The 144,179-nt window shown below is 36.4% G+C and overlaps 2 protein-coding genes across 14 annotated transcripts; one reads left to right on the top strand and one right to left on the bottom strand.

The window, feature by feature from the left end:
- Positions 1 to 34,958: 34,958 nt before the first annotated feature.
- sec22c (SEC22 homolog C, vesicle trafficking protein) lies at positions 34,959 to 83,670 on the bottom strand. 5 transcript variants are annotated; one of them, XM_088643007.1, is made up of 8 exons: positions 83,490 to 83,670; positions 82,015 to 82,122; positions 81,245 to 81,456; positions 80,737 to 80,900; positions 79,641 to 79,820; positions 78,456 to 78,574; positions 77,962 to 78,027; positions 74,210 to 77,363 (listed from the first exon to the last, which is right to left on the bottom strand). In XM_088643007.1, the coding sequence occupies exons 3-8, from the start codon at positions 81,424 to 81,426 to the stop codon at positions 77,163 to 77,165; spliced, it is 912 nt and encodes a 303-aa protein (XP_088499133.1). In that variant the 5' UTR covers positions 81,427 to 81,456; positions 82,015 to 82,122; positions 83,490 to 83,670; the 3' UTR covers positions 74,210 to 77,162. The 5 variants fall into 5 exon arrangements, with proteins under 5 accessions (XP_088499136.1, XP_088499135.1, XP_088499133.1 ...); XM_088643008.1 differs by having other exon boundaries at positions 82,015 to 82,104; XM_088643010.1 differs by lacking the exons at positions 74,210 to 77,363; positions 82,015 to 82,122 and adding an exon at positions 34,959 to 35,053.
- A 4,075-nt stretch (positions 83,671 to 87,745) lies between these two features.
- On the top strand, positions 87,746 to 130,163 carry nktr (natural killer cell triggering receptor). Of its 9 annotated transcripts, none has more exons than XM_088642996.1 (17): positions 87,746 to 87,889; positions 98,812 to 98,890; positions 102,194 to 102,268; positions 103,795 to 103,902; positions 105,488 to 105,532; positions 106,773 to 106,860; positions 110,163 to 110,192; positions 111,608 to 111,747; positions 118,994 to 119,222; positions 120,165 to 120,320; positions 121,422 to 121,509; positions 122,209 to 122,357; positions 123,159 to 126,002; positions 126,663 to 126,758; positions 127,659 to 127,721; positions 128,206 to 128,310; positions 129,110 to 130,163. In XM_088642996.1, the coding sequence occupies exons 2-17, from the start codon at positions 98,833 to 98,835 to the stop codon at positions 129,186 to 129,188; spliced, it is 4,353 nt and encodes a 1,450-aa protein (XP_088499122.1). In that variant the 5' UTR covers positions 87,746 to 87,889; positions 98,812 to 98,832; the 3' UTR covers positions 129,189 to 130,163. The 9 variants fall into 9 exon arrangements, with proteins under 9 accessions (XP_088499122.1, XP_088499119.1, XP_088499120.1 ...); XM_088642993.1 differs by having other exon boundaries at positions 123,069 to 126,002; XM_088642994.1 differs by having other exon boundaries at positions 87,747 to 87,889; positions 123,069 to 126,002; positions 127,662 to 127,721.
- The last annotated feature ends 14,016 nt before the right edge of the window (positions 130,164 to 144,179 follow it).

The following is a 144,179-nucleotide window of genomic DNA, read 5'->3' as shown; positions in this document are numbered from 1 at the left end:
TATTTTTTTAATTATTAGTATAAAGTTTATTATTGAATTATTATTATAAATTATAAAGTATTATATTTAAATAAGTAGGTATATACAGTAAAGGCAATATTAACATCCCAGCAAAATGAACCTCTCCGAATGGTAGTACAGTATGTATTATTTCAAGAGGAAGGGGACATCTCAGGAGAGAAAAAGTCAATACCATGGGATAAACCAGTTGTCATGTTCTGAACTGCCTGCTTTCTTAGTACAGTACAATTTTACAAAAATTGTTAGTTCTGTTTACCAAAGAACAAAGCTTACATTGAAAGGCATACAGTAAATATAGTCATTTCTGCAGTCTAATTTATGGCCAAATGAGAAAATAAAATAAATAAAAGTTTGTATGCATGTCATATAGTATATTTACATCATATCAGACACACAATTTTTCAAACCTGTAGAAGTCAGAGATTGGGTATTCATCTTCATCAATTACAATATGTGAAGGACAGAGCAATTCAGAAATATTCACTTTGTTCCAGTGATGTGCCATGTTCTTGAATTTCAAATGATGCATACACATTTTTAAAGCAAATAGGTTTTATCTAAACCTGAATGCTCAATCTGAACTTTCAGACATTATCATATCAGCTACAGCTTAATATAAATAACAAATGTAGTCTAAGCCTTAGGTTAAATAAAGACCTACAGTACACACTTAGCTTATTTCGCAGGTTGAATTAAACAATATTTGAAGGCATTTTTTTATTTGCCAGGAACTTTCTCCTTGTACCTGATGGAAATCTGAGCCCAGGTTAGGCCATGTAGCATAGTATTTTTGCACTGTATTTTCTGTAATTTAACAGTATTAAAAAAACTGATGTTCAAAAATGTCCTTAAAAATAAATAATTAGTAGACTGAGGAATATTGACACAGGGATTCTTTTGATCAATTTTGTAACAGTAATTAAACAAGGGACTAAACTGGAGCTAAAATATAATTTTTATCAGTTTTATTGGAGTTGTAAAATCCTGGGTTCGGTAAAATGTTTCAGGCATTCATGTGAAGGTCAACAGAGCTTCCACTGGCTGATTATCAAACTTTATTGGTAAAACCAAAACAAGTAAACTAGCCGATCAAGCAAGAAGAAGACAAAGAAATCAAAATAATGGACAAAGTGCGAGCCTGCATTCTCTCCTCAACTGTCCACACCACACTTTTCCCTGGGTCAGAGATGAAATAAAACTTCACTCACACCAAAGAAATTACCACACACTGAACACTGAACATGTTAAACCAAATATGTCTCACAGAGTGTTAATGAAAGAGCTGTTTTGTTTTTGATTGGGTTTGCTGATTGGTAACACAAGGTAAAGACTGGATTCAAAAAAGATTATTTTTTTTTGTACCGAACAGACAAAACATAAAGACAAAATAAATGCATTGTGGAAGCTAAAATCTAAATTTTGTACTATAGACTTTTGGATGTTTATTATTTGTTTTATTTATATGTTATTTGGTGCGATTTAAAATACAAATAAAAATATTCTTCAGAGGGAACAAGTTACTCCAAAACAAAACTTTGTTGGTATAAGCATCTTAAGAATTCCTAGAATTTCAGTCTTTGAAGGTAATTAAAAATTCAAATTTTTATTTGAGCTGACAATTATATAACTCCATTATGGGGTTATTTAGAGTTAGTGGTATTAATGAAATAGGTCTGTATTAAGAAAAGAACAGAAAGGATTATAAATCATGTGTAGTTACTGTATGATGAAACCAGAGTAAATGAGTACATGATAAGCCTCTTTATAAATATTCAGATATTGTTTAGCACAGAATATTCTTCACAGTTTTTCTTCGTTCGTTAATTTAGAAATATTTAGTATCTTTAGAAAGTGCATTTGAAAAGCTGTACATTGCTCATCTTTCACCCCTTTATATTATAGTTACAGGGCATTTTATCCTATTCATACAAGGATTTCTGTATAACTTTAATGGTAATATTGCCTCTTGTGTAATATTTTTAAAAGTAATGTACTATACACGTTTTCCATTTATCTAGAAATAAATAAGAAATACAAGTAGAAAAACCACAGAAGTAAATCTAATCCTTTTAAATTACTCTTTAATCACTAAAAAATCTTCTTTAATGGGATTAATCTCTACTGGCACTGAAAATGTATGTCATTTTAAACCATTCAGTAGGTCTTATAATAATAATAATAATAAACTTTATTTTATATAGCGCCTTTAAAGGTGGCTTCTCAAAGCGCTTTACAGGATGACAATAACAATAAATAAGAAGACTACAACAATAAATAAGACAATTTCACAAGACAGGACACAATTATAATTACAACAATACAACAATAACAATAGAGGAGACCGTGGAAGATGGTATTAAGAAGAGCAGAGGGGTGAAGAATGGAACCAGTTAAGTAAAGGCTTTTCTGAAAAGGAGGGTTTTGAGTCTGGATTTGAAGGAGTTTAGAGAAGGTGACTCTCTAATATCCTTGGGCAAGGAGTTCCAGAGCTTGGGGGCATAGCAGGAGAAGGCCCTGTCGCCCATACAATGTAGACGGGCTTGGGGGACAGTAAGGAGGGCAGAATTTGAAGAGCGGAGGTTGCGAGGTGGGGAGTAGGGCGATAAAAGTTCAGACAGGTATTGAGGTGCCAAGCCATGTAAAGCCTTGTAGGTGAGCATGAGGATTTTAAAGTCTACGCGGAATTTGACCGGAAGCCAGTGCAAGGACTCCAGGATAGGAGTAATGTGAACACTTGCACTAGATCTGGTCAGGATTCTGGCTGCTGAATTTTGGACATACTGCAGCTTGTTCAGAGTAGATTTAGATTTAGTCTTGGCTTGAAGAAACAAGGGACTTGACTACATCATGTTTTGGACACCCCATGTGGCTCAACCAGTAAAAATGTTTCCCTAAGCATAGTTTGAGCTCCAAGATCATGGGCTTAAGCCTGGGTCATGTCATGAGTTTACTGTAACTGAAGAGGTCACAATTTACTAAGTGTTCAAAAGGTACAGTCAGTCACAGTTCCAATGTCTTTCAGCAACACAGCAACTCTGCAGCCTCCCAGAATAGAGAAAAACATGTTTTTCATGTCTTTGCTCACAGTTATAAAACCACGATCGTACACAGGGGGAAGTGGGGAAGTGTAAACAGACTCCTCTGACGCACCGAACTTCTGGTCATTCATCGTTTAATATAACAGAGCACAACAGTCTTCACGAGGTACCAGAATGACTGAAATAAGCAATGTTTTCCTGGGTGGATTTCAGATACCAATTTCAATTTATGGAATGATAAAACAATTGAAACCATAAAAAGCAACATATAGTAGGAGAGATCAAAGCTTCTTGCAGGATAGATTGCACTCATCAAAAACATATTGTCAGAGGCAAACAGCATTCCATTATTCATTAGGAATAATAACACCCAAGAATTAAGAGTAATGAACAGATCATGGAGTATGTTAGTCAGAATTTAGATTAACCTGCTTGGCTGAGGGCTACTCTCCTGGCCATAGGACCCCCATGGTGTGAGTGAGGTGTGACCAAGAGTTAGTTGCAGGGGTGGAAGAAGGATGTAACAAGTCTATGTCAGGGAGAGAAGGGATAACGTATTGGATTTAGAATGTTTTAGGTGAGGAAATGACATCATGAAGTATTGCAAATTATTGACAGCTGGGTCTGATTAAGTTTAGCTGTTTTTGTCCCTCCCAGAGTTTCATTATAAACTCCAGGAGTTTATAAACTGTAAGGAGAACCAAACTGGGATAATGATGAAAATGAGAAAAAGACATAGGATCATCATCCAGTTATCATGCAGTGATGTGAATGGCATGGAAGAGAAAGTTTTAGTGACAGTGTGGCAGGCGAGATGTGGAATGCTAGCTCAATTGAATGTGAGAAAAATCTATTTTAATTGGAAAATGCAACAGTTCATTGAGTTTAGAAATTAAATTGAATGCATTTTCTGGACCACTCATCCAACCACACAGTACATTTAACATTCAGCAGCTATACTTCATAATTCAAGGAATGAGGTAAGCTATTCTGAAAGTAGGTGTGATCATTTCTGACGGTCAGGTAACATTCAAAGTAAAGCTTGGAGCTGAAGGTCAACAGATGATTCCAGTTTGAATTAAATGACGTATAACATTTAATGGGATTAAGATTTGGCGTGGTTATCTGGTTGAGCGAGAACTTCGCCTTCTTAAACGGGCTGCGGTCTGATTACGTGAGGCCCATACCGCAACACAGCCAGTTCAGATCTGTTGGAACATAAATATTTACATGACTGCCTCCACAGAAACTGTGCACATGTAAGAAATCTCGTGTTAATAGAAAAAAATACAATATCACAAGACGGGAGCACTTGGTGGTACATCTTTCTGCAAAGTGTTAAGGATCATAAATTATACACCTGGTAAGAGTGGGATAGGAATCTTGAAACTCTACAAGTGACTAATGAGTATGAAATAGAAACAACTCCTGATTGTAAAGAAAAGGCATTTGTAAAAATTTAGTATAAAAATAAATGAATTGTCTTACAGCAGACAGTTGACAATGCGTTATTAACAAGAAACTAGTGTAGATGCTCATTGAATTGAGATAAAAGAAGACAGCCTTTTGGGGAACATGTCTTGGAGTAGAAGTGTGCTACAGTATCCGATCTCCGTACTAAATGACAAAGTCAAAAATAAGGTCCTGAAAGATACAGTATAAAGTAAAGTTCTTTGTGAAGCTCATAGAAGGAGAGAGTACAGACAAGACTACCTACTTAGATACTTTTAAATCCACTCCAAACAGTAGCAGGGATGATGGGCTTTGTAATTCAGGCTTGTGTGCGTCAAAGAGAACAGAGTTGTCTTTATACAAATAATAGCCTTTTAAGAAGGTTAAATGTGGAAGCGTTGTGGAAATGTGGAACATAGCAGAAATATTTATTAATGATTTTGATTTATCTAAGCACAGATGTGAGATGTTCTACATAGCCAGAAAAGGAAAACCTACACAACAGTGCTGGGAATAGTTAATACAGCACGAATAATTTTTTTATCGTAATATTTGTGTCCAATTTACATAATATAAACATATACTTTAAATGTGATATAATTCTAATTTGATTGTTTTATAGCTGGCAGTCTCAGTATTTATGATGGTTTATGCCACTGAATAGGTTAAAGGAAGAGTTGTGAAAATGATCTTTTCTTTTTGGTTAGTTTTAGCTGAGAGGGATCCAGTGGCGGGTATATCTGATTCACTAGGAGATACCTGAGTTTCTAAGGGCAAGTTGATTAGCGTGGTTTTGTTGGGAACTGGGCATAAAAGGATTAAGCTGGGTAATATGAATCAGAAGGTCTCTGAGCAGACATAGAACATAAAGCTTTGAGAGAAGGGAAGCCTGAATGTAAAAGGTGAAGTCAGATTAAGTGTGTCAGGCTGTTCCAGGGAAGGACAATGTAATGTGTTTTGGGGAGCCTTTTTTTTCCCCTGATGATTGGGATAGTGGAAGAGGAACAGGAGTGACTCTGCAAATGAAACCTCTGAGAAATGAGTTGGTTTTGGAACTGTGCTGTGTCCAAGGGGACCACTGGTACATCACAGGAGCCCAGTTTGGTTCCAAATGCCAATTACAGTGACAGAGGGCTGAAATGTATGCTTCTAAACTGGTGAAGGGTTGTTTCTGGGTTGCTTGATGGTGGCCTGGGGACGGGCATTCACCACAAGACTAGTCTACAAATGATTTCCTCCTGCCGGATTTATTGGATTAGGTGGGGGTCACCTAAAAATGAGCCAATTTACTAATGATAATGTTTCTTTATTAGACCTATACAATTTCTTGCATTAGGAATTTGTCTTTTCACATACCCCAGCTTTTCTCCATGAGATACAGACACACAGACAAGGAGAGAAGCTTGGGGTCAGAGCACAGGGTCAGCCATTGTACGGTGCCCCTGGAGCAGTTGGGGTTAAGGGCCTTGCTCAGGGGCCCAAAGGAGTAGGATTCCTCTCCCAGCCGTGGGATTTGAGCAGGCAACCTTCCAGTCACAGGCGCAGATCCTTAGCCACAGGGCCAACGCTCCGCCACTAAAGTATAAGGCTATTGTTTTGTGTTTTTATGTTGCTTGACTAATTTTAGGATGAGTTCATTTTAGAAGTTCATGTAATGAACAATGTTATATTGGAGAAAACTGCTCTGAAATGTGAATGAAAACAAAATATTAACATTTTGACTTGCAGTATAAGAGGCAAGGTTATTCCTTAAGGGTTGTATGGTCTGGCTGTATAGCAATTTCTATAATGCATGTTTGTTCTAAACAAAACAATTCAATCTTCTGTATTGCAATTATTGGATTAACCTTTATTTAGCATTTTTGTATAGATTCATCTAGTAACTAATGTCTACTACTAGATCTTCTTTTTTTCTGAAACATCCTTGTGAAATTCTGCAGTGTCAAAATCCAAATAAGATGTGTCATAATATGATATAAATGAATGCAATGAATTTATTTGTGTTTTTCCATCTTCAGTTTGATTTTGTTTGATAATGGGCTTTAACAAGTTAAGTGATTAATATTGAAATACAATACAGACAACACAAGGTAGACCTTTAAGAGGGAGTGGTCCTAATCTTTATTAACCCATTACTGCTTTCTGGTACTACTCATACTGTACAGTAACACCAACGTTATTTTGATTACATACAGCAATCAGTGTACATTATTATTATTAGTAATTAGAAAACAAGGTTTTAATTTGTATTTTGTTATGAAAATACAAAGTACTTAAAAAAGCAAATAAGGACATCAAAAACAAAAAGAGGCCAGTAGTAATTTCCATGACTTACTGTACAGTTGTATTGTATTGTATTATATTGTAACGCTTACGGCCGACAGGCACTGTGTAAGAGCCGGCATACCAGAGCAGGTGACGTCACCACCCTTCCCTGTGATAGCAGGACTACAGCTACTGGGCTGTAGAGAGATCTCTCTTTGGCTCACCGGGCTGGGTCACTGCTGAGTGATGTGGGAGTCCTGGGTTCAAGCCCTTGACGGTGGGGGGCCAACCTAATGTGGCAAGGGTGCCTGCCTGAGCCCCTGTTGCGTTACAGTGGGGTGGGATAGCCCTTCGCCAGGGATGGTGAATTAAGTGGGGGAGAGTGTAACGCTTACGGCCGACAGGCACTGTGTAAGAGCCGGTGTACCAGAGCGGTGATGTCACCGCCCTTCCCTGTGATAGCAGATTATCTTCTGATAACGCATCCATCCATTTTCTAACTCATTTATCCAATACAGTCATGGGTCATGGGGAGCCAGAGCCTATTCCAGTAAGGGCACAAGGCAGGATCATTGCCCCTTGGAGGGCATGCCAGTCCATCACAGGGCACACACTGTAAACCGTCAACACTACAAATAAGATGCACAGTACATGCTTCAATAAGACCGACACACTCTCACCATGGCCAGTTTTCCCATCACCCACCTAACCTAACACTATGTCTTTAGTCATCTATAAAGAACACACTCCAAGCTCGAGATGAAGAAATCATCATAAATGTAATTTATGATGCAAAACAATTACACACAGACGCATAAGAACCCTGACTCGGAAAACCGTAAATGGATATTGGAAGTTTAAGTCTGATTTAGCGATTATTTACTTGATAACAGCAATAATAAAATCTCTGCAGCAAACCTCTGAGCAATAGTAAAACTTCTGCAGTTCTCTTGTACTGTATCATTGAAATCGCCTCCAGCAGGAAATGGTACAAAGAAACTAGTAAAGGCTGGATCTTAAACACATTACATATTGCAGAGCTGGAAGTCTTTATACAGAAAATATAAACCAAAGATCATAGAGGAGAACATGTTCCATAGTAACTGCCTAAACGACACTTCTCCTCTAATAACTGCAAATTACAACTACTTGATATAAATCATGAAGTAAGCAAAATATCTTTGCAAGGGGACTCCATTTCCAGCCATGAACATTATAAACTGCTATAATCTATGAGGAACGTTAGCCACTATAATTTATAAGGTTATTTTTCTTCCTGTGTATTTAAAGAAAAAATGTGGTAACTAGCCAATAGAATTTTAATTACAACTGCCATGGCAAAAAAGAATGAGTTATGCATGCATCTAAGATGTAAACCATCTTGGAGATTTAAGTACAGATTTTGATATAGGCCTCGAATATAAACTGGTAAATAATTCCAGTTAGAAAATCAAATTTCAACATGGAAATGTATAATGCGTAGCTACAGGAGTCCCGAATGCAGCTACTCTATATAGCTCAAAGGGCTATTGAATTTTCACAAGGGAGACTGACCTATTTCTCACAACCAAGTTTAATAAGCTAAACTTTCTATGTCACACAGAAGTCTGATATAACACTAACAAATTCTGACTAAAAAGGTCCTATGATCAAAACCATCTATGTCTATGTCAATGTTTAACAATAATCCTCTCTCCATTTAAGCAAAAATATATCAATCTTTAAAGGGGTTTGTGGCTCTAGTCCTCCAACCATAGTAGGCAGAAAGGATGGATGCTGAGTTTCTATTTTTGTGTTCAATTTAGTTTTATTTATATAAACTTTAAATGGGTTTCCTAATGACAACATCCTTAACTGTTCCCATTGGCCCTTACCAATCATGGCCTCCTAATATTAACCATCTATGAATTGGCTTCATCACACTGCTGTCCTCCCCACTGATAGCTGATGTGTGGTGAGCGTTCTGGCGTACTACTGTATGGCTGCACATTGGTGGTGGTGGAGGGGAGTCCCCATTACCTATAAAGCGCTTTGAGTGGGGTGTCCAGAAAAGTGCTATATAAGTGTAAGCAATTATTATTAATTCTTAATTATTATTATGTATAAATGAGCAGATACAACGCACCAGGAAAGAAGAACAGCAGAAAAAAGCTAATGCAGAAGTAAAAAGCTAATGCTAAAGCAGAAGAAAGTCCTAATGAATACAAAATCCATACAGTATGCAGCTCAATAGTGAAATAAAAGCTATGTACGCAAAAAATAACTCTTAAAAATACTGTATATCTTTAAGATAAGTAGATGAGGTGTAATTATTCATAAATCTTAAGGACTTCAATCAATGCAAGTAGAGATACATTCAATGAGATTAATTGTACTATTGAGTAGAAGTCAGCACAAATATTTAATATTTGGACTACCTAGTACAGAAAATAATAAATACAGATAATTAAACTGTAAATGTAGGATTTATCATATGCAAAAAAGAGAAAGCATTTTGGATTTAAAGAGTTGTGTTGTCTGTGAAAATGATTATAGTAACACAGAATACAAACTTCCTGCCTACTACAATATTACAAAATGTTTGACAGGACATCATACCAGGTGGAAATTGACTCTTTATCCAAAGGCAATAAAGTGTTAATCAATCTACCCAGAATTGAATTAAGGTAAGCAGAAGACATTTGTGGCATAATTTTGATGAATTGATCAATCATGACTGACCATGATACACCCCAGTGCATAAGAAGTAAACTAATTTATAAGTGAAAGAGTTAATTGGGCCAAGGTGATGAAGGGACTTGTATATCAATCCTGGTGAAAATAACAACAACATAAAAAGAACACATACTGTATGTCTTATCACTTATCAAAAAAGCAATGTCTTCAAGTCATTCATACGTTGGAGCAACAGCTTACTGTAGGTGAACACATCCAAATCTTCCTTAAAAATAAAAGCTTTGTGTAGATCAGCTTTCTAGGCTGATAACATAATTGTTGTGTATAACAGACCAATTTGGGGGGGAGGTCCAATTGTGATGGTTTAGGCAGGAGTGTCTAATCACTACAGAAATAATATATTTGTAGAGACTGATTAGAAACTGATTGTACGGCATTACTTTTCTCAAGACGTTATTTCCTGCAGTCTTATCCTGACGTGACAGCATTCCAGCAGTACAACGCACATCCGCTTTGCAACAGTTCTTGTGAGAGGAGAATTGTGCTTTGGATGCCTTGATTGCCAGACTTGAGCTCCATTTAAAATTTGGGAGATGAGCAAGAATGAGCAGTGATCAGACACCAGTGAATATTTTTCCTGGGTTTTACAAGCAAAATGGTATAAATTCCCAAAAGACAGAATGTGCAAATCTGTGCAAGCCATGTATTTTCATAGCAGGCCCCCAGTTGACAAATGTTAATCAACACATTTAATTTCCCTGTACAGTATATTGAATACAATGTATACCTACTACAAAAAATTGGCATTATTATCTTTATTACTACAGGCAGCCCTAGATGGTACAGTAGCTTCCAGCAGTACAGTATCTCATGGATACCAGCTAATATCAAGAGTATTCTACCTGGAAATGAATTAGTTTTTAGATGTTTTTATTAAACATCATTAAAGTAGTGAAGCACCAGGGAGTTTACCAGAAAGTTAGAGACAGCTTCCATATACTGTATATTACATATACTGTATGTTAGCTGAAACTAGAGGATTGTACAATTAGTAGACAAATGCATGCAGTAGATGCTCCCAAACAGCTTGTTTTATGTCTTTCAATAGTCTCAGTGTTCTTCTAGCAACTGGTCTACTCAACCCAGACAAGCAATGCATCCACTACTTTAAAAGACTTTCTGCATGGTGTCTGAATGCTTTCAGGAGTCCTGTGCCATCACCTGAGCAGTCTCTTCTTATACAACAAGATTTATACCAATTCACAAAAAAGCAAGATACAGTAGTTATTAGAAAGTTAAAATTATTGAAAATATGTAAAAATGTCCTATATTAAATGTGTATTACAGTATGAATATTAATTAGCTCTTGTCACATCCATTTGTCTTAAGCCGGCATCTCCCAGGCATCGTGATATGGCAAGAGTAGAATCCATACCCATAATTCACAGCAACTGCATGCTCTTAAAAAGCCATCATACCACTGGAGGGTGCTTCTTTTAATATATATGTATATATCTCTCACATATATCACAGGTATGAACATAAATAAAGTTTGAAAAGCCTTTTGCCAATTTCGTAGCAATCTACTGTCCTTTCTTTGAAAGAAATACCCAGTGTAAATCATAAAATCTACTTAATAACTTTATTCACACCTGAAAATGTGTTCCTTTTTTTTTACTTTTTTAAAGAATCATCAGGTCCTGGTCTAGCTCGCTATGCACACAAAAACTAAAGATCAAGGATGTCACTCCCATCCCAGTCAGGGATTGCTGAACATTACTTGGCACATGTGACTTTTATTCACTGGAACAGCTTGATAATAGAGTCACAAACAGACCAAAGCTTACACAGGTCAAATATGTATTTATTAATCTTAAATATAACACATGCAACGTGAGTTATAGGATAAACAGATTTTTACAGGGCTGCATGTTACAGAAACCTGTCTTCCAGAGATATAGAAAACCCTGAATTCTGTCCTTATAATCTAAATAGAACAAAATACAGTACCTTAAAAGATCAAAATGAACCAGAGAACCTGCATCCTAATAAACACAACAGATCTTTACTAGGACTAAATCTCCATCTCATAAAATACATGCTCACAACTGAATGGTAACTGATTCCACAATAGGCAATTGGTATTTACTTAAATGAATAAGAAAGGAAGCACTCTGCTATAATAAAGAATCTGGTATTCAGTCAGTGCTCACATTACCTGGACAGACTTTGCTTTCAAGGCTGATGGCACAAACTTCTGTCGAAGATGACGTTCTTTCTTTCTTCCCATTGTTGCTTTCCCTTCCTCTGTGCAGTATCTCTTTTCCTGTATTCATGCTATACTACATTCCTTTGGAGACAGACATAAAGACCTCGCTAGGACTGGCCCAGTCACTGAATATTTATGCTTTAAAATGACTGTCTTAATTATTAAAAGTGAAGTTAATTAACCTGAGTAAATTATTACGAACACTCCTTTTTGATCATCTGTACCATAGACCATGTTTACTTGTGTAATATTCCAAGGACAGGAACACAAGCTAGTCCCAGCTGGGAACTGTAAACAAGATAATCCCATCCGAAAACTGAACGGCCCCTTTTCACTGCAACATAATTATATTAAATGGTGTTAAACATGGTAAGAACATTCAGTTAAGGGTGCAAAAGCAAGCCTATCTGCTATGCTTATCATGCAAATAATATATTTTCTTGTATAGCATCTTTCTGTTAGTGGATGGATGAATACGAATATTAATGTTTTTGGTCTGTGAAGGCCTAGTTCCTTCTCCTTTACGTTACTGATATTTCCTCCTTAAATTGATTTCAAGCAGAGAAATGCCTGAAAATGCAGAAGCCAGCTTGGATCTTACCCCCATTGTATAAGTGTATAACCTGGTTATGCACTTACACTTACTCTCCTATGCCCAGTAAATGTATTCTCCTTGTTTATAGCCAACAATTTAGAATATTTAACTATTATTCACCCTGATTTACCATTACAGCCCTAGAATGGGAGACATAAAAGTAATATGCTAGTTCTTCAAGACATGCATTATTGAAACCACCTGTTTCTTTTTGCTCAATGGACCTAGCAATGCAAACTGATATCTCAAGTGAGATATCAATAGGCTTGATTGATAATGTCTAGACCATGTCATATTCCATGCCTCACATTATTGATATAGGTCGTTGAACTATGGATAGACAAGGGTCCCACAGTCAACTTCAACCATCCCAAATCAGGTAGGCTTTGACAAACTGTTAAAGTTCTCAGGTTTTTGTACCCTATTCACATTAGGCTGATTTTTCATTTCCAAATACAGTTCATTCAAGTTGAATATATTTGTCTTTCAGTGCACGTGTTCCAACTATTACAGGTATCAATAAACTGATCTGGAAAAACCTGAAAGCACCCTGGACTTTCTTTTGCTGCAGTGTGAAATAAAAACATGCTTAGTTCAGTTGCAAATACCTCTTTTGTACGAAAGTGGTTTGCTTTATCCATATTCTGTATGTGGAAATCAAAATATAATTAGTGATTAATTAAACCAGCTGAAATTAAAGACCATTTTATGTACCATTCTGTACATGCATCAGTTTTAATCAGTCCTTTTTAATTTGTGGGTATGGATATATGATGATAGTAGAGCTCAAATCTGTCTGTAATATTTGGTCACACCCTATTGCAACAAGAAATATGGAGTTACTAGTAAAAAATGTGTAGAGTGTATTATGAAAATTAACACAAAGTGACTCCCCATGACTGGCATCCTGTCTTCTGCCATTGGCTTCCTTTATAGGCTCCAGGTTCCCTGCTACCCTGCATCCAACTGTAGATACACAGTTAAAAAATGGATGGATTGATGATTCCCCATTGTACTAATTATACTCCATAACAAAAGACACAGATTATGCATTTTATGCTATAAAAGTTATATAAAACAGTAGTTTGCATTCCACAGAAATATATTTCGTGTAAGATACTGTAAGATAAGGTCACTTTATTAGCCATATACTGTACAATTTCTTGCATTAGGAATTTGTCTTTTTTGCATAGCCCAACTTGCTCTCCATGAGACACACAGGCACACAGATGGGGAGAGAGAAGCATGGGATTCAGCTGTGAAGCCTTCTTTGGGTGGGGAGAGGGAAAGTTACTGGTCTTCATGTACAGTAATTCCATTATGACTTAAGAAGTGTCTCAGCAATACAGGTTAACTTTAATGATTTTAGGGTTAACTACGGTTAACAGGTTACCTTCTTTACACCTGAAGAAGGCTCCACAGCCGAAACGTTGTTCCCTTTCTGCTCTTTCCAGCATGGAATAAACTTTTACTTGTTCCTTTGCAGCCTGACACAGCTACCTACCTGAACTAAGTAAAAAAGATAATTGATAACACTTATAATTTTGCTTGATCATTTAACTAATGGAGATCATGGTTCACCTATGATAGCTGCATTATCAAATGGGGATGTCTTCAGCCTGCAAAGCAGAAAAATACAATGTCCCATTATCCCTCCGCAGTATCCAGCTGTATCAATCTTCTATATTTCTTATAGTTGTTATGATTGAATGCATACCAGGTTATATTCTGGATTTCCATAAAAGTGGGCACCTGTGCATGAATGAAAATCTTAACATGTACAATGATACCAAGATCACAAACAGCATGGAACCCTTCAGGTACAATCTTAGAAAGAAAAAGGCAATACTAACACTAAAAGTACAGTTTCTTTATCCGTAAAGCTACAGTATCTTCAAGGGTTTGTTGTTTTTGGTCACATTTAAAATAGGCAGAGGTAGAAGTATTTAAGTAATAAAGTTCACATGTAAGATAATACCATACCATATGACCCACAAGACACTCCAAATTTCCCAACTTTTTCTGAGATTATAAACAGGATTGTAGTAAACAAGATGAGACATTCATAGTTATTTTGATATCCAAAATGTGACTAATCCAAAATGACTAATTCCACAGTTTATTTTAATTCTAATCAATTGCTTTAACCCAGTCATGCCCAGATAGCACATTGGACACATGACCATATAATACTGTATGTATATTCTGTATATGGCTGGAACTTTTTTGTTATTAATCTAATATCTGTTGACCATGAATTCAGAGTCTTTTGTTTCAAAGAAAAAGCATGGAAGCACAAAATTAAAAGATAAATAAATATATATTTACTACAATTCATACATGAACATACAAGCTATTTTTTACAACTTATTGACAAAGATTGAGACTCCCCAAGTCCAGGCCTCCTATAGTCCAAAACTGTTCTCACTCATCTCCTCAACCTTGCACCAATCCTGCTGCAAACTAACACTGCTTAGGGAGGTAATGCTGGTTGCAGTACAATAATAAATCCTACATATGACAGCTTTATTAAATTAAATTAAATTTGATTCTAGTCTCTTTTGTGCCCAGAAATACCCATATTGTTTCAGTCCTCAAGTAGGTAAGAGTAAGCTGATGTGCTGCTGTATTGGATCTGTAGAATTCACTCACAGTGTCACAGTTCTTCTGTGTTAGAGAGCAAAAGGGAATAATGAGGTGAGTTGTGTCTATTATGAAATCCTGGTATATTCAGTTGTTCTTTCTGAATCAGCCATTCACCTCTTAATGTGCTATATTGTTACTTTGTTTAACTTTCCACAGCGTTCTGCCTAATTGTTCCTCCTCCTCTTCCAAGGAATGAGCTTCAGCATTTTTCTTAGATCATACCAATACATTGATCTGCCTTTCTTATCGGTTGGCATTAGCAACAACCTCCTTAGCTCTTGGGGGGCTCTGTGCTCAAACTGTTCTTGTTACTTAGTGCAGGCAATAAGTAGGTGGCCTGAGTGAACCATCAGTGTGGCCCTGTTTACAGACTTGTATTGGCTAAACAGCGCAGAATGTTCAATGATTATCTCATAAAACATACTGGTATACAGTAGCTAGTATTCCCTCTAACATGCAACAATACATTCCTGTTAAAACCACATTCTTACTCAGGCCTTCATGAACCCATTGTGTTCTGTAACATTAATAACAATATATAACATATGTAATATTTGTTGTTTCAGTTTTTCTGTTCTGTTTTAAATATAGTAGGAAAAACATAAGAAAGTCTTGTTTTTACTCTAGACTATAGACAGCAAATAAGTTATGTCTGTTTGGTGCTTAAAACATCTTATCTTACATTAGCACTAGTGGCCAAAATGTAATAAACTAACTTCAGCTTTGTTCATTTATCATGTAGGACAGCAGGGTGCAGCTGCTTTACCAGGCAATTGAGTGGAAATATCTCGTAAAAAAACACTCATCATATTTGGCACTGTTATCAAAAAAGTAATAAAACGCACTGCCAAAATATCAATGTGAAATGTGCACACATGTTGAAAAAAATCTTTCGGCGTTTGGACAAATTCCCCAGATTCTTGAGCCAAATTTGTCATTAAATTATTGTACAAGCTCTAGCAGCTTTGTAAACAGCTACAGTATATACATGTTTTTTAGTTAGCCTCTTCATTTGAACCTGTTCTGTGAACCAGCTGTTTTATCTTCTGAATTACCTTCTGAACCTCTTGAATATTTGTTAAGAAATGTCTGAAACCAAAGCAGTTTTATTCAATACTGCATATTCAAATACAAAGACTAAGGGACACATACTTATTATACAGAAAATCAGGAGATGGGAAAGGTTTTATGCACCAGATTGAATAATGTTATCATGTGGATTACACCTGCCTAAAGCCTGAATAGAGACAAAATAAGATTTTCTGGTAGGAAGGTCTCTTCAGAATAAATCATCTGATAAGTGATCTTTTCACAAAAGCAAATTTGATTCATTCTTTATAACTTCCTTCAAAATTACTGAAGAAGTATGAAGAAAGTTCAGTACTTTCCACAGAACAAGATATTTTATTTGTTCTCAGACACTCCCAGGACAGTGGGTTTTCCAGCCATGTACAGTAGATACTGTCATGAATCGCACTCACGCATGTAAGCGCTCCCGCATTCCCACGAGCTTTTCTCTCCCTAAATGTTCACGCACCAATCTTCTCAGCACTATTTAAACCCTCACTAGTCTTCCTTTCCTTGCTCTCGATTGAGGTCTCCTCCCTGAGCTCCATACTTGTACGTTCCCAACCCGCATTTACTTGTATTAGACTCCCGGCATTTCGACTCTACGCTTCCCTCCGACTACGCCTTCGCCGCCCAAATTGGAACCTCCGAACCCTCGACACCTTCCTGGATTTTTGACCCAGCTATTGTTCTTCGACTACGCCTTCGCCTCCCAATTTGGTGCCAACACATCCTAGACACCTTCCCGGATTCTGGACCCTGCTTTTCTACTCGACCACATCTTCGCATCCCATCTCTACTCCAAACCTTCCTTTCTGAAGAGCCTTGCATAGGATCCCAATCCTCTGAAGTCCAGTCCCCCGTGACAGAAACAGTAGGGTCTCTCACCAGCCTTCTGAGAGTGCAAATTCAAATATTTCATGCTCCTCACACAATAGGACATTCAATGAAATATGTACAGCATATCTACAACAGGGGTAAATACCCTTATAAGACTAAAATTATTTTGCTTGTTTTTTGAATAGCCCAAACTTTACATAAACTGCTGATCTAGTAGTGCATTGATACATTTTAATACGTTCTCCAATATTATATATTATATTCAGTCTTTCAGCCAAGACCCTAATTAATGGATAGCCGCATGCTTATGATGCATCATTTTATTGATTTAACTTGCCTGGCTCAGGGAACCTGCAACTCATTTTGGGATAAATGAGGGAGAGGGCTGCTGAAGGGGTGATGATGAAGTGGAGAGATGGGTGCAAGTGAAGATTTGTGAAGGGGTACCCTGAAGTCAAGTAATTGACACTGAATTAACTGTGTTGAATAATTGAGTGCCTTGTGATTACTGAAGACTTGATCAGAACTGGTAGGAGCATGTTCAGTGCTAAGAAACTAATGAAGACAGTGAAGAGCTAGTGAAAGATCTAGTGACTTGTGTAATGTCATATGTGAAAAGTAGGATCCAGAAAGAAGAACACACAGAAAAACCATGGTATCATGTTAGCTGTGTTGAAATTAGGGTGTTTGCTGGCAATTATCACACCTATATTATCTGAAGTTCTGTGAGTTACTGCCAAGTAGTAAATTTAGCTTCCAGAACTCTTTCAAATTAAATTATCTAAAATGTTCATGCTACAGCAATGAGACTACATGCATCTTTATAGCCGATTATAATAAAACACAAGATACTACATTAAAGCTATAGCCAATAGACTTTAATGAAATATTACTTTTACAAATTTAGCTTTGCATTTTCATCACTATGGGGGAATGCTTATGAAATGTTTTGCTTTCAATTTTGAGTACTCATTTATCTGACTGAAGCTTTTCATCAAAGCTATTTAAATTTCTATCCATTTATTTCTGTGTAGCAGTGTATTTTTACTGAAGCAAATTGAGTAAAGCACCATGATTAAGGGCACAACAGTAGTGTTCTGCCCAGGATATGATCCCATAAACTTCAAGTTATAAGTCTGCAGCCCTAACTGCAATGCTGCATGCTTGCCTGTTTTTTTCAGATATATACCTTAGAGATGAGGGCAAAGTGATTTTCAGTAAGTCTTAAGTGCTTTTTCTCTGTGCCTGAAATATAAGAAAACTGGAAGATGACATTAATTTATCATATTAGGGAACTAAATTGCTGGATACATACAGTCCATACATACAAACGTATTAGAAACCACAACTGTAAATTTCATTTAGGTATAAAATACAATGAAGGAAGCACCCAGGCTGCGGTCAAGTATCTATTTAACTTCATCAGTAGTCGAATCCGAGAGCTGCTCGACACATTATCATGCTGTGAGAAAGAAGAAGGATATTTATACTTTATGCATTATGTCTTTATGTTAATTATTAAAATGTCAGTTCTTTCTACAAATACTGTAAGTCTAGAATGCAATCTAAAAATCCAAATAATAACAATGAGATTTTATGAATCTAGGCGATTAAGCCTGTCTAATAGTTAATGTTTGTCTGATAGTTTGCCTGGGCTCCTGTACTTTGAAAGAAAGAAAATACAAACTTATTGTAAAAAAAAACAATCAGTGCTTGAAGGAAATTGTCTTATATTATTTAGTCCATTAATAGTACAAGATAAATCTGGAAAAATTAGCAGTCATTTTAAAGAGAGCATTTTATTCAGCACCTTATGGACAATATATTAGACTAGATGACATAGATACAGTGGTGTGAAAAAGTGTTTGCCCCCTTCCTGATTTCTTATTTTTTTGCATGTTTGTCACACTGAAATGTTTCAGATCATCAAACAAATTGAAATATTAGACAAAGATAACACAAGTAAACACAAAATGCAGTTTTTAAATGAAGGTTTTTATTATTAAGGGGAAAAAATCCAAACCTACATGGCCCTGTGTGAAAAAGTGATTGCCCCCTAAACATAATAACTGGTTGGGCCACCCTTAGCAGCAACAACTGCAATCAAGCGTTTGCGATAACTGGCAATGAGTCTTTTACAGCGCTGTGACTGAATTTTGGCCCACTCATCTTTGCAGAATTGTTGTAATTCAGCCACATTGGAGGGTTTTCGAGCCTTATCCGCTTTTTTAAGGTCATGCCACAATATCTCAATCGGATTCAGGTCAGGACTTTGACTAGGCCACTCCAAAGTCTTCATTTTGTTTTTCATAAGCCTTTCAGAGGTGGACTTGCTGGTGTGTTTTAGATCATTGCCCTGCTGCAGAAACCAAGTGCGCTTCAGCTTGAGGTCACGAACAGATGGCTGGACATTCTCCATCAGGATTTTTTGGTAGACAGCAGAATTCATGGTTCCATTTACCACAGCAAGTCTTCCAGGTCCTGAAGCAGCAAAACAGCCCCAGACCATCACACTACCACCACCATATTTTACTGTTGGTATGATGTTCCTTTTCTGAAATGCTGTGTTACATTTATGCCAGATGAAATGGGACACACACCTTCCAAAAAGTTCAATTTTTGTCTAGTCAGTCCACAGAGTATTTTCCCAAAAGTCTTGGGGATCATCAAGATGTTTTCTGGGAAAACTGAGATGAGCATTTATGTTCTTTTTGCTCAGCAGTGGTTTTCGTCTTGGAACTCTGCCATGCAGGCCATTTTTGCCCAGTCTCTTTCTTATGGTGGAGTCATGAACACTGACCTTAACTGAGGCAAGTGAAGCCTGCAGTTCTTTGGATGTTGTTGTGGGTTTTTTTGTGACCTCTTGGATGAGTCATCCCTGCGCTCTTGGGGTAATTTTGGTCGGCCGGCCACTACTGGGAAGGTTCACCACTGTTCCATGTTTTTGCCATTTGTGGATAATGGCTCTCACTGTGGTTTGCTGGAGTCCCAAAGCTTTAGAAATGACTTTATAACCTTTTCCAGACTGATAAATCTCAATTACTCTGTTTCTTATTTGTTCCTGAATTTCTTTGGATCGCAGCATGATGTCTAGCTTTTGAGGATCTTTTGGTCTACTTCACTTTGTCAGGCAGGTCCTATTTACAGATGCAGCCATTCAAAATGCGCGGGCGATACCGCATTATTTTCCGGTACGCTGTACGCAGTCTACCGCGAGTTACCGGTAAATACCGCTAGTTACCGTAAATTCTCCTATAATACGACAAGCAAAATAATAGTATCCGGAATTTCCGCAAGGTGGAGCTAATAAAGCTCAACCTCTCATGTTTGAGCTGTCGCCATCAAAGTCTTTAACGAAGATATTACTAAAAGTTTTAATAATGAATAACCTTGGACAAGCTGTAAGTGTAAACTCAAAGTATTGCCCTGGTCAACATTCTTTTTTTCATTGACCGTCTTTGTAAAAGTAACACCACAGCATTTCGCAATCACGCATTTGTTTCCAATCATGCAAAGTACAGTAATTTTTGAGAATCGATTCACCATGCCTTTCACATGCTCATAAAAGAGATTGATTTAGGAACATAAACATATTACCGTATGAAAACTGTACTGTATACAGTATGTATATTGTAACGCAACGGGGGCTCAGGCGGGCGCCCTTGCCGCATCTGGTCGGCCCCTGCACCCTCCGGGGCTCGAACCCGGGACTTCCGCCTCTCTCTGCAGCGACCTAGCCCCGTGAGCTAAAGAGAGATCTCTCTACAGCCCAGTAGCTGTGGTCCTGCTATCACAGGGAAGGGCGGTGACGTCACCCGCTCTGGTACGCCGGCTCTTACACAGCGCCTGTCGGCCGTAAGCGTTACACTCTCCCCCGCTTAAATCGCCGTCCCCGGCCAAGGGCTATCCCACCCCGCTTCTGACACCAATGTAACGCAACGGGGGCTCCGGCGGGCGCCCTTGCCGCATTAGGTCGGCCCCTGCACCGTCCGGGGCTCGAACCCGGGACTTCCGCATCTCTCTGCAGCGACCTAGCCCCGTGAGCCAAAGAGAGATCTCTCTACAGCCCAGTAGCTGTGGTCCTGCTATCACAGGGAAGGGCGGTGACGTCACCCGCTTTGGTACGCCGGCTCTTACACAGCGCCTGTCGGCCGTAAGCGTTACACTCTCCCCCGCTTAAATCGCCGTCCCCGGCGAAGGGCTATCCCACCCCGCTTCTGACACCAATGTAACGCAACGGGGGCTCAGGCGGGCGCCCTTGCCACATCTGGTCAGCCCCATCCCGACTGGAGGCTCGAACCCGGGACTTCCGCGTCTCTCTGCAGCGACCTATCCCCGTGAGCCAAAGAGAGATCTCTCTACAGCCCAGTAGCTGTGGTCCTGCTATCACAGGGAAGGGCGGTGACGTCACCCGCTCTGGTACGCCGGCTCTTACACAGCGCCTGTCGGCCGTAAGCGTTACAATATGTATATTTAATGTCTTAACTGTGCCCGTTTAAGTATTGAATATTCATATGGAATTTTACCACTGAAGGGAAATCTTAGTAGCTGAGCATAAAAAGAATAGGAGCATACTGCAACGCGTGTGAAGGCCATAAACAATATTAATTTTGGAACATAAACATACAGTATATGGCTGGTCTCGGTACTTTAAAGAAAACATACACGAAACATGGTTTCATTATGACCGGAATCGGTCTTGAGATATTTTTAACTTGATTTACAGTATTTGAGAGGTATGTCTTAACACCGATACTACAGTGCTTAAGTACTGCTCACGTATATGTTTCTAGGTTTATATTATGCATTTCATACGGTCAAATTACTTTTGAGCAACTAATAAGAAGCGCGAAACGGTATGCGTTTTAGTTTCGTTTTGTGCTGGAACCCGTGGATTGATTAGAGATATCAAGTACATACAAGTCATTTTTTAAATGTTGTAGTTCGTCTTGTAAAAATGTTACGAGTACATCATCTATCAACAATTACACAGGTTCTGTTTCCATATTGCAGATTTTGGTTACGTAATATTATTTTCTAAATTTCACGTTGTGAATATATGATTTGGGCAAACAGAGCCGCAAAGAAGTACATTATGGGTTGTTGTTGTTTTTTTTTTGCAGTTTTATCTAGAACAAGCGATGCTTAAACCTTTGTCTGATTCTTGTGAAACTATCCACATGACAGTTACAGTACCTAGGAGTTGACTTCAGTGATGTCACTGATGGGATGTTTCTAAAAATCCATCCTCTGTAAAACGTCTTCTCTAGTTGTCCTGCATATGTATTCGCTAATGAAGCTGTGTGTTCTGAGCCTGGATCTCTACATTTCTGTATGAACCAGCTTAGAGGTTGAAGACAGCTTGTGTTTAAATTGAGTGTAAGGTAATTTATGCTTCTAAAGTCATGGTCAGCATTTATTATTGTACTGTGCTGTAAACTTGTTCTTTGCCTAGTCACATTATTATATAGCGTTTTTATAGCGTTATCAAATCTGGTGGCGCTGTGTGTTAGTTTCCTGACTCCCATGTCACATGGTCTGTGATTGAATCCCATGGAACTATGACTTTATTATTTAACAAACATTTCTTTGAAAAAATTTCCCTTGGTCAGAGATTAAATAAAACCTCACTTGCACCAAACAAATTTATATTTCTAAATATCACAACATGATCGAATTTAAGTCTTTTTAATAACAATGAATAGTCACCTATGCGTTACAAAATAAACATTTATATTGATTTGAATCGCGTTTTGATTTAAATAGTAAACGCGTGTTTAAATAAATGTGTTTAAAGGCGATATACTGTATAAAAGCGCTGATTCTTATGGAGTGTGTTCCGCCGGGGATTCAAAAAATTTATTTTTTTTAATCTCGTATCTAAGGAAAATTGCAGTATAACTTTGTTCATGCACAAACAGTGGCATGTTACATTATAATTTGGGTGTCTCCTCTTGCCAGAAACCTCTAAATTGCATTTTGAGTGCGGTTTTTGACTTTTTCTAAATTGCAACCCATAAATAAAGCTGATAAAGCTTAGACTAACTGTATTCTAAACTGTATTACAACAGCACATTGGACAATGCAACGTAAATTGCAAAAATGCACTTGGAATCTGTCCAAGCCCTCCTACGAAAATTATTTAAACTGCGACACTGATCATTCATCTCTAAATAAACTTTATTTTATATAGCGTTTTAAGCGAATAGGTAATTAGATTGCTCATAAACCTAATCGCTTTTTCTACATAAACACAGCGTGATTGCTCTCTGAAAATGCTTTTCCTTTATATTTAGGCTCAGATTTCAACTATAGATCGTATTATTATAAACTTTCTTGGAAAAATGTATTTTATGTAAACCATGTTTGCTATTAATTCATTTAGGGCTAAAATACGTTCATTGTCTTCCAATCGAGTCGAGTTGACATTGGAAGCTTGCCACTCCCGGACTGTTACACCAACGCATTAGCATGTTAAAGCGATTCCATTGAGGAGCCCAGCTACCAGTTAACACTGTACTTCCTACTTTGAAAATACCTGTGAAACCGGTTTAATTCGTCACAGCCAGCACTCCGGCAGAGAGGGGGTTGTACTCGTAAAGTAGAAGAAGGCGAGATTTCCAGCTAAAGACACCTCCCCCCCCTCAAAAACCCAGTAAGCAGTAATGCTTTATGTTGAAAATTGAGGTGGATTTTGTTTATGATAAAGAGGATAAACTGGGATGGGAGGAGGGTTTGGTTTTGCATAAGGGGTGGGATTATGATAATTGGAGGAATTTGCGAGAGTATAATGGTTTGATATATTTGATTTTGTATTGTGGTCGTTATCTATGTTTTTGGTTGGTATTATGTTTATATGGTTGTTTTTGTTGGTTGGTTGTTATTATGGTTATTAATAATACGATCTATAGTTGAAATCTGAGCCTAAATAAAAAGAAAAAGCAAGTGATTAGGTTTATGAGCAATCTAATTACTTATTCGTTTAAAACGCTATATAAAATAAAGTTTATTATTAATTTGCTGGACAGAGCGGTGAACATTATTATGCATAAGACAAAGATAACGATCCTGATCAGTTTATAAATCTGTGTACGCTGTAAGGTGTTTACTTCTTAAACTTTTAAAATACACGTTTCAAATAGAAAGAAATCCTCTTCCTGATACAGTCGCATGAAGAGAGAGGCGAAACAGCCCTACACAGCCCTGTCGCAGTACACGAATATAATCATATCGTTATTAAATTCTTTAGATACGCGATTCCATATTATATTAGCAGAAAAGCTTAAAACTACCACTTTTTTTCACACGCTATTTCACGTTAGTTAAATTTAATTTATTTATATATTATATATTTATATCTCTGAGCAAGGGAAACGTCTCATTTTTTCAAAGAAATGTTTGTTTGTTGATTGTTATCAAAAATGACTTAGAATCAATCATGTTGTGATATTTTGAAATATAAAAGTCAATTGATTGTCCATAATATAGCTATTCTATTTTTTCGAAGAAATGTTTGTTAAAAGAAAAGTCCAGCACCAGCTGGATTTGAACACACAACCCGTGAGTTGGTAGTTGGGCACGTAGACCAGTAGGCTACAAGGGAAGTCGCATGAAGAGGGAGGCGAAACAGCCCTACACAGCCCTGTCGCAGTACACGAATATAATCATATCATTATTAAATTCTTAAGATACGCGATTCCATATTATATTCCCTATTAATCAAATTCTAAAAGTATGCTTGTTGACTCCGGTATCTCTTAAGTTAAAGACTTCGATGCTTAAAATGTTTATGGAGAAATGGAATACTGGTGTGTATTTTTAACTTTAAAGTACCAAGACCAGCCATATACTGTATGTTTAAGTTCCAAAATTAATATCGTTTATGGCCTTCACACGCGTTGCAGTATGCTCCTATTCTTTTTATGCTCAGGCACTAAGATTTCCCTTCAGTGGTAAAATTCCATATAAATATTAAATACTACAACGGGCACAGTAAAGACGTTTACTGTAAATCGTTCTACGACAGACCAACGGACCACGAGTGCCCCTGTCGGTCAACAAATTACGTACCGCGGTACCCCGCGTCATCTTGCATCACGATGCGCGACACTTTAGCCAATTACCTCCGGTACGTGTCTGTACCGCGCACTTTGAATGGCTGCATCTGTAAGTGATTTCTTGATTGAGAACAGGTGTGGCAGTAATCAGGCCTGGGTGTGGCTAGAGAAATTGAACTCAGTTTTCCAAAGATGTGATAAACCACAGTTGATTTATGTTTTAACAGGGGGGCAATCACTTTTTCACACAGGGCCATGTAGGTTTGGATTTTTTTTTCCTTAATAATAAAAACCTTCATTTAAAAACTGCATTTTGTGTTTACTTGTGTTATCTTTGTCTAATATTTCAATTTGTTTGATGATCTGAAACATTTCAGTGTGACAAACATGCAAAAAAATAAAAAATCAGGAAGGGGGCAAACACTTTTTCACACCACAATAGATACTTTATTGATCCCGTGAGGGAAATTACAGTGCAACAGCAGCTTAACACAGACAACACAGCCACAATGTAACGACTGATACAATAACAATAATAGAATACATACATATCTTTATAGACAAAAAAGTATTTCTTCAGGTGAGCAAATGTAAAAAAAGAGCAAATTATTTTATTCAATTATGCTCCAGTATCTGAGACGGTTAACACAGGATTAGATCAATGGTTCTCAATTCTGTCCCTGGGGGCCTGATGTGTCTTTGCTCCAGCCAAGTTGTTAATTGCAGACAAACCGATTTCAATTTTCTGTATTTCGGTGGGTTTTTAAATTCTTATAGATCTTAGATCATTTAATGAGGTTTGTAATTTAAACCAACCCTGTGGAAATTCCTGAGTTTCAGAATTCTCCTCACTCCTCACAAATGTATTAGGTGAAATGCAAGAGACTGGGATTATTTGAAATATTGCAATTTCCACCTGTATCTTTTCATCCTAAATGGATTGGCTACTAAGAACGTGTAATTTAGAAATACGGCAGCACATTCTTAACAATATTTTGTATGTAATTGTTCTGAAATAATATACTTTAACTTGGGTATTATTGAAAACAAGGATGGAGTTTACACAATCATAAAAAGTAATCACCCAAAAATGTCACACAATGTCCTTCTGCTTGGGTAGCACTGGCCAGGACATGGGACTTACAAAAATCATTACAAAATCACAAGACACCCAAGATACCAAGGAACCTGAGCAGATCACAGGTATGACAGGAAACACGAGTTGGTTACATTTATTGGTGGCTGTGCACCCAACCAGCAGAAAAAAGGAAACAAAACAAATTTCAAAAAAGCAAGAACCAAAACAGCATATCCAAAAACCAAGTAAAAAAGTAAAAAAAGACATTTACAAGAGAAACAAAAAAACAAGAAAAGGAAATATTTACACTCACTATTCTCCTCAAATCTCTTTTCACATTTCTAGTTCATCGTTACTTCTCTGTGCCTCTGCTTTCCCACTCACTAACTCTCCTATACTCCTACTCCCTGTGCTGCAGTGTACTGTAGCTTCACCTTGTATACTGTACATACCAATGGAAACATTTAACAGTCCATTCACTAGTATACTGAAAAGCTTACATAACTATACAAACAGACAGTTATAGGCAGGCAATACATTTAAACTAGTTTTTTACTTAGCAAAGGATACATTTTTCCTCCCCACTTTGCTAAACTAATTTGTTTTTCTGGTCGGGTTTGCCGGCATAAAACAGCCTACGCTTGCCGTGCGTCCTTTCTTAGTACCCCACGCAGTTATGCGCCATTCATTGCTGAGACCGGTACGTTCTGCCTCTGTTTAGCTACTCGTGCTGTTTTTCTAACAATGTTTGTAATGCGTCTCGCAGCTCTCCCACCCTTTCACTGTACAGTACATGCCGCATGTGCAGCTGCCGGCAGCAAAATTTACATGGTAAAAAAAGAAGAAAAAAATGCACAGTACGGCTTTCTCTCCTGCGTAAGGAGAACAGAGCCGGCAAAAAAGAACGTACCCGGCAAAGTTACCTTAACCAGTGACAGTGCTCTGTCACACAATCATAATATATCACGGTAGATCAGTTACAAGTATCAATTAACACACGTGATAAAGAGCAAAAACCAGCAGACACTATGGTCCCTCAGGACCAGGATTGATAACCACTGCAATAGAGGGAATATCTAATGGCAACTGAACAACCCCTTACTGTAAAATAAAACATGTATTTGTAAATTAATTCAAGACATATACTGTATGCGTTTAATTGATTCACAAGAGATAACTTCTATAATTCACTGGAAGGCAGCCAAAACAATTATAAGAGGCAAAATAATTCCATGTGCTGTAAATTTATAAAAGTAAAGGGAAGTAAAGAGATTGGAATTAGACAAAAAAGGTCTGGAGAAAAAAAGCAAAGAAAGGAATAGATTGCCTCAGCTGTAGGGAACTTGAATGGCATTGGACTCCTTCATAGATATTGTTTAGAGAGCTGGCATTTGCTGAAGAGAAATATTATGAATTTTGTCAGAAGGCCTTCAAGCCTCTAGGTTTTAGAAAAATCACGTAAAATTCCTCCTGCATTCTTAAAATCCAGGGGAAAAAAAACAAATCAGTTCTAGTATTGAAGACTGCTGTCTTAATAATTTGCCCCAGAAATTTATAATTTTGACAAGGCTTTTAAGGAAAGTCAATTGAAAATAGGCACCAACCTGGGATGACTCAATTATTACAGTTATACAGACAAAGATTCCACTAACTTGCATCCCATAAGCTTATTTTCCTTTTAAACAGAATAATATTGACTACGAAAACAGTTCAAAGATTAGCAAACATTGTCCCAGCAATAATTAATCCAGATCAATCAATTTATACCAACTAGTCAATTATCTGATATGGAACAAGTAATAGGTTTATTCCATGCTGAAAAAAAGAAGAAAGAAAACACAACGTTTTGGCCGTGGAGCCTTCTTCAGGTGTGAGGAACACCTGAAGAAGGCTCCACGGCCGAAACGTTGTGTTTTCTTTCTTCTTCTTTTCAGCATGGAAAAAACCTATTACTTGTTCCTTTGCAGCCTACACATGCTGACGCAGCTATCCACCTCAACAATTATCTGATATGTCCGATATACTTCAATGTTATAAATTATGCAATCAAACCAAAAATAAGAAACTCTGTTCTAAACTCTTTTTGCTGAAAAAGAGTTTGCTCTTTGCTCACAACTTCCCAGGCTCAGTTTCCTACTGTATGCGCCAGTTACTCTCACAGGCTCTCTTGTTACTGTCAAAACCTGGCCCTTCACTCAGAGACCTACAGTACAGGCGTCAGGGTATGGACAGATGCTTTACCTACAGCGCATCCTTCACGGGCAGTAGAGTGAAACTCCATTTCTTGGTCATTCCGGTATGGCCGGTTCCATTTTAACAGCTTTCTGACCTTAACGGCAGCTCAGCACAGCAATGAGTGAGTTTTGATACAAATTATGGAGCCCTCAGCTCCCTAAAGTATTAGAATTGGATCCCTGGGCTCCTCGATGTGCAGTGTTCTGCTGCCTTAGCAGCGCCCTTATTCAGAGCCCTAAGCTCCATGATGTGTTCCACTGCCTTATCAACACCTTTAATTGCAGCCCTTAGCTTTGTGGAATATTAATTTGGAGCACCCAGCTCTGTGATGGATTCACTTGGAGCTCCTGGCTCAGTGGTGTATTTTTTTAGTAGTAGCAGTAATAGTACAGGTACTAGTAATTGCATTCCTTGCACAGCTTTTCTGGACACTCCACTCAAAGCACTTTACAGATAATGGGGACTCCCTTCCACCACCACCAATGTAAAGCATCCACCTGGATGGTGTGACGGCAGCTATAGTGCACCACTCACCACACACCAAGCTATCAGTGTGGAGGAGAACAGAGTGTTGAAATTAAGATTCCTTATCTGTTCTATGCTTTTGTTCCTTGCTTGGAAAGTAAAAAAGTGCCACACAATTATTATTTGGATTTAAATGCTAGCAAATTAGAGTAGTCTTATTTGTAAACTAAAAGAGGACTAAACATTTTCCTTAATGTTACAAAGACTAAAGATTAATTAAAAACCTTTATACATTTTGTATGAATAAATAAAAATGCATGACTAAAATGTGACTACTGTATATATGATAGACATTTTTAAATTTTAGATGATTACTAAAAAAAAAATGATTACTAATTTAAGACTGTGTTAAAGGTCTCAATGAATTAAATATACCAGATGGAGAAAATTGCTTTTAGAATAAGAGATTAACAGTATACATTTGATTAATAAATTGTTTAAATGGTAAAGAATATTTTTATATTCCCTGCTCTGTAATCTAGACTTACCAGAAATTCAGCAGATGTTTTTAAATAAATAATGACAAAGTACTGTAGAACTTTTGTGTGTTATTTGTCAAATGAGGTTAGTTTTATCTACTACAGTATTAGGACTTTTTGAGGACTAGGTGAAGGTCAAACCTGTCTCAGTATGTTAAACAATAAAATCTTAAGGAGGTGTGCTTACAGTAGCTGCTCAACACAGTAGCTATGTTCTTGAAGTTGAGACCCTGTATACTTTAAAAAAACAGCTGGATGAGATCCTTAGTTTAATACTTAATAAATAAGTTTAAAGAATGCTGTGTGGTTAAGTTACATTATTCTATAGAAAGATTGTAGTTAAGGCTTGAACTGATATCTAGCTTCTTTAAACATAATTCTGGTTATCGCAGTGTTCACTGTGCAAAAATTGAAAATGAAATATCCAAAATCAGTTAAGACAGTGCAAGTGCATATACTTGTAACAGCCCTGAGGGTTTTTAAAAATGCCCAAAGGTCAAATTAGAATTTCAACATCAGTTGAAAAGATAAAGATAACCTAATCTTAAAATGTGTTGTCAAAACCTTTAATCATAAACTATTTAAATACATAAGAAAACAATAAAAGATCGAGATTTTTGTCCAGTGATATTTTGTAATTACCACATTTTCAGACATATAATGTATTCAAATAAAACTTATTTACTTTCTTAAACACACACATCAAGACACAGCATTTAAAATTTATCTACAGTATTAATTATCTTGTGTGATAAAACAATGTGCATAAAATAAAGTTCTATATCCTCTGGGGCTACAGTGCCAATGAAAGTGTAATTTAAACACAATGATTAGAACTGTTTACAATTCATGTAAAAAGACAAAATGGGTATGTGTTAAATTACTGTAGGATGCATAGGGTTAAGAACCGAGGATCTCACTGAAAAATTTATCAGAGTAAGCTCTCAGTGACGAAGCTACATTTAATTTCAACCCTCCGAAATTTGAAAAAAAAATGAAGACAAATACAGAGAGAGGACCATGTACACTACAATTTCTTTAACGATAAAGGTACAACAAAAAGCCTGGCCTACCCTCAGAGCAATACTGGCTAAGACAGACAAGGGGAGGCAAAGCAACAATCAGATGCAGTTTCTTTCAAGAAAATTCAGTTTTGGAGTGTTAGAAAAACACCCATTTTACCATCTATCCTGTACTAACCCCCCTAATGACTATTTCACCATATTTATTGAGCTGTAACTGATTGCACAGAAGAACAAAGCATTCTCTGCTGACTTACTGTAGATACCAGCTATGATCTAGATGCTCTGGCATTTAGGGAAAAAGAAAATTTGTCTTTTGTTAGGAATACAGCATGACAGTTTTGGCTGGCAGAAGGGAGCACAGTATTACACAATATGCACAACAATTCCTTTTTTACTTTATATTCTATTCCTTTACCTATAACGTCTGTAGTTTTAGGTTGTAATGGAATTCACACAACATTTAGTTAACCATTCGGTAAGTTCTTCCTGCAAAGATGCTGAGGACATTTCGATTATGGTTGCAATAAATTTAAAAAATAATTATAGAATGCAAAGATTTAAGCATCTGGATACAGCCTTTAAGTAATTAGTTAATATTTGTAGTGAAGCACATTTTAACTGTGAAGGATTTTTTTATGTTGTAACACTATTCATCTGCAGATTTTCCAGTGGCACTCAACTTTTCATTGCTCATGTAAATGCTCATTTTCCTAAAGCCAACCAATGCGACACCTGGTTCTCTAATGGCATATTGGCTCAGTTCCCAATGCACTTCTTTGTAAGGTTTCCTTTTATCCTCTTAGTCTGGAATCCATCTACAGTATCATCATGACCCAAATGAAACCCCAAAACAGAGCTCATGTACAGTCACTTTGTCTATCATTAGCCTAAGACTAAAGGAATTTCCCATGGCTGTTTCATGGACTGGTGTACAGTACGTCAGTGCAAAACAAGAAATGTAGACTTTGATAAAATGTTTAACAAATGATTAAATATGTCATCACCTGCAAATCCATGTTTTTTTGCATGAAGAATGAGAACAGTTTTTACTTAAAATATCCTCATATGCATATGAATTGTAAGTAAAAAAAAAGCTTCTTCTTTTCAAAGTTTACTATTGCAAGTCAAATTGGTTGGAGCTGTAAGTCAATTAAACATTTAACACAAAACAATCAGTTAATCCCCACCCACCACCTTGGTCAATAAACTGATTATTAAAACTATCTGAGAGACCACTTATGGTTGACATAGATAGTTTGGATGTTTACTCACTATAACTCACTATAACTCAACGAGTTCACAGAATTTTACATCTTTAACATTTGCATTCAGATATTCCCAAAAGTCCTGTTTGTGGCATTCTCATAATCCAGAAGACTACATCCCAGGTCATTATTTATCTAATGACCTTGAGCAAGGTCATAGGTAAACACCATTTTAGGATATGAATCATTCAAAAGAACACTTGTATTCCTGAAACTACAAAATGTCAGACCAATGTGCTTCCAAATGCACTGTCAAGTCTGGGATTTTTTAGGTACAGGAAACTCTGCAACAACAGTCTTCTTCTGCGTTTGCTTGCTCATTTGAATTCCCTTCAATGGGATATGGACATAAATATGGGTTTGTCTCACTGAGTTGCAGCACTACTACAGGGGTCCAGTGTCATCCTGACAATGCCATCTGTATGCAATATGCAATTTTTCCCCTTTATATACAGTACAGCAAGGGGTACAACACCACCTAATGCGATTTCTTTTTCCATTGACTTTCACATTGCCATGTTATCTTCTTTGTGAATTAAAAAAAAAGAAAATCTTAACGACAAGTGCAGCACAGAAGCACAGTGGTTCACCATTGCTGCCTCGCAGTGCTTGGGCTTTGGGTTCAATACTGGACCTGCAGATCTATCTGTTTTTATGTTCTCCCTCTGTTCGTGTCGATTTCCTCCGGGTGCTCTGGTTTCCTCCCACAGTCCAAAAACATACTAGTACAGTAAGTTCATTGGCTTTTAGGAAAATGTACCATGTTGTGAATGTGTGTTTGTGTCTGTGTGTGAGATGGACTGGCATCCCATCTAGGATGTATCCTGCTTTGTGCCCTTTCGAAAATGAACAAAAGTTCAAGGACAGTCCATGATTAGATGCGTCACTTGTTGCTCATTAGTAGTAATGCTAGCAGCCATATCACTCTGCAACTCACAACTGGCAACCCACCGAAGCTAAGCAGGTGTGAGCCTGGTCAGTACCTGGATGGTGTTAGACGGGGACACTACACTGTAAACAGGCCATCATTTGGCCATCGTTTGGATGAGACGTAAAACCGAGGTCCTGACTCTCTGTGGTCATTAAAAATCCCAGGGCGTTTCTCGAAAAGAGTAGGGGTGTAATCCCGGCATCCTGGCCAAATTTCCCATTGGCCCTTACCAATCATGGCCTCCTAATAATCCCCATCTATGAATTGGCTTCATTACTCTGTTCTCCTCCCCACTGATAGCTGATGTGTGGTGAGCGTTCTGGTGCACTATGGCTGCCGTCGCATCATCCAGGTGGATGCTGCACATTGGTGGTGGAGGGGAGTCCTCATTACCTGTAAAGCGCTTTGAGTGGAGTGTCCAGAAAAGTGCTATATAAGTGTAAGCAATTAGTAGTAGTAGTAGTAGTAGTAGTAGTAGTAGTAGTAGTAGTAGTAGTAAAACAAAATGTAGTGTATAGGGCAGGGGTTCACGAAAAGAAAGGTATATGTAAAGAATTTGTGTAATATTAGAAGCCTGCACTTCTTATTTGAAAAAAAGATTCCTTGTAAATGGATAGGGTTTTTGGTACAGAGGTTTTTGGCTGGGGCTATAGTTGTTTTTTGCCTCTTCTTTGTGTTGTGTTACAATACATTTAACAAAATATTGCTGTATTGTTTAACTGTCATAGAATTATCAGCCTTTTATAGTTCATTGATTATCAACTCATTATTTTGTGTAAATAGTTTTCTGAGTAAATAAAACTCCCCAGTTATGTGCTATGCAGTTTTTCATTTCTGTCAGATTTGAAATCCTAAAGCAGGCTTTACATGGAAAAAAATTGGCAGCTTTGGGGAAACAGCTACTTTTAACTCTTATTTCATGGGAAGAAGTGGGATCACTTTGAGGATATTTTAAGATCCTTGATGATCTTGGTACCAGACTTTGTTTAGGAACTGGCTTATCTTAATTACTCATTACAATCCTAATCCAACCCTTCTATGGATGTACTGTAAATGTCAGAAAAAATAAACCGGTTTTATTTTTTGTTGGCTATACTTTCTATTTAGCTAAAGTCAGTTTATTTGTGCAACCAACAACTGCAGGAAGCCAGATTTAGAATTTAATTTCATGGAACACTATCTGTGGTAAAATACGTGAAAACCTGAAATAGAGTGGACATACTGTAGTTACGCATCTCCAAAATGTTTAATGATAAAATCATTATGATGTGAAAGGATCCCAGGGTTTGGTAACTCAGAGACAGCTCCACAAACACACAATGGCAGATCTGTGTCCTCCTTATTGCCATACTTGCATGTACAGTATGTCTATGTCTATGATTGAGTTTAAAATCCTTATGCACACATCTAATAATCTGTGAATCTGTGAACTTTATGCTGTACAATAATATCACAGTCTATATCAAACTGAGTCCTGAAATTGGGGTTATTGACCCCACCACAATCTTTATGCTACCACCAGAGTTTTTCTTTGTGGTGTTAATGTACTTCCTTAAACTTAAAAACAAATTTAGAATGACTGATATTGTGCTGCTTGATTAACATGTAATATAACTGTGTAACTATAGTCAAATCATTTATTATTAAAATTATGGCTATAACAGTAGGTTCCTTAATAAACCTCAACACATAAAATTATGATCATGAGTTTATACATACTGTAACAAGCTGCAATAGGATTGTAATTAACGTCTCAACTGATATAGCACTTTTATCTTTTGAAGCTGTAAAAAACATAATATGAAATTTAGATAAGCATATAGTATCTCTGTTTCATAAGAAATTATGAAATTTCTGATGGTAGGTTGCATTTAAAATTTAAGTGATTATATCCATATTCATTCATGTACTATATGTGTGTTTGTGTGAGGTTTGCTTTTCTATATAGGTAAAATAGCAAGAACTCTTGAAAGAAAACTTTTTGTGATAGATTATATATTTGAACTTTCTTATTAATATTAGGCATGTGAGAGGTGTTTTTTTCCCTCTAGGTAGAAGTCTGATTCATGAATTAGTGTCGGACATTTTATTTCTGCACCACTGACATTTTCAAATATTCACCCAGTCCAGACCTTGTCTTAGGGGAAGGAATTAAGAATTGATGGAGCAGAGGTTGTGACATTCTACATCCTTTTGATGAAGTTTCACATGAAAAATTGATTCTCCAAAATGTAATCTCAAAGTTATACATGCACTGGTTGATTATGAACTGGCTAATGCACAGAAAATATGGAGTATTGGTACAGTATGAGCTGAAGTCTGATGTCTCAAATTGTATTTCGAGAAAAGTGCCCTGTGGTACAGTACCTACACTATGTAATTTCACTTATAGTTGTATTATTATATGGAAAAAAGAACAAATAAAAGACCGAAAGTAAACTATCAAATGCCACATTTGTCTTCAACAGTTTGTGTGCTCAACACAACAAGTGAAATGAGAATATGTGCACGTGAGAAAGCAATTACAGTATGTTTCTTTGAAGAATGTCTTTCCTCCCTTGGTTTTTTCAGGCTTTCATTGTTGGAAGCTGCAATGTTAAAAAGATTAGGTTAGGTTAGGGATTAAGGCAAGAAATATTGGGGTAGAGAGCATGACATCTATTGGAATAAGAAGTAAAAAGAATAGACATACTTTATCACATAAAATGTCACTGTCTTATTTTCAAATACATACAGTAATGGGATATTTATGGAATATATATGTTATGTATTGCATGTATATATTTAATTACACAGATGAATGTATTTTGTGATATAGGAGGTGCACCTTTGAAAATTAAACTTTCAAATATTTCTGATAATTTATGATCATATTGGTCCGTGCATACATACACAAACTGTAGTGCAAATAATTTGTTAAGCACAGTTACTATAGAACAACATGTCTCATTTCCATTACATGTAAGGTTATGGAAACTGTTATTAGAACTAGATAATCACTTATATCTAACTGATATCCTTAGAAATAGTAAACATGGATTTAGGTCGGTCTTGCCTAACTAACTAGTGAAAACTCTTTAAACAAGCAACAACTGTAATGAAAATGCATGAGGTACTGTATGATATAATGTATTTAGATTTTCAGAAGGTTTTTTATAGTATTTCTCATAAAGAATTCTTGACATTCAGGCAGTAAGCATTTAGGGAGTGACAATAGGCTTGTCATGATCGCTACTCCTCCTCTTAAAGGCGCTCCAGCCCTTCCTGCCCCATTACCTGCACCTGTTCCTTATACCAGCCCCTCTTCAGTTCCCCCTAAAAAGCCAGACACAGACATCATTCGAGGATCTTCATTGAATTCCGTTTCGTGAGAGTCCGGGTCCTGCTGCGTCTGGCTCCATTATGGTTTTAACTTTCTGTTTCTGATCCCTGCTGCTGGTCCTGACCTGGTTCCTGGTTTTTAATCCCTTGGATGGATCGCCTGGCCATGGATTTATGCTTCTGTTTTGGTTTCCTGTTTGGACTTGATCTTGGATTGTTCACCCTGGACTCACTTCCCCTGGACACCTACACACCTAGGACCCTGTCTCCATACCGTCTCCTGCATGACTTTTTCCTAGTGTTTCCTCACTATTCCGGATTGTGTCGTCTGCATAGGGCCCGGAAAGAACTGTTCGTGACAAGGCTACTTATAAAAATACTTATAACTTACATATTATTAATATGTTGACATGTAACTTACATTTTCAAAATAATATGGGGAAGCAATTTAAAAGGCAAAGGATACACAGCTAAAAGATAATGCTCCTCTAGAATCAGTCCAGAGAGGAGCAATCAAATATATTCTGAGACTTAAAGACACTGACAGGTTGAAAGAACTGAATCTTTTTTTTTTGTCTTGAACAGAGAAGATTACAAGGGTACCTGATATAAATAATAACCATCCCCAAAGGCATTTACAAAGTCAGCCTGATGGACATCTTTATAATGAACAGTGACACACATACAGTACCAGAGGGCATAAATGCAACTTTCTTAACCCTAATTGTTATGGGAGTATGGAACATGCTACCCAGCCATGTGATTGAACACATTATTCTGGCTTCTTTCAAGAAATGTCTGGATGGATTAATTAACTAATATCTTCTAAACTGGCCATATTGTCGAAGTGGCTCTATCTTGCCTTTCTCACCTTTCTCACCTAACCTTTCTGATGTAATGTTCACAGTATTATTTAAATCAACAGATTTATTTTTTAATGAACTAACTGGAATTGATTGTGTCTGGTGAGCATATTCCTTTAGGCACACTACACCAGCTCTGCGTTATTGCTGCCATGTTAATAGATGGATGGAACTACGTATTGCTACTTTTTTATTTAATAACAGTAATTACATTCTAAAATCTTTGATTAATTAACTGAGAGAAATACATTTTTAAGTCCGGAAAATAGCTAATAGGTCTAAAAATCATTTTCCTGCTTTTGTTAGTCCCCAGCAACATTCTGGTTAGACGTTGTGAGAAACAAAATGAAGAACATAATTTCAGGCTGTCACTAAAAAAACAGCAATTCAAGCACGCATATGAGGTTGTATAACTAACTGGGTAAAAATAGAATCACAGAGCATTTCTATGAAGTGGAATGTCAAACAGAGTGCTGAGTGCAATCCCACAGGACACTGTGCTTATACCTGCTGTTAGTTTCTATAAATATTTTACATGGGGAAATGACCTGTAATCTTTAACTGAAGTACAAAAGATATTATTTCGAATGTCATTTTAAAGCACAATATATGAGCTAAATGGTTAATTCCTTAATATAATAATAGGTGTATGGTTTATATGTCATTACAGTGTGGCAAGAAGCTTTGGTCTTTTAGAAAAGTTGCCTCGAGATGTTCTTATCGAGCCTACATTTGTTGTACAGCTGTTTGCTTATTGATCTTGTCAAGCAGTTTCTGGAAAAAAGGCTTCATGGCTTAGAGAAGATTTCATTTCACCTCCCACAGTTTAAAAAATGTATTTGATTCCTCTCTGGTGGGTATTTAAGTTATTGATGTTTAACTCTTACTGGATTATGCACAAAAATAGTATGTACTGTGTGGAATGATATCGTTATGTATTTGAAAAAAAATGTTATTTAAATTGTAACTATAACAATTTCAACACAACAGCATCTGATAAAAACATAAGAAAGTCTGCAAACAACAGGAGGACTCTGGTTTATGTTTAACTGTTACCAGTAGTCTATATAGTTGACTTTCTCAATGCCCTTGAAGATTCTGAATATTTGAATTCTGTCCCTCTAGTGTTTTCTGTTCAAACTGTAGACAATATTATAAATTATAAATCTCTTTAACTATACAGTTCACTTTAAAATTATTCACATACCTGAAACAATGCATCTGAAAAATAATCTTAGGAAATAAAATGCATGCATTTAGTCAATATGTGTTATATCGACACAGAAAATAAAATCAGGAATATTGCAAGCATCAGTATCAGTAGATATTGTAAAAACAAATTTGTCCAAAATAATTCCATTTGTTCCAAATAGATATTTAAAGTTATTCACAACCTGATGGTCCAACGTCTATTGAGCCGTCTTTTGACTGATAACAGAGAATGTGCTTTCTGTGAAAGATCTAGGCACTATAGTGTAGAATTCTTTTACCATTCCTCCATGCAGAATGTCTAAAGATCCTTCTGACTGCTCACCTTAAAATGTAAACTGCTTTATTTACTTCATACAACAAGTGTTCTATTAGATTGAGTCTGGATATTGTGGTAGCCAATTAAGATATTGCCTTTATGATCCTTTAACCATGTGGCAATAGACTGGGAGGTGCACTCTGGGTTGCTACCACTTAAGCTTCAGCTTCTTAGTAGAGGGTTTCAGATCAAATATCCTGAATACACTTATGAATCCATCTGTCCTTCAATCTAAAATAACTCCAGGACCAGTGGATACAAAACTACCCATAAGTAGCACAGATCTGTTTATAATCCTCATGGAAGGGAAAACATTATTTTTCAACATGAACGTCAAGTCTACGCTATTCAAGATTAAAAAGATCAAGTGAACAGCTTTAGCATGTCTGAGTAGGAGATATTTTTTAGTCCAGGAATGTACCTGATTGCTATCTCTCGACTGGTTCCAGAGTAACAACATCTTTATTTTTGTACTGTAGTGATCAAAACATTCAAAATGAGGTCTCAATAGTGAATTGTACAATTTTAACATAATATTTTTAAAATTCTCTGTTTTGAATTATATATCCATTCTCTTTGGTGTTTTAATTCTTTCCACACATTGTTTTGTAGCATAACCACCTGTCTTTTTTTATCTGCAGACTCTTTAAACTTTTAAAGTGTCTGCAGAGTAGGAAAGAGATTGAACAAGCCAGTCAACTGCCTGTGGCTTTGAAATGCTGCAGACATTGATGAATGACTGTGACAGAACAATAACTTCCAGCATTCAAAGAAGTGATATTTAAATACAAACAAAATTTTGTAGAGTAAATTAGAGGCAAATTTGATATTTATAATTCAGTTTGAGCTACATGGTAGCAGCCTCACAGTTGTGGGGACTGGGTTATTTCTGGGCTTTTATGTAGATTTTGCATGTTTTCCCAATGTTCACTTGGGTTTACCTTGGGTACTCTGATATATTTCCGGTTGTTATATGTTGGTAATTCACTGTGAACAGCAGCATCATAACTGGAAATTAAAACAACATAACAATAGTGTTAAGTAAGTACCAAAGTATCAAAGCAAACAATACTTTTGACATTTTCAGCAGATGTTTCCAGGATAATTCTACAAGTAAAGGGAGATTGTGAATTCATTCAATCTACCTCACAGATGTGGAGGAATGTTTTATCTTTCAACAGAGTTCCCCTCTAATCACCACACTTCCGCTCTGCCACTGCTTATTGACTATCAATGACTTCATAGTAAAAAAATGTTGATTGGACCCTTAAATATTCCTGCACTTCCACTTAGATTCCAGTGTCACTATTAATTATTCCAACTTCCGAGAGGTTCCTCCATCAAGCCATGGGAACATCCAACATTTTAAAATCTGGACTGTAAAGTGGATGAAGAAGCAGTCTAACACCAAGCTTCACAATGCACTGGGCATTTACATGAACACAACCTACAAAATGGATTCTTGTGTTGCAGAACATGAGTGTCCCACAACACAGTGGCTTCAAATTCATTTGCAGTCCACTACTAGAGTATATTCCATCGATTTATCTGCTCACTTTGAATTAAGCAAGAACTGACAAGAACACTATTAACACTACACTATCCCAGAACATTGACATAATCACATTACTGACATTTGGTTAAGAATTGAACTTTTGTGGTGTTAGTAACTATGGGTTTATCCATTGCAAGGACAGATTGATTTTCAGATTTTTTATTATAATAATAACACCTGTAGTGTGCTCTCACAAGGCACCAGTTCTGTAGGGGTTTGGGCATTTACTGGGACATTTATTAATTGTAGCAGTAAATCACAAAATTGATTCTTTTAATGGCTTTAGAATCCAACCTTGCGATATAACTCAAACAACGCACACACACAGGTACTAATACACAAGGATACATTTATTAATACATAGAATATGCATGTAAACCTAACAGATCTTAATGTGAGGGTTATCAGAATACAAAAGATATATATTCAATCAGTTACGAAGAGTTACATATATCAAGAGGACATACGTTCAGTATATCATTCATTTAGACCGTTTCGTAAATGAACTTGGTTATAACTTCTACATTGGATACTCAAAACAAGTACATAACTCTTATGAATTAAATTGATATCAACTTGTTGGGATAACAATTGAATTCTCGAGCTGTAATGCATTGAAGTTGAATACTCATCCAATCTCTGGGGATTCAGATCTCCTGCAGGCTCTCTGGCTCTGTGCCAGGCTGTGCTGTGCGGCTTGCGACGGTGCGCTGCTGATGCTCACTGACCGGCAAGTTAGTGTTGGCTTTAACTAGCAAAGTTTGTGCACAGGAGAAAAGATGACTGTGGGTCCCAACAAGTCAGGAAGAGGACCGGTTCGTTCCTGATGAAGCGCTAGATCTGAATAGTGATTCAGCTGTCCACAGTTCCGACCTGTTCACGAGGCTTGCTGCTGATGCTAACCTCGGGTGGATCCTCTGGTTACTCTCTGGCAACCTCCGCTCTCGACTCTTAGAACAAAGCAAAGTTCTGGCACTTGGACACACTGGCCGTTCCGTGGTTGTCCGGGCTGAGTCTCAGGATGGTCAGGAGGCGTGCTGCGAGAATGTCCTGGCCTTGGGAGCCTTTTTGCTCCTGGGCCGTCCTGCCCTGGAATTGTCTCGCACCCCTGGAATTCTCCTTAGAATTCTCTTTAGAATTAGTCCTACAGGCTCTGTGTTGCCTGTTTTTACCTGGAGGAACTTCGGCTCGTTCATTGGCTGAAAGTTTAATGGGCATCAGAGACCCATGTGGGTTAATCGGCCCTACCAGTCCCTGATTGGTTGATCAAGGTGAGATATGAGTCACTTACTCCTGACACTTAGGAATGCAGTCCAGATGTCCATCTGGCACTCCCTAGACAGATAGGCGCCAATGGATGACCATTGATCATGATAGCCAGGCTTAGCTAAGTGCATCCCCATTTGGGAGCTGACCCTTATCAAAAGTAAACATCTTTAAATCAGCCTGCATGAATAGCTTCTCTGTGGCTGCACCACAGAGATGAAGAGAGAGATGGGGCATCATTTAGGAAAGCACAGCAACACTTACTGTAATTCTGTCTTATTAACAAGCATTGCCGCTACACACCAATAACAGCAACAACTGGCCGCTTTACTGAAATCCAGAGATTCAAGTGGCAAAACACTTTATTACATGGGAACCCATGACCTTATAAAGAGCAGTAGGATTGTGGGGACTGCATAGTGACTTTGCTTAAAAATAGAACTCTTCCGTACCTAATAAGTAAAATCTAGTGGGTAATTTAAAAATTCCCTTTACTTATTAACTTGCTTTTGCAATACACAACTTAATTTGTAAAAGTTCATGCACTTGTAAAATGAGAGAAATTGCCACCTTCATATTTAAAGTCTTGTGGATAAGAGCATAACATGTTGAATAAAACGGAAAGACCATTGAAGTAATAGTGGGATACCAGAAAAGAGTTATATCCTTCACATACTGTACATACTTCATTCTTCTCATTTATTCATGGAATTTGGTTCATGCTTTTTCTATTTAAAATCATAAGGACATACTTTGTTTTCAAAATAAATTACACATTATGCTTGCAATACTATGGATACAACTTTAGCTCTTTCATTTTTGTTATCCTAATGCACAATTTAATGTGCAGATCTGACTAATTCAGAAGACTGCAGCTCCTATTACATATCCAATTTCACTTTATTAACATCTGTACCAACTCTGGACATATAGACATTCAAAAAAACAATAGTAGTCAATTTCAAATTTCAGCTGTTTCTTTAGAGATTATTTAAAATACATTGTGAGTTTCTGGAGCTTTCTGAGAAAGTATAACAAACAAATAACAGCATTCACTCTTAAACAAACACCATGTTATTCAGTTCTGTCCCTAAAGTTTTGCAAGGTTTGTCAAAGTCCTTTAATTAAAAAGCTATTACATTTTATGGCAATGGTTCTGACTGTTATCAATGTTACTGGTGAATTAAACCTAATGAGAAATAAACTTTTTCACTAAATCACCATTTTATTATATCTTTGATTATGATTGGTATTTGAAAGAACAAAGAATTGAATGCATTAATACTGAGAAAAGCTTTCCAGATATTTCAGAAAATGTGAAAAATCCTTTCTGATTTTTGTTATGTTTTGAAAAAACAGTAAACTGACCTTATGCATCAAGTAAAGAGGCAAGGAGATTTTTCATCTGCTGCTAAAATATGTGAGAATATTTGTGATCTCATTCAATTATGTGTTGGACTTTTTATTTAGAGAGCTTTGTGTTTAGTAAGACCAGAACTCTGGAGTCAACAAGTATAGAGCCTGCATTTTGTTTTACATCCCCTATAGCCAAATGGGACAGAGGGAGGTTAAGGGAAAGATTTGCAGTACATTTTTATTAACAGTAACATCCTGTTGTGTTAGGACTCTTGCGAATGTTCAATAACTTTATATTTTTCATGTAAACATTATTATAACTTCAGTTTATGATACACTAATGACTATAACAACTCCTTTCTACTGCACTATATTTCTTTTGGTATTGACTTTGCTGTAGGGGTTGACATTTCTAAATAAAATCACCCGTAGTTAACCATGAATGCATGGAATGAACAGAAACAAGGTCACTTTTTTATTCTTCAAAGTCTAGCCTTCTTATCATTGTGAAGCAGAGTTTATCAAGCGATGTTATTGTTCACCCACTAATTGAGTTGTCCGGTCAGATTCTAATAATGACAAAAGAAGCCAATGAATATAAAGCAACAGCTTACTTAATACTAAGGCTTTAACTTGAAAGTTCAAAGCCTCCTGATGTCTGCTTGGAGCAAATTTAAGACACTAAAAACCTCTTTGTTGAAAGCATTACAGGCTTAGCTCTGATTAAAGTGGATGTTATGTAGTGGAATCATCTCTTAGTGCAGCCAGAAGAGGAGTTCTCAGTGTCACCAGTTGGAGAGTAGCTCCAATATAGGGCTTTCTGTAAATTAACACCTGTGATCTCTTTACTGGAAGTGGAAAAACATAGAACGGAAACCTTACCACCTCTGATAACATGCAGGAAAAACAATTGAATATTGTTAACTTTGGGTTCCGTGTCAGTTAGCTGGTTGATGGAGTAAGGCAGGCGAGGACCTGTCTTAGGTCCTCACCTGCATGTCATGCGTGGGCAGCTTAATGGATACGGAGCCCTTTAGACATAAAAGCAGCCTTTGGACTATGTGGTTTGCCGTTGTGTTTACAGGCTTGTACATGTACTCCCATTTCCATTCTGTATGTGTGTCGGGGTGTGTACAAGTGAGCGCGGCTTGCTGTTAGCACAGGAATACTGATGCAGTGGGCATACAGGGGTCATACGGCACCTAACCAGGAGAAAGAATGTTATAACAGGGAAGCCTGGTTGGATAAAGTACGCTGGGCAAACGTCCCGAGATCGAATTCTTCCGCGACAGGGGTACCTTTAAAGCGGAGACGACGGCACCGAAAATTTTTGGCCCGCCCTCTCTTTAAAGCCCTGGCCAAATACGAAGACAGTACGTACAGTTATAATTCAAACGGAATTAAAAACTACACATCCCAGTTACCATGGTGGTGCTTGTGATCATTGCGTTTAACCAACGAAACAGGGCGAAAAATCAGTCACATGACTTTGGGGCAGAGTTTCGAAAGCTTAACCTATCAGCAACAAAGCGAAATTTACACGATAGGCTACCTCAAACTGTCAGTTACACGACTGTGTATGTCGCTTAAGCCACTCCTATTTGGCATTTTAGTTATGGAGGCGAGAAGACGCCCCCCCCCCCCCCCCCCCTCTGGGTGTCTGATTTGCCGCCATGTTTAACCGTCCGTGTCCGAATCGCAGTAGCTACGCGTACGAAATAAAGTTCATCCCAGCTACAAAAAATATATATTTTTGTGGTAAGAGAGCGCAAAACATCAGTATTTACTGCTATTAATTACTGTACGATTTATAGTTGAAATCTGAGCCTAGATATAAAGTTAGATATAAAGTTAAAATCTCGACAAAGCAATGTAGGAAATACAGAGAAAAGAAATCCTTTCTGACATCTAAAATCAGTTTCGATCAAGGTCTCTAAAACGAACAAGAAAAAGAGGATTTTCGGAGGGCAATTACGCTGTGTTTATATAGGATAAGTGATCTATGAGCAATCTAATTTCTTGTTCGTTTAAAACAGTGAAATGTCAGCTGCAAAAGATCGCACCAGAAACAGCACTCTCTCTGCCTGTCATAGACGTTCAGAAAAGGCTGAATGAAGTCATGTCAAGAACAATAATTCGGTGATCAATAATAACAGTTGTAGGACAAGAAACAAAAGATAATGAAAACTTCTTTAGGCTAAAACTCAAGTTCATTCTACAAATTAAGGCAAATGAAAATTCAGGATGTTAAAGTGCTGGAGGTGTAAAAAATACAAAAATGCACATGAGTAAAAAGTTTTCGAAATGGAGCAGGTGTTGCTTTGAAATAAGCAAACAGAAAAAAAGCCATGACTAAAGTGCAGAAGAGGGATGCAGGAACACTTGCTTAGATATACAAAAAAAATCACAAAAAGGTGTATGTTACAAAAGAACATGCAAACATGTTCATCATGTACATCAATTTCCCTTCACGATCAATAAAGTCTTATCTATAAACATGAAACAGAGTGAGGAATCAGAAAATTAGCATGCATAAAAAACAGCAATTCTGTCAATAAGCCCTAAATGAATTAATAGCAACCATGGTTTCATGGAGGGCTTCTCAGATAGTTGGGCATTCAGGTAGATTGCCAGGTGAAAGGATTTGTAAACATACTTTGTTAAAGCAAGTCAGTTTTTTCTGCAACACATAAAAGACATTTTTCCAAGAAAGTTTAGCCTTTGTCACTAATGAAACCACTAAATAAAGACATAAATATAGAAATCTTAAGATTTTGTTATTCAATGTTGGTAGCAGGATGAACTGTGCTAAGTGTATATTTTGTCGCAGCTTTGCTGCAAGATGTTAACAGTGAAAAAAGGTATTTAGAAATGAGTTATTTCAAGAAGAAAATGTTCAGAATAATTGCAAATCTAGCAGGACAGAGAAAGCACAGAAAACAGGCAGTTAGATTGATCAGATTAGTATGAAAAGTTATTTAGCAAAGGGAATGAGAAGAGTGACAAACTAGTATGCTTTAGATCTTTTTATCTGGACCAGGGAAAACTGATCATGTTTCTCTATAACAATAATAAAAAACTTTATTTTATATATCACCTTTAAAAGTGGCATCTCAAAGCAATACAGTAGATATAAAAACAGATAAAAGGACCACAGATTACAAAGTAAATACATATAAGAAAGACAAGCAGTTAGAGGTGCTACCAAAATTAGAAAATGAAGCAGATACAGACACTAAGTCTTCTGAAAAGAAAGGTTCTGAGGTTAGATTTAAATGCACTCAGGGTACGTGACTGATATCACTGGGAATACAAATTGAGAGCTCTGGGGTGCAGCTAGAGAAGACCCTGTCACCCACAGAATGTAGATGTTCTTGAGGACAGCTAGAAGACCAGAGTCAGACGGACAAAGGTGGGGAGTAGACAGATAATAAGCCATATACTGTAGGTACTGAATGAGGATGAGGATTTTGAAGTTGACTCGAAACCTGATAGGTAACCAATGCAAGGACTTGAAAACAGGTGTAATGCATCCCTGATAGGATTCTCGCTGTCATATTCTGAACATATTGAAGATTGCTCAGTGTGGATTTAATTTCCCCAGTGAACAGGATGTGCATTTATTAATTCTAGAAAAAAAAGCCTTTCTTGATTTCTCTAGTTCTTAGTTTCTCTAGTTCCCTTTAAAATAAACTATTATTCCACAATGCAGAGTATTATATGGACAGTATTTACACATGATATTTGTGATTTAAAGAAATGAACACAAGCAGCTTTTCGAGATTTAAGTGTTGGCTGAGTTATTGCAGGATAAAAAACTAGAGATGTTGGTAAGAAGATAATTTTGGGATAGCTGAGGAATACACTGATAACAAGAACACTTCCTAATGGGGTTAGGCATACTTTTGATGAAGATGATGAAGTTAACAGACTGTATGTTTACATAGATACTGAAATGAGGATTGTATTTTAGATTTTGTGTAGTTGCTAGCATTGAACTGTGTGTTGGATGCACATGAATTGAAGGAATGGGCAAACATCGCTGATGCGGATCCACAGAGCCAGCATATTAAGATGTTTATAATTAGAGGCAATTTGTTTAAATAACTAGGTATGGATACTGATGTGCAAGAGAGGTGGAAAGGCTGTTTACTTAAGCCAGCACTATAAAATATTTTATTCTCAGTGAGATGCTGCCATTTCATAGTGGGTTTCTAACACTGTGTATAGTTCAATCCACACAGTGCCTTTACTTCCATCCATTTCTAATCTCTTTATCCAGTACAGAGGATTTGGAGCCTATCCCAGTAAGCAACGGACACAAGGCAGAATACACCCTGGACATAGCGCCAGTCCATCACAGGACAGACAGACACAAACACACACACACCAGGGCCAGTTTTCCCATAAACCAATTAACTTACCAGTATGTTTTGGAGAGCGAGAGGGAGTCATATCACACATATGGAGAAAAACCATGTAACCCAGAGAGAACATGCAAACCCCACACACACAGGATGGGACCTGGGACCCCAGTGCTCCAAGATAGCAATGCTAACCACTTTGCCACCATTATAAATGGATGGATATCTTAGTTATCTTTCTAGTTCACAGGTTTGCATGGAAAATTTAATTTTGAAAGCCACTGAGGCATCAGGTACTACTGTTGTATTTATGAAAAAGAAACAAAACAAAAAGCATACTAACAACTGTGCCATCCTACTCTTTAGTTAATACAATTTATTATTTATAAACAGTTAACATTGTTAGCAAAATATTTTGAATTATATTTAACCCTATTTTTTCTTTAGTTTGTATTTAACTTATTATATGATAGTCAGATTTAATGTATATTTGAACAATGAAAATATATTTTTACAAGATGCGGGGGAAAGTGCAACAAATTATTACAGTGCTAAATTTAATATTGATTGCTAATAGTTTATGCTAACACCTAACTTTCTTAATTAGATGTATTTAAAACAGTGAACTAAGTGTAACATACCATTCAGAAATACAATCGAGAATAGTTTTGTGGTGTTTGTATGGATGAAACGTTTCTAAAATGTATAACGTAACAAAATTAAAGACGATTAAAATCTGTCATCTTTCCACTTGTAATGTCATTAGACAGAACAAGACGTTTCTGCTTTGTCTAAGGATGGTATCAAAAAGTAGTCTAGGTGGTGAGAAAGCTGTGCTTAATGATAATTAAGTGACTTAAAAGTAAAAAGAGATGGTTCATATTGCTTGATTAATTTTAAAAACTAAGTTATAAATGCAGACGCGATCGCTGCCATAAGCGCTCCAGGCTGTAGAACGTTCGTTCTGTACTGCTGAGCTCCGCGCCTCCTCCCTCTCTCGGTGCCGCGCCCCTCTCTGACGGAGCGCAGTGGGCGGTACGCTATTTTCAGAGCCTCTGATTGGGAAAAAAAGACCTGCTGATCAGTTTCACACACCAGGAAGAGAAAAGAATGGGATTTTTTCTCTTCAAAACGTGTGTTGTCTTTATGAAATTCGTGTATTTTAAACGTTTAATTAAGAAGTAAAAACCTTACAGCGTACACAAAGATTCTGAGCTGATCACGAGGAAGAAAAATCACCCATTTTTCGCGCAAAAAAAGTGTTTTTTAACTCTCGAAACCTGTTTTTATATGTTTTAAAGTCGTGCAATGTCTAAGTTAAGCAGGAACACATCATTATATCTCATTATTTATTAATTTTTTTAAAAATTTAAAAATCGTTTGCCCAGCCTAGATAAAGGACTTGTAGTGAAAAGGAGCTTCTCTTGCACCATCACATTCATCATCCCCAGGGAGATAAACAGGGACAGGCTCCCTATGTGGGAGTCTGGATGCTGTTAGGAGATTTATGTCTGTTAATGTATTTCTTGTGCTAAAAAAGCTGCCTTCATTCTAGTCCAATTTTTGTCCTGAAGAGCCCAATACAATAATAGGACCTATAACAATATCTTTTTCTTAGTACATAGGAGTTAACAGTAACTCCTATGTTAACGGTAATGGTAACAACACAACCACATACTCCAGTATAATAATGCTGTGACCAACCTTTCTTAATAAAAACAATCACTTATAAATGCAACACATTTCAAATCTTTTTAATCAGAAAATAATTTTAACAGAACTGACATCGATAGATCCATCATGTTGATTAGCATTTGTCACCAACAGGCTAGTAGTGTGTGGCCACTGTTGGAATCAATACAAACTGCACATCTGTAATGCATGCTTTAGACCAGGTTGCAGATGGTGTCTTATTGGATTTAGGTTCCCATCCATCACCACAAGTGGAGTTTTGTATCAAATTGACACTGTTCTTTTTGTTCTTTTTGTTTATGTTCTTTTTTATAAGAACATAAGAAATGTAACAAACAAGTGGAGGTTATTCAGCCCATCTAGCCTGTTTGGTTTCAAGTAGTTGATTGATCTGAGGATACAGGTGTTGTGCATTAAGATCTAAGAGGAATATTTTAAAAAAATATGTCTTGGATAAATATTTATTCTCCAAAATGATCTGATATAAATCACACTGTTACACATTTCTATTTACATACAATCCAAATATAATGTAACTGAAGTAAGAGACAAGATGTTAAAAGGGTTATTAACTTAAGTCAGTTCTGCCTGAAAATTAGACTTCTAAGCAACAGGGGTTTATGGCAGGAAAGGGGGTTAACTGATAAGGATTCCAGATGCGAGCAAGGAACCCCCTGGGGGCATAATCTTAAACTGACCATTTGGCCAGGGCCTCTTAACTGGCCAAATACCATGACCCCCCCCCCCCCCTTACCATAACATCGAATGACGTCTGAAGCAGCAAGCAAGGACTATATAACCTAAAAGTTTGTACCGGCACATTGAACAATACTTCGGTTTTGTTGTTTCTTGCGGGAAACAAGACTTCGGCTTAATTGTTCCTTGCATGCAATAAACTCATCTGTTTTACTTCATCTGGGGATCAAGAACCTTATTCCTTCTGTTACAACATAACAGATCTACACAAATGTTTGAATCTTCTTTGCATTATAAGTATTGAATTGTCTGTTGGGGGTCTGATTTCACTCATGTAAATTAATTTTACTTTTCAATCCTGAGAATTTAGAACAACAGGTTTCTCTAATACTGGCTTAATGCATAAAATGTTTATAATATGTTTTTAAAAATTGTACTTTCATACCAGTTTCACTTGGTATTGTACTCTTTGCAGTAATTTGTTACAGAGCTCTTTATAAAAGTTAAGAATATAATCTGTAGCAGTTAACAATATAATAGCAGCTTTTTTGGCCAAAGAGAGAGGAACACAGAAATTCCTAGCGAAAGAAAATAAACCTCTTGGGGTCCAAGGCCCAACTTTCTCCCCCCTCCAGACAATGATGCATGATACATGAATTATTTATTCTACTAATGAATAGATTAAAGTATCACAAGCAGTGTCTGCAGGCATGATTTCCTTCCCTCCTACGTCTGTCATCATACAGTATGTGGTATAACACGTCCTGTGCAGATTCTTTTATTATTTGGCCTTAAACAGGACAACACTGATTTAACAGAAAAATGTCAGTGAATATGTGATATTTATGCCAGCACAAATAATCAAATAAGGAACAACATTATTATATCTACTTTCCTCAATGTTTATTACAACTTTGGGACTGTAGGAGGAAAGTGCTTCTTGTTATTTTATATCCAAGTACAGTATATTTAAGATACGCAGCTTTTTTACATGTAGTATTTTTCTTATTTTATTTAACCGATATTGAGACAAAGCAATTGACCCATTAATCACTAACAAAGAACACTTCCCTCCTCCAGGGCCGATTAAATACCTTGGCAACAGTGATAAAATAAAAAAGGAAAATGCCTCTTAAAAGCCAAAGCTTTGTTAAGTCGAATTCATATTTTTTAAAAACTACATAAACAATGAAGATTGAATTCTCTGATGGGGGTCGGGAATAATGCATATAAATTATTTTTACTTTTCAATCAGTGTAATTAAGGATAACAAGTTTCTCTCCTGCTGTGTTAATGCAATCTGAAATATTACAGCACTGAGCTTAACCAGTAGTAACCAAAACATTAATCACTAACAAACAGCATGTTTCTACACTAGTTTGTATTGAACTGTTGAACCAGTGCTAATTAAAAACCATAACTATGTTGTGTCTAATTCAATGTTGTAAAAAACCTATATACTGTAAATGGTTTTCCTGTGACAATTCACTCTTAGCAACACCATGGTCTTTAGGCATTTTGTATCACAATTGCACAATAACTTTCGCTTGGATTCACACACTTCATATCAAACTCTGCTTTATTATGTATGGATGTACTGTACCACAGAACACATTTGCATGGTAATGCAGGGAGCTGTACTGTAGATAAACAAAAATAGTTTCTGAATTTTAATATTTAACAGAGCATCCATACAGACAGATCTCTATAATTGTGAAAAAGCATTATCTAGCACAATAGAGAACATCATTCATTGCTGTCACATGTTGAAAGCATAAAGATTAGCACCATGATGTCAGAATGCACAAGCCTAAACTAGAATAGCTGAAAGGATCTTCTCTTGTAATTATTTTTACACACGAACAGTCAGAATAGAAATGATAAAAATACAATCAAAATCACCATTATTCTAAATCTGATTTATGTAATGCGGAACATTTCCAACTCAAAATAAACTATTTTCTTTCCCAGAGTTTTATGTTGGTCCATCTTTGTACCTTACCCTGATGGTTTTTGTAGTTCTCTCACATTAATGTGAATTTAAATTTATTTTTGTAAAATGTTTCAATACGACCAGTTTTTACAAACAAAATACCTTTATAAACTGACCGATTGGTATATACTGTATAACATTTGTGTTAAAATATGAAATCATATATTTAATTGGGATTTGTGCCACTGATTGACACAGCATGCTATAATGTCAAAGTGAAAAAAAACTACAGATCCTCACAATTATGTATAAATATAAAACACGAAAATAACTGATTGCATGAATATTCTAACCCCTTTTAGTCCATATTTGGTAGAGGCACCTTTGGCAGAAATTACAGCCTAGAGTATTCTTGAATAAGTCTCTACCCGGACACTGCAATTTTTGCCCATTAGTTTTTGCAAAATTGCTCAAACTCCATCAAGTTGGATGGGGTCCATTGGTGAATGGACTAATTTAGCAAGCAATTTTCAACACCTGCCAAATAATCTGAATTGGATTGAGGTCCAGGCTTTGTCTTGTTTGTGTTTAAGACACTCCAGGGTTTGTGATTAGTGACTTGCATGTGTTGCATTGTGTTGCATGGGTGGAGAAGATCAGACACTGTTGTAACATTTTAAAATAAAGTTTATTAAACACATACTAAATGGGCAGTGTGCTGGAACACTACACAAATGTCTTTCTAACAATATAATGTTCAGTGTACAGTATATACCTGTTTACATCATTTGTTGGCTGTTTAACCTCATGTTATTCTTCCTCTGAAGTTGATGTTGATTAGGAAGAAACACTGTTCTCTATGTGGCAAGATCTGAAACTTTCAGAATGTGTTGTTGGTCTCTCTTGTATTCTCCTCCTTCTAATCCAACAATACAGTATATGATTGTGGTTCTTCACAGACTTTTTTTTAGCTCACAGCAATCATGAACAACACCTCTCATCCGCTTCATGGGACTGTTACTGGGCAGAGGAGCACTTTTAGCAATAGACTGCTCCAGCTACGGTGTTCAAGGGAACGTTTCCACAGGTCTTTCCTCCCGGCGGCTGTCAGGGTGTATAACGCTGCCCTAGGCTAGGACTGTTAGCCCTTCATTTGCTCCTCTATGGACAGCATGTTTACTCCATTGTACTTTTTGGACAATCAGTCTGTATAAACCTATGCACATTTTGCACATATTTTATTGTTTTTATTGTGACTATGATCAGCACATTTTGCACACACCTATGCATTTATTTATTTTTATTTATTTTGTTGTCTTTTGTTTTATAACTATTCTGATGTCTGTTTTGCTTGTCTTGGGCTGGACTGCTGTAACACATCAATTTCCCTACGGGATTAATAAAGTATTATCTATTTATCTTTAATGTTGTCCATGTGAAGTCTGCAATTTAACAACTTGGTTAAGTTCAAATGGTTGTAGAAGCACACATTGTGGCAAAATAACATTTTAAACTCTACCATCTCACACATACAGACCTCAGAAATATTTTAAAATATTTCTCATAAAATAATTGAACATATACAGTGACAAACTGTCATTGTCCGAGTCTTCATTCACAGTGTTCTTACAGTATGTGCAAATAAAACACACTGATGTCACAGTTCTTTTATTTTTGTGTTTCTGGTCAATTCTTGGTGTAGAATACAGGATGAGGGCACACCTTGATGTCTGATGACACAGATATGACTGCCTTTATTAAATCGTCATATTTCTCCCAGGTGAAATTGTGTCTTGCACTATGCGATGTTAGCTTTTCCAGCTTTTTTCCAGCTTTTCCAGCTCTGTGAAGTTGTTCCCACCCCCAACAAACAAACAACAGATGTGTGGTGTGTTTAATTGTTTCTGCTGTTTGTAGGGATGGGCAGCTTCACAGAGCTGATGAAACCCATTTTGTGGACTCTGAGACAGGTGTGATGATGCCCAGGTTTGTTGCCTTGCTTAATATAGCTTTCACCATCCCCTGCTGTTACAGGCTGGCTTTTAATTCTTGTTTTTTTTTCTGACCCAAGAGTCCTATATTTTAAGAGATCCTTTAAGTGGCCTACTGATCAAACTCTGTTTCTACATTCTATTCTCATGAAGGCTGATTTTTACTTCTTTTCTATGACAGATATTTGATCCCCAGTTCCTATAAATCTTTTCTTTTTCTGATGTTCTATTTTCTTAAGCAGCCCTGAAGCTGCTTAATACTAACTCTCCTAAGTTTTGCATCCATCCCTTTTAAACTCCTAAAGAGACCAGCTGTGTAAGGCTAGATTTTCCATGTGAGTTATTCACATACTAGAATATGCACATAGAAATTCTTTCAGCAGCAATTGGAGGACTAAGATATAGAAAACATGGATGCACTTTAGTGGCTCTAAGTGGAATTAACCCGCCACCCTGCCACACCTGCACTGCCACAGGATACATGATGTAGTTTTACTACAGGTGTGACATTGGAATATACAGTAGCTTCACAGAATACATAACTGGAAGCTTTCAAAGTGCATCATCAAAAAGATTAGGATAATATTGAGAAAAAAGAATGCTTCACAACTAAAATATTCTGTCTCTTTTCTTTTCCTTTCAGCATGGAATAAACCTTTACCTGTACTTGCATTTTATAGTTATTTCCTGCACTGAAATTTTGGCTAATTCCATACGCAATTACTTTAGCATTGTTTGTTGTGTCTACGTTTTGATCTTTCTTTACTCTTTTGAAGCTTGTCTCAGACATAATATTGCACTTTGCTTGATTCTACAGAATTAGCATTGATGTAAAACCCACAGCTGATTTTAGTGGGTTTTTTTTATCTGTACTCATTATGTACAAATTATCCTTGTGAGTAGAGACCATCCCCATGATATGAGTCTTCACTGTCTATGAAGACAGAACTAGTACTATGCACTTGCTCCAGTTGAGTCTTTTATATATTTGTTTATATCTGGAAGTACTGTTTGTCACATAGACCTGAAGCATTTTCAAAACTTATTCCTTTTATTACAATTTTTGCGTTGCCAACTGAAAGCAGGGCACTTTTCCCTTTTGGCTGTATGATTTCCTCCACAAAACTTGCAGTTCATAATAAATTATTGTCTTTTAAATTGTTCCAGATAAAGCTTTAAATGTTTCTTACTTGGAACTCGGTTCTGCACACTGTCCACATCAGCTATATTGTGAGGAGCTGACAATATTTCTATATGCGGCACTGTGAGTTTGTTCATTTGACAAATGCTGGTTGCCTTTGATTGTCTCCCCAGGCTTTTGGTTACAGGTGTTGAGTTTGTGGCCTATCTTAAGGTTTGTTTGTGGATAGCGGATTTCCCGAAATTTTTACTTCAGTTATTGAAAGGTCCTCTCTCGACTCGGCAGGTGTAATTATTTCTCTGTGCATTCAGCTATGCAGCCACATAAACAAATGAGCATTCCCATTCAACAGCCGGAGGGCTAGCTAAATTGAGTAGTACGGTACTGTATGAAGGCTTAGGCTTTAGGTGGTTTGTTGCTCTGTTCTGCCTCAATGAAAATTCCAGCTAAAAAAGAGCCAATTCTAGGCCACATTGTTGTCAAAAACAAAAAGGTCTGGTCCGCAAAAGTCGTCCACCATGATTGAAAAGTGGTTGTGAAATTATTGTAATGAAGCACCATACCAGACACTATGTTGTGTTGTGTGGGTGGCATAGTCCAGACACAGTTATAATATACTGTATACCTGCATGCCCATTATGTAAAGAGTGTTCTATGTATGGTGACTTATCATCATGGCTTACTATCATAATCTATAAACTTGAGTTACTGATAACACTATTACTCGATGATGGTCATGATAAATGAAAACTAGCAAGCTAGCTGTTTCTAAATTAGTAAAGATATTGTATTGGGAAACAGGATCAGCAAAAGGCGTCATATTATAAAACAAAAGACTTTGAAAATATGAAACACTATTTCTTTGCTTGATATCAGCAATATAAAATGAGCAACAAATTCACTTTGCAAACTGATGCTATTGCTCTTTAGACAATAACTACCTGATGTAAAAGTCAATAAGTGTGTGCACAGGTCTCATGGCCATTTTGATATCCTGTGATGATATCAAATAGCAGGTAGAGAACCATAGGGAGCACTGTGTATGCAAGACTGTTTCAGTGACATCACCAAGAGCCCCAGTTTCATGTTTCTGCTATGCAGGCTCAGAAAAGATGTGAATGGATGATCAGTCTATGGTTCTGACTACACTGATCACATGGGCTGAGTAATGGATTGGTCGTCCATTATTATGCACCGGACGTCTATGTGGTGGATATAAGTGTATTTTGAAAATTATTACAGCATGATGTACTGTTTAAATACACAGATTTATTGCAACAGCTTTGTTTTAATAATTTGAGAATTCCCAATTATTTTTTAATTCAATTTCTATTTTACTTGTCAATGCTGTGATAAGAGGTAAAGGGGGGTATATTTGATACATGTGATTAACATGCTTTTGGATGTGATTGTGTCACTAGGCCCTTAACTAATGACAATTCCAAATTTACTATTAATCCTCTGGAACATTTGTTCACATGTTCTAAATACTACCAAATCATCTAATATTAGCTAAAGACTGAGATACTTTACAAAGCACTTGGTTGCATTAATTTGCAGAAAATGTTCTATGGAAATAATATAGTCAGATTATATTTTAGTAGTGCAGAAATAATAGAAACATGTTCAGACCTTGCTTTATTAGCCCCACGTTTCTCTTGTGTGAGCTCCCCTCTAATGTTTTTGTGTTACAAATACTAAAAAAACATTCACAACTGACTCAACATGTAATACTAGTTTCAGCACTTTAATTAACCTGTCATAGCTCTTTGGTATCATAAAAAGACAGAAACATACAAACAAAATGATGCAAACATACTAAATCATCTGAATCAACCCAGTGCAAGTAGTTTTAACGTTACACTATAAAAGAATCCTGCTGTTGAGCAATTTGTTCATTTGTTTTCAAAGTTTGGTTTCTATAATTGGAATGGAATTGTGTTGAGCATTTTTATTCAATATCCTTTTGGGGGGTCACAACATGGCTTAGATATTGCTTATTGTTTCTCTTTCTAAATATAATAAACCATAAATTATAGAGGCAGGTGGGTTTGCCCTGCATAACATTTTGTTTGGCTGCATCTCAAATGGCAAACAGTAAAAAGGTTAACACAACACTTGTTTAGTATGAAAAAACAATTAAAAGATTTGTCTGAAGTAGGTGAAATGTCCAACCCGTCTTTTAATGTAGTTCAATAAAGTGCCATTTCTATCCTATGGAGCAACTGTTGTGTTTTCTGTTTTCATGACCTGCATTCTACTGATTATATTGAAACAAGCTTGAACTAAGCACTGCATTTACTTTAAAACTCCTGAGCACACTGTGCGAAGTACTTGACAACTACAATCATCTTCTAATTGTGAAAGAACTGCCAGTCCCTAGAGATGGAGTTCCAGTGCCCTCATGCAAATATTTTCTGTAATGTAGGTATTTGGGTTGAGAACTAGTTAATGGATAGAAAACAGAGAGTACAGATACAGAGGGCTGAATGTTTTGAATAGGGTGATGTACAGTAATTAATAAGGTTCCACAAGGATCTACTGTATATTAGGACAATTGTTCTTCCTAACTTATATCAATGATTTACATTCTGTTTAGAATCCAACATAGCAAGGCTTGTGGGAAGCAATACGAAAGGCAATCAAGAGCATTAGGACGTCCTGTACAGTAACTTTCGACATTATTCAATCTACTGTATACATCAGGATTTGACAACATATACAGATGGTATATAATATAATAAATGTATTAAATTTAGAAATATATATATATTAATTAAGGGAATATTACATACATTTAAAATACAATGTTAAAATGTAATGTTTACAATTGCCTAAAATTATTTTTTAATTAAATACTCTGTTTATTTAGTTTCAGGTAGCTTCACAAAGTCTCACAAACTCTAAAGAAACATATGACATAACTACTGATTATTAAAGGAGTGTGAATATAGAAGTAAAGCTCTCAGTTTCACATCATTATGCGAAAGACTGCCTGAATATTTGCAGTAAAATTGAATTACTTATTTTAACAACTCCAGTGACAGTTCTAAAAAATCCCAAAATGGGGAATAACATTTAAATTAAAATAGTTCTGTACATATATTAATCAACAGCTGTGCCTATAAATGTCTGGAAAATTCACATAACAAACTATGTAAATCTGATGTAGGTAACATGGTAATGTACAAAAGTGCCATGTTTATTCTTGGATTTCTGAACACGAACTTAATGGAGGTCTGTTTGAAATTCAGATTTTATTTCATGCATGCAATTCAGAGACTGTTGAACCATTAGAAATGCATCGTGCTACCCAGTATAAGATAATGATCAAGAAAAGGCATAAACGTAAATGCCAATTTAACATATCATGAAAGGAATATGATTTTAAAAACTTTTTGACAACACATTCCCAAATGTAAATATATTTAAATGTGTGCATACTCTTCCTTTCTCTCAGAATAAATCTGCATATGTGTGTTTGTATGTATAAACATTTGGTGTTTATAAATAATGTTATATAATAGTAACATAATAGTGTATAATAGTGTATATGGAAACAGCATAATTAAACAGTTTGAATAATAACCATTTAATTCTAGAACCATATAACAGTGTGCTTAGACATATGAATGAAAAGAAACCTTGTCTGCACGGTGAGAACCTGTAACTGGAACAAGATACTAAATTAGTATTGTAGAGATTGTAGACTAACAGTTGAAAAAAATACAAAATGTAAACTTTAACTTGCTAAAGGAATTATATAATAAATTCTTAGAAGTATCTCTGGGGGTACAAGTTCCCCTTGATTGCGATCCTCTGCTATAGATCCAGAAAAAAAAACGTTTTAACCCACCTGCTTATACTGTATGTGTTTCCACAATCCAAAAGACCAATTTTTACCTTTCAAATAACACCGAAATTAAATTTGACTTTTATGAACTGGTATTTTAAATTTTGAATTTTTATTGAATAAATTCATAAGAATGATTTTAAATTGACATGTATTTATAAATATTTCTACTTGTTTTAAAAAATAAGTGGTGCAAGAAAACCAGTTGTTCTTTCAAAACTGGTACAAATATTGTTTCTATTGTCTATACATTAACTTCTTTCACATGCTATCAGTGCTGGTAGATTATAATACATCTTAAAAACATGTTAAAACGTTTAAAACTGTTTAACTTGAAACTTAAAAAGAAGGAAAATAATGATGATACGGTATCATACGGTATTGATACTGTACTATACTTATGATCATGATTATAATACTCTATATAGGTAAAATAAGTTTTCATAATACAGTTCTTAATTTCAGTTTAGTTCGGCACTGAGATGGTATTTTGTTGCCTCCTAGTGGTGATATCACAGAAGCGCATTACTTATTTCAGCTCTCTGATCCTATTAATTTGAATATGTTTAGCTAATAATTTAACAGTTTTTCTCTTAAACAGTTTAATACTAGAAACTGTAAATTTGCTATCATATATTTCATCTTTTTTCATCTAAATGCGTATTAGGAATAATTACTGTCACCCCCTGAAAACCTGTTGTGGGAAATTAACATCCAAATCTAAAGGTAAAATGTTGTTGATGTCCTTACCTTTTTTTTTTGTTTTGTGTGGGTGACATTTTAAAATAAAACTAAAACAGTTTTTATTATTGAAATCATCATTAATCATTAATATTTATTGTACTACAGCTACTACAGTTGTATTCAAAGGATTTTTGCTCTTCAAAGAAATGCACGAATCACCAGATTCCATGCAATTCCAGCCTTCAAACAATAATTATGTATGTTTGTGGAAAAATAATTTAATCTATGGGGTGGTAGTGTGAAGCAGTAGGTGCTGCTGTGGACTCCAGACTGGTGAGTCATAGGTTCAAATTCCAAGCAGGATACTTGAGCAAGGTACTGCACTCACATTACTCCAGTTAATGTCACCCTGTAGGAATGGGCACTTCCCAGCTCATTATTGCTAATGAGAATTTGTTTTCAATTGATTTATCTGTCTAAATACAGGATTAAAAACATACAGCATTATTATGGCATTTTTATATTTTAAATCTAGTTAAACTATGTGGCCAGAGTTTGCTAACAAATATTTTAGCAGTATTTTATAGATACTCCAAAAAGCACAGGTCCTGGTTTGAGTAAGTAGGCCATTCACTTATTGCTGGTCTGTCAGATAAGTCTGTCTTTCCCGTCAGTAACAGATTATTTTGTCACATTTTAGATTCACTATAGGAGCTCTGTCATGAGTCTCACATAGTTAATGTTATATTGGTTTTATAGGCATCTGAAATGTTGAATTGAATTTGTCAGAGACGTTTGTGTGGGAAAACAGCAAAATTGGATTTTATACACAACATAGCCCAGGAAATGCATTTTCATATTTTATATTATTACTGACCACAATTTAGTCTCAAGCCTCTGTCAAAGAATCGAGTCAACAAATGTGCATTTCTAACATGAATACTTACTGAATGGAAATGAAACCTGAAAGAGGGCCATGTGAATAGATTTGTTCATAAGAAATGTGCTTTCTCAATACAATCAGATTTCTAAATCAAATCCAATGTTTCTGATGGGAAATAATGCATTATTTACACAATGGAAGAGTGGACAACGTTATCAGTTTAACAAAGGTTCAGGACAAAAGGTTCCTCAATATTTTTTGTAACATAATAGGTAGTTGTGATTATACAAGTTTAAAAACACAAATAAGCATATAAGAATGCTTACGGTGTCAATTTATTAGAACTAAATTGCATTTGCTTCAAGGAAGAAAAGGATTTCCTTTACTTAAAACGATACTTTCTAAAATATATTTGACAAATGTGATTACTAAAAGACTGCGTGCAGTCTCCACTAAAAATCTAAGAAGGTTTTTATCAGAAATCTCATTGCATGTTATATCACCTGCACTGAACATCCCAAAGAAAAGAGTAAAAAAAAATTACGATATTCACTGGTGTGCAATTGGATAATGGCAAAACACTAAATTGGCATCAGACCTTTCTGACACTTTACAGCACATGAATGCATTTAAATACTGTAGGTTAATATAAAAATAACAAATTTCCAACCAAATCTAAAAGACTCTGAAATGGACTGGAGATCAGGTTGTATCATGCATTGTGCCAGCTGCTTGCTGGGATAGGCTCAGACTCCCCCGCGACCCTGAATTGGATGAAGTTGTTAGAAAACAGATGGGTGGATCTCAAAGATAAAACAAATTGTGCTCCTTTGTGAAATTTAAAAAATGTGGCATTTCTTACCTCCTGTAGAGGATGAATGTTGAAAGCAGCCATATCTTATGACTGCTCCTTGCAGTTTCAGGTTCAGTTGTCTTTACTGCAGAAGGGAGCCATTGATATTCAGAGCATATTTGATCTTTTTTTAACAATCAAAAGTTTCTGAATTTGTCTACCCTGTGTTCATAATCTTTTAATACATGCTAGTTATAAACACTTTAAATCTGTAATACCAATGCGACTGCCTATCACACCCCTGCACTTTTATGCTGTCTGATACAGACACTGACAGTGTCCGCACATGGTTTGGGTGGTTGTCAGTACCCCCTGACCCTAATTAACAGGAAATTACCTTATTAACATCTGTAGCATTTATGTCCTGACTACCCCTGTAATAGCACTCTGTCATTGTGGGTTTTCTCCCTGAAGAGTCCTGTCAGCTTCCCTGTGCTTTGCTACGCTACCCTACGCTTTGCTCTTGCTCTGCTGGCCTGCTTGCTTTGCCTGCCACCCTACTGTATATTGACCTCCTGCTTGTCTCACAGCCGTTATCCTCCCTGGCTTTGTCTACTTCCAGATTCCCCGGCAATGCACCTCACCTGTCCGACTCCATGGTTTTGAAAAACCTTTGGATTCTGAAGTGTGATCTCAAACTTTCTCTCGGCACGCAGTGCTTGCGCTCTCCCCGAGAGCTGGTTTATTACACAATCAAACACAAGGTAAAAGGCTGATTGTGAACTTGTGATTGTGGTTCACTAACATAACTAACTGATTGTGCAGACTCTAAAGAACTATTATATATACTGAGACATGCAGTGGATATTTTAATTTATAATCAATTGTTTGCATTTCACTTTTCAGAAAACAGATCTCAAGATCACACACAGGGGAGAATGTGGAAGTGTAAACTTATCTGGTACCTGTCTTTCACATTCACTGTATTCAATATATATAAATATTCATATTCATACCAGAATTTTAGTGTTGGCAGGTGGCATATCGCTCATCAAAAGTAACCACAAACCTGTAATTGTCTGGAACGCCTCAGGGGTTGCATGTTGCTTAGGCTAACTAAAACCACCCTACCATTTATGACACTCAGTTATTTGTGTTCCCCTGCTTGGGGAATCTCAGTCACTCTCAGCTCATGATCTAGGCTCAAATCCATTATGGATTACAGAACTCAACCCACACTTGGGCAAGCATCTTTATTGGCTAAACCACCTGTATTGTACTCTTTCAAACTGTAGATTTTTTTTAAATATTATAATAATTCAGATCACACTGTATCTGAAGCATTTTTATGCATAATCTTAACCTCTAATACTGTGTATTTGTTCCTTAGTGCATTCTCTGTGCTATTAAAAGGAGCATCTGTTTAATGTTTCAAACAAGCAAAAGAAATGATGCAGTAAATATAAACTAAACTCTATTTTAGTAAACTACAAAGTCCTGGGAGTGATACATGCCCATTGTGTTGAGGGCATATTAGCAATCATTTTTATCATTTAATATTTAAAAATATTGTAACAAATACGCCCCTGCGCATAACAGGGATCTTGGTTCGTGCCCATGCAGTGGAGGGACGAACTGGGGTGGGGAGCAGCGAGGGCACAAGCCCGAGAATCCGAATATGTTACAACATTTTATTACTCTAATAAACTACAGTAATCATTTCCTTTTTATTTTAGATTAAAATGGTGGATATATCCAATATGCTCTGGCATCCCATTCTGTTAGAACACGCTCAGGCAGACTTCTTACAGCGGGCGGCCAATTAAACTACTGTATTATTTAATTATTATTTCCTTATTAGCTCCATTTTTCTTTAAATACTTCCCTTGCCCTTCCCTCGGGGCTCTGTCATTAGCTACTTCGTAGCTTCCTTATGCCATTTTTTTCCTCTACCTTTTTGTACTTGCTTAATTATTTCAGTGCTTTCCCTGTCCTTTGCCACTACTGCTCTGTTGCCCTGGCTCCTCTTTTTTGTTCGGTTGCGGTGTTCCCCTCCTCGCCGTTGCCTGAGACCTGCTTATAAGCTCTCGGTTAGATGGGGCTATTTTTCACCTCGCCGCTTCATCACATGATAAAGGGGTTAGAAAATGAACGGATGGTGGTTCTATGAGTGGAATTTTATGACTCCATGACAGTTCATATGTTAAACACACTACCTGGTTCAGTTAATCAATTTAATAAAAGTGGAAAGAATCCACATAATCACATTGTGTCATGACACACACCTCAAGTCTACAAGGGATCCGCCAACAGAAGTCCCACAAGCACATCTTGAAGAGCTACCCAATCATGCTTCAAGACTTGCAGCATTTTGTTGATGAAGATATTGCTGTTAAGTAAGAAATTCAAATGATCCCACAAGTGTTTAGTGGGGCTTATACAGTACCACACAACCATAAAGGCCAACTTGCAAAGAAACACCAGCCCTTGAGGATTAATTAGGTAAATGCCCTGCTTGATTAAGAAACACTTTGAACTAAGCTTTAATCCCAACTTTGCTGATGGCCTCTGGACATCAGAGTGAATGACATCTTCTCATCTTCTGTGACAAAGTTTGATGCCATTTGCTGCCTAAGACAAAATTGTACAAAATGAGCAGGAATGACATTCCCCACAAATTTGCTGATTACTTCTTTTGTTTCCAAAATCATGGAATTGCCTATGTATATCAGATGTTCTACTTTGCAGAGTGTGTGTGTGTGGACACAGAGAGAAGATGGGTGATAGATTAATATATTAATACATCCTTTTCAGAAGGATAGGATGTGCATGACACACATGCATCATGATATTCTCACTCCAAATGACATCCCATAAAGACACGTCTTGTCCACTGTTGGGTTTATTGCGGATCAATTCAGAAACAACAGCTGGTAATTTTTCACACCCCAGAATATTCCATTATAAATTATAAATTATTTCTCAGATTTTCAAGTCAGACTTTGTTCTACAATCTTGTACATATTCTCAAATCTTATCTTCTTAAATTAAGTGATTAATAAAAATACTATTACAGTAATTTAATTCAGAGATTCACAGCAATAACTTTATAAACCGTGATTCAAATGCTACAAAATAACATTATGTATCTGCAAATCACAGCCAAAAATCAGGTATATTTTCTCAAAACAAGCCTCTTCAATTCCATTATTTCCTTCATTAAACACAAACACATGAGCTTTAGTAAAAATCTTTAATGCTGATCTTTAGTTGACAGGAAGCGAAGGAAACTTTGGGAGTTGCAGGAAAAGGTGGGTGGTTTTCTTCTAAATTTGAAAACTTTTAAAAATCTTGGAAAAGAAACAAAAAACAGAAGGGAAAGAATAAAAGACTACTAAAAATTTTCAAAATAAAGGTTTCAAGGTTGAGTTTAGTAGGTTCCAAAAATTCTGCAACGCTAAAGCAAAATTAATAATCACATAAAAACAAACTGGATAAATGTGTATATTGATATGCAGAGCATACTTTATTTAATGAGAAGTCTATTACCACTGTGAAAGAGGACCTTAAGCAGCAAAAGAAACCACCCATGATACAATCAAAATTTTAAGTTATATTTACTGAGCATAAAAGGGCAACCACATGCCTATTTTAATGAAAGGTCACACAGAATTATTTTGCCGACCTAGGAGGATTGCACTGTAAAGCTCAGGAGTAAGGTCTTACCTAAAGTGTATATCAGGAACTGACTGGAAAAACAGCCAAAAATACTTGTTTTCCACTCATTGCTATTGTCTACCTGCACAGAAATGCATTAACATTAAACAGGAAAACAGCAGCAACAGAAACTGTGTCAAGAGAGATCCCTCTATGTTAGATATGTGAATAGATTTTTTTTCTGACACTTTAGTGCACTTTTGCAATTGTAGGACATTAAGCAAGAGCACTCAAACTCAGGCATGGGATCTGGCACAGACACTTGGGGAGTTTAAAGGGGCCTTCAACAACTCCCCAGAGGGAGAAGACGGCTCAACTAGGATTAGTAAACTAAGGGCTGAGAGTTTCACAGGGATTAGAGTCAGCTTCCACTGTATTAAGGTCTCCATCTGCGCACCTCTGGAAAGTTTATATTAACTTCCCATTTACCTCTTTTGATGCCGACTGGACTGAGTTTTATATGCTTCATTACCCACCCATCCTTTATCAAAAAGTTGATTGTCCTTGTGTGGCAGTGACAAGGCAGGGCCCATTCCAGAAGTTAGGACACAAGGCTGTACTGAGAGCACATGACTGCTCTCATCGTCAACAGGATACCAGCCAATTGCAGTGCCACAAATCCAACCTGTCTTTGGGAGGTCAGAGGGAGCCAAAATAACCAGACAGAAATATGCAAACACAGATGCTTCAATATCGTGTTAGCAAAATTTCACATTTAAAACAATTGCACTGCTTGTAATTGGAAATATAATGTTAGGTCTTCCTTTTTAACAGGAATTGAAAGTACCCAATAATGTTACAATAATTCCTTCACTCTGCTGCCTACCTTGAGTAATACGGAAAAGCTTTTTTTGTTTTGTGCTAGCATTAATCAAACACTTCACACACTCTACAATCGGTAATAAAACTTTGTTCAGATTTTATATTTTACTTAAAAATGTTCTGGGTTAACTGATTATAACTGATTATTGCAATTGCTCGCTATTATGGAAAATCTTCATCACAAAAGAGAACTAATCTTTTATTTCATATGCAGTATGATCACATTGTTTAAAAATTATGACAGTGTATTTTTGTTACAAGGAACCTTTCAATTCAAACAGCATTATAAAATTACCTGTATATAGTTTAAATACAGATTATACAGATTACATTAAATCTAATTAACAAACTTCACATAAAAACATAATGCTCAACTTCTGACCGTCTTTTTCTAAATCATAAATGCTTGCAAAATTCATAAACAGCCCCAGAAATTAATAATTTAGATTAGATATTTAATTCTTTGTATTTAATACAAACATATATATATATTCCAGCACATCATGAGAAAAACCAGCCTTATTATGTAGTATATTCAATTTAATCATCTTTCATCATATTTCATTTAATCATTTAAATGTCAGATTCCATAACACATAAAGAAGATTTTTAATTGAATATAGCACCCTTTATTTTCTTGTTAAATGGCCTTCACAACTTTGTTCTGAAGTTGAACTGTCTATACAGTGGAATTGTAAACACCGTAACTATTCCTGTGTTCACTAGTTCCAGTAGGTTTGGTTTAAGATTTAAATCAGTAGACTATTTTTCACAATTCCTTATTTTTCTAAAGAGAACCATACAAAATACAGGCATAGGCATTGACATTCAAGCTCAGACTACAGCTAACAAAACATTTTTTTTTTAAATTGGCACATTGAGCATTTATACACAGCTCCAAGATAATGAGCCACAAGGTTTGCTATTTGGCATAAACAGTGTTGTCAGTTAGATAAAAACCAGGACAATTTTATTTGCGTTGACTAATCTGGGGTCTGTTTCAGAAAGGCAATTGCAATAAGTCTTAGCAGACATCACAAATTAAAATTTGGGTTATATAAAAATGTATGGTAGGCCTGATCAATGCAATTTTATCCTAAAATCAACAACAGCCAGAGAATCAACTTAACAATTTTCATAGTAGCTCAAGGCACAGGAACTGGAAGGAGGGGACTAGAAGGAGGAACTGATCAAATCATCTTGATGAATTGTCTGTCCAAACCAGGGCAGTCTCAAGGCCCTCCAATCCCCAATCTCGCTATACACTCGGATAGAAATATAAATACATACATGTTTAAATATTTTAATAAAGCGACACACAAAACTCTTATTTTTGTCACGATAGTAAGCCCCTCCTCTTAAGGGCGCATCAGCTCTTTCTTGTTTGTCTCAATTTTTTGCACCTCCCTCCTGTTCCAACCCCTCCCTACAAAAGCCAGACACTCCCATCATTCCAGGCTCAGCTTTGGAAGACGGACTACTGGAAGCCCACCTACCAGCGAGTCTAGGAAAGGCTCGACGGCATAGGCTTCGCAACGGCATCCTGACCATCTGGGTCCGGGGCTTGGAGCGCCTGGCCCTGTTACCCCTTTTTATTCCCCCAACCCTTTGCCGGATCGCGCTCTGGCTCTGTCTTGTCTATCATGGATGGAATACCCGGCTCTGGACTTTTGATCACCCACGGATTTTCCTACGGACTCCCTTTGGGCTAGTTTGCCTGGCCACGCCCCCCCCCCGGGCACCAGCGCACCGTTGACACGCCCCCCTGTTCTTCTTCCAGCCCCGATCCTAGTCCTCTTTCCCTGTGTTTGTTTCACTCCCTTCCAGATTCTGCCATCTGCATAGGGTCCTGAAAAATGCTTAGTGACAATTTTAACTCAAGATGAAAGTTAGTGGGAGAGCAGATACTTTGTTCAGAACAGGAAACGTGTCCCGCACTAACTACGTCAGAGCCATAGGCCATCAGCTGCAAGCTAAAAGTTATTGCGACATAACATGCTGGAAAAAAAAAGTTCGCCGGCCGAAAAAAAGGCGAGCACAAGCAGAGATAGGGACAAGAAAAAGTTAACAAAAGAGGGAGGATGCAAATGTGGCACTTAAAGGGTCTTTGGAATGGTTTGTTATAAAAACCAGGAGCGAAGAAGAAACGGACACTGGATGGTGATCTCGACACGACATGGGTGCTTTCATTGAGACACCTGAAGGTACTGATAGCATTAGCAACAAGGGTGATTCTGACCTCAGCTCTACACTGCACAGCAATGCAATCGTGTCAACGTCTATGGTTGGGATGCCACGAACATGGGAACTGATTTACAGGATCCGGGCAACTGGCCAGCTCTTATGGATAGTAAGACGAGACTTTCTAGTTGAAAATGAACCGAAAAAGCTTTACAATAGAGATTGCAATTTCCCTAAAGACAGTGAGCGGAGACATTTTTCTGATGACGTTTACTACAGGAAGTTGGTTAACGGTGAGACTGTAGAAAGACAATGGTTAATTTACTCCAAAAAGCTTGATGCAGTCTTTTGCTTCCATTAAAGCTACTCTTTAGCTCAAGCACTAGCAAACTGGTAAATCAAGGCAACAGAGACTGGAAACATTTAGCTGAGAAACTTAGGTTGCACAAATCCTCTCATGAGCACGTCGTGAACTCAAAGAAATGGCTGGAAGCAAAAGAACGATTCTCTGAACAGAAAACAATCGAAGAAAACATTCACAGAGAAATGTGCAGGAAAAAGGCCCATTGGCAGGCTGTCTTAACACTAATCCTCGCTGCCATACAATATCTGGCATTTCGTGGGACTAACTCCAAACTGTATGAACCAAGCAATAGTATTTTTTTGGGCCTCATTGAAATGATGGCCAAATTTGACCCTGTTATACAGGAGCATGCCAGGTGAATAAAGGACAATTAAATTCATGATCACTACCTGGGGTATAATATTCAAAACAAAATCATATCTATTGTAGCGCCCTCGCCCGGTGGTGAGGAGGAAGTGCACCTAGGCACTGAGGGTACCGCAAAGCAGGCTGGGAGTTGTAGACAGTGGGAGTCCAAGGATCCGTACAATGACCAGCAGCTGACCCTGCTCATGTAAATAGACTTATGTTAGTTTAAGTGTCCTGTGAAGCTTAGTAGGTGTGTAGAGTTTGTTAACAAGTTACCACCCCAACCCTGTGTACGTGTTACGTCGGTCTCCTAATGTGTGTGTGTAAATGTTGTGGTTGTAAAGGAGAATAAAAGCTGGTGCTTGTTTCCCTACTTCGTCTCAGCCTGCACGAACCCGTAAGCGCTACACCATGATGGCCTCCAATGTAAAGCATGTTATTATCAGCGACGTAAAGACAGCAAAATATTTTACTGTACTACGTGATTGTACATCTGATTTAAGTCATCAGGAACAAATGTCACTAGGTCTGCACTTTTGTGAACATGACAACTCAAGAATGGTGCGTTAAAGAGCATTTCATTGAGTTTATTGCAACCTCTGATCAAAGCGGACTCAGACTGTGAGATGCCCTTCTAGCTGTACTGGACAGGCTTGATCCCAACATCAGTGATTGTCGGAGTCAAGGGTTCGACAACGGTGCAAACATGAGAGGAGAGCAGCAAGGGGATCAAGCTCCCATTCTTAGACTCAACCCCCGGGCCTTCTTTATGCCATGTGGATGTCACAATTTGTCATTGGGAGACATAGCAAAATGTTACCCCGAAGCCATGATGTTTTTGGGGACTATTCAAAGGATATACACTCTATTCGCAGCCTCAACAAGTTGGTGGCAAATTTTAAAAGAGAATGCCCCGACGCTACACTGAGCGGTGCTCTGACAGACGGAGATTCTCACGACATCGACGCATTTGAGTTGTTTGACGAGCTCCGGATTGTTAGAGAAATAACTCCTGCTGAATCAGCTGCGGCAGTTCAAGTCCTTCAGTTTTTAAGATCCCTCCAAGGAACGTTCCCCAAACACTGAAGTGGCATACATAATTTTACAAACAATCCCAGTTTTAGTGGCCTCAGGAGAACAAAGCTTTTCTAAACTTAAACTAATAGTTACCTGCATCGAAAATGGTAAATCAAGATTTAATCGCCCAGTTTGCAGCAAGAAAGGGTATAAGAGCTCATTTGAATGGTATTCTCTATGCTTGCTTTGCTACAGTATGCTTTGGTTGTTAAGTTTGCGCAGGCAAACAAGTTGGCCTTTGTCCAAACTACAGTGGTGTGAAAAAGTGTTTGCCCCCTTCCTGATTTCTTATTTTTTTGCATGTTTGTCACACTGAAATGTTTCAGATCATCAAACAAATTGAAATATTAGACAAAGATAACACAAGTAAACACAAAATGCAGTTTTTAAATGAAGGTTTTTATTATTAAGGGGAAAAAATCCAAACCTACATGGCCCTGTGTGAAAAAGTGATTGCCCCCTAAACCTAATAACTGGTTGGGCCACCCTTAGCAGCAACAACTGCAATCAAACGTTTGCGATAACTGGCAATGAGTCTTTTACAGCGCTGTGGAGGAATTTTGGCCCACTCATCTTTGCAGAATTGTTGTAATTCAGCCACATTGGAGGGTTTTCGAGCCTTAACCGCTTTTTTAAGGTCATGCCACAACATCTCAATCGGATTCAGGTCAGGACTTTGACTAGGCCACTCCAAAGTCTTCATTTTGTTTTTCTTAAGCCATTCAGAGGTGGACTTGCTGGTGTTTTGGATCATTGTCCGGCTGCAGAAACCAAGTGCGCTTCAGCTTGAGGTCACGAACAGATGGCGGGACATTCTCCTTCAGGATTTTTTGGTAGACAGCAGAATTCATGGTTCCATTTACCACAGCAAGTCTTCCAGGTCCTGAAGCAGCAAAACAGCCCCAGACCATCACACTACCACCACAATATTTTACTGTTGGTATGATGTTCCTTTTCTGAAATGCTGTGTTACTTTTATGCCAGATGTAATGGGACACACACCTTCCAAAAAGTTCAACTTTTGTCTCAATAATCCACAGAGTATTTTCCCAAAAGTCTTGGGGATCATCGAGATGTTTTCTGGCAAAACTGAGACGAGCCTTTATGTTCTTTTTGCTAAGCACTGGTTTTCGTCTAGGAACTCTGCCATGTAGGCCATTTTTGCCCAGTCTCTTTCTTATGGTGGAGTCATGAACACTGACCTTAACTGAGGCAAGTGAAGCCTGCAGTTCTTTGGATGTTGTTGTGGATTTTTTTCTGACCTCTTGGATGAGTCGTCGCTGCGCTCTTGGGGTAATTTTGGTCGGCCGGCCACTCCTGGAAAGGTTCACCACTGTTCCATGTTTTTGCCATTTGTGGATAATGGCTCTCACTGTGGTTCGCTGGAGTCCCAAAGCTTTAGAAATGGCTTTATAACCTTTTCCAGACTGATAAATCTCAATTACTCTGTTTCTCATTTGTTCCTGAATTTCTTTGGATCGCAGCATGATGTCTAGCTTTTGAGGATCTTTTGGTCTACTTCACTTTGTCAGGCAGGTCCTATTTAAGTGATTTCTTGATTGAGAACAGGTGTGGCAGTAATCAGGCCTGGGTGTGGCTAGAGAAATTGAACTCAGCTTTCCAAAGATGTGATAAACCACAGTTGATTTATGTTTTAACAGGGGGGGGGGCAATCACTTTTTCACACAGGGCCATGTAGGTTTGGATTTTTTTTCCCTTAATAATAAAAACCTTTATTTAACAACTGCATTTTGTGTTTACTTGTGTTATCTTTGTCTAATATTTCAATTTGTTTGATGATCTGAAACATTTCAGTGTGACAAACATGCAAAAAAAAAAGAAATCAGGAAGGGGGCAAACACTTTTTCACACCGCTGTACATTAATCTCGTAGTACAGCCAGTTAAAATATGTAATACATGCAATATAGGGGAGAAAGAAACAATAATAATTACAAACAAAAAATATCACATACTGTACAGTACATCTTATACCCTTTTGTGTTTTTTGCTAAATTTTACTTGACATGCAGGTGTTGTGGATATGTATATAGTTCCTAGCTTTAAAATGCTTTTTTAAAGTTCCTTATCATTATCAGAAGCCAAGATATCTATGCACTTCTATTGGAAGGTGGAAATTCTGGCAGCATACAGGATACATCATGAGATTACCAATCATTGTGTTTTAATATTAAAGCTTGGGTTTTGATTTACTGTACATTGAGAAAGTTGCTTATTATTACTGCACATTTATATTAGTCAAAGAAATTATTAAGTACTAGGACAAAGATAATATAAAGTTATGTATGGATCTAAAAATCTGAATAAACTTGGACAAACCAGGTATCAATATAATACAGGGTTGGGGTTAATGCATTACATACACAATGTGCTACGGTTATATTACTTTGATGGTAATGAGGTAATTAAACGAGTTAAAAATTATGATGGGAATAATAGTATTGCAGTTACTTTTGCCAATGTTTTTTGTTGCATTCTGTGCTGTACATCTAAATGATGTAGTTGAGCTGAGGTACCTGACAAGTAAAATTACACCATTATTAGAATATCTATGAAAGTACACAAAACACATGCAGTCTGTGCAGCAGTGCCATCTGGCATTCAAATTAAGTATTGCTTTATACACAACTGCCGAGTATAAAACAGCACACAATAAATTATCCTATTTATTTTAAGCTACATTCAGTTTCTTGACTGTGAGAAAATAATATAAGCAAATAACAATCCCATTTTAATGGGAATAAAAATTGACATATTAACAGTGACTCCATCACTGAAAATGAATTAATATTCCTTTTCTTCTTACCTCCAAAAAGATTCTTATTGTGCCCTGCTGTAGACTCTGGCATTCAGTGTTTTTAATCTTATGTGATTCGCCCATGTCTAAATTTGCTAGAAAAACATTCATTTTTCACCTTAGTACGTTAATTTAAAATATCTTTAAAACTTGGATTTTGGAAGCAATTATGAATTATATAACCAGGAAAGATACATGGCCTCAGGGAGATAGTGGAAATTCAGTAATTCTCTCTGTGCTTATTACATTCATGATATTTTTAATATTATGTAATATCTGCTGCTATGCACTACAAATCTTGAGTGTTTAGGGAAAAATAGTTATTCAGTTCCAGTTTGCTATGAACACATTATAGCAGCAAAAGAGTCATCTCTGGCTGTAACTTCACACTGATGTTAGTAAAATAAGGAAAGTTGCAAATGAGAGGAGGCGATAATGTCCTTCTACTGTAGCTTGTACGGTAGCTAGTAGATAATTAGTCTGGGATCACATTCAGTGTACTCTTAAAGGAAACCAGAGTATCATTGTCAACAACATGGCTAGGTAGCTTGTACAAAGAACTTGTATAGTTAAGCAAGACCTACTTTCATGCCACCTATCCCCCAGAAAATAATACTGTCATACAGATGATCTTTGTAGTATATTAGTATAATAAGTATAGTATATAAGTAGCTTCCCCACAAATCTGTCAAACAAGTCTGTCAGATGTGATTTATATTTTGAGTTACTGTCAAAGACAACTTCAGAAAATTGCTCATACAATTGCTTTCATACAAGAATCATCCGCAAAGGGTCAATTAACAAAAAAAGCCTTATTTATCTACCACCCACTCCCATCTGCCTGTGGTTGGTTATTCAACAAATACATTGAGATACAGCCCAGGTGCTGTATTAAGGATTAGGCTGTAATTACGTGCATGCACAATGGGACCCCAGAGCCAGCTTAGGCACAGAGATTTATGAGGATAAACCAGAATTCACCATGTTTGTCTCCAAGGCATGTATTAATAATCAAATTATCATTCTATGGGGGATCATCACAATTGTTTCACAGGACAAAAGAAACAAATGTACAGTAACAAGTAATATAATGTGCAATTAATTAATATGTTATGGCATATTATCTTCTTCTGAAAAAATGAGTGGCAAACTTTTTTAATTAAATGCCCCAACTCTGCTCTTATTCTGAAAACTGCAACACAGAAAGCAAAAACTGGCCAGAGAAAATCCAAGGGGAAAATGCATTTAAACACTACATCCATAACTGCCATAAAAATGCCTAACCCTGCTGCCTCCCAAATGGGTCATTGAGAACAAGCACAAGTCGTGCTCTGCTACCTGGAACCTATACATTACATTGTGAGACACTGTCAACAGCCGTCTGTAACTGTGACCAGCAAAACATTAGCTCAGCACCACCAAGGGTCAGGCTGGGATTAGCTGGCCAGTGCTCTCTGTATTCAGAGTGAAACCGTGACTCCTGGGATTTCTCAGGTGCCTGCAGGCTTGCACTGACATAAGTGAGGGACAAGCCTCTTCTCTAATTGAGAAGCCAGCAGCCATATCACCCTTCAGCTCACAGCTGACAACCCACTGAAGCTAATCAGGTGTAAGCCTGGTCAGTCCCTGAATGGGAGACCTGCTGAGGAAAACTAAAGTTGCTGGTGGAAGAGGTGTAAGTGGGGCCAACAGGGGGTGCTCACCCTGTAGTCTGTGTGGGTCCTAATGCCCCAGTAAAAGGACAGGGACACTAAACTGTAAAAAGGTGCCGTCCTTTGGGTGAGACATAAAACCAAGGTCCTGACTCTCTGAAGTCATAAAAAATCCCAGGGTGTTTCTCGAAAAGACTAGGGGTGTAAACCCGGCAAGCTGGCCAAATTTCCCATTGGCCTTTACCAATCATGGCCTCCTAATAATCCCCATCTCTGAATTGGCTTCATCACTCTGTTCTCCTCCCCACTGATAGCTGGTGTGTGGTGAGAATACTGGTGCACTATGGCTGCCAGCACATCATCCAGGTGGGGCTGGACATTGGTGGTGGTGGAGGGGAGTCCCCATTACCTGTAAAGAGCTTTGAGTGGAATGTCCAGAAAATTGCTATATAAGTGTAAGCAATTATAAATTTGTATTATTATTGATTGACAGTGAACCTCCCATACATCGCCAAAGAGCTTATCATGTGTCAAAAGATGAATGGCTCTGTGAGTGAGCAGGTTCGAGGAATCTGTCTGAACTTCCTCATTTTCCTTTTTAGGGGTACCAGGGTCACTGCTGTGCTACAGTGATCCAAGACATAAAGGCACAATTGGCAATTCCAGATTTGCGTGGGTATCGAATAAAAAATATTGCATTAAAATAATGAGTTATTCCGATTTCTAAAAATTCAAAGAAAAAAATGTTTACATTGATTCAATGCAGTTTTTTTTACATTTTGTTCAATACACTGGCACTCAATGGCCTTTTTTATTTAGAAAAAAGAAAATGTACAGTACAAAAACAGTTGATGGATGACAAATATCCAAACAATGTTGTGTCTTTACTTCAGAATAAAGTTCAGTTTTCTTAATGAAAAAGCCTTACTATGAATGGCCACCTCTACATTATTCTTTATGTACAGTATGCAGTATAATATTATACAGTACAGTATAATATCGCATCAGAATTTCAATAGCAATTTAATACAGTATTATACAGACAATACAAGACGGAAGACTAACAAATGTAAATAACAAAAAAACTAAACAGTTTAGCTGTATCTGTAATGAGCTATAGCTTTTGGAAACAATCCACAATCCTACAGACCTACAAATAATTTGTAAAATACTCATTTTTTCAACAATGGTATTTAATTATATTTATCAGTTATTTTCAAACATTCTCAGTTTGGAAAATTTGATCACAATGTGATCTAGCAAATGCAATATGTTTCAAGACCACTACTTTCATGAAACAGACCCCTGATCAGGCTTTAACGGAGGTTAGACAAACATTCATCTCCAAAGGTTATATTTTCAGTATAATACCATCATAAAATTGTGTAAGATTTATATAAACATTGTGATTTTTAAAATCTGTAGCTTACTTCCTTTCTCACATCTGTTAAATTAATCAAAATTTGACATTTTATTTGAGAAGATGTTGTTTGGTTTATTTATGCTTATATATGCTGAAAAGAAGCCAAATTGGCACAAATCAAATGCCTTGATGAAATGTTAACCATGGCAAATGCATACTGATGTCGTAATATTCCGTACTACTCAGACAATTTCAAGTAGTATTTTCAGCTTTCATCCTGAGAAAATTCTACAGCATCCCATAAACTTAAATGGCTGTTCAAAACCCATGTTTGGATAAGGGATAAGTTCCCAGGTATTCTCCAGGTTCTCTTAATAAAAGTTCGTCAAGAACAAAATAGAGATGAAACACTAATAACCAATGCAGACCTAATTTTGCATTTTCAACCAAACGAAGGTCGTAAGACTAGCCATTTTTCAGTTACAATTTTGTCCATTTCCTTAAGAAACTACAGATTTATAAACGTTTATGAGTACAATCTGGTTATTACATATCCTACACATTTCTATGCAGAGAGACATTAAAAACACAAGCAAATGACTATAGGAACCAATACCATTTGTTTAGTTTGTAATTTGTAATCCCTCTAAGTATAGATATAAATGAACACTGATTGAAAACCTCTACATTCAATTTCCATTTTCCTACAGGGAAAATATGTAAACCATTCAAATAACCCAAGTGTTTTTCCATACCTGCATTATCCCTGTTTCTGTGACTTGTAAACAACAAGACACACAGCCTGAAATGCCCCTGATGTCTGAGGGCTAGCCAAATCTCTGCTTCATGATCTACAGTAGGTTAAATGTTTTTTTCCCCACAAATTCTAACTAATTAATTATATAAAATTTTAAACAAACACTGATTAAAGTGCTAATTCTATACGACAAGTCCAATTCCGAAGTATTCCATTAGTCGTGATATAAACTCAGTGCAGTGACCACTGCTCTATGCGTTGCATCAGTGCATATTTGTCTGTTGAGCATTCCCTGATTATGGCTTTAAAACATGATATATTTCTATCGTCAGGCATACTGTTCAATCCACATACAAAATGTCTCTTTTCTTTTAAACTTGAGCTAATATACACAGCAAAAATATTACTACAAAGGAACAAGTAATACACCTTCACACCTGAAGAAGGCTCCACGTCCGAAATGTGTTTTTTTCTTCTTTTTTTCCAGCATGGAATAAACCTGTTACTTGTTCCTTTGCAGCCTACGCATGCTGACGCAGCTACCCACCAAAAATATTACTAGTCCACTTACTGTAGTATTAATAAGACATTTTTCTGCAAGACTGTATCTTTAAAACAGTTATCAGTGCTTGAAAAGAATGATTAAGGAACATTTTAAAAATACAGTTCAGTATGCTGTGTTAATATTTATATTACATATTTTAGAATCATTTTTTAAATAAAATTTTGAATTCAGTTTAGTAGCTTCAAAGGCTACATTTGGTCCAATAAATTACTACTGCCGGTATCAACACATTCTGTTTTCAAACCACTGATTCTAGCTAATCACTGAGAAGCAACTGTACAGTCATCAACCACACAATCTTTCATTGCTCTGTGCATGGCTATACATATAGTTTTACGTGGAGTTTATTTTAAGGGAATGTGGGGCAAACCCAAGTTTTTCTTCAATTGTAAAATAGCAGTTATTACTTTAAAGCGTTTAAAAAAAAAATTACACCAGATGTTTTTTGATGGATTTGCACTCTTGCTAAACATTTCCTCATGGTTCCTGCAATCAGTTCTGAATAATGTCTTGTAATTGTGAAAGTAAAAGACACATTTCAGACAAAATCGATGGGCTTACTTTCTAAAGCTTTAAACACATTTTGTACGTTTTCATTAAGCAATCCTTTGATCCAAATGTTTTATAATCGGAGAAACCACTTTGGACCACAAATTTCAGGTGGAATCATATCTCTTATAGTACCACTATAATTTCACTTTCATAAGCTCTCAATTCTTTAATAAACGTATTACTCCACTTTTTCTTTCCCAATTTCTTTTCAACTCTCAGTTTTATTTTGCTTTTTTTTCCTCAGGGATTTATTGAAGCCATGCTAACACCAGCAGCCTTGTGTGTACGTCTATGGCTGCAAGTGTGCGACTCAATGAGGTGACCAGCAACACACCCACAACCTGTACTGCCTGAACGTATAAATAAAGAAGAGTGCATTTGGACACAAACAATGCGAAATCAACATCACTTCTTTTAAAGATACAAATAACTTATGTGCTTCAAAACCAAGGAAGGTCCTCCATGTTTTCTTTATCACAGCGTTTGTCAGATAACCTCTTCAGTGATTTCCCACTGTCTTTTTCTTTTTCCCCCAACCCGATACTGAATCGCCAAATTCAGAATTCAGACCCCACAGTCATTTGTCTTTTCTTGAAGTTTCCTTGTCAAAATCAGGTATGTGGAAAGGGAAGCCACTGCTATATGGAAGTTCAATTGCCAAATATTCCTCAGTCCAAACAAAAAGATGTTACACACAACAATGAAGGTCAGTACAATGAAGGACTTCAGCTTCTTTGACGATGTGTAGAATAAATACAAGCAGCACTGTGAACCCAAAAATATATAGATGTGTTCAAAGCCAACGTTTTAAATTCAGTATTGTACAAAACAATTTTTCTAAAAAAAACAGAATGACAAATGGAAATATGCAAGCGACCAAAATTATGTACCTTATGTGCTCCTTGCAGATGGAAATGGAAATTAAAACAGGCTTAAGCACAAAGTGTACTGGAGAACATTAGGCTATACCTAATATAGCCTAATATAGCGTGGTACAGATGTATAATAAACAGTAATTAACACAGTAATGAAATTACAAAATGCAATTTAATTTGTAATGAAATACAGTACAAAAAATACTGTTTCAACTTAGGTTTCACACACACAAGTCTGATGCTCAGGAGTTACTATTTTAATAGTGAATGTGGAGAAAAATTCACTCTCAAAATATGGAGAGTTCTCACAAACTGGACAAGAGATAATAATGTTTTCGCTAGTGTCTAAATGACCACTAGAGGGCAGGGTATTCAAAGAAATTACAACCAGAATCAAAAGATGTTAACATCAGGTACCAAAATATAAGCTATAGACCGTGAATTAATAAAGAGAAACACTTTTAAAAAAGGTGAAAAATATTGCTTACCTGACAAAGACAGCAGGCAAAAGCTACTAGAAAAGCTATTACATTCCATATTCCTTCATTGTCATCCTGTTGAAGACAATTCCAAACAGAACATAAATTAAAACACTTTCAATCAAAAAAGATTGTGCCTTAATTCTGCCTAAAATATAATTATTTCCTCAATTAACCCAAAGACAGAAGTTATATAAGTTACATCATTCAACTACTTTCTTTGCTGAGCTACATTATTATAATGTCACGTGGCAACGACTGTGACACAGTGATACAGAGCCTCCTAATTTAAAAGGAGTATTGTGTTGTTTCTATATTGTGTGAGAAAATGACTTTCTAACATTTTCTAAGACTGTGAAGAAGGACCTTCTTTTGCTTAAGTACCCGGAAAGCATGTTGGTACAAAGCTTTTCATATCGGGAGAACTGCTGGATGGAAAAATGGCTAAAGAAATTGTTCAAATGCTTCAAGTTCTGCCCAAAGAGCTGCTGGACAGGAATTACCTGAAAAGTGTATTCGATAAGGTGAACTCCACGGATGAGGTTCAAAGCTGCACACATGATGTTAAGAACCAGGGACAGGATCCCCAAGGTTGTCACTGGCTCCAGTCTTTGATTTGATCCTTCAAAATTCCATGTTCATATTTAACAGCATCCCCCCAAAAAACATGAAACCAAGGAAACAGAAGAGATGACTGAAGTTAATTTAAAAACTGATCTCGCAAAGATAAACACCGAACCCCTCTTAGAAAAAAGTCCTTATGTTACTTCACTATGTATAACCTAGGATTCGTAACACACATTTCACATTCGTGAAAGGGCATTCTCGATTTCAGGGCTGAGACATGGGGCCTCACATTTCAATGTATATTGAATCATTTTAAACTCAATTCTGGAATGACACTACCAGACAGATGTTGGAAGAGACTGATACAGAAGAAGAAGCTCAAGAACACGATTAGTAGTAGTGGTAATAGTAGTAGTAAGTGTAGAGTATCTTAAACTACAGAATAAGAATACATTAGTTTTTCATGGACCCTGCTCCAGGGAGGTGTCTTTTATTTTCCTTTATTTAAGTAGACCTTTTAAACATATGCTTAAAAGATGAAAAAATTTGGGCACTCAGCTGTAAAAGATTATCACTAAGTGCCCCTAAGCACCAGCTTAGAGTCTGATCTTGTCTGATTTCATGTTATACAAATCAGGACCCCACAGTATTTGTGAGTAATCAAGTGGTTGCCAGAAATCAGGATGAATTGCACAAAGATCTATTCTTCCACCTAAGGCTCACTAGGATGAAGCATAAAGTAAACCAACACAAACACTATCCACAACCCATCATCTATTGGAAATGTTAAATCAAGAACATTTGGGTATATTTATAACAGTCTTCGTAAGAATGGAACTTTGAAATCTTACAAATCTATTCTTTGAAGGCTGGTAAAGAAAACTGGATCCCCTAATTTCTGAAAGCCTAGTTTGTGAAAAGGCGTGTTAGCTGCCACACTGACTATTCACTTGCGTGGTAAAGCTACTGTCTTTTCATGCAATGCTTGATGGTGATGAAAAGACACACCACAGACACCTGAATGTACAGCTGTAGATTGAATTGGAGCACAGGTGTGAAATGATCAAAACCTATTTATAACAGTACATTGTTTTGTGTTCTAAACCAGATGCAAATCTCACCAGCTCCTGACACAGGCTCTGTGTGCCCATTGGCTGTCCCATTGCTCAGCACCATCTCCTCCAGATTCAGGATTTCGGGAGGCCTTGCCCTGAGGTCTTCCTGAATATCCATGAGGCTCATAGAGAGTGAGGGGGAGTTGCAGTTGCTGTACTGATGCTTCATCTTCTGAATGACACCGTCTTAATTATTGTACAAATTCAGGAGAAAAGCAACAATTAATTCATATGAAAAGATAAGATTAATCTTAATATTAATCAATTTCAAAAACTACCAAATAAGAGTTTATAGAGCACCCAATTGAATGGTAGGTACTCCCTGTCACAGCACTGACAAACTTTTAAAGCCTTGAATGTTGCATACAATAAAATAAGAGATAAGATCATTTTATTAGCCATATACAATTTCTTGCATTAGGAATTTGTCTTTTTTCGCATACCCCAGCTTGCTCTCAATGAGAAACAGACACACAGACAGGGAGAGAAGCTTGGGGTCAGAGCGTAGGGTCAGCCATTGTACAGCGCCCCTGGAGCAGTTGGGGTTAAGGGCCTTGCTCAGGGGCCCCAATGGAGTCAGATTCCTCTGCCGGCCTCGGGATTTGAACCAGCAACCTTCCAGCCACAGGTGCAGATCCTTAGCCACAGTGTCACAGTGCCACCACTCCACTTCAATAAATAAATGTATTATACATGTATAATGCTTTACTTGTTTCCTGCAAAATATTCATATCCTAAAGATGATATTTCTAATGCTACAGGTGTATGGATGAACAAAGCAAAAAATCAGAATAAAGCATCTATTAATGCAACACAGAGACTTTTATGTTTATATAAAATAAAATTTCATGCTGTTAAAGGACTTAACTTCTAAATGTACCATCCTTTTGTTGAGAATTTATGCAACTAGCTATTTAAGTTACTTTGGCAAAATGGGACAACTTTTATTTCAATTACAATCTTTCAAATGCATCCATGTATATCGACACTTTTTTTCTTTTACATCTTAACACCAAGCTAAGGATTTTAAAAATTGTCACTGTCTAAAAAACAGCACAATATGGCTCTTGAACAGTTTTTTTAATTTCTTCTCTGTGCTCACCAAATTCCAGGAATGAATACGGTCTGGATGCCAGAGCAACTGTGGTGCTGTCAAAGGCTGCTGTGAACTCCCATCTGAGGTCCTCCAGAAAGCAGAAGGCCATGGTGGTGGGGAATCCGCTGGAGCAAATAGTCATGTAGGAAACTCCTTCTGAGGTGATAAAGCTGAAGTAAAAACAGCTACACTGTAGAAATTATTGTGCTCAACATTAATTCAGCTCTAAGCTGATGACAAAACGAACTCAGACATACCAGACGCAGAAAGTAAAAATAAATCGGTTAACAAAAATGTCTGCTCTTGGAATATCTAACTACATTACTGTTTTAGGAATATCAGGGCTTGATTATTACAGTAATACTGCTTATCGCCCACACAGAGATTTCTACATGAATTTGTTTCCTATTCAAAGAGAGAGGATTTATACCAACAATTTGTAGAGGAATGTGGTTCGTGCAACTTCAGTAAAACAAATGATCCGACGCAAGTAATTGAACCACAGTGAACCTACTATATGTTGAGTTCATGGCCTTTCACTGTCCCTCTCTCTGGAAACAATGTCAGTGCCTTCGATATCGTCTTCAGCTGCTGTTTGCGCTCATGCAATTCCCTGTTGTGTTCAAAATCTGTGGACGCTGACAGCGGGAGCCCATCCCTAACCCGCACCACAAAGGCAAACAGGATCAGTGACATGGTCCACGGTGGCACTTGTGAAGAGACAGCCTGTAGATGAAACACACTGTTACTGTTGACACTTTTTCTTACAAATCCTTATGAATACTATATTTGCCCATGCAGTGCAAACACATAACTAAACATGAGTGGTTGAACAGGGCAGCACGGTGATGCAGTGGTTAGCATTCCTGCCTCTCAGCGCAGGGCTTTGTGTTCAGTTTCGGAACTGGGGTGCTGTCTGTGTGGAGTTTGTATGTTCTCCTGGAGTTCACATGGGATTCCTCTGGATGCTCCGGTTTTGTCCCACAGTCCAAACATACAGTATACTGGTAGGTTAATTGGCTTCTGAGAAAATTGTCCCTGGTGTGAGTGTGTGCTTGTTTGTATGTGCCCTGCGATGGGCTGGCGTCCTATCAGGGTGTATCCTGATTTGTGCCCGTTGCTTGCCAGGATAGGATTTGGCTCATCCACGGCCCTTAATTGGATAAAGTTGTTAGAAAATGGATGGATGGATCTCCATTTCAGTCTTGGGATATGTCAGTTCACTAACTATGCCTGAGTAGGGTCTCCCTGGTTTGCTCTGCAAGAGAGCCCCTTAAGACTTGCCAAGCCCTGTGAGCTTGCAACACCGTCAAAGAGGGATGCATAACTCCAGTCACTGCTTCCTCTCCTATAGTTCACTGTGGAGCGTGCAGCCTATCAAATAACATGCAGCTCAGGAACAAGACAGAAGAAGCTTTTAATCACCATTACAATACAGGGTTGTGGCTGTTAGCTGAGTTGATTATTGACAACTCAAAATCAGAAAAAAAAACACCCACTCTGCCGTTAAACCGGCAAATACTGGAGGTCTTATTCGCAAAGCCTTACTGATGTACTTTTCTCATCACATTGATGCTTATAAATTTCCTGTGCTGTTCTGCTGTCTTTCATTACAAATCATACGTTTGGTCCCCATTAAAGTGGCTTCAGGTAAATTTAAAGGAACTTCATACAGTACATTTATTAGCATTTTGATGTGCGCAGTATAACTGTGCATGTTCCATGTGTCTGTAAAAGGATTATAGAAAAATGTTTCGCTCTATATCCTAAATTGACTAAATAAGTTATATTATTATTCCACTGTTATGTATGGCATAATTAATATCGTTTACTATAACCCGACTAACTACAGTCTACGAACCACTGTGAAATGTGTAAACCCCTCACGAACCAATACGTTAATTCCTCTATACAATTTCAAACCAGTTTTTGGCTCAGATCTAAATTTCCTATGACGAAACAAGTTACAGCCGAGTCCCGGATGTTTTGCTTTTATCCCCATAGCTTGCTTGTAATTAAGGGAGGCCCATCTGAACTTGGACTAACGGACTTTGAGATTTAGATCATTTTCCCCACAAAATTAGTTATTCCTTACTTATTACGTTCTGCTTTCATTGTATACAGATCAACACGTTCGGTTCTCTATAATTTTAACTAAATTAGAAATCGTACTGTACATTTACATCGAACACCTAAACGGACACTTGTCACCTGCCTTTGCAACGCTAAACTGACGGATAGCTAGTTTTGGAAGTGATGACTTTAAATGACCTGCTAAACATCCCTTAATACAGTATGTTAAACATAATTTCGCTCCAATAAATTCTCACAAATAGTCGTTTACATTAGCTGTGATTTGCTACACCCAATACTTCCGAATGTACAGTATGTCAAAAACGAATAACGAAAGCCTATAGCTATCAAATTCTATATTCTATATTTCTATATCTATATCTATATAAATATGTAAAGGGGACTAAGCTAAACTAGCATTAAGAAATCGTTTTACTGTCTGCACGCGTTCACATAGAGGACTACTGCACATAATCTAAACTGACTTTTATTGTATCGACACTCACATGGTGCAGCATTAAGACAGTCTACAACTCCTCAGATTAACAGACCACACAATTATTATTTTAGAGCCACTACTTAAAACTTAGATCGCTAATACATGTTACCCAAATGGAGTTTAAATTGCACAAAGCAGTGGTCTCCTATAATGTTATGTTGCTTGTAAGATGTGATTATTTTCTTACCTCATTATCCTTCGGTTCATTGTGACTTGGGACTTTTAATGCAAATCGTTAGTTGCAATGTAATTTATGTTTTTATGTGCAACAAGGAACCGCTGTTATTTTTATAATAGTAACAATAATAATGGCAATTGCTTTAGTTTGACAGCTTGGTCTTGCAGGTCCTACCACTGTAAGCAGCTAAGGATCATGGGAAACTGTGGTGCGTTTCCTTCCGAAGGAGATTCTTAAAAAGACAGTAAAACAATGTATTGTCATTGACTATGTCTAGGAAGGTGTACATGTAAATAAATTCAGTAAAAGTAATATTTTAAAATATGATTTAACTTATTAAGACTAAAGTTCCATATTGTTAAAGAGGCAGATCGTTCCTAATTTATTTGAGCAAGTAACTAGTATCTATGACATAACCAGACAGTATGGGAAAGCAATACAAAACTGATCAGGACCTCTTGGAGGTTTTAGCTGAGAGGAGAATGGTGTCCAAATGAATGGCCGTCATGGACAACATCTCCCATCCCCTCTATGACATGCTTGTGAGAATTAAAAGCTCGTTCAGCGATAGGCTGATCCAACCACGGTGCGACAGGGAGGCCATTCTTGCCAAAATACTCTACAGCTTATCCACTGTGTGTCTAGGCAGGGGCAACATTGATGTGTTTTTGGACTAAACATGAATTATCTGTTTACAGCAACTACTGCTGCACGCTGTATTGTTCTGCATTTGATAAATAAACTTTGATTTGATTTGATTTCCTGTTTACAACTGATTTTTGTGCAAAATATGCTTGGGATTTGTGCAATATATTTATAATGTGCAATACATCTTTTTTTTTGTACTGTACATTCTGGTTTGTTTTCTATCTTCTGTACTGTGAACACTTCTGTATACTCCTTTTTTTTACTTTTTACTGCACTTCTCACTGACTGTACTTACTGTATTGTATTGTGTATTATAGCATAATTTTGTTACACTGTGCTTTGTTGACTGTACCAGGCTGCTGTTGCACTGCAATTACCCCCACAGGATTAATAAAGTATCCATCTATCTAAATCTCCAGGGATAATTGATTACTTTAATTAGTCTGCTGGCTTGTTTAGTCAGGTTTCAAAATTCTATACTTGCAGGATTTCCCACAGCAATCAAAGCGCTTTATATATATTTCCTCTCAACTTACTTATCCCTATGTCTGACTACACAGCTCTTGATTAGATGATCGATTTACAATCAACAGACACACTTGGGAATGGCAATGTATCAAATATTCCCATGATTAGGATTTTTCTTACTGCAGAAGTCCAGTAGGTTACATTTTAGGCCACACACCTGAATGAGGACAGTTCTGAAACTCAAAAAGTGATACATGAGACTAAGACTAATAATAAACCCTATTCTACCTAAAAATTAAAACAAATTACCTCAGATACAAAACTGAAATCAATTAATCTGTGATTAAGAAATCATTTGGAACTAGTAACCAGAAGACAGTGATCCTTTAGGACTTGGGTTAGGAACCACTGGATTAAGGAGATTGGATGATTACATGTGAGCATCAAAACAGGTATTCAAAATCATGAAAAGCATTGACCAGTCAATTTAAAGGTCTTTTTCAAGACCAGCAGGGCCTGATGAAATAAGTATATAACTTTAATATAAGTTAATATAAGTAAAAAATTAAGTCCATTCCAGACAGAAAACAGGAGACAGTTTTACAGAGGGGAATGTGAGTTACTGGATGAAGCTTGCAGGATATGCAGTTGAATTCCACAACATAAGATCTTTTAAGGAAGGAAAAGAATTCTTGAAACATAAAGTTACTAGCAGTCAAACGAAATAGATTGGCCTCACTCATTAGGAATCTTTAAAGCAATGTAGTAAGGCACATAATAATGTATTAGTTTTGTCTTTCAAGACCCTTTCAAGCACTTAAAAACAGGGAATATCTTTAGCAACAGAAACAGGAAAAATGTGAGCCTAAAATTAGTTATAGAATTTTTCCATACTAAGCATGGGGAACTCTTTTTATTACTTGCCATACGTGTATGTCTTTAGTAGATATATATGTAAAAACTGGAATTTGTATTCAAATCCACCTCTCATAAAAACACTAGGTGTGTGAATTAAAGCATTTACATTAAATGCAATAAGATAAGATCACTTTATTGACCATAAACAATTTCTTGTATTAGGAATTTGTCTTTTCGCATATTCCAGCTTGCTCTCCATGAGATACACAGGTGGGGAGAGAGATGCTTGGGGTCAGAGCACAGGGTCAGCCATTTATACAGTGCCCTGAAGCAGTTGGGGTTAGGACCTTGTTCAGGGGCCCAACGGAGTAGGATTCCTCTGCTGGCTGTGTGATTTCAACTAGCAACCTCCCAGCCACAGGCACAGATCCTTAGCCACAGTGCCCAATAGTATGTGCATGATTATAGAAGGTAATATCAGTCATTATTATTTAATCCATGTTCATTTTGTATTTTGCCAATCACCTGTAAAGAAACAATCAATAAAAATAAGTGCTGTGAATAAATTAAGAATATAGGAATTCCACATATACTGTTTACCTCATTTGGTGAACTTGGTGAGACATTTAAGAAACTAAAAGATATGATAGAATTATTAAAAAAAACTTCTAATACAAAATGTTTTCAAAATCTTTGATTCTGCAGATTTAATATGATAAACTCTGTAGTAATTCCTCAAGCTGTATAGGTATTGAAATTCTGTTAATTTTGAACATTTATAGTGTGGTATGAAATGTGAAGGTTTTGTATTTTAATGTAGTTAATGTTTAGTTCAAAATAATGGTTAAAGTACAACAATAATAATTATCTATGCAAAACGCTTATTTTCAAAGTAATTTTGTTATTACTTAGAAGAATTAAGAGAGGGGGAATTACGCCTACTTGAACCAATAATTAAGAGGTAAGGTGTGATTTTAAATACCACTGAAGTTACCAAGTAGCAAAGTCATTCAGCAGTCAAGCTCAGAACAAAAGAAGGAAAAGGTTTTTAAGAGGTGGGTATAAACTGTAATCAGTTAAGAATACTCAATCATTACCGCTGACTAAAATGCCAGTTAAATTGCTGGATTAAGATACTGAGCAGAAATACATATTTGCATCATCATTCCATAAAACACATAATATGTAAATCTGAATGAGGTCCATTTGTATCATCCTTACAGCAAAACATCTGTCAGACAATCTTGCCAATTCAACCCACTCAACATTCTCATTTTAAAGCTACACTTAGCACCTTTGAACAGATGTAGACATTGTTTTACTAGAATGAAAGCCATCTTTTGTAGCTCTAGATTGGTTGTTAGTACATTTTTCAGTCATGTAAGTGTTCTATTTACCAAAATCAATATGTGTGGAAGATACAGTAGATATGCCATTTACTGAGATAAAGTTTTGTCAGGCAGAATGTAAACTGAACTTTTTTTTATTGCCTCCAAGAAAATAATAGAATTATTGATGAAGATTTCTTTAATTACAAAAAACTTTGTTCAATCTGAAGAATTTGTAACATTTGCAAAAAGACTAGCATACCCCTATTAAAATATGAAATAAATAGGTGAATCTAACATAAAATGAAAATAAAAAAATACTTTGGTAAATTTCTATATTCTACAGTTCTCTGCACAAAACGTTTAATAGTGATTGTGTACTGTTAGACCTTTAATGTCGTAATCTATATTTTAGGGTAGCTCTCTTTTTGTCCTTATGTAAGACTGGTAGAAAACTTGAAACCTCGTCTAGAAATACCTTAGGAAATATTTAAGTGTAATAGCTCATGATTATAGGCACTCGTGACCCACAGATCAAATTACAGTACCAAGCATTTAAAATGAGATCTCTTCGGGATATCTCTGTCAGCCTTTACAAGTGCTGTGAAGTACGTACAGTACAGTATCTTTCCCCTGTGAGAAATTTGGATTTTGACTTAAGCGGACGATATAAAAAGTTGGTTAAAACCACTGGCAAAGATTTGTTATAGGTAACGAGAAAGTTCCAGTCTTTACGGTGCTAATTTATACAGTAGGTACTCTATGGACTCGGGTACTTTTGTATATACAGTATGAAACGCATTGTTTCATTTAATTAAGATATTTGAAGACTTACGTATTCTAATCAACATTAGATGACAACACACAATTCTCAAATAAATGAAAACTGAAAAACACCAAAACAAATACAACACATCGATCTAACTGAAGTTCATCTTAGGTTTCACTTTTCACATCTTAGAAATCCTGCACTGTGCCCCTCGGCCTGAGCTTTGTCTTTAAAACGAATCCTCCAAATTCCCGGCAGCCAACGGGTGGCAGGAAGAGCCCTCAGAGGCAGCGCAAGCAAGATCATTTTTCAGTCGCAGCCATAAACACAGAGCGCAGGTAAGAGCAGAGTTTGCTGTGCAAATTATTTGGATTGATTTCTCAAATATGTGTGATTATAAACCGGACTTGAGGCAAATCATATATCTCTCATGGGCATAAAACCAAAACCGAAAACAAAAGTCCCCTCATCAGGCCTTCTAATATAACTGTATTATGTTGTTTCGTGGAAGGGGACTTAAACTCGTCAGAGAGTTAAGTGTATTCTTTGTGTGTAGTTGTGGAATTATAGAGGTAAAACCTGCATTTCTTTTAAAAGAAATGCAGTTACGTTATATGTGTGTGAAGTTAAGACTGATTGTGGTTTTAATGACAACGTTCAAGTGAGACTTTTGCTTTCACTTCGCGAGAGAGATTAAGATCCGGATTTGGTTGGTAATGGATTACTGTCGTCGTCCCCACCCCCTCTCCCTTTCGCCTTTTTTCTGTATAATCGTCAATTTACCGGGATTGTCAAAAATCAGACCCTTGTATTTTACAGCTAACGATACTGTAGCGAAATGTGAATTTCGTGTTCATGAATTCTTGTGTTGTCTTGGCTTTCGCAGTAACTTCTGTGATGCAGAATCGCTGGTCTTTGAGTTAAGAGGTCCTTTAAGATGACAGATGACGCCATTCTACAAATATATTTAAACTTCAGTGTGTTGAAAATAAATTATTCCCATTTTTGCGTTTCGTTTAAAAGTAAGAAGATACCCACTGAAGGTTAAAATGAATAAGGAATAAATCATGATTTAGCTGGCAGTTAAACTTTAGAGCTTAATAGAGTTCGTTGTAGGCATCTGTCCATCGATATGTTGTAGTACAACATTTTGTTTCACTCAGGCTATAGTAAAAATTGCATTATTTTTATTTTATAGATTTAAGTTATGTTGTCTGAGCGAAAACCTCCTCGTTGCTTTCTAGTCAGACTGATTTTGTTGCTGTCAACACAAAATTGATGTAACTTATTTGTATTGTAGTAAGATCACTAGCTCGCCGTGTGCTGTTGATGTAACCATTCATTCTGATTAATTAGCAAGGAAAAATCAATCCCATCCTTAAATTGTTTAGGAATTACACCTGGTACATTGTTTTAGAATGTTTTATTTCCTATACTATGATTATAAGTTTCCAAATATAATCTCCACCTGAAACTCGGTAGCAATTTTTTTATTTTAGTAATAGATAATCAATTACTAGTCCAGTACTTGTTGTTTTTGTTCTTTTTAATATTATGTATAATACTAAATTGTTATACTGGCTAACTGATGGTTCAGATGCATCTTAGAGTACATCTAATTGTCTGGAATATCTGCACACATGGTTGTTATGCATGGCTGAAGAAGTATGCAGAATTGGAGTGATTTCTTAACAGGTCCTTTGAACTTATGTGCACTCAAGTGTAAATGGATGCATTTAAATTGGAAGCCTGCCCAAGATGGGAATCTTTTAGCATATCAATCTTGCACAGTATTTCTGATGGGTTGCAGAGTTGCATCCTCACATCTTCATAGGTGAAATTAGTTTTATAGGTTTTCTAAAACTAATTTTCAACTACTTGTGGAGAATCCAAACATTATAGATTATTTTTTTCTGCTAGTACAAGTTAAAAAAAACCTGCTGAAAGGCTACATATATAGAGACAGAAAAATATTACAAATTTCCAAACTCCATTTAGTTACCTATTTTTTTTCCAGTTTTAAAAAGTCAAAAAGCACATGTTCCTGCTGAGAAGCCGCATACTGTGTATAGAGATAAAAAAATATAACAAATTTCTTTGAATAAATTATAAAATCCAATATGATTTTTATACCATAGCATTTGCTTCCTGTATTGTTCCACATTTGACATCAGGCAGGTCAGTGCTTTTAAAAATAGTTTACATTGTACTGTTTGTTTAGTATGCTTCATGAGTAATAGAGATATGTGCACACAGGCTGTAGGCCTAATTCATGAAGGATGGATAGAAATATGATTAGAAGTTTAGTTACATTGAAGCTGATGGGGGCTTTAAATATGTTTTTTTTATTTGGATTTAGAACAGAAAAAAGAACTGTGTGCTGTGAAGTTTGTGTAGCAATATTAGCTCTTTCCATATGAAGAGATGGAACCAAATTTAAGTTACAATAGAACCAGTAAGAAACATTGCTCCTACCAAAAAGTACTTTAATAAATCATTTATTTCCTGTTTAAGACATTTCCCAGTTTTAGAGTTTTCCTTTGCTAGTAGTGAAACATAAGGAAGCTAAGCAGGTGTGAGCATGGTCAGTACCTGGATGAGAGACCTCCTGCGGGAAAAACTAAGGTTGCTGCTGGAAGAGGTGTTAGTGAGGCCAGCAGGGGGCGCTCACCCTGGAGTCCATGTGTGTCCTAATGCCCCAGTATAGTGACGGGGACACTATACTGTAAACAAGCGCCGTCTTTTGGATGAGACGTAAAACCGAGGTCCTGACTCTCTGTGGTCATTAAAAATCCCAGGGTGTTTCTCGAAAAGAGTAGGGGTGTAACCCTGGCATCCTGGCCAAATTTCCCATGCCTCCTAATAATCCCCCTCTATGAATTGGCTATATTACTTTGTTCTCCTCCTTTACTTTGTTTTCCATGGATTGAAAATCCTGGAAAAAATTCTGGACAAGAGACTCAGGAAGATAATCAGGATCCACAACTCACAATTTGGATTCTCAGCGGGGAAAAGCACAACAGATGCCATTTTTGTGATGAGACAGTTACAGGAGAAGACACTAGAGAAAGGGAAAAAGCTGTATGTGGCCTTTCTGGACTTGGAGAAGGCATATGACCGTGTGCCCAGAGAGGTGGTGTATTGGTGCTTGAGGAAGAAAGGAGTACCAGAAAGCATGGTGAAGTTAGTTCAAGCAACCTATAGAGATGCAACTACGAAGATGATAACACAACAGGGAGAGACAAAAGAGTTTGAAATCACAGTTGGAGTACACCAAGGATCAGCACTAAGTCCTTTCCTTTTCATAAACATTATTGACACACTGACAGAGGAGGTAAGAACAGAAGTGCCTTGGGAACTCATCTTTGCTGATGATGTGGCACTGATGGCAGACTCAGAAGTAGAACTACAGGAGAAAGTGTTCAAATGGCAGAGGAGTCTGGAAAAGGGTGGACTGAAAATGAATGCAGAAAAATCTGAAATAATGGTAATGGAGAGAAGAGGAGATACTATGACCAATGTTGAGGAGACAAATGGAGGAAAACTGAAACAAGTTGATGACTTTAAATACCTTGGATCAAAACTGGTAAAGGGAGGAGAAACACTGGAGGCAGTAAAACAAAGAGTGAAAGCTGGATGGAACAAGTGGAGAGAAATAACTGGAATAATCTGTGACAGGAAAATTCCTAGAAAGTTAAAGTGCAAAATGTACAAGACTGTGATTAGACCTGTACTACTATATGGAGCTGAATGCTTGGCAGTTGGAAAGAGGGAAGAGAACTTGATGAGAAGAACTGAAATGAGGATGTTGAGATGGATTCTGCAGATTTCAATGAAGGATAAGATCAGAAATGAAGAAATCCGTAGACGATGTAGGGTGGTGGATGTGGTTGAGAAGATGCGAGAGGCGAGGTTACGGTGGTATGGACATATCATGAGGAGGGACGTTGAGGAAGTAACAAAGAGGGTAATGGAATTTGAGGTGGAAGGTAACAGAGGAAGAGGCAGGCCTAGAAAGAGATGGATAGATTGTGTGAGAAAAGATATGGAGGTATGTGAAGTGAGTGAGGAAGATGTGCTCGACAGAGACAAATGGAGAAGAGCAACCAAAGCAGCTGACCCCAGGACAATCTGGGACTAAGGCTGTGAAAAAGAAGAAGAAGAAGACTTTGTTCTCCTCCCCCCTCTGACGGCAGGCGGAGGGACGCGCCGGTTGGAGTATTCTCGGTCGCATTTAATGGCAACGTCAGCTCAAAGATTTGGTTCAAACCACCAAATGGAGACGGGCGTGTCGACGAGCGGACCCTGCTGATGCGGGATTAACCCTAGGATGAGAGAGTAGTGAAACAAGAAAAAAATACTCCACTAACTTTATTAAAGTTGTGTTGCAGCCAAAAAAGAAAGAAAATTGAGAAGAGGCAAAGTAACGGTGTTCGCTTGAAAAAAATCACCTTAGCAATGGAGTTCACATTAAGAAAAACTACAAGATGTTGGGTTTCACAGCCAAAATGTTTCTTTTCTTCTCTGTTCAACATGGAATAAACCTGTACTTGTTCCTTAAAAAAACTAGTCTGTGAACTGCGTTATATAGAGATGATGATGGTACCTGCATCTAACTTTGTAGAAGTCTGTATAGTTGCATGATTGAGTATAGAGTCCCTGTTTTGAGTAACTTACAAGGAATCAGAACTGCTTTTTGTTACCATTAATGATTAAGTAAATGTAGGAGAAAGGTAAGAATCAAGTGATCTAAGTGTAATTTAACAGTATTTATTAAATTTAAAAAGATAACAGTAATGATGGGAATAGAGTGTTTTTCCTATGTTCATGTTCTTTTTAAAGCAGGGTTTTCTGTTTATATCTTTCACCACAGGTTCATGGCAATAAACAGGGAATACCTAAGACTGTAGTGCATTTTGATTACTGGTAACAGGGTCCCTCATAGTCCTCTCTGTTCAAGACTACAAGTATTCAGTTTCTGTCACCTGTCAGTGTGGGAACATTCCCTTAAGCCCCAGAATTGATATGATTCCAGAGATTCTGATTTTCTTTATAACATAATAATTACACAGTAGTCTAACTGAGGTCTTACTAGTGATTCATATAATAATGACATACAATCTCATGATACTCAATCAAAAGCCTTTCAATGTGAAATGATGGGCCTCTGTTTTTGTGTTATAATAGTTGTTCACATGATTTCAGAATAATACACCTGACTCTGTAAGGCCCTCACTCGAGTAGTGAATTTAAAGCAATGTCTGTGAATGGAGATCTGATAAAGAGACCAGTCTATAAGGTAGAACATTCTCTTTGTTCCAGCCAAAAATCTTTTGAATATTTTTTTGGAAATCCATCTTGTTCAAAAACTATTAAATTCATAATGCTGAGTACAATGATAGTTTAAATGGAAGTAGCATGTGTCTAAATGTGCAAAAACCAGTGCCTGCCACAATTATTGAAGAGTCCCTTTGTTTGTCTTATGAGGATTTATGTGCAGCTTAAATGGTCCATTTAGCACATTTGCTTACTGGGATGTTTCTTGCAAAACAGTGTCAGAGCACTTAATTTCAAGAGGTAGTAGTAAACCTGATGTTGGATTAAAACAGACCCACATTATTGCTCAATCCTTCTGAATTTGTGGTTTTATGCAGAAAATGCATATATTATAGTATCTCATTCTTTAGATTAAAGCACGTTATATCAAAGTTTTGCATTCACAGAATGTCTGTAGGTTATGGAATAAGGAAAGTATTGTATCTGGTGTTATCTCAGGCATTGGTGGAGTTGAGTGAGCCATATGCATTGCAATGAATGCATACCCCTGACTTTTCCCAAATCATTTGTGAATGTGCTCTTTGCTTATATGTACTAGCAAGTTTAAATATTCTTTTTCTTTTAAAATAAAATGCATGTCATTGGATTGCCTTCGCTGTGCTGTGTACTTTTTTGTAACCTACTCTTTTGTTTTGCGCACCACTTGATTTGTTAGTCTGTGGCATACACATTGTGTTATTGTCAGTTTCATATATTTTCTGGGGACAAGTACATTTGGTATGTATTGTAAATCACCCTGGAGAAGGGTCTCTGCTAAGAAATGCATGTCAAATCTGTTATCTGTTTTGTGCCTATTTAAATGGCAACATATTTTAATAGTTTTTAATTTGGCAAGTACACCTTTTCCTCCTCATCCACAGTTTGTATACTTGTGGTGTTAGGCTAAGTCCGGCCATCTGAAAGCTTCTAGAATGTTCTCGAAGGTACAGTTCAAAATTCCATAATGTGTGTTTTTTCTTTTGTTACCCATTACATCTCTCTCCTGCTTTAACACATCTTCATAAAGATTAGTGCACTCAATAGCTATTAAGGTATGTGCTTTGTGTTAATTTTTAGAATTGAAGATTATACAGTACTGTAGTTTGTCATATTCTCTTATGTGACATGTCAGTGTCACATGTTGATTTGTATAGTTTATGTATATGCATAGTATATATGCTATAGCGAAGATTTTTTCCCCAGTATATTTATTTTATCTGCAGACACTTCAAGAGCCTATCCCCTGTGAATACAAAGGACTGTGTGTAATTTATATTTCTTCTGCACCAAACAGCATTGTCAGAAGATAACCAAGGTGAAGAAATTAGACTTTCATGAATTCTCTAACAAAGGTTACCAACCCTGGAGATAAAACATATTGTAGAAACACCTGGCTTCTACTAAGAAAACAACACCATTGCCTAGAGATTTATATGAAATCATTTTGCTGCAAACATTTTTGACTATCTCAGGTTGTAAAGATTTTGCTATAAAGGAGTGGTCCTTTTGAAAAAGTGTTAGTGATGCTTTTGTATGTGTTTTTAACCTTTCGGTTCCAATAGTCTTACAGAGAACATTTGTGTTTCTTTTTTTACTACTCTGAATATCATCCTGTAACATTTCCCTGTATGAAGGTCAGTCAGCCAGGGAGGCCAGTCCAGTTTATATTTAGTTTGGCTACGAACGTAGGGTCATCATGATGCTGAAGAGCAACCTTTCCCCTACAATGCAACCTTCCTGAGGCCATTGTAAGTCACTGACTGATGAAGTCATATTGTTCCTTTTTAAATATGCCTTCTATTTTTAGTTTTTTGAACCCAGAAAGCAGATTCAAACTTCTGTGTTTTAATGTGGGTATGTAATACATAATATTTTCCATTTTCTCTCCCAGTTTCCTTTCATATTTTGTCATTTGGCTATTTGAGAAGCTTGTAACACACTTTACCCTTCTGGCCCATCATTATGATTTCTAACCTGATATAGACATTTGGACAATTTCCTCATCCGAACAAAGGTTTTGAGTTACAGCTCTTTACGTCATTCCAGTTTCTCTTTGGTTCCTCACGTGGTGAGATTTTTTTTTTGTGGACTTGAAATGGGCAACAAGTTGAGTTCTGCTGCTTTTCTCTGTATAGCTACCATTTTTCGGCATTTTGTTTTTAGCGTCCAAACCAAACTCTTTTTCGTTCTTTTGTGTTTTAATTTCTTCTTTGGAACTCTGTGACCCTCGGCTTAGCTTCTGAAAAGGTGTTTTGTTTTGTATTTTTTAGGCTAGTGTTTTTTCTTTACACTAGCTGTCATTTTTTATTCAAATGTTTATTAAGATTTGCACATTTCCCTTAGTGTATTATACTGTAATAGCTCACCAGTGAGAGCAATACGGAATAGCACCCTTCATCAGGCATCAAATTGGTTGCAACGTGTACAGAGAAGCAGAAGCATGTCAGCTAAAAATAAATACAGGCAGACAGTGGTGAGCACTGCAGGAGGACCTGTGTAATTACACTCCTCTTTTCCCCAGGGTGAGTCTAGAAGAATGTGCCTGAGAATGTAAAAATGTACAAAGGTCAGCTTTCTATAACAAATTTCATGGCAGCCTCCTTTTCTATTTTGTACAATAGCACAAACCAGTCCAGGTGTTTGGTGGGTAAATGCATAGGAAGTCTGACTAGTGGAAAAACATGATAAACTGATAGTAGAGCCTGCCTGGTATTTGGGTTCATGTTGTTACTAAGCAGTCCACTGTGCAGATCAATGTAAGCTGGAGCTTGTTTCATTAGAGATCAGGTTCATGTTAAATCCCCCTTTCGGTTGTTTCTTTTTGTAATGTAAGAAGTGGTAGAAGTGAAAATGTCTCAAAGTCTGCTCTGAAATGTTTAAAGTTTGTGAATTTGCCAGTTCTGTGAAATTGTTAGTACTTACATTTTGTAAAGGTGTTCATGCACGGTCATTTTTAAGGAAAGTCAAAGGTGCAGTTGTGTTCAAAGTTTCCAAATAGTATTTGACAATTTACTGTTTATTTGCTGATTTTAACAGATTGAAAAACAATAAAGTGAATGTGGCGGGTGCAAAAGTTTCGACAACCTTCCATCTGATTCATTACTACTTTTTTCATTTGTGTTTTTCGAAGGTCCCAAAATGTGATTGACGTGTTAGGCCTTAAATTAAGTGAATTGAACAAATACTCTCGCCCTTCTAACATCTCAGGTTGTGATTGTTGTTCTGCCTGCTTTCAACAACCATGGGCTCCTCTAAGCATCTAAATAAGGACTTGAAAATAAAGATCATTTACAAAGTGGGGAAGGCTATAAAAAGATCTCTAAATGTTTCCACCTTGCAATTTCAACTGTCAGAAACATCTGAATGGAAGTTAAAGGGAACTATTGCTATAGTCAAAGCAAGATCTGGAAAACCAAGAAAAATCTAAACTAGGACTGCTTAAAAAATCATCAGATCTATATATCACAACCCAGAGATCACTGGAAAGGAACTGCAGAAACATTTGAGTGACACTGCAGTTGTTCCACAATACAGCACAGCTTACACAAAAATGATCTGCGCTGGAAAGGTGTCATAAGGAAACCTTTCCAGTGATCTCATCAGAAACGTCAACATCTAAAGTGTGCAAATTGAAACCTTGATAAACCGGAAACTTTTTGGAACTAAGTGCTATGCACTGATGAAACAAAAATTTAACTTTTTGCCACAACCACCGAAGGTACATTTGAGAAAAAAACAGCATTTGAAGAAAAGAACACCTTTCCAAACGTTAAGCATGTGTGCTTGTGTGGCAGCCAGTGGCATAGAAAACATTGTGCAGGTGGAAGGAAGAATGGATTCAATATCAACAAATTCTAGGAGCTCATGTTCGAGAGTAAATATTTCTGTAATTTCTGCGAATAGAGGTGTTACTAAATACTGACTGACAGGTGCCATATTCACTGTTTTATTTTGAATGTCTACAAACCTGTAAATAAATACAAACTTTGCATTAAAAGTTGCAGAGAGATGTCATGTTTAAGTTTGTACCTCACAGAGATTGTCAACTTTTTTTCCCCCACTTTGGAGAATAACTGTTTTGTATATAAATCGCCTGCTTCCGAAAATTGTAATAAAAGAAAGTATACATGAGGAGTTCCCTAAACATGAGCACATCTGTAGTGTTTCATCTTCAAAATATTCATTTTGCTATTTTGAAGGTTACTGTGTCACAGTTATTTAGTAGCCAACATTTCTGCCATTTTAACCTAGTTAAAATCATTTAACTAGTTTGTGATGATGTATAGACACAAATTATTTGTTGTAATAAATGACATGAGGCTTTTATGTGTTGCTAAGCATCTCTCAATTCTTAAGCATTTGATGAGTTCTGGAAAGCAACATGTTGTGTACAGATTTTGAGGCAAATGTAGTGTAAATGTGTTATGTTGTAACATTTTAAGTTTTTTTAAAACAATTTTTCTGAAGTGAGCTCTCTTTTTTGCAATATGAGTTGCAGGAGAAACAAGTAACTCAATGCGTTAAAATGCTGTATTGAATTCAGAGTGTACTTTAGAAATCATCAGCGTGTTACATTCATTTTGTATTGCTCTGCTTTAATCTGGCTATGGTTACCTTCTATGGAGCACTGAAAATGAGAAACAGCATTGTAAACAGATGCATAAGACATCTGCCTAATAGAATCATTTGACTGCCATCATAAAAGCAGGGCTAAAAATTGAGGGGAAAAGTTGGCAAATGCTGGTAGCTGAAAAAAGTCATTGGCACTGTAGTAGGCTCTCTGTCTCTGGCATTAGGACTGCCTGTTTTTGTTTGAACAAATTGTAATTATGTAGAACATTAGCTTGCAAAGAAGCAGTTATTCACAATCCTGTAATGGTGTAAATCCACATTTACATAAATAAAACCACCCCTTACATTTCTATATATTCTTAGATTTGAGGCATGTTGTTGCTGATGAAGTGAGTGAAAGTTAATAAACTGGTGGTTTCCACTGTTAGGAGCGAAGCCTCAGGTGTAAAAGTCCCTTTTCAGGTAATTCTACACAAAGTAGTGTATTAGATGTTGGATTATCAATTTTTATAGGCTGGCAAAAAGCAGTATTTGGTCTTCACTGTTTCTAAAAATAAAGTGTGAAATAGGTCTTAAAAAAACTTCCTGGATTGAAGCGCAAGTTAAAAAAAATTGTCCTTGGCTCGAATCCGATCTGAAGCTTCCCGCTAGAAAGTATCCCTAGTGTATAATGCAGCTTTCTTTTTGACTTTTCTGAATGATGCCTCCGGCACTCAAACTGAAAGGCATTTGCTTAGCTTTTAAAAAGTGTTTTGCATATCAGAGCTGACTCTCTCTGTTACCAAGTTAAGAACAAAAAATGGGAATACATTTGCGTAACTAGTAGTCATGAGCAAACCAAACCCCACTTAGATGTTTTGTACATCTGCAAAATAAACATAAAACCTACTGGTTTGTAATTGATTTGAGGAGAAAATGCACTTTGGCAGGTTAAAATTAAATGTGAGGAGAGAAGCTTGTGAATGTTTTTCTCTCCGTTTTAATATCGGATCATTTAATTAACATCTCAGGTTTTAACACTTTTTGTTTCTGTAGTATTTTTCTTTAACTCAAAAATCTTGCTAAGTATTTCTATCTTATGCATTCTTTAATTATATGACAACAGCTGTTTTCTGCATCTGACATGCAAACAGTAGAACAGGATGGTATTCAGAGTAGAAGAGAATTTGAATTTACATATCTTTGGTAGACAAGGCAATTTCACTCATTGGTTTTGAAACGTAAGCTCTCTTGTGTTTAGTCATGTGCTGGCATTAATGAGAGGCACAATGATTCACTCTGAGATTGGGAAGCTCATTAAATGCTGCATGGTGGAAAGAGGCATAAGAATTGGATTTTTTTTTGCTTATCAGTACATTCTCTCCCTTTTCAGGTTCTCAGGACTTTGTTAATAATGGGGATTAAAGATCGTCCCCAGTGCTACTTCGATGTTGAGATCAATAGGGAGCCAGGTAAGAGAAGCTTCTCTTTGCTATTGTTTTATTCTGATTTAAAATAATGAACTAACAGTTACAATCTTGTTTTTTTTTGTGAAGTGAGCATTGATGTGCAGTGAATTACCCCAGTCCTTCCCTGAACCTTTCCTGAATATCCTTCTGTAATTTATATTTAGCCTTTTATCCAGACTATCCTAGTTGTTTCTTAGGGATTTTTTTTTCCAGGAACAAATAACCTATATTTATGTAAACCACAGTTTAACAATTTACTATTAAGTAACAAATAAACTATTTTACTTGTTGGGAACTTTAAATGGTTTAAGCCATTTTGCATGGATTAGGTTATTTCAGAAAATGTGCTTTCTGAAAGGTCACAATTAAATTATTAATAAATGTAAAAGCATGCCTGTCAGAGGTGATGTTCTGGCAAGTAAACTTTTAATATTATATGAATAGGTATATATCAAATCTTAAGAAGCAATGAATCAGGTTCACAAAAGTGAAATGGCAGCGAATATTTCTTTGTTAATAACTTTTAAATTGCTGTGGAGTAGACCATGAGGAAAATCACATAATTCCTTAAATGTTGGCAGCTAAATTCAATAAATCTTTCTGTTTTTGTGCTAAGAAATTGGTGTAGTAATTAAAGTTCTCTGCTCCTGTGTAATATAAAAAGCAGCAGCAGGAGTGTGAGCTTGGAAACAATGCCAGGAAATATCAACCATAGAATAGCAGCTATGAAAATGAGAGGTTACAAACAAGATTGTCTGTGCAAGGCAGTCTTTTGATTATTTTGATTAGCACAGTTTACTTGTCATATGATGTTCTGTCCTAAATTAAAACGGCCTATGATTTTTAACATGATTAATTGATGATTAACATGCTTAATAAGGGTTTTTTTCTTAAAATATTTTGAGAGAGCCACATTTAAATATCTATGTCACAGTCAAAATCATACGTTTGATGATATTGGTCCCTAAACAATATGCTGGATATCGTAATATCCCTGGTTTTTAATGTCTTAATGGTTGAAAATGGTAATTGCTTTAGGTAGCGCTACATAAACAAACTGGTATATACTTTTTCATCTTCTTCCGTGCAAAGAAATTCAAAATTCAATTATCAAAGAAGTAATTGTGTGTAAGTTTTTATTTTAAACATTGACTAATTTGTTTTCAGGGAGATGATGAGAAGAAAACGTAATGTACTTGTTTTATTTAAAGAGAGGGGGTAACGGTAGCATCATAAGTTTCCAATCAGCAATCTTGCTTTTTCTTTTTTATTCTTTCATTAATGAACCTTCTCGTTGATCAATGTTTTCCTCATTAACAGCTTTAATGTTCTGCAGGCATTATGCAACTATTTTCAAGTTAAGGTTATATCACATTCTTCTAGTGTTCATTGAGTTGAATATCATAAGTATGAACAACATAGGAATTGCTGATTGTTTTGTACTGGATGTGTAATTTGCCTCTGTAGAAATAACATTTTGGCAATTTGTTTATGGAGCTTGGTATAAAATTATAGTTACACAAATGATTCAAAAGTGTTCTTCTGTTGTGTTGGTGGGTGGGGGAGGTAGGGAGTTATTAGTTCAGAGAATACAGATGTTCATAATCACTTCTTTTCTTTATTAACACATTTGAAAGACTCAAAAAGGAAGTAGAGCTGCCTTTGAGGAACACAGCAGCTTTTGTGTGATTTACTTCCCTCAGATTAGTCCTGGGTGCAGCTTTAGTCCCTTAAGGAGAATTATAATTAGCTAAAGAAGTTCATGCACATAATGAAGTGTTATCCCCCCTCAGTGCACCCATATTCCAGCACAGATGAGTTCTAATACAGGAAAACAACAAAAACTTCAAATAAATGTGCTATTATTAGCTCTGTAATAAAGAGATTGTTTTTAAGTCAAATGGCTAGAATTTTTAAAGAGAAACTATAGCGACTCTTTCCAATCTGTCATCTTGCTTTTTCTCTTTGCAATAATACAATCACTGTGTTTTTCTATCAATATTTATATTAATGAATAATTCCAAGCCTAAGTGTAGAAGGGGCTGATTAGTTTCAGAATTATAATTGAAGTGAAAAAAGTATGTTGGGGCTGTCAAGCCAACAGTCTGTATTACATAGGACTGCAGATACTTGTCAATTACAGTCTAAGGTTTTGGCGATTCAAAATGATCCACTTTTCTTCCCCTTTTGCATTGTGAATTGTATTAATTTACATGAAACCGTTCCCAGAACTATTTTTCATATCAAAGTGACATGTAATGTTATCAGATTTCCCAGAAAATACCACACCTTTTCATATTAAAATATACAATATTGGATTCATCCAATATTGTATAAGAGACAGATATCTCTAATCAAATACCATTTGTTCCAAATTCAAAAAGTATCATATATAGACAAAATACAAATTCCACCAAAATATGTGTAGCCGGGAAACACCTTTCTCTCCAAATTGGTAGGTCTGATTTAAAGAAAATGTCATGTCAATTGTTAAAAAGTGTACACAACAAGGGTCATGGTGTTTGAGGCTGCTTTATTTCATAATGAGGGACCACAGTGTTTTGATACATTATATAAACAGGCTTCCCCATGACTGAAGTTGAGTTTCATTATTCCACTGTCCAAAATGTCAAATATTGTGAACATCTTTGTTAGATTTAAATTATTGGTTATGAGTAGGCAGCATTGGATAAGGGCTGTTATGCATTTATTTTCAAAAATGACTGGAAATGAATGGAGAAATAGTCAATGTCTGTTGTGGCCTGGAATGGTATGGAAGGTATGGAGGGTCATACAAAAAATACATTTGTTTGATAAGAAATGCAACAAACAACAAAAACGTCTACACATAGATATCACTGCATAAGTCCCTGTAGGGAGATACATTTAATCCATGTTTCCCAGTATTTGCTAAACCTCTCTGTCTGCAATCTGAGAGAGTTTTTTTTTCCCATTATATTTTTCTCATTCACAACATTGTTGGAGGTTCTTTTTTCAGCCATTTTCGTGTAATTACTTTTTTACTAGCTGCTAGAAGAATTCTTAATATATATCTATCCTTTACTTCAATATCATTAAAGAATTCAAGGCTTTATTTGTGCTTGTTATAACTGCAGTGTAAGGTTATGTGGTACTTGCTTTGTAACAATTAATAGCATTCTGAAATTTAAACCGAATATTAATATCTGACTTAACATTTTATACAATATGTATTGTTTGTTTCTGTTATACCTGCTTAGTGTTGACACATTTTTTACTAATACTTTTCTCTTGCCATCAATTAATCTTGCCTCTTTTTTGTTTCAGTTGGACGCATTGTCTTTCAGCTGTTTTCAGATATCTGTCCCAAAACAAGTAAAAATTTTCTTTGTCTATGCACAGGTAAGCAACCTTAAATATAAACTTTGCCATTATTATAGGGTTAAGCTTATAATGACTGATTTACATGTCACAAAACTAAGACAACTTGATTTAGAAGACAGAAACTGTAAAAACCCTGTCAATCTGACAGATTGGATTGGAAAATCTCAGTTGTCACAGTGTGGCATAAAATACCTAAACGTTCTGACAATTGTCAGAGCTTTTCTATGTGATATGGCGACACCAGAAAATGTCTTAGGTGTTATCCTGCGATAGAAGCTAATGTTTCACAGGGCATCAATACCTTAGCTAGGATATCAGCACTGGTAGTTCTAGGTCACTGCGCATTTCCAGCTAAAGGTTGGGATCGATGTGACCTATCAGTTTTCTCAGCATCCTCTAAATTAAAATGGTTCTGGCAAGGGCAGAAGTAGTCTTTTAGCAAGTCTTGTTCTGCTCTTCTAAGCTTCCTAATGGTTCCTATCATTTCCACCTCTCATTGCATGCCCGTCTGGAGTTTCCTATCAATGCTGTATGAAACTAAAAACCCCCAGGTTGCTTTTTTTTTCAGTAAAATACAAAGTCAGCTATTCTCAGCCTAAGCTCTGTAACTCCATTGGCATCTGTCCGCCACAATCCTCTTAGCATTCCACCCTCCAGAATAGTTTCTCTTCAAAACTCAAATGAACCATTTTACGATGCTTATGTCTTTTGAGTCTGTTAGACCAACAAAATCGGGTAAATTAAAGGGTTTTGTCAGTCCATGCGGTTCAATTAATATGGAGCTCACTTTTTTGTAGTTTTGATATTTTCCCCTTTAAAGAGATGGAATTATTGTGAATCATTTTCTTATCATTATTGTTTTAAAGTTCTAAAGTGGTCAACCTACTAAACTTACTTGATAATAAATTGTATTCTGTTTCAGCAATGTAATAGACTTGAATTTTAAACACTTGCCAAATGCAAAAAAAATTTTACTGGAAATAATAGCAATAATTTTTAATTTTGATAAAACAGATTGGATGTTTGGTTAATACATTTTTAAGGTGTGAAATCTAAAGCACAATGTGAGTAGATGTTTTTTTTCTGATGTGATCTCATTAAGCAGGTGTTCTAGAGATTAATACTAATGTTTTCTTGACCACTAAAAGCACTAATATTTTTTTTAATGTGAGCTTCTTTAATTACTTACAAGCTTTCCTAAGAGCGAATCTGTAGAGAGTAGCTATGCTTATGCTGTGTGTAAATTCTGCTAGCTGAGTCAATTTGCTGTATAATTAGAATTTATGTCTCTCCTGTTTGCTATTAAATATAATGGGAGGAGAACATAAATTTCTGCACCAGTAGTAGTAAAAAGGTTTTGTTGCTTTTAGCTCTTTGCTGTCATTTTTTAAATATAAAATATCAATCTGAAATGGAAGTTTAAATGTAATAGGTAATGAATACAAAAAAAACACCTTGTTTAACTTGGATGACAAATGCTACTTGAAGAGAGCTGGTCTCTTTCTATCTGAAGATAGTGAGTCACTTTTTTTTCCTTTTTACAGGCGAAAAAGGAACTGGAAAAGTCACAGGAAAAAAACTGTGTTATAAAGGTTCTACCTTCCATAGAGTTGTAAAGAGTTTCATGATCCAGGGTGGGGATTTTACTGAAGGTAAGACATTTTCAGGTTATAATGCTCTTTGTTTCAGTTCATAACATCATAGACAGGACAAATTATGTGTAAATAAAATAGACATTAAAAAGTACTGCAACATGGCAGAAGCCATCCATCCATTTTCTGACTGCTTTATCCAGTACAGTGTCGCTGGTGAGCCAGTGCCTGTTCTGGCAAGAATAGGCACAAGGCAAGATTCACAATGGAGGGGACACCAGTCCATCGCCGAGCACACCAGGGACAATTTTTACAAATTCTTACCAGTATGTCTTTGGACTGTGGGAGGAAGCTAGAGCACCTGGAGGAAATCCAGGGGGCGAACATACAAACTCCACACAGATAAAACACCAAGAATTAAACCCAGGTCCCCAGCTCTGCGAGGTAGCAGTGCTAAGCACTGGCAGAGGCATTACCTGTATTTTGAATGGTGGCAAGTAATTATCCCTTGTTAACTGATTTGAATATTAAAGTGCTGGTTTCTCATAACTTGCAAAAAGTATGATAATATATGCGTAGGAGGAAATGTGTGACTTTTGTGTTTGCATGTGTGAAGGTAAGATGATGAAAAAAGTTGTGTGATATTTGGTAATGAAGCGTGCATTTGAAAGAATGTGATCATTTTGGTAGCAGTATTTTTATGGCATTTTATTGACAACTGTAGGGAGTAAGTCTGTTTTTGTGATTGGTCCTCTTAGATAGATAGATAAGACTTTATTAATCCCATAGGAAAATTGATGTGTACTGCACACTGTTTTACTATTTCAGTCCTGTGCTCCTCCCATTCTACAAAAACTTACATAAAAGTATTTCTTTTGTCTTTAAACACAGTAATGCTTATTCTCAAATGGCAAATGTCATGCCTGTTTGTTTGTGGCAGTGCAAGCAGGCATATGAATGCCTGTATGATGGCATTTCAACTTTCAAGTTGAAAGTTGAAAGTTGAACTGGATAAATGTGCACATCAGGATAAATTACCACTTATTGCACTCAGTGTAATATTGCCATTGTAGGAGGTGTTTTAGAGAGTAGACAAACATCCCCTTAGTTCTTGCACAGTGAATGTGCTAGTCTGTGCCCTACCGATAGCATTTGTACAATGATATAGGATACCTTTATGTAGGGGTACCTGAATTGAAGGTGCCAAGTTACTCTGCAGCATAGATAAAAACTCAAATTCTGTGTATATCAGACATGACCATTTTTCATCATTCTCCCCAGGATAAACTGTAGCACACTTAGACCATAGGTTTCTAACTTAGAACTAGCTATAAACAGATCCTTGCACCACAGGTCTGGTATTGTGTAAAATCAACAGTCTTGGTGGATCAGAATTTACTGTGATACTAGAAGTAGATGAAGTAGATCTGCAGTGCTCTTAATGTTTCAAAATCAGGAGTAGGGTTGTTAACGATAAGTTCCAGGATTATTTGATTTTATGTATAATTTTTTTGTCTTATTGAGAGAGGTTTCTCGTAAAGGGTTCCTTTAGCATAAAAAACTTTGAAATTCCTGTTAAATGGCATTACTTCTGAGTAGCCAGGAAAAAGTGTTCACTGAGTAGAATTCTTTTGCAATGTTGTAGGTAATGGAAGAGGAGGTGAATCTATATTTGGTGGCTACTTTGAAGGTAAGTATACATGTACAACAATGGGGACATATCAACAGAGTACTGAAAGTGTGATACAGCAGCGAAGTCCCTTTACATATATTCAATGTAATCTGCTATCAGCTTTTCCTTATTTGCATGAGGCTAAGTTGCATGAAGAATAACTGAATGCATGGTTTTCAGATAGTGTTTTTGTTTTAGTTTACTTTCCTTCTTTGTGGGTATTCTACTTTTTTATTTTATGAACTTTAGGTAATTTTGAAATTTTTCTGACTTTCAGCATGGAGGTTAGGCAATTTTTAATGAAAAATCCTATCTTCCTGCCTAAAATTTTCAACATATTCTTTTATTTATAGAGAATGTGGTCTTTTGCAAAATGAAAAGGTAAGAGATATATACAGCTCAGTAACACAATTCAAACATTGTTCCCTTACACCCTTCTCATCGTGACAATGGGTAAAAAGTCTTCCATGATCAATATATGGATGGAAATGTGATCTGATTGAAGACTTAGTTCCTCTCCAGTTGGAATCATTAGTTGTACTGATCTATGAAGCTATGGATATTGTACACTGTAGTGTTTCTGTTTCTTCAGCCAAAACATACGGTGTATATATAGATACATAGTAATTGACCTGTGTATCTTGATGTTATTATTGCAATAATGAGGTTTTGATTCATTATGCTGGTCACTGAAAGGTATTAATTGTTGTTTTTTTTCCATTGATAATGAACTTGGTGTAGTTAAAAGCTTTATTTTTGAGGTGAAATATTTTTTTTATGTATGTAAAGAACATATCTGTAACAAATGAAAGTTATGATCTGTGTTGCTTTGTTATTGCTTGGAAATACTGCATGCATGTACCCACAAATGTAGCCTGCATTTCCTTACAATTCGGATATTTACTTAGCAGTTCTTAGTTTTTATGTTTGAGACTTTGAAGTTTAAACATTAATTATCTGAGAAGTACGTAAAGCCTGTAATACTATTAAATGTGGCACATTTCTGAGGAAAAGTACAGTGCAGCCTCAATTTTAATGCCAGTAGTATATTGATTTGATCAGGGTTTGTTGATAAAAACTAGTTTTTGGGAGCCAGCATAAACTTTCAAGCCTTTCTCTGAACCACTCTTTGCACATTAACAAGTAAATGAAATGGATGGGTTGAATGGCTGCTTCTTGTTAGTAATGCTTCTAATGGGTTTTAAATTCTTTTGGACAGTAGGGAGGGGCTCACTGGATATTTCTTTTTTTCGCACAGATGAAAACTTTAGTCTCAAACATGACAGAGCATTCCTTTTGTCAATGGCCAACCGAGGCAAAGATACAAATGGTTCGCAGTTCTTCATGTGAGTAACATTCATTATGATATTTTGTAGTGAAAGATGGGAAGCACCATTCATGTGAAAGATGGTCCATATAATTAACATAATCATGTGGTCATCTCACTCTGTGAAGTTTGTCCATTGCAGACTTAAAGAACACCAGCGAACTATTCCTTGTGCCTTGCTGAATATTTTTCCATCTCATATTTTTGCAAGTTGCATTGTTACAGGTTGTTGTGGAGGATATAGATCATTCACTAATGTTTTTATGTAATGGAATGATTTATACAGTCTGTTCAAATTCATCTGTTTTAACTTTATTTTGGCATGCAAATCTTTTCTAAAATGCAGTTAATTTTATATTTAACTTTAATTTCAAAATACCACTTACATTTGAATTACTGAGTGACAAATGATTCGTTTACAATTTCAATAGTAATAGTACTCAATGGTAAATTTTAAATGATAGTAACTGATGATAGTAACTGCCATGGGATTTCCTCTGCTTATTATATCGGAATATACTAAAAAAGTGTATATGGGTGCTTGTTTTAGCATCTAAAATGTAGTCTCAGATTAATTTATCATAATATTCAATGCTGAAAACTGCATTAAAGGTAAAGTACCTGAGCTTTCCTTTGCATAATATCAACCATCTTTTTCTAGTTAAGACTGAATGGGGCTTCTCTGTAAATATTTTATTTTCCTTTTGATTTTAAACTTCTGGGACATCTGAAAACTGTGGTGACTTTTGGATCTTCTGGATATTGTGTGAACTTAGACTTGTATTTTTAATTTGTTTACACTGAAAGTAGATTAAATAAAACAGGACTCTAAAATTTTCTGTTTAATACTTGTAGATGGCATTTAGCATCTCAGGAGTCAATGTTTTGTATGACTAAACAATTTTAATATGATTGTTGTCCGTACTGCAATTTCTAGTGGAACTTCATACGTGTCTTCATACATGCATTCATATTTTACAGTTTTTTGTAATATTACTGTAGCTGGCTTGATTACTAAATCCACAAGAGGCTGTCAAAAACAATTTGTATAGACATAAGAAATACTAAAATTTGCATGTTTTAATTCATACCGATTTTATTTATTTTTTTAATTTGAAAATAAAAATTGCAAGATTTAAGTGACAGCTTGAAAATCTGCAAAATGCATGCTGTTGATTAACTACTTTAAATATCTGCAGAATATCTGCATATTCTTGGTGTTCTACAAGATAATCATTTAACATTTCCATGCACATTTTGAATGTTACACTTACTATAAAAAGCTTTGTATTTTTACGATTACAAAAAATTTACAATATTTAAATTTGTGATGCTAAAATTTCAAATATTGTTGTATTTATTTGTAAAATACATTTCCCTGAAAATTAATTTCACTCATAAGGGGTATTGAGGACCAGATCTGCATTATTCTGTGGGGTGAATGGGTGTTTAGTTAGATGCCAGTTGAAGTCTGAAATTATGTATTGTTGGATTTAAAGTTTATAGTAATGAAATGGCAGAGGATATTGTATCACTAATGGAATAGGTACCAGCTGTCATACCCTGCAGTACAGGAAATTGTGTTGCATTTTCACTCTTTTCCTTGACTTGTGATAAAATGGCGGCAGTCATTGTTGTCATTTAAGTGCTGGCAGTCCTTGCCTCTAGCCCAAGTTTCTGTACTAACACATGACCTATTTTATCACAGGTCTAAAGTGCAGTTTACACAAAGCAAACAAAAGAAACCAGAATGGCAAGACAGCTAAGTTTTGGAACTGTTATATAATCTAGGCTTGTGCGTCTTTTCAGGAATTGGTTAGTTTTATGCGTTTTATTGTTTTCACCTCTTGTGATGGAATTAAGGCTAAATGAAAATTTTAGAGTCCTAAGCGAATTCTCAGCAATGTCCCAGTTGTACTTGAATGACATGAAGGAAGTTTGTTTTTTTGCACTGCATAGAACCTCTTAATGTGTATTGCAGAAAATTCTGAATGTCTTGTTGCTATTTTCTTATTAATATATGCATTCTAAAAGAAAAAAAACTCTTGGACTCCTTTTTTGTTTACAAATGTATTACAATTTTTCTCTTGCCATTTTTGTGTAAAATTTGCAGAAACACTCTAGCATCCTGCTCTTCAAAGGTAAAGTGTCGTTCTAAGGCTGTGCTTCTCTCTCCTCACTGTGTATTGACTATTAACAGTTTGTATTCCAGTCATCCTCCTTAGTTTTAAAACATTCAGTTATATATCGCAAGTATTTTATGTGTACTGTGGAAACCTGGTTGATGTTCAGATTTTTTTTCCTAATTTGTAAGCCTAAACAGTTGCCTTTTCATATAGCTATCTTAGATATGTACATCCCTGGATTTCATTGCTACTGAAAAACATCCATAAATCCAGTTAGAACCCTTTAAATGTATGTCAAGAAGAATTATTTGTTTAGTCTGGAGAATATTTTCAACCTAAAAAACTTCCAACAACCTTTTTTGGGCTAATAGCAAGTTGTCTCACATGTTACAAATTACCTTGTATATTACTTGATTATAACTTCTGTCTTCTTTAACAGGACTGAAAAATACATTCAGATGTATTTGTTATTAAATTTAGTGTAATAAAAATAATTACAAAATTTGTTAGACAAATACATAAAGGAGCTCTGCCTTTAAAGAACATCTCTTTAATAAAGCATGTGATTAAAAGGAAATTTGGCTGTCCTTTGTGCTGTATTGAGGACATTTTAGTTTTTAGTCTTAGCAGGCTTCAATACCCGTTTATAGTATCATGATGAAAGGTATCCTGTGTATGTTATTAAAGATGTGCTTAGACGTTACTTTTCTATGTGACCTATATAAATTCTATGGCTTTTGTAGTTAACTGTTTTACTTTGTGTAAGTTTTAATCAGGTCTCGAAGTATTTATATAACAAAGCTTATAAGGCTTCATACTTCACCTTTTACTGTTGTCCATATTAGCAAGAATCTAAAACATTTGATTTAAAGTTGTATTACACAGAACTAATATGTACTTGGGAAAGCATTTGAACACAGTTGCTAAATTAGAAAATCGTTAAGTTATTGTATCTCTGCTATGAATAAAATGTTGCCTTCTTTTCATTTAAAGTTGCTTGTTAGGTTACTTGTCACTCTTGCATTAAAAGTAAATATCAGTGATTTTCATAGCTGTAGTGATTTTTTAAAAATTCTTTGTTTATTATATTTATCTGGCCTTTTTTTTCCTCCCCCATGACTTCAACCACCTACTGTACTTTTCCCTCCCAACCTTGAAATAACCTGCCTGAATGGTTATGGTTGTACTGGAACAGAACTACAAAAATGGCACCACATCTGGATGGGTACGTTTTTATTCATCGCTGTTCCGTATTAAAATGAAAAATACCATAAGGACATATTATACCTATTTTTTAACAATAAGTTTAAAAGTGAGCCCTTCTATTTAATGCCTGATGTTTTTCCCTAGAATGCAGATTTTACAATTTAAGCATCTCACTGAAAAACATTTTCTTCAAAGTAGCACTGCAAAGCAGATTTTTAATATTTAATATTAATGTATTTTCCTAGGGGTAGCACTCAGGTACTACAATTTTGAGGGAAGTAAAAAACTGGCAGAATGTACCCAGATAATTATAGTATACAGGCATGAACAAATGAGAAATTCGTCACTTATGAAACGTGGAAGCAAACCAACAAATAATTAGATTCTACAAAAGTATCATTGGTGCATAATCAGATTATTTTAGATTAGTGCAATACTGATAGAACACACATTATAGTGCAGCAATGTCGTGCTGAGGATGTGTTTCAGAGAAGAAATGCTGGGGGAATCTTTGCTAAATTACATGGATTCAAGGAGTACATTTTCTTATACATGAGAGGCATATGAGGGCTTCATTGGGGTAATATGAATGTCATTACTGATGTTTTATCATAGAATTATATTCATATACTAATTTTTGCAGAAAGGTATTTTATAATTATAGTTACAGAAGAAATGCGTTCTGTCTACGTACCAATACATTGTTGGAGCTTGCATACACTAACCACCACAGGGCTTTAACATGGCAAGACTGAGAGTGATGGGAGGAACTGCATCTGTCAGGACAGGCTGGGCTGTGGCTCATTCTTGGAGGTTTTAAAGTTTAAAGTATTACAACTTTAAACTTTTAAGGGATTACAAATGGCAGTGCAGTAAACATTCATGTCATGCCACATTGTTATTAACAGAGAGCTTGCTGTTTTCCATTGCATTTTGCCTTTAGCACAAATAGTAGCAGTATACCCATCTCCTGGTTTCTGCCTAGCCTTTATGGAGTAATTAAAATAATGGCCAGGAGAAAGAGTGCAATGGCAAAGCTTCTCTAATGGAAATATGGATGTAATTGCACAAAATTGGTCACAACAAGTAGATAAAAGGTATAGATGCTTTTACATTGTTCTGTTGAACATTCGTATTGTACAAGAAAATGGTATATCTGAATATTTCCTTACTTTTGTCCTCAATTATAATGTTCCCTTTAGCTTCCTGTTTTCAAACCACTGGTTTAAGTCCTACAATTATTCAGAATATATTGTTGTAACACTGATAGAATTCTATTTATATAAGTAAATGAAGTTTATAGAACTTATCATTTTAAACAGATAATGATGCAGTATATAGGTATTTCTAATGTACTTTTTTGCAGCAAGATGAAAAGTGCCACCTTTATCTCAAATCCCTGTGCTCATGTCAAACCTCCTTTTGTCTCTGCAGAGTGCATGTCGTCTTTGGATTGGTTATCTCCGGCTTTGAGGTGATAAGGCAAATCGAAAACCTGAAAACTGATGCTGCTAGCAGGCCTTATGCAGATGTTCGAGTGATTGATTGTGGGGAGTTAATAACAAAGTCTGATGGTAAGGGTTTTTTCTTTCTTTCATTGTTTTTCTAATTCTTTAGGTTTTCTTGTAATCTTACTTCATCTTCCCACATTTGCACAATTTAACATTATAACAAAACACATGTTGTCAAGGTAAAAAGCGCTTCATATATGCGAATAATTCTTGTTATAATTTTATTGTATTGAATTTTATTTACTTTAGCATTTTCTTCCTTGTTAAATCTTTCTTTATAAGCAGTGTCTTAGAAAGCCAACATCTTATTTTTATCAGCAGTTAAATTAGTTATTAATAAGTTGTTTTTCTATAACTAGATTTTAATATAACTAACTTAAATTGTAAGTACTGTATGGTATCAGCCTTGATAGTTGCAAAAAAAGTGATGACTTTAGTGCAGAAAACTGAAATTCTAAATAAAGTTGCAAGTGAGTCAAGTGCATCTGCTGTTAATAGGGACCTTGGCATGAATTAATCCATCATTTGCCAAGTAAAAAATAAAAGAAAGTGTTGCTTAGAGTGGCCTGAAGAATGTTATAAAGTGTTACTTTGTTCATAATTAAACCATGGTAAAAATGGAAAAGGCATTAAATGTTTGAATGGATGCCATACAAATTAGAGACATTTTACAGAGGCTTTACAAATGTCTTGGGAAAGCTGAAGATGGAGAAGAGACTAGTGTTGTCCTCTGTTGTCAGCGAGAGCTAGTTGTAAAATCAGGATGCTTAACGTTGGCAGCAAAAGGGACCACTGGAGTTTCTAGAGTTTATCGAGGAAAAGAGCAATAAGCCTGAAAGTGGAGACTGGAGTATTATATTAGTCAAATTTGAAACTTTAGTGTGTGACTATTGGATTTGTGGATATTCATGATGTTCAATAAAGCACTATCTTTTTTGGAAAGCAAGGATATGAGTTGTCATGTTTACCAATGTTTTTTGAATTCATCTATGAAAGATGAGAGACGGTAATTATGTATTAAAGTCAGTCTATCCTCTAAAGTCACACTTTTTAAAGTGCCTTAAACTATTCCATTGAGTGCAATGAACTCTTTCACTCATTGCAATGATTAAAAAAATCATCAAGCTCACTGAAAGAGAAATGAAAAGGCCATGCTTTGCCAAACAAGATCCTTCAGCCAGTGGCAGTATAGACGTGGACACATAGGAAATTCTGTTCATATGCCATTTAGCAAAACTTGTACAACTGCCAAACAAGACATGTAATACCCACTAGCTGTTACAGACCAACAAGTCTTTATTATACAAGACCATCTGTATGAAAATAGGTTATAGAACTGGTCGTTGTATATAAAACATAGCTTCATTGGAGGTTTATAATTAGTGGCACATAGATTCCGGTATAGTTAGTAACCTAGTCACTTGTCAACTTATCATGTTTGCAAACGATTTAGAAGCTGCAAAGGAAATTCAAACAAATTTAGGTGGAGTTCAGGACTGGGCAAACACCTCCCAGATTGTAGACAAGTGCAGATTGTTATGTGGGGCTAGAAAAAAACAAACTGAATAAAAAGATCCATTCTAAGACAAAGCTACCTTTGGGGGAAAAAAAGAAATGTTTATGTGACTGTATTGTTTACATCATCTAGATGATGTAAGGAAGCAAAACAGAAGCTGAAATTTCTGTCATGAAGTATTAAAGTATAGAATTTAACGAAGAGATGTTATTTTAGAGTTGTACAATGTACTCGTAGGCCCTCATTGAGAATTTTATGTGCAGTTGTTTTTGCCACGCTGTGAAAAAGTTATTGCTCTGGAATACCTTCAGTGAAGAGCAAACAGGTATATTTCCATATTCAAAGAAACATTGAGAAATAATTATTTTTCGTTTTAAACAGAGAAAACAGAGAGCCTGGCACGGGACATGAAACTATTTGAAAGTGCATTTAAAACTCAGAACCATAGGCACTTTTTACACAAGGTTTTGAGGGAACCTACTTAGTTATGTTGTTGAAACTGATAGTCTAGCTTATTCAAGAAGCTGCTGGGTGAACAGAAGTTACTAGCAAACAAATATGGTAGATTGGACAGACAGCTTTCTCTTATTTGTAAATGTTCTTATGATTACTTTTTAAATTGGTGGCCCTTTAACACCTCTGGAATGTCTTCATAGCATTCATCTTTGATATTAATAAGCTGCTGGTTTAATTTTGAAATGCACTGATTTTTCTCATTTCATGAGAACATAATATTGATCATTCGTTCCTTGATTAGCCACTGTTTAGTGATTTGGTACAAAAGTGCTATAAGAATAACCTTCACAAAATGAATGTTGCTATGTTAGGGGAATCTAGAAAGATAAAAGATTTGGTGACAGTTTTGTGTTTAGAGTATGTAGCAATAAATTTGCAGTTTTAATTATCTGTAGAGAATTTTGCATACAACACATCAAAATATTTGGTGTTATCTGGGATGGACCTCCTCCTAGTAAACAGAAAGTTACATTAAAAATGCATAATTGTTCCCCATTTAGGAAAAAGTGTTTGACAAATATTGTAGCTTTCAAATCCCTATACCTGGCAGCACTGCAGAATTCACCTTTGTAACACATAATGGAGATAGTTATGTAAAGTGTTCTGCATTATAATTTTTCACTTGATATGGCAAATGAACTGAGCAATTGTTTTATTAGTCCTCTTGAAAATACTTTTGCAAGAGGTTTCCCTAACAGTGAACTTTGTGTTTTGCGAGATGTGTGTTCAAAAAATCTTTTTTTTAAGCATTTATTAAACCCGTTGGTTTGTTTAGCTTATGGAGTGTAATTGTTCACTTCAAAAATTGTTATTGGTCATGGTTAGAAGTGTTGGATCATGAGTGTTATTAAAATGATTACTTCTGGTTCTATGTAGTTCAATTAGCCTTTTATGTGACTATTATTTATCCATTATGTTTCATAATACTGTTTAAGCTCTTAAAATATGTTAACAAGAGCAGGAGACATTTATCATGTCAGAAAAAAAAATTGAAAGCAGTTGTTTGCCCAATGTAATATAAAACATAATACAATTGTTGAACCTAAACACAGTGTTTCTGTGAGCTGTGGAAAAGCTTGATGGAAGATACAGAAGGGAAGAGCACTGTAATTTCATTGTTTCCTTACCAGATACTTTCCTACCTTTTTGCTGTCAATTCAGATTTGTTTTTTGTTTTTTGTACCCTTTGTTGTATTTTTTTGAGAATTTGCGATGGATAGAATGGCAAGTCTTGCAGATGTTTTATCACATATTGAGAAATGTGTTACTTGTTTTTTTTTTTACTGCCTTTATGTATTAAACTGTTTATAGCTATATATTTTTGCAAAGGCTACAGAAATATTATTATCATTGTAAGTGCTAAAGAGGGTTAAAATACCAAAAACAACAAAACAGACCAGTGAGTGGAATTCAATAGAGCCTTAGGCAATCAGCCAGCAAAATGAACAACTCAAGATTCCACATATTGCACACTGCTGTCCATTAACCTCCACATGCAAGCAAGGCAGCCTTTACCCTCTTACAGTGGTTCCCAACCCTGGTCCTGGAGGAACACTGTCTTCTTGTTTTTACTTCAGCCAAAGTCATAATCACTAGCTATTTAATTTCAATTGTTTCTATTTGGGCATGTTTATAAATGTGCTTACAGCTCTTAAAAGGGATTCATAATTGGTAACCACCCTGTACCCATTCCTGAGTTTTGGGTGTCTTGGCTGAAAAGTGAGAAGATTAGGATTCAGTTTCCAACAACACTCTGGAGTGACAGAAGAAACAAGTTTGAAGTCAAGTCAAGCAGATCCATTAGGCCATCGGTGAGCACTGGAGATTGAGAGCACAGTTGTAATAAAAATCAACAAATGCTTAGGACCTTGGGAACCACTGTCCTGCTACGTCTTCTGCCCATGGGTACTGGATAGAAGGGGAGCAGACCAGACAGAGGGACACACGCGCAATAAACACATCATCTATTGCAAACAGTTTTACTTATAATCAGCAAGTGATAACTTCACTATTCTTGGTGTGTAAAGTCCATTTACAACTCCTTTCTACAAAGCAGATTAGTGGGATCAGATTCACCATGTTGGGACAATGTCGCTAACTGTCTGACTAAATATATTTGCTAACCTTTCTTATTATAAATATTTAACTAGTCCTCAAGCTGATTCAGTAACGAAGAGAGTGTTTAAGTTCATCATAGCGTTGAAGGGTTAAGCTTTTAAATTCAGCCTGAAGCTGTGTAATAAAGTGTCAGATGAACCTAGAAATAAATTGCACTAATGAGAAAACATACATTTTTGTGTGAACTTACAGGCTTCCCTGTCGTTATATAAAAAAATCACCAAATACCAAATGTCACCCTGATCTGGTTTGGAAGTAGAATAGTGAAATAACCATGAATGTTGGGTTTAAACGACTATCAGCTCCACATCCCTATAGCAACTGTTTTAATTTTATGTTTTTTTTATCATTTTTGGTCTTGCACAGCAGAGAACACAGTTCAGTAATCGAACTAAATGCGTGCAATATCTGTTGTAAAAGTTGACTTATTGATCCTGGCTCTGTAATGGATTTATTTGGATGGCATTTTGTAACATGATCTGCTACTCAGTGATGCTCATCTAAACTGTAAGCTGTTGGCTGCTTTGAGATTTATTGGATTCATTAACTGCTATAAACTGCACATACTATTATATTAGAGAGAGCACTTTTTAACTGCTAGAAGTGCGATCCACAGTTCTCTGCTCTCATATGTGGCAATTGATGACATGTCATTAGATACTGTTGTGACACGTTTAGCAGATGGTAAGCTGTCATGGAAAAATTTGGTTTCTTGTGGTCACTCTTGTATTGCAGAGTGCCATACCCTTCTGCAGTGCCCTTTTTATATACAGGAAGACCCCATTATATGCTTCCCTGCACATAAATAGCTTTTTTGGGGGGGAGGATTCCCCACACTTGTATTGTTTATGTAAAAAAATGTTGGTATAGTTTTGAAGCCATGTTTAACATTACCATTTGTTTTTGTTATAATTGAAATGCACATGGGAAAATGCATTGGAAAGCTTTTGTATTTAACTTATCCTTTAGTCCTGAAGTTCGTGAAACAGGGTCACGGGGAGCAGGAACCTATCCCATCAAGCAATGGGAACAAGGCAGGATACACCCTGGACAGGACACCGGTCCATCACAGGGCACATACTGACACAAACACACACACACCTTTTCCCAGAAGCCAATTAATCTACCAGTATGTCTTAAGGCAGTGGTTCTCAAACTGTGGTACACGTACCTGCAGTGGTACGTGGCGTGCCGCCAGGTGGTACGCCAAATGACCCTGGACGCCGAAAAAATCGGGATGGGTTTTTATATTTTGTATTTTTATACGTGTCGAATACGCAGCCTATGTACTACGATACAGTGCGCGCTAATACTTCAGTGGACACAAGAGATACTCTGTAATTCTATACCACTCTATAGGAATGCGTGCTACGGACGCAAGTGACCAATTGAATTTAAAAAAAGCTACTGTATCTCCAGCAAATAGGGAGAAAGGAGAATGTGCGTGATTTTGGAACAATGCCAACGTTGTAAACACAGGAATGCATAGATATGCGTTCTACGAATGCTGGTAATCTTGTGAGCACAGGAAAGCATGAAAAATAACAGAAAAATATTTAAGAACTGTTCTAAGTTAATTTGAGAAAAATACACCGAGCGTCTCTGTGTTTCTCTCCCATGCGCATGAAATAAATACTTAAAATAAACACTGAAATAAAAACAGAAAGTGGAAAAATGCAAGCTTGCGGATTGCTAAAGCAGGTAAGCCCCACACTACTATGTGTGGAGAAAAGGCTGCTGAACAGCTCGACCTGCTCCACCCCCTGAAAGACAGTCATTCATAGAATTATTGAAATGAAGGATTATATCAAAAGTACGCTGACAGACCGCGTTAAGATGAGCAGATGTTTTTCACTGCAATTAGATGAGTCTGTAGTCGATTTGGCCAATTTGCTCGTTTACGTTAGATACGAGTTTGAGGGTACGTCCCGTGAGGACTTTCTGTTCTGTAAGCCGCTACCAACAGGCACTACAGGAGAGCACGTATTTCAGCTTCAGAATGAATTAATCGAAGAGAATGGCATTGACTGGATAAAATGTGTAGGAGTTTGTACAGAGCAGTGACAAGCTGACACAGCGGTGTAGTTGCACGAATTAGAGAGGTTGCTCCAGAAATTAATGGTTTCATTGCAACATCCACCGCGAGACCTTTGCCGTCAAGAAAATGCCTGACGCTTTAAAATCTGTTAAGACTGTTGTGAATTGTATCAAGGCTCGAAAAATTAATTCACATCTGCTTTGCTCGACTAAACAGGCTCACCCATCTTACTGAAATGGTGCTTTTTTATTTTTATTTGTTATTGTTTTTTTTCTGTAAAACACTTTGAGAAGCCACATTTTAATATATCAAACAAAGTTTATTATTATAATATTTATTATATGTATGTGTGAGTGTGTGCACACACATTCTTGTTGGTCATTGAGACTTTCTGGGGTTCCTATGAGAAGATGACTTGTAGGTGGTACTTAGATGCTTTGGTTGGATTAGGGGTGGTACTTGGTCCAAAAAGTTTGAGAACCACTGTCTTAAGGCACCCGGAGAAAAACCACACCAACAAACAGAGAGCAAACAAACTCCCAGAAAGCTCCCCAGGAATTGAAACCATTGTGAGGCAGCAGTGCTAACCAAAGCATCACCTTGATGCTCCTTAGCATAACAATCTTAATTTTATTTTTTTCCCCAACAGCATTAAAGTGCATTGAAAATCACAGAAAAATATATGCATGTTTTAGAGTGTTCTATTCTAATGGTCACAGCACCGATAGTAATCATATTTACTTGCCTCTGTATTGAATATTGGATATCCTTTATAAGCCACTTCACTGGAAAAAACTTTTCTCTGTGAACCCAAAACAGAATATAATGGTGAAGGAATTGTTCTAATTACGAAAGGCATTCAATGCTTATTTCACACATTTTTGGTTATTGTGATGAGTATTCAATTATTGGTATGCAATATATGTAGTACATAAAGGATCTTGTTGCCAGCCCAAAACTCTAGACTAATTTAAGGGCATGATATTGTTAAACATAAAGGGATTTAAGTTGTGGAATAAGCATGATTTGATATCTTAGCCCAGTGTCTACAGATGTTTTTCTTTAGTGTGACTGAATAAAATGTATGCATTTTCTTCTCATTAAACATCTTTGTCTTGTAGTGCTGGGAAACAAGAAAAAGGTTTTGTCCCATTCATCAGACAGCTCCATCAGTTCTTCAGATTCTTCATCATCCTCTTCTTCGTCTTCCGAGTCTGATAGCGACTCAGAGGAGAAGTACAAATCTCGTAAACGGAAGAGGCAAACAAAGAACAAGCATTCAAAGAGGAGAAGAAAGGAGGGAAAAAGGAAGGAGAACCATACCAAGAGACATCCTTCAAGCCAGAGAAGGTGAGTGTTGTGAATCATAATCATGCCTAATTAAATACATCATGCAATCAAATACATATGTTGAAATTTGATATGTATCAATTTTTCCAATTGTCGTACCAATAAACAACAAATTGATTGATTATTTGCTGGCATTTTATACATATATATTGCTTTTAACTGAGGCTGTTTTCATGCTCAGAATATTTTACATTACTCAACAAAAAAGACTTGAAGTTACTTAATGCATTTACATAATTCATAAAACATTATTTGTGGGACATAATGTGTTTTACTCAGTATATTTATGAGGCTTTTTTTTTTAAATGAGAGTTTCTTGACATGCTACACCATCCATTGAAATTGAACATTTGTATGATATTGGTTTACATTAAATTGTGGCTAAGTTTTGTTAACATGGAACATAATGCTAACAATTTTGATGTTACTTGAGGTTCACATCCTCTGAATATTTATGCAAGCTTCTAAATTGCTTTATTTGCCAGTAAAGTAGTGATACATTTGAATTCACGAATTTAATGATAAATATAAATGAAAAAATTCCTGTTTTTTGGAAGTTCTTTAAGTATTTCACATCCAAGCTGGGTCAAATTTAGCGCTAACCTTTCCAGTTTCACACATGTAAGTTCCATTCCACAATGGACCTTTCAGAGAGTGTAGAACACTTAGCCTTTGGCTCCATTCATAATATGTTACCTCTGGCCTCATTTTGAAGACCTGCACAGACATACAGTCACTGAGAGGCTGAGATTATAATCTGTGGGTTGTGCAAAGTATTTGAGTTGGCTGTGAAGTTATAGTTCAATTGCAAACATGATTATTTTGGCAAATAAGTACACTGTTGTTTTGAAATAAAACAGAAGTCATTGAATTAGATTTCTTTAGTTTTCAGTTGCACATAGAATTTATTAATCAATCATCTGAGTCAATTCTTTGTTGCAGTTATTATGAACATGAAGCTGTAGATGAGGAAAAAGAGAAGGATCTCAATATGAAGAGAGAGAAACCTGTGGTACGGCCGGAGGAAATCCCACCTGTGCCAGAAAACCGATTCTTACTGCGGAGGGATATGCCAGTTCAGGTGGCCAAACCTGAGACGTAAGTAGAATTGCTTGATATCTCCTGCACAATTAAAGGCATTTGTATTTTATGTTTGCTGCTATTCAGGGCCGGCCCCTGCCATAAGCAAAGTGGGCAACTGCCTGGGGACCCGAGGCCTTTATTGGCCATCGATGGAGTGGTGGCTCTGTGGCTAAGGATCTGAGCCTGTGGCTGGAAGGTTGCCGGTTCAAATCCCGCAGCTGGCAGAGGAATCCTACTCCGTTGGACCCCTGAGCAAGGCCCTTAACCCCAGCTGATCCAGGGGCGCTGTACAATGGCTGACCTTGTGCTCTGACCCCGAGGTTCTCTCCATGTCTATGTCTCATGGAGAGCAAGCTGGGGTATGCGAAAAGACGAATTCCTAATGCAAGAAATTGTATAGGGCTAATAAAGTGATGTTATATACAATTTCTTGTTTTAGGAATTTGTCAAAATGTGCAGCACCACATATTTTTAATCAGCACATTCAAATGTGAGAGACAAATTCACTTTAGCGGCTCTTTCTGTTGCTGCTGTGGATGATCCTAATGGAAGCCCAGTCAGAAAAATGACCAGTCATAGTCAAGTACGTAATGTGTTTTTGAAGCTCAGAAAAGGAGAGCAGGATAAGCGATCTTAAAACAGAGGTATGCCTAATCAAGTCATTGTATTAATGCATGGCATGCGTAATAATGTAATACATTGTATTTCATTTGGTTTTGAGTCTGTCAGATCCACGTAACTAGCGAATGGTAGACATAAGACATTTCCAAGCTAGACATGTAGACTACTTGAGGTGTTTTGGTAGAAGTTAACCAATTCACATTTTTCACAATTGTACACACACAATGTAGGTCGCCTGCTAAAATTGGACGCTGCCTGGCCAAACAAAAGTATGAAAGGGAACGTACAGTAAAAAAGATTGTACTTTTTGTTCTTTATTCTAAAGAATAAAATAAGGTAGTGTTGGGAACTAATAGTAGTGTGTGTGCAAATCATGATCTGTAGGGGCTTCTTTCTAAGGTTTTGCATGGCCCTCCTGCTGCTGACCACTTTCTGTTTCAAATAATAAAATATTTTTGAAACATTATTTTCTCATTTTCTTTTCTCTGTCTACAGTGCACAGCTTGAGAATTCTTCAATTCCAAATGATCTCAAGCCAGCAGTCACAAAATCTGGACGTAAAATTAAAGGCAGAGGTACAATGGTATGCACCTTCTCTATTAAAACTTAAGAAAATTATTTATTGATGTTACTGTCCAGCAGATGTTCTTAGCTTTGTGCTTAAAAGATACTTTCAGGTTTTTTTACTAGTTCTTTGAAAGATTTCATGTAAATGTATATAAGGTTTAAAGTTCTTTAAAGTGTCTGTTTTCCTCACTATCTTGAAATCAGTACATTGTAAAAACATATTATTTTAGTTCCTAAATGAAAACCATGGTTCTCTTTAGATGGGATGGAAAGCTCCTACAAAAGTGTAACCTTGAATTACCTTTATAACCTTGAATTTACTCATCTGGTTGTTAGGAGTTATGTAAAGGTATTTGCAAGTTCTTGTCCATAATACTAAACCTCAGAGACCCTCTATCAACCTCAGTGGCTATGTATGTTTCAAAAGAATCTTATAGCTATTGTACATATTTGGTGTGACCTTGAAGAACTTGAGATTTAGTTTCTTTTAATATTCCCAAAAGAACATACATATTTTGCAAATGTCCTTTTCTCCCTTTCTCCACATTTTTATTGATATGTCAGCTTTCATTTTGATTGTTAGACTTTTTTCACAAAGCAAAAACCTTTTATGTTGCATCTGGTGCTCAAGTCAGGGAAGCATAATGCAAGCGTAATGTGGAACACCTCAATTTGTCATGGAGAGTACAGATAACACAGCCGTGTCAATTTACAGAGATATCACACTCCTCCTCGATCAAGATCTCGTTCCGAATCTGAAGATGATGGAGGAAGCAGTGAAACTCCGCCTCACTGGAAAGAAGAAATGCAGAGAACAAAGACATACAAGCCTCCTACTGGAGAGAAGTGGAGTAAAGGAGACAAGTATGACATTTGAGCATATTGAGTAACATCATTACATTTTTATTTTAAACATACCTTTTACCCGTTAGGAGGAGTATTTTTAACTCATTTGGTACAACTTCATAGTTTAAATATCTCTCATTTTAACTGTTGTTTGTATTTGCAACTGATTCTCTATAAATTCTCTCTTAAAAATAACTCTTTGAAATGGTAGGGTCTTGTTTAATTTCAGTCTCTAAACCCATCTTTTTCAAATTAAACATTATGTTAGTAATGCTGTTATATGCTATTATGGAATTGCTAAATTGCATGTGCATTCTTTACAAATTGTGCAGTTTTGTATACATCCAATTAAAGGTGTGGTGCGAAATGTGTAATTATACAGTACAGTCTAGACATTATGCCACTAGGTTATTACAAAACTGCTTAATTGTTTGCACCTGGTTGAATAAGCATGTTTTAACCTATATGTGCTAAGATTATACCTGATATTTTTTACTAAACGTTCTCAATTTCCTGTTTAGTTTTTTGAGGGATACCATTGTATTATATTAATTTAAAATTTAAAAGCTTATTCATTGATTCATTTTCTTCAGTATTTAAATGTATCTAAGTGAAAACGAGTTAATCATGGTAGTTTTTTAGTATACTTTAATGGCATCAGTTAATTTAGATAATGGTTTGTCTTAAAATTCAGTCTTTCCACTGAGGGTATTAATTTTGACTTAACAGATTGAATGACCATTATTCAAGCAGATGGGATAACAGAAGTGCCTCTCCTTGGTCAAGGTCCTGGTCTCATGAATGCTTCTCTGATCACAGCACTGAGAGATCCAGCCAACACAAGAGACGCAGGAAAGAAAAGAAGAAAGCTAAACACAAAAAGAAGTCAAAAAAGCAAAAACATTCAAAGAGACGCAAGATTCTCAAAAGCAAACCTAAAGATTCTCCCCTGTCGGAAAATGGGTCATCCCTCTATTCAAGCAGGATATCCAAGTTTTCCAGCCATCGTGAAAGAAGGTCTCGTTCTTTCTCTACATCATCCAGGCGCTTATCAAGAGAAGAGTGGTCGGATTCAGACAAGGTGCGTCATTCCTCTCCTTCTTCCAGAGACTCACACTCCTACACAAGGTCAAAAACCAGATCAAAATCCTACTCTAGAAGCAAATCAAGAACAAGATCTAGGTCCTCTTCAAGGTCAAGAAGTGTGTCCAGATCCAGATCCCAGTCAAGATCACGTAGAAGGACAGCTTCAAGATCCCCACGTAAAGCAAAGCTAAATAAGAGCAGCAAAGCAAAGGTGGATCATCCAAAACTAACAACCCTTAAAAATGAGAAAGTTGTGAAGCCAGAAGTGTCTGAGAGTGTTCCTGTTTTACCTTTAAGTGATAGTCCACCGCCTTCTCGATGGAAGCCTGGGCAAAAGCCTTGGAAACCTTCCTATGTCCGTATTCAAGAAATTAAAGCAAAGACGGCACCAACAAACCTTGTACAGGCTGGTCATACAGTGAGCAGTAGTAAGGAAAATGATCACTCATCACACCATAGTCAGCACAAAACTTCAGACAGTGAGAGAAGCAGTGATTCAAGAAATTACAGCAACAGGAGCTATAAATACTCAAGAAGGTCACGAAGCAGGTCTTCAAGAAGTAGATCATATAGCAGGTCATGTAGTAGATCTAAAACGAGGAGTCATTCAAGATCCAGATCACATTCTCCACTGAAGTCTGAAAGTCTATCTTCATCATACAGTAGATCAGATTCATATGATTCATACAAAGAATATGAAAGGAAGAAAAATTCCTCAGAGAGAAAAGAAAAACATGTCTCTCATGTAAGCAGTCCTGAATTAAAAGACAGTGACAACTACGTGACTAACAGCAAAAAACATGATGTAAATAAAATAACTCAAAGCTTATCCTCTTCAGAGTCTACTACTGACAGTGAAAACGCTGAAATTGACAGAAAGAAACAGGATGATAGAGAATCCAAGATCCAAAATACAAAATCTGCTTCCCTGTCAGAAGTAGATAATGTTCAGACAGCAGATTCAAAGCATGAAGAACCAAACACTGGCTCTGTTGTGGAAGAAAAAAAATCTAAGTCTGAGTGGGACAGCGACAGTGATAGCTCGAGAAAAAAGACAAGTGTTAAAGATAAATCATCTGAGGCACAGCACATAGAATCACATAGGACTGATGAGAAAGATAGCGTCAGAAAGGTGTTTCCTATGAGTAAATGGGATACAGAAAGTGAAACAGAAGGTGAGACAAAGAAGAGCAATGTATCTGATTCTAAACGCTCATCTGGCAAAGAAGAGGGTGAAGCAAGCTCTGAATCAGAAAGTGAGGGCCTTATCTCACTCAATAGCAAAACATCAGGTAATGCTTCATCTGAAAATTCAGATACTAATATAAAATCTGTTTCAAAAACTCCATCTGTCTCTGTTGTGGAAGGGTCCAACATAAGTACAGGAAGTGAAAAGCCCAAGACTAAGAAAAAAGCCAAACGTAAGCACAAACACAAAAAACGAAGTTCAGCAAAGGCAGAGTCAGACAGAACTAAGGCCAAATCCAAAAGTAAGAAGGCTAAGAGAAAAACTCAGAAACGCAAGGAAACATTCCACTGGCAGCCTCCCCTGGAATTTGGTGAAGAGGAGGATGATGAAGAGGAGCAAAACCAGCAAGTCCAATTGAAAAAGAACATATTAAAAGAAAGCGCAGTAAAACCAAATGGAGGGCATTCTTCCTCCAATTCTGAAGATAAGGAAAGTAAATTTAACACTGACAAAAGTCAGGTGCAATCCAAAGAAGTTTGTTCATCACAATCAATCTCTCATAGTGTGAAAGATATTGGTGAGCTGACCAAAAAAAAGCAAAAATCAAAGCAATCCTCTGAAAGTTGCAAAAAAGCTGAAAACACAGAAGAAATGTCAAATAAATGTGATGCAACAGATACAGAAAGACTTTTGCCAAAGACACCAGAGAAGCCAGACCCATCAGATGACACTATGGAGATCTGTACACCTGAACCCAGTACTCCAGAAAGGGACCATCAGATATCAATTATTTGTGGGATTTCAGAGATGTCAGAAATTGCATGTCAAAATAGTGAGTCTAGCAAAATTAATACAGAAAGTGAGGATAGTTTAAAAACAACTCCTGTAGAAAATCCAAAAATGCAACAGAGGCACAGCATGCCACCTTCCACTTTGTTGGTAAATAATGGTCCAGAGGAAGAAAATGTCAAAAATGAAGTTCCAGGAGTAGTTATTGATCCTAAATGGAAGCCTCTTATGGGAATTTCTAATCAGCAGTCAGTCAGCACCATGGCGTTTGGTGAAATTAAAACCCTTGATCACCCAGAATTAGGGGAATTTAAACCTCATGGTCTCAGGATAGAGATTAAAAGCAAGAGTCGGGTTCGGCCTGGATCTCTGTTTGATGAAGTACGAAAGACAGCCAGACTGAATCAAAGACCGAGGAACCAAGAGAGCTCAAGTGAGGAGAGATCCCCATCTGTTGGTAACAAGAGTAAGTCACGGAGTCGGACCAGATCTCTCAGTAAATCCAGATCTGTATCGAGTCAAAGAACAAGATCAAGGACGAGATCCCTTTCCTACAGCCGTTCACGTACAAGATCAAGAAGTTCCAGTTATTCCTACAGGTTGGTTATGCTGTTGTATAGTGCATTTTTTTTATTAAAATAATTTATTAATGTATTTCTTTAGTTATGTCTTCATATTTTCATTCAGTAGTTTTCTTTTTATAATCACTGTATGCATGATTGAAGAATGTTACCATTTAATATCATAGAAGGACTTTAAAGATTTTACAAAGGTGTTCACCAAGATCAATTGTAAAAATTGGTAGTACAGTAAATATTTATTGTATTCTACCTTACCACACATAAAACCAATACTTTAAATTGCATTTGTATCAAATTAACGTTTTGTTTTTCTTTCTTGCACTTGGTTACATTTGTAACATTGGTAGAACTATATATTATTTAATGACTGTTGTCTTGAAGTTGTGTTTTTGCTTCTTTGATTTAATAAGGAACCCCAAAAAATGTCTTGTCAGAAATGAAAAGTTCAAGATCGAGGTGGGTTTTCAGAGCAGTAGTTAAGATTATTGATCAGTTTTGTCCAATCACAATGCTACAGGAGACTCATTCCACCTTTTGCACGTATTAAGTCAAAGCTGGTAGACATGGACAGCTGTTTCTCTTTCATTAGTGCTCCTCAGCTTGACAGCTTTGACCTGTGTGGAGGATGTGTACATGGATCACTAGGAAGACTGATTAACAAATCTCTATTATTTATAGATCCAGAAGCTACAGCAGAAGTCGTAGTAGGAGACGGTACAGCAGAGATCGATCCCTGACTCGGAGCAGCACCTACAGGAGTTATCGAAGTCACAGGTGAAATTTTCTTTTCATACAGTCTGAAGGCATTTTTAAATGATGTTATAGAATAAAAATAATTAATTGTAATATCGAAAATAATAAAATGTTGTTAAAAATATTCAGTACCTTTTTAAACACTAACATTATTTTTGCACATTGTTATATCAGCTTATTGTGCTGTAATTTAAATTAATATTTTTTTGGCAATTCCATTGTTTTACAACTTGACCAAATAGTCAACTGAAAAATTCTGATTAATACAGATCATTTATACAGGAGATCATTTACAGGAACAATTTAAGTGAAGCACCTTGCTCAAGGTCAACAGTAGTGTCTCACATGAGGTTAGAAAGATCTCCTTAAACATCTTTTAACCAGCCAAATTTTATATTTAAACTAGCACTACTGTTTGCAAGTTACATTTGTAAAATCATATTTTTTTTTACTGTGTTAGTATTAAACCTTGATAAGGTGCCCAATATAATTTAAAAAGCAGTTGCAGACTCGATCATTTACCAGACAGAAGTGTCAGGTATACTTCTGGTTGTTATATGTTGCAGATAAAATTGTTACAATATCAATGCAGTGGCTAGCTCTACAATACTAGAAACCAGTTCAATCTGTGTGCAGCACAGTAGAGTACAGGTTATCACTGCTGCCTCACAGATGTCAGTTTTATTCTAGTCTGGAATTTCTTCCCCCTTTTCAAATAAATGCTGGCAAGCAATTGGTATAACGTCTGTGCAAGCACTCCCTGTGATAGACTAGCATCCTGTCTAGAATGTAGTTCCTCTTGCGCTGTGTGCTTCTGGAATAGACTGCATTTTCAAAAGAACAAAATTGAAACCATGTGAATTTTGGAGCCTTGTATAATCTAACGTGTGTAATTTATATTTATTTTTGTTTTTGTGTCAGCAGCAGGACTTCGAGTAGGAGTCATTCCAGAAGCAGGTCATATGATCAACGTAGAAGGTCCAGGTATGTAATACTGAAATACTGACATATATAACTTGTAAAAAAAGTATTCTTTTGATATAATGGTAGATGGACTAAAAAAGCATTTTTGGGAGAAAACAGTTTATTTTACATTTGGAATTATCCATAATCAGATGTCATATAATTGTGAATATATATAAATATATTTCTTAAAACGTTTTCTACTAAAATCATTTTTTGGTATTTCTCATGTGATAAAGTTATGATTTTGGTTTATGTTTATCATGTTACACATTTATGCTCAATGTGACTCAGATCATGAATTAATGAGTGGTATGGTATGTACAATATAATACATTTTATATTTGAGTAATTCCATGCATACATAGGAATGTCCAGATTGTTTCCAGTCAGGAAACTCAACATAAGTGAATTCTATATTCAGTTTTATCACATTGTTTTCAACTCTGGTGAGGGTATCTTACATCTTAAATATGTTTTGTTCGCTGAATATGTATTCAATCAGGTCACACTCGTATGACAGTGACTATAGCCGAAGTAGCTGGAGCAGCAGTAGGAGGAGGAGAAGTTACACTTACAGGAAGTCAAGAAGCTATGACCGCAGATCCAGGTACATAAACCTGTGAATTTTGTTAGCTACCCTAACAGAGTTTTGGGCAAATTAAAATCTCTTTTATTCCTCACAGTATTATCACATTTCTGTTGTTTATTATGCCTGAAGTAATCTTGTGTAAATGTGTTTTTTTATAAGGAAATAAGTGATTGTTTTCAAACATTGTTTTTACATTTTTTCTGGGATTTTACATTTTGGATGTAAACGTATTCACACTTTTTAACAAAGAATAAGCTGCCCTTTTCATATATTTTTGTGATGTCATATTGTATGGTGTATTTTTCAGTGTTAATTTATATGAGAAAATTCATGGTGTCTCTAATTTCATAACTTTATCATATTATTAATTATATCATACGTAATCTTCATGGTTTTCCGTTTTTATAACTATGAAAGAGATATTGGTAATCCGAATAAATTTGACAAGCTAATATAGGTATGCCACATTCACGAGCATAAGATTTGCTGTATTCAAAGAAAGTATTCAGAGTCTTAAGTAAAATTTTCAAGTATCTTTGGCCATGGCTTTTCTTAAGTGTATTTTCTCAGTAAAATAACATCTTCTCAAATACGTAGAGACATGTGAATGATCACATTCCTTATTTTTAACCACAATGGCATTTCCTACATTCAGCAACAGTAGTAAGAATTAAAACCTATGTCTCATAAATAAGTATAGTAACAGGTATTTTTTTCCCATAAATGCATCCATAACTCAGTTTTGATATTTCATGGTAAAATATACATATACATGCACAATATTACATTCTATAAATCTTTTTTTTTCCTTCTGCAGGTCATACCGTTCCTACAGTAGAAGTGATCGCAGTTACTCACGCCATCGGAGTCGCAGTGCTAGCAGCAGATACAGCTGATGATGCATAACACCACATTATCTCCTGTACATAGGCATTCAGTTTATTAAGAAGAATACTTTGCTTTCTGGATCTGGCATTTAATAGAGACACTTGACATTCTAACCGGTACTTAAAAAACTCAGAACATGCACAGTGTCTACAGTGTAGTGAGCATGCTCTGGAGGAATGATGCAGCCCTCACTGCAAACATACAGATGCTTGGCAAGTCCCTGGTGTCACTAGGGAAGGGCCTGGTGTGAATCTTTTGGCTAATAATCAGGCCCACTCAAACCAGGCTTGAGCCATTTGTGTGTCATTTAAAGGGAAAAGTTTAATGTTGTCTTATAACCCAGAACTAAATCCATGATGTCTGGATGGACCTGTACTCTGAATGAGTGATTGTAAGTTGAGCCCCAAGTCAGGTATAATGTGAATTTTTGGATAACCAGCTACTGTATATACCTTGTGGTATATTTACAATGGGAAAGTGAAATGGGTATATGTAAAAACTTTTATACATATATAAAAAAGATTTTTAATGTTTCTGGATTGTATTTTCCTTTTTTACAGTAAAATTGAATGTATGTTTCAAGAATGTTAAAAAGTTCTTAATTGCTTAATCAAATATGTTGAGCTTAATCCACAAATAAGTAATAATTACAGTAGTGTTGCCTCAATATCTGAATATTAGGTGTTTTCAGGTTCTTGTAAAGATGCCTTAATCTGCTTTTTTTATAAAGTAGTGAGGAAAATTAAACGAATGGGTATTTACAGAAGGGAATAGCCTTTTGTTCCTTAATTGTGATGTATTAATCTAAACATTGGCTTCAGCTTCACTTTATTTCTTGCCATTAATTCTTAAACTATTCTGCTATGAATGTAAAATAAGATTAAAAGAATTCTCATTCATTCAACTTTCATTCTTTTTCCATCTTTATCTAAAAGACTTGCTCAGTGGCTTGCAGATGTTTTCTAATAAAGTTTTCAGTCATTTATGATTTTTTTTATTTAGAATTTACTCTGAAAATGAAGTCAACAATGTCATAATTTACTGGTGCAGTTCTTTGGTTATTAATGTGATTTTAATGAAAGCAGACACTTTATTTTCTTCTTTCCTCTTTTTATTTTAAGTGCATGTTTAGTGCTGCACACTACAGGTATGTACATCTGACAAGGTGTACTGTAAGTATCCTTCAGTATTTTTAGCTCACACTGATTTTTTTCTCATTTACCAATTAGGCTGATGCTTTTGAAATGGAGAAACACCTGCTCTGACCACATCAAGTATTTGTTCTACAAATGTCAGTCTGATATAGTGAGATGAATCAGGCCTGGGTCCTACTCTTTGGTCACTGTGCTGACCCATCCAGACTTACTGAAGTACCAAACTAGGATATCCAAGGCTCTTAGATTTCCCTCCTGTGCAAAATAGTGCATTGAAAAACAGCTCTTTACACTTCAGGTGATTGCTTAAAAAAGATGCAACAAAGTCAATTTTTTTTTTCTTTCTCAGATGTCTTTCTTCTAACAAAGGTGGAGAAAATAAGAAAATAGGTCACATAATGAAAGTCAAGGGCCCAAACAGTAGCATATTTGAAGCTGTATCAAATTCAGTTCAAGTCCTTAGAGATGTGCATCCTTATAAATCTAATGAAGAGGGAGCAGGGAATCAACAAGACAAGCTTAATGTAGATTTGTTTCTCATCAAAAACCATGCAGTTCATTCTTTGAAGCATCATAAGAGCTTATTCAGAATGGCATGTTTTGTTTGTTAGCAAAATAAGTCCATGTAATTTTAATGTCTAAAATTGAAGTTTCAAATACTGAGGATATTCATTAGTCTTCATTTTTATTCATTTTTTAATTAATTAATGTGTAATTGCATTACAAAATGCACAAAAAACAGTAGGAAATGCACCTTTGCTGAAATGCAGAATTTTTCTATAATAAAGTTGCTTTACAAAATGAGTAGATGTTGGAATTTGCATGCTTTTATGTAGAGAGTTTGGAGGGGGGAGCAGTACTCTCATTTCTACTCTTATTCTGTTACACACCATGAAAATGGCCAACATGTTTTCTTTTCACATTTCAGCATGGAATTAAACTTGAACTCTACTTGTTCCATTATGCCCAAATCTGCTTTGAAATGCACATCTCTCAAAATGCAAGTGTTTCTCTCCTTTGTTAGTTTTACACATGTTCTGTACATTGTACTTTCACAGTTGCATCATTATTTTCTGTACAGTCCAGATTGTGTCCCAAGGCATTCTCATGTACAATGCTCTCAACATAAACGTGTTGTTCTTTTTTTTTCAAGCAATTTAGTAAAAGCCTCTCTTAGCTTTAGTGTCATTTTCATGGTAAAAAAAACACCACTTCCACCACATGAGGAGCTTTTTTCACACTTTCATGACAATGAAGAATGAGGTGAACTCTCTTGGTTTATATTTCCTGTCTGTGCACAAAAATAGTTACATGTTTTACTTCTACAACTGACATTTTGACAGCCTCTTGCCAATTGTCACATACAGCTACCTCTAGCAGCCTGAAATTCAAATGTTTTCATCTGCTCATAAGACACCCCTGCTGTGTTGGAAATAATTTACCTTTGATGCCCAGTCTTAGTTCTTTCTCATGTTTTTTCCTGGTTTTTGAGCTGCAGCTCTGCTCATCATCCCAACTTCTCAAAGATCTCTTAAAAAAGATGTTACTGGTACATGTTAGACTTGTTGACTGCTGATTAGGCAGAATTGAACAGACTTTAGGGTAGTCTTTTTATTAACTCTTATCCCTTCTTTGTTAAGTCTTATTTAAGGATATTATATATTCTTCCCAAGAACCATTTGCTTCTGCAAGCATGTTTGGCCCTTCTATTTCAGTCTAACCATTTAAAGAAACCTGCAGTTAATGGCCCAACATATCAGCTGCTGCTGGGTTGTTCCTGTCTGTCTTGGCATAGTTCTCACACTTTCAGTCTTCTGACTAAATATAGACTATTACAACACGCAACAGTTCCAGAGAAGTAAAAGAGGGAAAGTGTCAAACTTTTTTTTTAAAGAAATTAAAAAATAATCAAAATTGTTTGACGTGTCAACATTTTAAGTGTTTGTCCTCTGATTTAACCCTGCAAAGACCTCAATGTGTGAGCTGCTGACGTACTTGGGTTGTATTTCTACATTATATATTGATGACTGAATATCTTAACTTGCTATACTTTCAGTTATATAACAGGAACTACCAGAACAGACTTCACAGAAAATCCTAAGTGCGATGGTAAAAGGATTAAACTACTCTTTTTTTTTTACGAATGTCATATTAATGATTAAATGGAATGATCAGCCTAGATCCCTAGTCCTGAAGGTAATTTAAGAATCTATTCTAAACTAATTCAGCCATCCTTTTTCTAACCATTTCTTCCAAATCAGAGTCGGGGCGAGCTGTGGCCCACTCTAGCAAGCAACAGGTGCAAGGCAGGTAACGCCCTTGAGGGGATACCAGGCGATCGCAGGATAGAGACAGATCTATCTGCACACACACCCTGATCTAGGGCCGGTGTTCTCAAAAGCCAGTTAAGCTATTAGCATGTTTTTGGACTTAAGGAAGCAAAGGAAACCCACACCAACATGGGGAGAACATACAAACTCCACTTGGATAGCACCCCAGGTCCAGAATAGAACCCAGGGCCCCAGTGCTGTGAAGTAGCAATACTAACCACTACACCACCATGCTGCCCTAAACTATTTCATACCTGGAAAATTAACTTTGGAATGTTGTCACTGGACTGGTGTGATCACACTTGTAATTATACTTAAAATATCCTGTTCTTTTTACTTCTTCAACTCTTATATACAGTATGTAAGCCGTGTGGCAACAGCATCAGTTAGGTAGTTTTCCTTTGGCTCCATCTAGCTTCAGTATCGCAGATTACAGAAAAGTGAAACTAAATAGGGGGAAGCTATTGTCTAATGTCTGTTTAGAGCTGTTGGATGCTATTGAAGCAATTCCCAGAACAAGTGGGTTAAAGAAAGGATTGTAGTCTTAACAGAAACTACAATTGTTTATAGTCACCCAACAGAGGATGTTGAGTTGGGATTTAACTATAGTCCTCAGAACCCTAAAGTGTATTCACTTTTTTCCTTCACTTTGCTTTTATTGTATTCTATTTTTCATGGAAAAAGCACAACCTTCTGTTGTAGTGAAGTGTGTTTCTCTTTTAACACTTCCCTAGGGATTACATGCTAGAAAAGGTTAAGACTCGCATCCTCCCCTATAAGCACTTCCATAAAGTCATGTTTGGTGCAGACCATTTTATTAGACTTCTTAGGAGATATCAGAAAGATTATAAGGCTGGTGTAAATAAAATTAATTTATTTTAGCATTGCTGACAGAGTTACTACAAATGTAACACCAAAACGTGGACCAGCAAACAATAGATAAATCAGTGTTATTTCTGATACAGGTAAAATTATAGAAGCCATAATTAACTGAAAAATATTCTCAATATAAGATTTATTTTTTCTAAATGTATCATGTATTAAGAAAAGCAAGGGATTATTTAACTAACTTATTGGAATTCTTGAGTGTTGCTGGTCCTGGAACAAAAGCCTCTTGCTTTTCCTGATTCAAGAGGTATCCTGCTGATATCTCTAAAGCATACGAAATGCTGTATTTAGATTTCAAGAAAAACATTTGTTAATTGTCTTAAACAAGAAACTGTAAGAATTCAAGGTTATGTACGCAAATTAAGCTGTCAGTTAAGTTTTGTACCACAAGATCTATAAAAGATCCAGTTTTGGAACTACTCTTCCTCATCTACAGTATATCAGTTACTGAAATTGCTATAGTGAGCACACTAAGCAAATATGCATAAGAGGGAGTGGCAAATGTAGAAGTGACATCAAAGATTAAGCATATTTTGCTTGCCATGCTTCAAAAATTAGCTTATAACCATAGAAAGAGTTCAAAGAAGAGTAAAAGGAATGAATCTACAGGTTAAATAATCTACTGTATTCAATCCATAAAAAAAGATTGAGAGTAAATTTCATCCAAGTATGTCAACTATTTAGGGTATAAATATGTTCAACCCCAGATACAACATCAGATTTGAAAGAGGAAGAGGAAAACAAGGACATGTTCATATTTGAAAATTAAAAGGAAATTAAGGACAAAGAATACAAAACAATTATTTACACAGAGTTGTGGGTGACTGGAACAGGTGATTTTGTGAACCAAACTCTGGGTATCTTTATGAAGTGACAGAACATAATTCTGGACTCATTTAGCTACTAAACTATCAAATGAGCAAGATGGTCTAAGGGCCTCCTCTTCCTTGCAATCTCTCTTAAGATATTTTGTTTTTAGTGTTGAAGTGGTTTGGAAAGTATGACTATATTCTTTGCTTTCCGTTTTTTTGCTTCCACTTTTTGTGAATGTTGAATTAGTATATTTTCAAAGGATTAGTAAACTTAAAACCAATTTATTCATTGAATATGGAATTGATAATTGTGTTCCAATAAATGGTAATGGTAATTAATTTAGTAAATAGTCTCACAGCATTGTGTTTTTATTGTTGCATATGGAATGCATTACTGTATTTTATTAACATTTTACTGTACTTCTTTGATTATGTACAAGAAGCTTTGTTTAAATAAGAAGTGGAAATAAATGCATTTCCATTTAATTAAAAAGGCCAGTATTCATTTTCAAGATTAAAGTCAACACAGCTGCAAGAAAGAGAATTATGTATGTCTCTGTGTGATAACTATCCCAATGGTGTCTCTGCTTTCAGAATGAAAAGAAATTAAATTATTAATAATGTTCCAAACTAATTGAATTATTAACTGCTATCTGGACAACATATATAAACAGTCTCCCCAAGAGCTGTGATGCTATTTAATAAACCTATTAAATCTCTGCAGTTGCATCCTGAAATTTTGACTCCAAGAATTAATTAATTTAAAAACATGGTCTATTCTAGCAGCTACTATCTGCCTGTATAGCTGGGTGTAACTAAAGACTTTTCTTTGGCTGGATGTTTTTATTTACTTATTTTATCATATATTGTGCTATCTTAAATAACTCTGTCATGAACTGGTGAGTAGTGACGATATCCATTTTCGTTAAACTTTTTGACGGGTGCCACACCCCCATAGGAGCCCATGGCGTGGTGTTGCTGCATAGAGAAATGTGTTCTTCGTCGCCTGCATTTGTAGTTTTTTTTAATTGTGTAGTTTTGTACTGTGAGTAAGCAGACATGTCCAAAGAGGATTTCAGTGTGCCATATTATACCCTGGACTATTCGGGGAGTTATGGTGCCATGGAGAGACTGGCTAGGGTCATGTGATCCCGGGGTGGTAGCGTGAGCCGGAGTCGGATGTCAGACTTGCTGTCTGCGCAAACTAGCCAGGGTGAAATTGAAAAGAAATTGAACTTTGGTTCAAACATTTACTGGCAGTGGCAGGCCGATTTATTGGACATGAGAGAGTACTCAAAGTTCATTTACGGTTTCATTTACATCTTAACATGTATAGATATGTTGTCTAAATATGGCCTGGCTGTGCCATTGAAAACCAAGTCTGGAGAAGCAGTGACCAGGGCTTTCTGAAGTATATTCAAAGAGAGTTGATCTCCTAAAGAACTACAAACAGATGAGATTAAAGAATTTCTCTTCTAACCTTCCAAATCTTTCTCAACCTTGAGCATTTTGTTACAGCCAGTGATATGAAGGCTAGTGCTGTAGAGAGGTTCAACAGAACTTTTAAAACTTTTAAAATGTGGAGGTGCTCTACCCACAAAAACACATCCCGATAAATTGATGTCCTGGTTGTTCTTATTTACTCTTATAACCACAGTTATTACAGAACTATTAAGCTGTCTCCAGCTTCTGTCACACTTGACAGCTCCCTTAAGGTTTGGACAGCTGTCTGTGGTGATGGATCATGGAAGATAAATCCTGTCACGAACACGGACTGAAATCCGTGTCAGATCTTGTAGAAGACCCTATGCGATGCGGTAAGAGCTGGAGAAAACAGGAGGCGTGGTAAAAAGGAACACGGAGGGGTTTAATAGTGCACAAAATAATAGTGACAGTCCGTGAGACAGTGTACGGGGAAGACAAAACGGCATCCATATCCAAACTTGTCCAAGGGCAGGTCAAAGCACAGTCCGAGAGTCCATCAACTAGAAATTCATCCTGGGACGCGACAAAGTTAAAATCCCCGGGAGGGGGGAGCACAAGGACATACAAAAAATCGAAGTCCAAGGGTGACGGGGCTAGATCCTGCAGATCCCGGGCTCAGGAAGCGGGAGGTGTCGGGGATGAGGCCTATGCCCTCAGGAGACGGACGTAGGGTTTCCTGGTGCTAGGTGGGCCTCACAGCATCTTACCCTAATGATGAGCCCCGAGGACTGGAGGAGCTGGTCTTTAAATAATAACACTAAAAGGGTACACCTGGAGAGCTTAATCACACGAACAATAATGGGAGCAGTGGAGCGCCCTCTAGGGAGGGATGTCGGGCGTGACAAATCCGAACATTGACCACGTCTATCTCATTCAATAGATTTTGACATCCAGGGGGCACAATAAAAACAGCTTTTGGTAAAGTGGTGTGGGTGGAAAGATAAATGTAATTGTTTGGTAAAAGCCTCCGAGGTGAAAGATATATACAGTAGAACATGTTGAAAAAAAATGAATCCCCACAGATTGTATGTGATGCTGGCCAGTAATCCATCATCAAAGATGTTTACAAGGAGCACCAGCTTGTGCTTCACAGAGCATTTAGCAAAGGCGATTGACCTGTATGGGAGCTGGGAAGTGGATCTGGTAGATGTGCACTACCCACACACGTTAAATATGTTCAACCGAGATGAAGAGTTTCTGCTCATCAGCGAAAACAGTGGTACAGCACTGTATGGACCTGTAACATTCCCAGAGGGTACTACAGCAGCATCAGCCAAGGAATCAAAATGAAGCATTCTGTGGACAAAGCCAATATAACTAATGTAGGATTTAAATACAATCCCATTAGCAGGTCTGTAAGGGTTGTTGGGGGATATGACTCTGGTTATGCATGCACATGGATATCAGGCAAGAGTCCTGGATTTTAGACCTGGTGTAGAAAGTGTAAAATCACCACATCCTGTCAATATGATGGGTGGGTTTAATACCACGTATATCTGTTATATCAGATAGATACTTTATTGATCCCATGACCGAAATTGCAGTGCAACAGCAGCTTAACGCAGACAACACAGCAACAGTGTAACAAATGAAACAGTAATAATAATACAATACAATCAGTACAGTGAGAAGTGCACTAAGAATAGTTACTCACAGTCCAGAACACACAAAGAACAAACCAGAACAGAACAGTACACAAAAAAGTTGTATTGCACAATATGAATATAAATATAAATGTATTGCTATGAATTGGCTACATTACTCTGCTCTCCTCCCCACTGATAGCTGATGTGTGGTGAGCGTTCTGGCGCACTATGGCTGCCGTCGCATCATCCAGGTGGATGCTGCACATTGGTGGTGGTGGAGGGGAGTCCCCATTACCTGTAAAGCGCTTTGAGTGGAGTGTCCAGAAAAAGCGCTATATAAGTGTAAGCAATTATTATTATTATTATTATTGCACAGGTCCCTGGCATATATTGCACAAAAACGGTTGTAAACAGGAAAAAGAAAAAGAACAGATGTATCAGTTTACTGTTCAGTCCAGAAGCAGGTCACTGTCAATGACGCCTCTGCCCAGACGCAAGGTGGATGCATTGTACAGTCTTATGACAGAAGGCAAGAATGACGTCCTGTAGCGCTCCCTGTCGCACCGTGGATGAATCATTCTAAAGCTGAACGTGCTCTTTATTTCTACAAGCATGTCATAGAGGGGATGGGAGACGTTGTCCATGATGGCCTCTAGTTTGGACACCATTCTCCTCCTCCTGAGATCAGACCAGTTAATAGGCGACGTCTAAGCACCGCTTTTATTGTTTGAAAGGTGTGGATGGTAAATTTGTCACTGTTTTACTTACCAGCCCCATTATTTACCATGATCAATTTTAACACCATCACTATTAAAATAAAGCTGGATCTTGTGTCTGTCATTTCCGTTTGGTAAGGTACAATAATTGTCAAGTTGCATTTCTGACCTGTGAAAGTGACAAACATTTTAAAGGATCACTGCAATTAAAAGCTACAGAGATCCTTCTTTGTACACAAACAACTACAAGCACCAAGTGGGATATGGATTAGCTGGATATTCTGGTCTTCCAGTCCAATACAGTGCAGGTAAAGGTGGTACATTCAGAGCCCTATTTAGAAAATCTGTACCTTTTCTGAAACGCAGATTTGAAATAGCTAAGCCACATGTGGCAACAGTAGTAAGAAACATCATCAAAGATAAATCATAAAAGATTAAGGACAACCAAGGAGAGGACTGTGGGTCTTTTCACCCGAGGAGACATATTTTAAACATGACCTTTGTTCACTGTGAATCTGCAGAATGCACAAAGTCAGAGCTGGACATATTTCAATTAAGCCCTTCTAAACAAGCATTGAGAAAAGCTTTTACATAGAAGTTCCACTTGGCTCTAACAGAACACACACCTTTGGAATTCTTCATCTTCGATCACAGGGTAGGTTGTTTTTATTTAAACAGCACACTGCTCTATTTGACCTATAAAATAACGGAGGCAGACAGCGGGGACACTGAGTTGGAATCCTAAGTGAGCCTGGCGAATTACCCCGTCGCCTCCATTTTCAGCTAGGTTGACATTATCGCAGGAGACTGTCTGATCAGCCAGAGCAATAAGTGCTATAACCCTTACAAGGGCGTATAGGGTCTGTTCTCAACTACAGTGAAGAGACCCTGAAGACGCAGTAGTCTACAGGTCTCTTTTACAAAGATGCAGCACAACATGCATCCACAGCTTTGGATTGTCCCAACCTAGTATTCCGAAAAAGGGTGGTATATACGACGCAAAGCCAAAAACTGGAGCTCCTGGGTCACATTCACGCAGACCTGATTTTGCAGAACAAACTAAAATAAATAAAACACAGAACCAGGATGCTTTCTACTTGATTTGAGCTGAGATACACTTCACACAACTGTTATCTGTTACAATTAACATGATTGTGTACACCCTATTCGAATATCTGATAGAAATGTATAACAGATTTCACCTAAAACACTAGGAACACAGTTGTCAAAAGATGAACACCTAACAGTTGGAAGATATACTAATATGAGACACCTTTACTAGAGACAGCTTTTTTTCCAGTGAGACAATATAACTTGAGAAACTGGAGGGCAGGGTCTGAGTTTAATAGTAAATACCCACCCCCATAACCTATAATATAGTGTGCTGAAATCCTCTTTGCACATGACCACTTATTTGTAATACAAAACTGCAAATGCCCTTTAATTTTAAGGATTTCCCACTGGATAAAAAAGGGGTGTGGCACCTGTCAAAATGTTTAATAAAAGGTGTGTATCTTCACTATTCGGGTGAATTGACTCATGAAAAGACTTTGTGAATTTACAGAAAAGTTCTGTGTTTTCCAAAATGTTGAACACTTATACAGTACAATGTAAATGTACTGTATGTGTAACTGTAGAATTACACACTTGTTTTCTCTTCAGTGTTTTATTGTCTTTATTATTTATATTCCATATATTTTTAACTACCAAATGGGCTAGTTGCTCTGAATAGCTTTCTCTTATTTGTAACATTTCTTATGCATTTATTGTTTTTTTAACTTTGAGTTTTCAGTGGACAGTACTTCTGCTATTTTTCTTTTGCTGCTTTGATTCAGAATACGACACTATTAACTGACTTTGTGAAGATGACACTGTTAAATGTGATTCGTATTTCCATCTTCCTTTTCTCCATTATGTAGCATTCCGATTTAAAATCCAGCTCTTATTACTTGTTGCAGCTGAGCAGAAACAGTGATTATTAAAATTGGTCTCCAAAATAATCAATCGTACTGTACATCCTGCACCTCTCCTCCCAAAAAAGTGTTAACATTAATACTACTAATAACAAGAAATGACAATTGTAGGTATTTTACCTCTGATTTTCAGTTTGTTATTGTAGAGTGATTAAGGCCCAAAATCATGCCTGTAGTTGTCACTTACAAGCAATACCTCTCCGTGTTTTAGCATCATACTGTACACACATAACCTACAGTATATTTTTCCCAATTAAATATTTCTGAATGCTGTTTTACGTATGTATGATTTAGACAGTTAATAGTCATGCTATGACTGGTACCTATTAGAGGGTAAAACCTGAATGGCTTTTAATGTTTAGAAAAAAAACAATGGCATTCTGTGTCTCTTAAGGTCCCTACCTTACTGTACCAGTGCCTGGCATTTGTGAAAGCCACACTAATGTGAGTTGGCAGGCATCACTGGCTCCCTTGGTGAGTGTGAGGAAAGCTTGATCTTGAGACTTTCTGCAAGGACTGCAGACACAGGCACCATCCCCAGCTTCAGATGAATGGTTTGCTATTTCTCTCTTTTTAAGCCTGTGTTTCTCAACCAATGTACACAATCTTGCTGTTATCAGAAAACTAAAATCAAATTAACCATGCTGTTGAATAACTTATATAAATTTTATATAGGAACTCTTAGTAGATATGAAAAAATAAAAATAGTTTAATTAGAAGTAATGAATTAGAAAAACATTTTACTAAAGTTGAATATAGTAATTTTTAGTAAAAAAAAATATTACCTATGTAACATTATCTTATAAACTGCCTTTTCTACAATTAAATAAATAATAATCTCCCTAATAAGTAGTCTGCTTGGTTGATAGTTGAATAAGGAATATACACTGATTTGTATATATATCATGCAAGATTTTGTTAAAAACGTAACTGTACACGACGTTAATTGAAAGATAAGGCAGAACATATGTAAGTAGTTAGCAAGTTCCATTGCTTTAATATGGAAATTTGGTGCAATTTTAAACTGCTCACAAACTTTTAAAGAGAGTATTCAAAAAGAGTCATGAGTCATGGCAACGACTTCAGCCAAGTTAAAAAAAGAGGTGTACTATAACTATGACTTCACTTCACACTGAGCATTGTGCAAAATGTAGGTAACACAGCAAACCTGTAGTAGTATAAGCTGAATTGCCACAGATTCTCTGAATTTATTCAGTGCCTATAAGGATCCCCCCTGAAAGGAAGAGGGTATGAAATGTGGTGGGGCTCATATTGGTAAACAATCAAGCAATATTTTCAAATACAGGTTGTGAAAAATAAGTATGACTGAAGTAGGAAATGAACTGTTTTATTTGTTTAAAATGAACAACTGTTTTATTTAAGATTATTATTCTACCTGTACTTCTTTTCCATCATCATTATCATCATTTCTATTCAGTGATCCACTGAATCTCAGAAATCCTCACTCCGGTTGAGGATTTCCTTTGTTCAATGGCTTTGCTTCTCACAATGTAGTGAGTTTATTTTGACTTTCTTTACTGCTCCTCCTCCCCTCATGTGCTCTCTAGCCTTTTTGTTGCTCTACCTGTCTCTTCATGTGAGACACAGTGTTACATCTTCCTTCTCCATTGAGTTATTAGGAACTGTTCGATGGTTTGTCCTGTAACTACTTTCACAGTCTTAGCTAGGGATATGGAAGACAGATTGGTCATTTTTTTCCCCAAAAGACAAATGTGCAGGATGCTTTTACAGCATCTGAGTGCACTTCATCCTGTCTTTGGTCTTCTGTTAAGAATTTCTACACCATGTACATGTACTGCAGTTGTGTATTTGTTGAAGTTTTTTTTGTCATAGCCTAGGATTTCATTCTCTCTTACAGTACATCTTAGGTGAATATAACTCATGTCTTTTCCCCCTTCACATGAGTGATGAGATCTGAGGTAATAAACCTTATTACTTCAATGCTTTCATTTCATACTGCAGATACCCTGGGGATACTAGTAATGATTGAAAATGCTAGAATGTGATGGCATCATTATAATGGCAGCATAATGATTTCGTAAAACTATATACTGAGCATCAAAAGAAAACACTGCTTAGAATTTTAACAAGTTCACAAAGTACGCAGAAAATATCACAGTCTTGTTTGTAGCAGGAGCATCGGCGCAGGTAAATTCATTATGTTAACATTTGCCATCAAGAGCTGATCAACAGGGGGTCTTGTGTCGTGTGTAGCCACTGCTGGAAGCATTACAAGCAGTACATCTATGACGCATGGTTTGCGGATGATGTCCTCTGGGATTCTGGCCCCATTCTTTCAAGGAGCCTGAGCAAACATGTGCCTGTTCACTGGTCTCTGAGCCCTAAATGCAGCACATTGTCCTGCTTATCTCGGGAAGTGAATATTCAATGGGGCTCACATCTGGCAAACAGTAATTCTCACATTCTGACCTTGCAGAAAATGCTGTTGTTACATGAGCAGTTTGAGTACATTTGGTGTTAATTTGTAATGTTCTCATATCAGGATAAAACTACAGGAAAGGAAGCAGGTGAGGTCCAGGGACTTTAGAAATGTAGTGCCGTACAGTAAGTTCGCTATCAATCACTGTAAATAGTGTCCTTTAGTGACCAGCTACACTTTCTCAGGGCATCTACAATTGGACCTCCCATCTTATAACATGAGCCCAATCTAATCTCTTTCAGATGAAGTGATTAAGAGTTTATGCAACAGTCAAAGTCACTTAATTCTATCACGGTCAGCCATGACTGATCAATAAATCACTACGAAGTCCAAGTATTTAATTAATACCTGATGTCTCTATATTTTCTCTTTATTTTATGTAAGTATAGCATGATAATATTTACATGAAAGTTAATTTTACACTATATAATGGAATTGTCTTCCTCTTTGATGTACATTGATGTACTTAGACGATAGAGAATAACAATTTGTATTCATCTACTGTACTTTTTGCAGCATTTAGAGTTTCATATCTCAAGCTTCACAGGGGGTACAATTGGCAATTGCATTTGGTGTTTGGATATTTATTTCTGCCACCATATCTTCTCCGTGTGATTCTGCATTGTTATTTCCTGCTGACACAGTTATTTATTGCATTAATTGATTCACAAATAATAGCTTCTGATGAAACATCTCAGTCCTGAATGAGGAGATTACATGCAGATTTCTACCAGCTTGGTGCATGCCATCTTTGCGCAACACTAATTTCTTTCCCTATGCAATTCATTGTGTAAGATGCCACTGTAGTGGTACTCAGCATCCTTAACATTTATATTACATTGAATGAATGGTAATCGTTCCTGGGGGCTAAGGTCCTAAGGCAGATTTGTGGGCATCATGGTTATAAAGTGCTGGGGCTCATTAACTAATTTATGGCTCATTGAATGACTCCAATTTCTTCAGAAACTACTTTGTTTTAGGTGGAGTGGTTACTAGGCATAATAAATAACAATATACACAGAAATAGGCATTTCAATAAAATATAAACTGTAACAGTGTATAAAGTGTTATATACAGTATATAACACTTTATACAGTAAAGTATACACAATACACATCACAAAATACAGTATCTATAAAAAAACCTATATCTGTAAAAAACAGTCAATACAATTTTAAGTAATCCTTTAAAATAAATAAGACAAATTTAATTAACTTTGTAATTTAAACATGTTTTGTGAAAGTATGCACACAAAACACGACTATACTGTAAATGTATAAGACATTACCTTGGTACAGCACAGAAAGATGCTCAAAACAAACATAAAAATTGTTTTTTTTTTAAAATACTAAAAACAAAGCAAAATGTGGTCTTATATTAACCACAGGTTTTGTCTACACAAGGCTTTAGACGCAAGCAAGTACACAAGTCTATCCTCAATCGTTTTACCCTTGTTGCTGATTAACTACAGTATTAATAGGTGAACAATGTATGATTAGCAGACACAAGTTAGAATGACAATGTGTCAAATATTTCCACAATCAGTGTTTATTTTTTTCCTATTGCTGAAGCCCAATTGGATAAATTTCAGATA

Source organism: Lepisosteus platostomus, chromosome 8 (assembly GCF_059453375.1).
Source record: "Lepisosteus platostomus isolate fLepPlt1 chromosome 8, fLepPlt1.hap1, whole genome shotgun sequence".
Taxonomy (NCBI): domain Eukaryota; kingdom Metazoa; phylum Chordata; class Actinopteri; order Semionotiformes; family Lepisosteidae; genus Lepisosteus; species Lepisosteus platostomus.
The sequence above is the reverse complement of the archived record's forward strand: the minus strand, read 5'-3'. Positions and strand labels throughout refer to the sequence as shown.

What these genes read in the sequence shown, in the direction of transcription:
- sec22c (XM_088643007.1), bottom strand. Translation starts at nt 81,426, where the DNA reads ATGTCACTGATCCTGTTTGCCTTTGTGGTGCGGGTTAGGGATGGGCTC. An exon ending in GGCCATGAACTCAACATATA is followed by an intron (nt 80,901 to 81,244) that starts GTAGGTTCACTG and finishes TTTTTACTTCAG; the next exon opens with CTTTATCACCTCAGAAGGAG. An exon ending in TTATCGAATACACTTTTCAG is followed by an intron (nt 78,028 to 78,455) that starts GTAATTCCTGTC and finishes TGTCTTCAACAG; the next exon opens with GATGACAATGAAGGAATATG.
- nktr (XM_088642993.1), top strand. Translation starts at nt 98,833, where the DNA reads ATGGGGATTAAAGATCGTCCCCAGTGCTACTTCGATGTTGAGATCAAT. An exon ending in TGAGATCAATAGGGAGCCAG is followed by an intron (nt 98,891 to 102,193) that starts GTAAGAGAAGCT and finishes TTTTTGTTTCAG; the next exon opens with TTGGACGCATTGTCTTTCAG. An exon ending in AGGAGTTATCGAAGTCACAG is followed by an intron (nt 126,759 to 127,658) that starts GTGAAATTTTCT and finishes TTTTTGTGTCAG; the next exon opens with CAGCAGGACTTCGAGTAGGA.